Source organism: Salvia splendens, chromosome 2 (genome assembly GCF_004379255.2).
Source record: "Salvia splendens isolate huo1 chromosome 2, SspV2, whole genome shotgun sequence".
Lineage (NCBI taxonomy): Eukaryota > Viridiplantae > Streptophyta > Magnoliopsida > Lamiales > Lamiaceae > Salvia > Salvia splendens.
Genome location: NC_056033.1, coordinates 41,959,242 through 42,100,503, shown reverse-complemented (window position 1 = coordinate 42,100,503; position 141,262 = coordinate 41,959,242). Strand labels below are relative to the sequence as shown.

The following is a 141,262-nucleotide window of genomic DNA, read 5'->3' as shown; positions in this document are numbered from 1 at the left end:
ATAGGCATAGTTAAGCGAGGCCAGTAATTACATTCAAATGCAAACACAAATGCAATCATCACAACTTTCAAAAATAAGTGCAGTTGTCTATTTTTACTACAGTGAAGACATTATTGACCTAATTATTAGTTAATCTTTAAACCCTCTTTAGCTTTTTACTTCCACTTCATGCTTTAGTCTTTATAGTATGTCATTGATCGTCATTGATAGCTTTTAATTATGGAGTCCACTTAACTTTTTTTTGTCTTCACAGAATAATCTCATTACTTGGTCAAAGAACTTGAGGTGTCACTTGGTGAGTGCAGAAAAATATAAGTTAGAACCACAGTACATACATGTGAATTTTCTTAGACAAGACATGCTAATTTGTTCTACAACTAACTCATTGCACCAAATATTATATTAGCTATCATTACATAGGCTGAGCTGAATATACTAGTAATAGGTAAAACATGGTGTAAATTGACTCACATGTATAATCTGAAACCAAGATGGCACTCTTTCGTCTTTCCAATTTGGCATGTTTCGCAAGTCAAGACTATAAATAATCAACAGTGTCTGAACATTATCGGTCAGTCATTCCTACTGCAGCGATGGTTTTGGCCCATCAAGATTAACTCCCAGATATTGGACCAGCACATTATTGAATGCCTGTTAGAAGAAAGAACCCAATAAGGACAGTGTCTGATGCCACTCATAGAAATACCTTACTCGGACTAAATGTCCTTTAAACAATAAATAATTGACATTTGCAGCTAAATATGTGAACATGCAAGCATTTTTGCTATATCGGCGTGCTTATGCATCAATGTAAGCAAAAAAGTGAAAGGCGGTAGGGGGGAAAAGGTATGCAAGATAAGGTGCCTGAATGAGACATTTGATCTGAGTGAAATATGTGTGCCCAAAATTATAATCAAAGCAAGGATTAAAATTTTAGGGCCTTAGGTCACATGGACCATGATATATCATATACATAAGACAAATTAAAATATGGAAAGCTTATCCTCAATGGTGGTATTTTAAGATTCTATCATCATAAACATTATAGGGACCACTGCCAGAAACTCCTTCATTGCATTTGGCATAACAAATTTGCAAGCATCCAATCTACATTTTCTTCATTAAATCAGTGATCAGCATTTTGAGATAAAAATATAAAATAAAACATGATCTAACAGAGAAGTCAATTCATCCAATAAGTGATCTTGCCTTAATACGCGAGAGCAACATAAAATTGTTATGATGCATGAAGCAAGACGTCATGTAGTGACAGAAGTAGAATAGCTTCCTTCGAGGCAAAAAATAATTGTTATCTGAATTCTTTTTTCGGAAGAGGTTGACCAAAATACAATGATTTCTGAGTGTATCAGGCAAACTGCTAGTCCAATCTTTACATGACTTAGGAAAGCTTTAGAAGGACGAAGAATGATGGGATATACATATATATAATGAAAAACGAACTTCTTAAACTTCTTCGATGGTTCAACCCCTTCAAAGATGGCAACAGAGTAACTATTACACAAACTTAAAGATTAATAAGGTACCTGGCATGCAAAAGACTCTTTCCCATTCAAAAGAGCATCCATGGCAGAGAACTGGTTATCAAACACGCTATAGAACTTTTGGTAAAACTGACTCCTAAAATTATAAAAATGTAAATAATTAAGACTCAATTAGATATCCTAGATTTCATGAAGCACATGAAGCCACCATACGAATTAAGAAAAGAGATCAATACGCACCGCTCATCCGGAGCAATCCTTTGATCCATCTGCTCGAATTTCCTGGTAAGGACTTCAACTCCTACAGGGGAGAGCGCATGCAATACAAAAGCCTCCAATGTCCTTGGAAAATTGTGCTGAAAATGCAAAGTTGGTAGCTTAGAACCAGAAAGATGAAAGGGAAAAAATGTAGAGAATAAGGTATTGATCGGCAAAAGAATGACCATAGCGGGTTAGGAAGCAGAACATTTCTGAAGTGGAAAGAGCGTGAGCAACGCAAACATTATATCAACAAAACTAAATGTCCAGTAAATACAGCAAGAGTGAATAAACAAACAAACAAAATGGTTCTGGGACAAAACTAAAATTGACAAATACAGCATCAATCAGCAAAAAGAATTAATATAATATGGTGATTGGTGACAAATTCTGCGTAAAAAACGACATAGAGCAACCCATACAACAGCTTACATATAAATGCTCAATAAAACAGCAACTCTTGACAAGCAAACAAAATGGTTCTGGGCCAAAAAGTGAGAATAATAAATACAGAACAGAAGAAAACAAAAGAGCCAACACATCCAGTTTTGCCTAACAATCCTGAAATGAAGCACTTAATTGCCTGGAGGTATATTTTTACTCAATAGCATATATTGCCAAAGAAAAGGTTCCAGCTACTGAAAATTTGATATTGACTGCTGTTTCTGAAAGCCACAATCCACACATCACCACCAGACACATGAGTCATACAGTATCATTACCTGGATATCATCGTCATAAAGAACATATCTCAAGCTATCGATGTCATTTGCCTTATGATGACAATGATTTAAACAACTTTAAAAAATTATCTGTGGACACAATTGGTTGGTTTCAATGCAAAACCCACATTATTTATTTATTTCAACTTAAGATTCCACTGTTAAGCATTTGATGTTGAGGCATGGGTAAAATTCAAATGCATCTCCAATCTCATTGGAAATAAAGAAGAGGGAAAGCAGATATAGTAAAGAAAATCTTATCGGGTAATGAGTATTCATTTGCTTTAGTTTGTTATATCTCTAGAAGGAGGAAATGTACGATTTGAATTGGAATAGAAACTTACTGCCATGGTGAGAAAGACAATTTGAAAGACATGTGGTTCTAGGTTCCAAACGGTATTAGCAATTGGATCATCTTCTAAGTTATGTAAATTTGCTTTATCCAATTTCTTCACGACTTCCTCTCTACAGGCAGACTGGTCTGCCGCGATGTTGTCTGCTGGCTGGCAGTTGATTTGCTCATGGACTAAGGAAATGAGTTCATGAAGAGATCTAAGTTCATGTGGTTCCAGTTCCCGCAATGAAAACCCTGGCTCCAGCTTTTCTTCTCCACCTACTTCTTGATGGTTCAAATTCAAATCTGCATGATTTTCACAGTTTGTTCCCAAAATAAATAACCCATATGTATCTAAATTTGCTTGTCAAGTTAAAATAACTGAATAAAAATGAGATCACAATCTGCAAGGAGTAAGCAGAATTATAATTGTAACCTGCATTTTCATTACTAGACTGGCCACTTGCACTAATCATATGGTTCACCTTCGAAGTTGAAGGCATAGAGAGCATTCGATCCTGTCCTTATCAAAATTGAAAATACAAATTAGGGTACATTTATGCCAAATCCTTCAATTGCGCAGGAAGCACAACTGAACTAGGGGAAATTGGTAAAGAAGATATTTAATGTGGCATTTCTTTCCCCATAATAGAATGGCAGTAATCAAGTAAGTGAATTGAGATTCGAGTTCGGCATCTAAATTCCAAGTAGTGATTATCATATGGCTAGATATGATTTTGTAAAATCTGACTTAACTTAATTACATGAGATAATAAATATACTTGTGATAACATGTGATCTCTATGTAAAATTCATCTTACAAGATCCAAAGCGGAGAAAGACCAACAATTGCTATCAGTTATGCTAAACATATCTCTAGATTCTCTACATGATTCTTTACATGTCACCTGTAAGGTGGAATGAAAAAGGAGCTAGACCTTTCCTGTGACATTCCAAGTTCATAAAGGAAATGTATATTCTCCAGATTAAGTCAAGGCAGTAGCAAAGAGTGCAGATAACGTGGATGGTCATTGTTCACACATTATGTTGGTCCTTTTGGTGGAATATATGAGAATGTTTGAAGAAGTTGAAGAATCACAGCATAATGTATAGACTTATTTAAGCTCAAAGTAGACAATGGAGATTAATGTATTAGAATTGATCCTTTTTCTGTTCCAAGATAACAAATTGAGGATTTTTCTAGTGGGCTACATTATTGGATCTTAATGTTTTAATATTAATAATTTATGTTTTGTCTTTGAAGTAACTAAGAAGTCCAAAGTGTGGGGGCTTGTAACTGCATCAGAACTATGTCAAAAACAAGAAGGACGATGTTATCCATGGAAGTTTTTAAATCTTATTTACAATTGAACTCTGGAAATTAGATAATATCCGTTTTGGCCAGATTCAATTTCCTATACGAACAGGTATTTAGTGGTAGGCCATGAGTTTGATATGGGATGAATGTATGCAATTCTTGGCTACCAAAATGGGAAAAAATGGAAGAAAGTCCAACTCTTCTTATCTGGGCTACCAAACAGGTACATAGAGGATCAATTCTCCTTGCAAGAATTAAGTTCATCTATAAGATAAGATTTGAACCTCAAAAGATGCCATTAACAAAATTTTCATAAATTCTCATCTTAAAAAAACTGCACTTTCCAGTGTTCCCTAAACATTCTCCAAGAATTCCTTTTGTTGCTAAAATATTTTATTCTACTCCAGCCATGTGTGCCAGCAGAAAAAAAAAGACACTGCCTAGGACAAGTTAATTCCCATGACAAATTGACAATGCCCATACATTTCTCAAATGTTGTACATATGGTCTTGAATTGAGTGTTTTAGAAACGCTATATGATGATATCTCAACCTAACTTGCAATATTTCTAGACCTTTAAGATATGTTCACCAGATTCTCCCCATGTGACATTTATTCAGACTATGCTATCTATATACAGGAGTTGGTAGGTCTTCTGTTTTAGTAGCATTTCACTTACAAAGACAGTGTTATTATAACAAATATTCCCATCACGTAATGTGCCTCAGAAATTATGCATTTGATGTTTAATAGATACTCATTAGAAGTTTGGTGATGTTTGAAATGATTTTCTATATGAATATATACTGACCCAATAAAGAGAGCCGGATATTTTCACAGATTTATGAACCTAAAAACGGCCAGCACACAGAGAGATTGCATTCTAACAAAACAATCTCTTACGCGGTATAGTAGAAAATATATACGATTATCAATATTACTTCACGAGCAACAGATCAGGATGACGCGTTGCTTACCATTTCTTTGTCAGTTAATCTTGGAATTAAGATTCAATAGCAGCCAAACATGCAAAGGAGAGAAAAGTAAGCTTGTTTCTGATAAATGGAAGCACACCCAAAACAGATGTGGACAAGACATCATACCTTTTTAATATTCTACGTAGATAGTAAGCATCCATGTGTTCTGGCATGCCAGACATCATGTCAGACTGCCACCAGAAATTGACAGCTATAGTTAAATCTTCACTGTCCACTTGGTGGAACCTAGAATACGAATTAGAAAGCACCTTTGAATTGCTAGTAAAGTAATTATTCATTCATATGTCGACACATGATTCCTAGCACTACTTGCCTGGTTATATGTAACTGAGGCACGTACGACATGTGAACGTAAGAAAATCCAGTTCAATAATTTATTGTACAACTAATTTTCTTACAAATCGATATTTCCCCACAGAAATCAACCAAAAATGCTCCATTTAACATGCTATTTTCAATTTTTGATACGCTATGTTAACCTCTTTAAAATTCATTAATTCAACCCAATTGGGAATATGTTAACGTACATACTAAGTACTTCCTCAGCCTACAATTAAGTCTTATTAAGACCTTGGTATGCACCCAAGATGGACTCACTCCACGTCAGCAAGCTCAAGTTTCAAGAAGAAACACTTTTTTTCCGGAGACAAAAATTATAAGACGGCGGTCTCTAAATCCAAATTTCAGAGAAAACTTAGCAACAGAGTAAAATATACCATCCTTCAGGAATGAACAATGCATCCCCTGCATGAAGGGTAACCTTCCGAGAGTACTCAGCAATTGACTTTGCCCTTGGATAGAGACTAAAATTGATGTTTTCCAATGGAATGGCGCTGGAAAATTTAAAATTGTTATTGACCATCAAAATTCAGCTGAAATTAATTTACAGGGAAACATTATAAGGTGATAGATTATCAATAATTTGACAGAAAATGTAGTCTCTTAAATGAAAATCAATACCTGTGGTTTGAGGATTCTCCATACACAGGCAATGGATATAAGAAGGGGCATGCGGAAGGGGGCCATAAAACAACTGACAAACATATTGTGAACAGGTCACCTTCATCACAAAAGAGAGTTCAAAATACGTAATCACTCAAGAAAAAACATGCTGATGAATACCGAACAAACAATTACGACAAATTTCAATGTATAAGTGGCAGAAAATATACAGTAGTTCATTTTTATACTCAAATGCAGGGTACAAAAGCATGTACAAGTGTAGATAAATGATATGATACATTACAAAGCACTGACGCTGGATATTAAGTCTCCATCAAACAACTGTGGCCAATTTTTTCTAGTACCCTCCCAATGCCCACATTCCCCAAACAACATAAAACCCAAAATGACATATTAACACACAAGAGGCACAAGACAGTTAAGGACTAAAGTGTACCCTAAGCAAACTCACTAGTTGCTTTGCATTATGCAATTCCTTAGTTCAACGTTAATCTTTTCTTTACCAGTAGAAACAAGGACCATTAGAAACAATTTGATATCATGGACCTCTAAAAGATATCATCTCATATTTGCAATTGGCTATCTAATATTTTACAACCCTAGATGGCAGAAAAACAATGGAAATACATCAAACATAAATGAAGAACACAAAGATGGTCACCCAAAAAAAATCATTAATATACAGCCCATCGATCCCATAAAAGGACAAAAATAAAAGATGGGAAGAAAAGTACTAACAGCCTCAGTGACAGTAGTCAGCAGTACAATCAATAGAAGCTCAATATTGCTAGAATGTTCACTCCATGATGAATGATAGCTTTTATCCTTAAAAGGTCAATACCACCGGCAGTCATTTTTCATAAAGTAGCATGCATGATTAATGACACTGATAAATTTGCTTCTAGACTTCCATACCTTGTTTACATCCTGAAATTATGCATAGAAGATTATGGTGCGGATCATAGTGAGTACTAGATCTACTCTTGGCATTGTTCATCCACAAATTGATAGAAGCCAGAATTTTGTTTTCCAGAAACGCAGGCTGTTGAGATAGGGCATTTACGTTTAACATCCAATCCTTGAAAAGTTATACATGAATTCATACTGAACACAGAAATTCGGAAACGCGACATGCATACCATTTCAATATCATCTTTAAGGCATTCCAGCTGACTCTTTTCTTCATTTTCAGTATTTACAATGGAAACCTGAATCATGAGAAGAATGCTATTATGACTCCCAAAATTTAAATCTTTAGGTGTTGAAAATATAACAAAACAAAGGGACGCTTATCCAATATGGAGCACTAAGAATGCACAAACTCCAAAATTATAGGGAAAAATGTTCTTGTTACAAAGGCATCAATATGTACTAGTAGTTACTTTACCGTATCTAACTGCAGTTTGTGCATGAAAGGCAAGTATTGCGTGTGTTGGAAATTTGAATTTTACAGACAAGATATACAGAGATCCATCAGAAACACCTATCAGTTCACTAAAACCATATATTAGTAATCATAAAACATAATCATATAGGTTATCATTTCACGATTATGTTTTCTACTCAACAAAATTTAATAAATTAAGATGTTCCTTTGATAGTCCACTAGTCATTAAATGTTCCATGTCATGTAACTCATGTTTGAGAATCAAAACTAACCACAGAGGAAGAACCTGAATCACATCATTAGCAGGGATATCAAAATGGCCAAGCTTGTCTAAGTATGTCCCTACATTGCTGATAGAAGGCTAGAGAAAAGTCGCCAAGACCTGAGGTTTCTTCACACAAGCTTTTTCAAAATCCAGTTAATGATATGATTTCCACCAAACATTTTCAGCCAATATAAATTAATATGTCCTTATTCCATACCTTCAATTCCCTACAAAGTGCCAACACATTTAGGACTAAAATATATACATTGTACTATAAGTCAGCTGCCACATTTATAGGTCATTTTGATATCATTCTCTTAATCTATGACATCTATCTTACATATTGTCAAGTTTTTTTCAGCCAAGTTCCTTGGCAAACAAGTTTCTACCCAGTTAATTAACAATCATTGGCATAACTTAGAACTATTATGCAAACCTGGGCTAAATAGATTTGCTTTGGACATTCTTCTCCCGTTGCAAAATCACCTTGTTGGGTAGCAACTTCCGTTGGTTCATGCTTTCTTAATTGAGAAATGGGGTCTTCGCCATCATCCTCACATTGTAGAAGATCTTTGCAGTAACCAACAAAGGTAGAAAACGGCAAAGGAACCTATTGAGAACAGAACTCTTCCATCAACTCAACCATATCACTTAGGTTCACATAGACCTTTAATTAGGGTGTCCACTATAAGGTGGACACGCCCAATAGCCTCGCCCCAGTTTTTTGTCCATAGCCCCAGTTTTTTGTCCATAGCCCCAAAATTCTATTTCCGCCACTATAGTGGACACCTCCAATAGCCCCCAAATTCCAAATACAAAATGCTATTTTTCCATAGCCGCGTCCTCGCCCCGAACGCGGCTATCCCGTGTCCGCCGCCCCCATCGCCCCAAAAAGTTGTCCGCCCACCTTTCCCACTATAGCCGCCCGCCCACCGCCGCCCACCCGCCCCAGACGCGGCTATAGCCGCGTCCACCCCCATAGTGGACGCTCTTAGTAGATCAGGTTTTTACCCTCTCATGGGCTCGAATATCTCCATAAAATACAGGTGCAGATCTGGATAGCATAGCTTCCACAATGGACGATCCCACCAAATCCTATTTTGAGTGTCAACAGTTGTCTCAGATTAAACATACGAAGAAAATAATGTCAAGAACACAAAGCATTCAGCAGTGTAAAGTTAGAGTTCTGAAACTAAAATCTACAAAACTCTCATGTTATCACGGTAATTCATATAACACGTTTGTGAAAACACTCCGCGCAGAGGACACACTCTGAGCTCACAAACAACAGAAAAAGTGTCATTCAAGTAATCAGTGATTGTTTCACTAACATTACCTTCCTCCAATTTACTAAAAATACTGGTGCGCAGGTTTTGATACGCATAATCATTATTATTAGCAAACATTTTGAGTAAAATCCGATTCCAGTCCTATCAGTCTCGATATCATCATACAATCGGAACAGCGCTCTATTATTTAAATTCAAGTAATTCTTATCACAGTCACGTTCTTCGTGCATTTCAACTCACGTTGTGATTCAAACTCGTCCATACGATTACCTGCAAGTAGTCGAGGCCGCCATTCGACACATTCCATCTCGAAAATGCTTTCCACTCCTTGGCACATCCACTGAAGACCTTCCAATTCAAAATACTATCGTCAAAAACGCAAACTAGGAAAGAAGAAAGATCCCTAGAAATACGAGGTATCAATTGTAGTTGCGTGCGCGCGCGCAGGAACTCAGAGCGAGAATAATGAAGTAATTACTGCAGGGACATTTTTCTGTTCAATCTGAGAGGCGAATTCCTCCGGCGACGGAATTTCGTTAATTCGGCGAATTTGCAGAGACTCCTCCATTTATGCAGGCCTGTAGCTGAAGCAGAGAGTGATGACAGAGGTTTTATTATGACATCCAATATAGGCGGCCTCCCCAATAGGCCCGCCCTTTTTTTTTCACGGCCCCAATTTTTTATTCATTGCCCCAAATTTTTGTTTCCGTCATTATAGGCGGACATTTTCAATAGCCTCAAAATTAGATTTATCGGACTAGATGTAATTATAAAAAAACGGTTATAAGTGAAGAAATTAAAATTAAACACTACATTTTCGTCGTATTAAAGTGGGGTAAAATTATACAACGAATATTAATATATTAAACATCATAATAGTGTTCAAACTGCTCCGACACCTCCCCTGCGTGCCCAAACTTCTTCAACCAAATCGGCCTGGAGTGTGGTATGTGTTGTGGTCCTGCGCATATCACTGAAACGTTGGATCAAATATTCATTGCTCCGTGGTACGCCCATCTGGATCGGCGCGGAGGCGAAACCGTTACTTGTACTTGCGCCCTCTTCCGGTGCCCAGCGCTTTGCCGCAAATCCTTCATCTTCTATTATCATATTATGCAATATGATACATGCTAACATAATATTTGCGACATCATCTTCGTGTCAAACTCATACCGGGCACCGTATAATGGCCCATCGCGCTTGGAGGACACCAAAAGCTCGCTCAACATCCTTCCTAGCACCCTCTTGTTTTCCCGCAAAGTATTGTTTCTTCGGTCCTACCGGGTGGCGAATTGTCTTCACGAATACGGGCCACCGAGGTCCGAGGATATATCTCATCGGCCAAATAGTATCCCCTACTGTACTGCGTGTCGTTGGCTAGGAAGTTGATTTCTGGACCCTCGCCCCAGCACTCGTCATTGAAGAGCGACGATGACTGAAGAGCATTGATGTCATTGTTCGAGCCGGCAACACCGAAATACGCATGCCATATGCGCAAGCGGTAGTCAGCAACGGCTTCCAGAATCATCGATGGATGTTTGCTTTTGAATCCAGTTGTGAACTGGTCTTTCCACGCCACCGGGCAGTTCTTCCACTCTCAATGCATGCAATCAATGCTTCCTAACATTCCTGGGAAACCGTGAACCGAACCATGCATATCCAGCAGACTCTGACACTCTGCAAGGGTGGGCTTTCGTAGGAACTCTCCACCAAATATTTCCCGAATCCCCTTACAAAACTGTCTAAGCATCATGAGGCTAGTCGTCTCACCCATCTGTAGGTATTCGTCGAACATATCAGCTGGTCCGGCGTACGCAAGCTGCCGGATTGCAGCGGTGCACTTCTGAAGCGTAGACAGCCCGATCCGGCCAGTACAATCACTCCGGAGGGTGAAGCACCGGTAACGCTCCGCCAATTTCGTCGCTATATGGTTGAAGAGGGGTTGCGACATTCTGAATCGCCGGCGAAAAATCTCAGGTGGATAACGGGGGTTATCCACAAAGTAGTCCGCCATTAGACGCTGGTGTGCTCCGCTATGGTCTCGTCGGATGGTCCGCCGACGAGGAATCGCGCCCTCCGCCGTTCGCGCAGCTTCCTCCTCCTAGGCCTCGTACTGCACCTCTTGGACCAGAGAATTCCTCGCGTCGTTCAATAAATCGTCCATTTCAGATCACAAATTATAGTGAGAGAAAATATGTGTGAGGGAGAGGTGGAATGGTGTGAAAATAATGAGAGGAATGAGGTGTATTTATAGGTAAATTAATTTGAATTAAAAAATAATAATTCGGATGTCCGCCCCGCTATAGGCGCGTCGGGCACCGCCCCGCTATAGGCCGGCGCGCCTGTCGCCCAACCGCCCCTCCATCGCCCCGTTTCCGCCGATGGTGCTTCTGCCCCACTTTTTTCGTCCGCCCCGGGGCGGACGTGCCTCCCACTATAGATAGCCCCGGAATCGCCCCCTCCGAGCCGTCCGCCCCTTTTGCCTATAGTGGATGCTCTTAGTATATGCTTTTGCCCCAAAACAACTTAAAATTTTAAAAAAATACTCCGTACTAATATTAAATAATTGACGTTAAGTTAATTACTCCATAAAACTATTCCACATATTACAGCTATCAGGATGAAGGAAATAAATTTTGAGCATGGCATAAAATTTAATCCTACATTAAAACCGAGTTACACGAATATTGGTGTTGCGGCAAATTAGGTTGAGTGAAGTGGCATATTGTCGTCGGAGGCATTCCAACTGGAGCCATATCTCCATGTCTCACGTATAGTCCACGAGGATCCTGGCTATATGCGTCCTAGTAGTAGTGGGTGATGGCAAATAAGGTGGGAACTGTTGTGCCATATATGTGGCTCAACCAGCGCCGGTCCTGAGGTTCCAAAGACCCGGGGCGAGACTAAAAGTTGAGGCCCTATTTATATATTTTTTCCTTCCATTTTATAATAAGTTTCATCCAACAAATAACTAATAGCATATCAAAAGAAATTCACTTCAAATAATTATTACATATTACCTTCAAAAATTTCTTCTAACATTTCTTGATGCGAAGTCATTGATGATGGTGTTGCTGTCAACCTCGTCTAATAATTTCTTCTCAATACATAAAGTGGCAAGCCCGTTCAGCTGTTGTTGAGACATCGTAGATCTTAAATAATTCTTCAACAGTTTCAACTTTGAAAAGCTTCTTTCTGCCGATGCCACAGTCACAGGCACAGTAAATAATATGCGATAAGCAATTGAGATATTTGGATAAGAATCCATTTTTCTAACATACTCAAAAATGTCCATAGAAGACATTGGCCTTTCCGGCAAACTTAGCTTCAAAACCTTCAACTCAGATATTAGATCATTTACCTCCACATCAGATGTGTCATGCGAAGAGAATGTTTTCGCAAATTTGGTGCAACAATCTTCTAATTCAGTATCATTTAGTGACTTCAAAGTTGTTGAGCTAAGTAAAAACCCAAATATACTTTTGAATGTTTGTAGTTCTTCAAATCTACTTTTCAATGAGGTGTTTGCCATATCAACCACGACCAAGAAGTAATTGACCTCAAAAGCCTTCTCAGCTTGTAGAATTTCTTCATTGGTGTCAATTTCATCAAAATGTTTCTTCCTTTGAGCCTTGCGCTTCACTGAAAATGATGGCTCTACACCCATTTCAGATGCAATACTTTTGGCAATGGTCATACTAGAAGCAAATCCTTCATTCTTGTAATTGTTGAAATAATTCCTCGTGTCTTCAATTTGCTGCAAGGTAGTATCAATGCACATAGATGGTGATTGCAACCTCTTGCTTACAGTATTTACAGCAAATAAAATGTCATACCATATAACCATGCCAAGTATAAACTCAAAGCTACCAAGAGCCTTCAATAAGTTGTTTGCATCAGTCTTATCACTTAGTTCTATATCACTAGCTTGTTGTAACTGAGACAAAGCTGACCTGAGCTGAGGTGCTTGATATCTAATTGCTTGAACACTTTTTATCCTGCTCTCCCAACGAGTATTGGATAATGATTTCACTGTTAAACCTAGAATATGATCAAGCAAAACATTCCATCTTTTAGTAGAACCAGAAAATAATATATATATCCGTTGCACAATTCCAAAAAAGCTAGCTGCTTTAGCACAAGATTTAGCCATATCACAAAGTGTAAGGTTAAGACTATGACAAGCACATGGCATGTATAAAGCTCTTGGATTAATATCAAGCAATCTCCTTTGTACTCCCTGATGTTTTCCTTTCATATTAGAGCCATTGTCATATCCTTGACCCCTAATATCATCAATATCAAAACCAAAGAGCTTGATGGAATCAACCAATACTTTAAACAGCCCTAAACCAGATGTGTCATCCACCTTCATGAAACCCAAAAAGTACTCTTGAATTTTTATTTTGTCATCACACATCTCAACACATCGAACCAATAAAGTCATTTGCTCTTGATGACTCACATCTGGGGTACAATCAAGGATAATAGAGAAATATTTGGCATCTTTAACAACCTTTATGATAGAGTCCGTAATGCTAGAAGTCATAAGATAAATCAGCTCATCTTGAATATTATGACTCAAATAATGATAACGAGTCTCTTTGTTTTGAATACGTCTAAGGTGGTCCTGCATGCCAGGATCAAATTCTGCAATCATCTCAACACAAGCGTAGAAATTACCATTTTGATCATTATAAAGCTGCTCATTAGATCCTCTAAAAGCCAAGCTGCGTTTACCAAGAAACTTCACAATGGCAACTAGTCTTAATAAAACTTGCCTTATGCGTTCTTGCTCCCTCTTGATTTCTTTTTGTATCTCTTTGTCAATTGTTTCATCTTTGCCCATTCTAGCTCTCAGTTCATTCCAAGTATTCATATTGGTGATATGCTCCACACTAGTTTCATGATCTTTCAGTCTGTCAATGATATGCTTCCAATCTCCAAACCCATCATGTGCCAAATAACTTTTGCAACTTCTTGAGTTGAAAATCATACAGCAAAAACAGAACATTTTATCAACATGCTTGGAATAAACTAACCATTTTCTGTCACGCACCTCTCCATTTTTCATTTTCCTAAAGTAGTGGGCATATGAAAAATGTCTTGCGTTGCCATCCTTGGGGAACACAATATTTTCTTCTCTAATAGGACCCTTCTCCACTAATATGTCTCTAGCTTTGTTATCAAGACTATTCCAATTTCTTGGATCATAAATATCCGTGGTATAAACAAATTGTTCATGACTACTAGCAGGTTCTGTAGCAGGCTGGTCATGATCACTTACATAGTTGTCATCATTATCCTGCATCGGGACCTCATCTTCTAAATTAGGATTAGCTTGCTCCTCCACAACAATAAGCGCCAACTCATCTGGGTTTCTGGACGTGCCTGTACTTGTTCTGTTTGAAAAAAATCTGTCCATAGCTCCTCTTTGCGATTCTATCAATTCATCTACTTGCTTCCTCTTTTTCCTTTTTTCACTACCTGATGCATACTTCCTTGTTGACATGATCTTGCTAAAATTTAGAAGAAAAAAAGAACTGATCAAGATCAATTAATCAATCAATCTGTGTTGAAGCCAAAAGACATGAACGTACTAGTACTACATGTCTACTGTCTACATACCTTCTTGACTTCTTGTGTTCCTTGCTGCTTGGTGACTTCTTGTGTTCCTTGCTGCTTGATCGTCCCTCGTCGGAGATGGAGGCGGTGAAGACGGCGTGGCTGGAGATCGAGCGAGAGGGATAGTTGAGGGAGGTGGATGCACCGTATCCTAGGATTTGGGGATATAGGGATTCTATTTTTCAAATTGGGGTTCTTGTGTGAATTTGATGGAAAGTGAGGAATGATTTGAGAGAGGAGAAGCCGACAGTGGGGAGGGAGTACATTGAATTTGGGCCTTCCTCTTTTAAAATTTGAAACGGGCCACAATTTAATTGAATAAGGGCCACCTCAATTAAAATACGTGGGCCATGGCTCAAAAATTTACATATATATATAATATATATATATATATATATATATATATATATATATATATATATATATATATATATACCTGAGGCTGAGGCTAGGGAGGGGCCCTGCAAATTTGGGGGCCCAGGGCGGCCGCTCCACTTGCCCCCCTCAGGTCCGGCCCTGGGCTCAACCTTCCTAATCCATAGCCCGCAAGTAATATTCTGATTAGACACTCTATTATGTTTAGTCGTCGTGATCATGTTGGTAAGCGTCACTCTATAAACGAAAAAAAATGAGAGAAAATTCCCTGAGGCAACCTCCTATAAGGGGTGCACGTTTGGTACTCTCATGTAATATTCATTGGGCTCGATCTTGTTGACTTTCACTTTCTATTGATGCATAGAGTGTGTGCAGTACTTCATCCACTTTCTATAAATAGAGACTTTAAATTACACGAATTTTAATATAAAATTAATAAAATAGGAGTATGGAAAGAAAAAAGTATATTAAAGAAAAATATGTTAAGAGAATGAAGTTTCATATTTCAATTTTTAAGAAAAATATCTAAAATGTAAAAGAGTTTCTATTTTTAAAAGAGGGAGTTAGTTAAACGATCATTTATCAAAGCAATAGAATTAGTGAACTAAAAAAAGGGTAATAATTTTATCAAGTTGGAAACGTTCATTTTACTAATTCCAAAATAAAATACTATCTCAGTAAGAATTATTCTCATTTGTTTGATAGTGAAACATTAAACTACGAATTTCCTACACATTCAATGAAGTCATTATATGACCATATCACACGTTGTTTGAGTCAACATAATTGTGGCATGCATTTTCGCATAAAATAATTACTACTAATTTTGTATTGATACTAGTTTGCACAAATATTGTAATCGATTTGAATCTTTGGATCTAAGATCTAATCAAGCTCCAATTAAATAATAATAATAATAATAATAATAATAATAATAATAATACATGACCTACATTAAATAATATTGTACTCTTATCGATCTATAATCTCCGTCTGACGAGAGTTTTTAAAACGTGGGATAAGTTTTTTTTGCATTGAGCAATTAAGTTTAATAACTATGGGCATATGACCTTTTTCTAAAATAATAGTATAAATAAAGATGATAAATAATGATTTTCTATTTATAAAGTAACCTCTAATTTATTGATTGATTGAATGACTTTTTGTCAATTTAATTGGGTATGCCTAAATTTTGTTGTGACGCTCGATTTAATAATTGCAAAAACGAAAATATGTGCCACAATCAAATTGACTATATTGTTCTAGGTTTTGCTTTGAATAAGACTATTTCTCTATGAGTGTATGTGTATTAAATTGACTTGATCACACCATATTTTCGATTTGTTTATTCCCAACATTATTAAAAGGAAACTTATTCCTTAGTGAATCCTTGGATTTGATGTTGGGTCGTGCTCATATATTCTTACGTAACCAATCTAGGTTGTGCGTTGTATATACGGACATCGATTGACTTTTGAGGGTTGAGGCTATTTCTTCTATAACAAGCCCTGTTGTTTTTTTAATAAGATATTTAGTAGACATTGCTTAGTGGAGAAAATATTATATCAAGGGTAAATAAATCATAGGACGTACCTACTACTCTCAAAGTCCGTCGTTATGAGTCTCATTCTTTGCCGGTACAGATTTTAAGAAATGTTAAAAAAAATTGGGCAGAAAAAAGTTAGTATAATATGGATCTCACTTGTATATATTAGTTTTAAATGAAATGTGGGTTGAATGAGCTATAGCATCCCCATCGGTGCTCGTCAGTAAGGACGGCGTCCGTGCCGTCGGCGCGGCATACAGGTGTCCGCCGTTGTGCTCTTGCCGACGGCACGGCCCTGCTCGATGCATAGAGCACGTCCATGCAAACGGCAAGAGCACGAGCAGCCGACGTAGCAATAACAGCATGCTTTGGTGGGCCGTTGGTTTATCATTTTTTATTTTTATTTTTTGAAAAAATTGAAAAATCTAAAAAATTCAGGTTTAATAAAAAAATATTTTCCCACTTCCTAATAAAATATATCCGCTTTTTCCACATTTTTAATTTATTTTTTTATTATTTTTACCCTAAAATTCATATTTTCATCTATAAATACTCCAATTTCAAACACAAAAAATGACACTATACCAAACAACTCTCTCAATCTCAATTTTTAGGATTTTAATTATGTAATTTTTAATTTTTAGGATTTTAATTATGTAATTTTTAATGTATTAGTAATTTGTAATGGTATCGGGTATTTTTAATGTATTTTAATATTGTGGAAATGTTTTTAGTAATTGAAGTATTTAAATTGAATAATGGAATGGTGAGACCCTTGAACATGCTCTTGCGCAAGATCATGGATGTGGATGTTGTGCTCTTGCGGAATAGCATGTAGTAAGAAATTAATAAATGTTGGTCCAGACCCACATCCATGATCTTTGGCAAGAGCATGGATGAGGATGCTCTTAGTGGAAGGTGTGACCCTATTAAAATTTATGGTAAAAGTGAATCGTGACTCCTATTCGCGGACGGACTAAAATGAAAAACATGACTCTTATTCGCTGATAGAGGGAGTATTTGTTTGCCAATACTTTATCTGGCAAAGTCATTTGATTATTCATTTTTACATATTCAGATATTTGTATAATTGTAATTATTTTATACTATTGCAGTAACTGAAAATTAATATTAATATTATTTAATTATTATGTTATAAATCAATAATTATTAAGAAAATTAATGTCATTTTAAAATTACGAATTACACTTACTATTAAAAATTTTAAAAATAATAATACTAATATTCGCAACCACATACACACTGTATTTTCATTTTTTCTTACGTTGAAACATTTGCTCTTTGCTGACCTCTCGGCAGGGGTTTGAGCATTTTGGTGCATGTGCATATATCGGGAAAAAAAACCTTTGTATTGAAATTTATGTGAGTTGAAATTGTTTGGAAACCTTAACAATGTTTTAATGGCTAGTTGAGTAAAAAGTTGATTTGCTTAAAAATGCTTCTATGAATGTGATGGGAATGTCATTGGAGTTTGATGTTTTAGCCATAAACTTGTAAGATTACGACCTTGTAAACTTGTAACATTAAATTAAATATGAGTTTCCTACACAAAATAAACTTTACTATGTAAGCACTAATTGTATTTGTAAAAGCATGTTATAATGAAACCCCCCCAAAAATGAAATCGAAAAGGACTTACTAATTATTTATATGGATGGAGTAAAGAATAACAAATAAGTTAAAGATTTATTTATTGCAGTTAGCCTCTTAGTCTTAATGAAATTAAGATTGACACTTTTTTGTTTTATCACTTTATGTAATTAAAAGAGTTACGTTAATACTTACTATAAGTTTGTTTCTTTCACAGTCCACTAATTAAAGCTTATCTAAAAACCTAAGAAAATAGACAACGGACAATAATCAATTTCCTGTATTAATCAGCTGTAAGAAATCTAAACACGAGACACATATAATATATATGATTCATTAATTAATTAAAATGACTTATTCCTAAAATCAAATTCACATGTTCAAGAAAACAAACCTTTCTTTATGTTATTTTAACAATAAGTAAGGAATGTTAAAATAACATAAATTTTCTTTATCACGTGAATTTGATTTTAGGAATAACAAAGACCACGAAAAGTAGTAGTAGTAAAATTAATTAATGTTTATTTGATAAACAGTGCTTTTTTCCTCTAATACTCGAAGAAAAGTAAAAGTTTGATAAAGTATCAATATTCAATTGTTTGATAAAGTATCAATATTCAATTAACACTATTGTTAGCGTAAAGTAAAACAATCAAGATTTAAATACCACCGACAATTATAAATTGCACAAGTTTTAATTTATAGTGGAGATACGAAAAATCTACATTCAAATGCTAGAGTAATTTATGAAAGGAAAAATCCACATAGTTCACACGAAAGAAGTCAAATTTCGACTTAGAAGAATACAAACAAAAAGGTTCATCCAAATTGATCAAACCAAGAAATTATGAATAATGTTATTAAATAAAATCAAACAAAAATAACTACCATTTATCCGGTTTCGTATTTTCTAAGATGCCAACACAACAATTGAATATGGAGTATATGAATTATGAAGGTTGGTTAGTTTTAATTAATTCTATATTATTTGAAAATAGAATATTAAATTATAGTACAAAAACTTACTGTATTTTTTTCTGAATGGTCTCACGTATTAAAAGCGATGCCTTTTGTAATGATCGAATTTCGTTAGTCAATTTTAATCAATTCCACATTATTTTGTTTATTTTGAATTCATTTTTCTAAAAAAAATTACATTATACAAGAGTATTATTTAATCATATCATTCTCAATGCATTCCTATTAGAGTATCAAGAAACAATAAAAGAACATATTAGTTGAATATCGCAATATTATGACCAATCAACACATTTTCGTATCACGGATTATTCATGGCAAATATTTGAAAATATATATGATTTTAATTTTTAGAAAATGTATTTCATGATTAGGAATATGGAGAAAAGGCAAGTAAATCCACACATAATATCATCGAACTATACAAAATAAAATGCAATAATAACAATACGCAAATGCAAGTACGCTTTCCATCATATAGTACTATAATTGATTATCGATAATAAGATTCATCACGTCCAATAAAATATATTGGATATTTTTCATATTTGTTCAACAAACTCGTTATTATAATACCTATCAATAAATATGATTTTTTTCTTTCTAAATTAGAGTATTGATTACAATTTAGAATGATAAATCTAAAAAATTTAGAATGATAAAATAAAGTAAATGGATTGCAGGAAAAAGGTAGAGCTCAGGTTGAGAGCAACAGAAGTTGCGGACGTCACCGCAGAATTCCGACCGGCGTGCGGGAATTCTGTGGCGGACGTCCGCCATTGTGCGTGGCTTGCACGGATACGGAATTCCGTCGAGGAATTCGCAATTCCGCGGCGTTCCGCGGGGAATTCCGTGCGGACGTCCGCCATTGCGTTGATTCCCGCGGAATTCCCGTTTATTGCATTATTGTGAGAAGTCCGTCAGGAATTTCGCGGGGAATTTCACCAATGTGCAGTGGGAAGTCCGTATGACGTGACAGGAGGTGTTTTTGGGAATTCCGCAGAGAATTCTGCCAGGAGCTCCGCGGCACTGTTGATGCTCTGAGGATGTCGATCCCCGTAAGCCACGTGGCAGATTTATGGACGTTGATGTGAGCTGCCTACGTGGAATATCAAGAGTTTTAGAGGGAGGGTTTATGTTTAAGCCTAGAACTAGAATTGAAAAAGAAAAGGAAGATAAAAAGAGTTGTATTTTATTATTTATATATATTTTAGAGAGAGAAAGAAACATGTCAGAGATATAGAGCGAGAAACAAGGCGCGAGAGGCCGTCCGAAACAACAGAGAAAACACGCTGCATTTCCTTTCTTCTTCTCTTTTGCTCTAAGCCTTTTCTTTTCAACTCCCAATTTATAGGGCAAAATCTAAGATTCAAGACCGCCTCGATCATCTATAAGAAAATTGTTTGACTGGCATTTTCGATTGTCCACAGATTAATCCAGCATACACATAATTAGATTTGTTCCTCTGAATTAGAAGGAGGCGATTGAATATATCCACACCTCGGATCCTGCCGCTCTTAATCCCTAATTTGTCACCAGTTGATCGCATTTTATTTTGGTTTTGGATTTTGGCCGTGTCGAATCTTTTATTTCGGGTAAATAAATCCGGGGGATGAGCTGGGAGATCCTTCTAGATTATGTCTAGAAGGGTTCGTGTTTGAGATCTGATTGTTGATGTTTGGTAAAATTGAAATATTGGCTCTCGGATGAGAGAGCTGCCTTGTTTGACATATTTTTATCATCTGTTCCAATTAGCTGAGACATCTGCTCATATATGTTCGGAAATTCAAGTGGAAACAAAACGATGAAATGGGTAACATTGCTTAAAGAATTCAAGGAAAAAGTCGGTCTTTCATCGCCTCCGGAATCGGCACCAACAACTCCGTCCCCGCCGCCCCCGAGGGATAGAATCAGCAGCAGCAGCAATGCTAACGATTTTTTGTCGCCAACCAGCCCAGAATATTTGTCATTTGCATCGCCTTTAAGGTTCGATTTTTATTCCACCGAGGAACTTTGACCGAGTCTCTCACTTTTTATCTTTTTTTTTTCTCCTTGTTTTATGTTATCGTAATTTTGATTAATCAACTGCAGTATTGTGAGCTCAAGGAGCTACCAACAATAGTTTAGGTGGTTAGATATTGAATATGTTGTGATCAGCTGATTCCTCTTTAAAATTTCTTCTATGCGAATTTGGAGTAGAGGTTTTAGTTATTTTTATTGGAGTCTGTGTGTTATTGACGAGGATAACCCGCTTAATCAGTGTACTGAGTACGATTACTTTAAGTGCATAAATATTGGTGATATATGTTGAGTTGTTACACTTCCTCTATACATCTAGGTTACATTGGAGAAAGAGGTCCGTGCACCATATCATTTTGATGAAAGTGATGGTGAATTTGAACTGCCGTACTTTGGCCACTATTTTGCTTTGTTGTGCTTTCATTTAGGAAATATGTATGCTCTTTAGTGGTGGTGTCAAATGTCAAAGTGGAAAACCCTTTGATATTAAACATGTCTAGGATATGTTATGCACTAGAGGTCTTTGTTAGTTTCCATTGTAAAGTAAATTCCCACAGAGAACTGCATTGCAGGATCGACAGTGTTATGGATGCAAGCCTATGCATTGAACTTTTAAATTGCAGCATATTGCTCTGAAAAAACATACTATATAACCATTTCCCATGTTGTCATATTCAGGATTTTTTGTATTATACTTTATGGTACTTATGGTCGGACATTTTATAACCTTTGCTCAGAATAAGAAGGTTATAGATTCTTAAGGAATATGTGACTAAAGTGTAATAACGCATTAGAGGATCAAGACCACACATTTAGACTCTATTTGGAGGTAGAGTGTGTAAGGAGCTAGCAATGGTATTGGAATTTCTGAACAGTATTAGCAAGAGTGGCGGATTATTACGGAATCACTGTCATACAATTTTTGGTCCGGAATGGGTACAAAGAAATAGGAGATTGGCAGAGTGTAAGAATCATGGGATGATGTATGATAGAGATTGAAGATATAGTTAACAATTCATGAATGACACTAAATGTTTAATGAATACAATATTTGTTAATCTTAATTGGGCCTTTAGTTGATTTTTTGAGGTACTAGATGAAAGAATAGTGGTAGATTGAGAACTGGAAATACTGAGATTAGTAATTATTAGTACATTTTTCTTTTCCTCAGGTGGCTTTTCTTCGTACTATATTTTTCTTATACAATATGCAACTAAAATATGGCAGATTATCATACTATTTATGTTACTCTTTTAGAGCCTCCACATTTACTTTTTTTTTTTGGATTTTCTGATTGCGTATGTGAATTTTTGACTAGAGAAAGTGATAAATTTGTTTAATTTTTTTGTCCCTCATAGCAGAGACAAAGATGAGCTGGAATTGGATTTCAAGAGATGCTGGGAAGTGTTTCGTTCCTCCAATTCCGAAAAGGTGCTGATACATGCCATAAGAATGTGTCTAGCTTTATTTATTGTTGTATTTTTGTTGTGAGTTACTACTGAACTTACCAATACTATCATCACTGTTGATATATTCATCATTTAATTTTCTGTCTCAGGAAAAGGAGAGGGCCTTGACATGGACTGTAGAATTTTTTTGTAGATTAGAGAGGGAACACAATGATGTTGCCCAATTAATTTCCATGTAAGAGAGACTTTCCTTCATTTAATTTTCATGTAGATATAACTCAAAGTACATTTGACTAGATGGACATTTCTACTGCCTGAGATGTTGAAAATATTGCTTTGCTGCCAATTTATTAGGTGTATGAAGATCCAACTTTAAAATAAGATTTGTTTATATGTTTTATAAAGCTTAAATGTCACACTCTGCGAATGTTACTATAGTAAAATGCAATCAACACATCATGGAAACTAGTCCTGAGATCTTTCAGTAAGTTTTGCTATATTGCGTGAAACTGTTCGTTATCTTCTCCAGCTGTATACAGAATTCCTGGTGATGCACTATTAGAAAAAAATTAATATGGTTAATCATTATGGAGCATATCCACAACAATTTCTCTTGCTCTTAGAGTTTTACTTGTGAGCTCAAGAGGATGCTAATATTTTATATCCTGACTGCAATAAATGCAGATTGGTAGAGACGCACATTTTTTCGTTTGTTGTGGGAAGGGCTTTTGTAACCGATGTAGACAAGCTGAAGCTTAGCAGTAAAACGAGAGCTCTTGAAGCTGAGAAAGTTTTATTATTTTTCTCAGAAATTACAAAGGTATTTTCAGATGTACAAGTACAAGGTATTCCTATTTTGGTGGAGTCATGTTCTTCAGTCACTTATGCTCATAATTCACTGCAGGATGGCATTGCACCTGGTGCAAATCTGTTACATGCAGTGGAAGTCCTTGTTTCCGGGGTTTGTTAACTGATCCATATGAAGATTCCAATAGAATAGTTTGGCTTTTACTTTCTTTCTTGATTTCTTGATGCTACATTTTTTAATATCTAGGAAGTCAAATTGGTTATTTCTATGTCCTAAGTTGACACAACATTGGTATTAAAATTTGAAAGTTCCCATGTTTTGGCACCCCAGACAGTCTAATACATATGCTTTACGTTCCATTCGTGACTTTGATGCTAAAAAGCCAATGTGAATTTTTTGGATTTTGTATGTGGCAAATTAGGCTGTTATATTTGTTAGTGGAGTGCAACTTTTACACATGTTGCGCTGCTGAACATGTTACCGGGGATAAACTTTGAGTTATAATTACTAGTGCAAGTGGACCTTATTCTTCTTATTATCTGTATCAGTTGATTCAGTTCACTTTTTTGTTGCTTATGCTTTTGATGACTTTCTGATTGCAGCCAGTTGATAAACAATCATTTCTTGATTCTGGGATCTTTTGCTGTCTTATTCATGTCCTAAATACTCTTCTTGCTCCTGATGGTAGCAGTCATTTAAAAAAGTCAAATCACAATGAAGACTTGTCTACATTTGATGAAAATGATGACAGAACCAGACCTGCTCGCAAGCTTGAGGTTGTATTTTCCGACATTTCATTTTTGTATTTTTTAGTTTATTGTATTTCGTTGTAGTATTTGAAGTGCAAAGCTACTCCATTACATTTTTCTGGTATTGGTATGTGCTAGTGATAGTGTTTTTTAATGTTAATTTAATAGCTGTTCAACAGGTTCCAAGAATTTTTTTCAATAAGGGTTTGTAGTCTTCTTCATTTAATAGATTGATTATATTGAAATTCTCATCTATCTCCTGCATGTTGAATATTTGACTTTCCTGCATTTTATGCCATGTTAGTCGACCTATTTCATTCTTTGTATATACTGCAGCGTTGTAGCTTGTTTTTGTTCTGTTATGTTTGTAACAGTAAAACAAATTGTGTCCCCCCCTCTTTTCCTGCATGTTTATTTGTTGCTTTGAATTGTTGGAGATTGTTGCTGACCAAATCAATATTATATGCTTTGGTGTCTCTCTACTGTACTTATTTGGTTGTAATTTAATTTGATGCCCATGATTCAAATATTATATTTTTCATTTCTGTGTCACCTTATGATCGGAATATATCCACTAACTGGGGAGGTATTTTCCTGGTTATTTTAGTTGCTTAATAAACACGGGCCTTATTTATGATCTTGAGAATACTTACCCTGCCAACGTTTATGTCAGGTTGAAGGCAGTGTTGTACATATTATGAAAGCATTGGCTAGCCATCCTTTAGCTGCTCAAAGTCTGATAGAAGATAACTCACTTCAATTACTGTTTAACATGGTTGCCAATGGTTCTTTGGTGGTTTTCTCTCAATTCAAAGAAGGTCTAGTTCCTCTGCATGCCATTCAGCTTCATAGACATGCTATGCAGGTAACAGAAAAGTTCATCTGGTGTTGGAATAGTGACGAGTTATTTGCACATAAAAGTGGACAACTGATGACTAACTGGTTTATTATTGCAGATCCTCAGTCTTCTTTTGGTTAACGACAATGGTTGCACTGCCAAGTACATACGCAGGCATCATCTGGTATGTATATGTGCCCATAATTTATTTTTAGCATGCATCTTCATTTTTTTGTTGCCAATCATATTATGTCTTTGGGTTTGTTGAATTAAGAAGACTTAAGAACGTGTAATAATTGTATTCCTCTTGAAATGATATTTGTTGTGTATTTGTTAAATCTCTTCAATCACTGAAAGATGGCAGTCTTCGGGATTAGTTTCTGTGAATTAACTAATTAATTATTACTTATTTTTTTGGAGGCAGTTTGATATGAACTCTGAATGTCAGTCATAGATGCATTGCTCCCATTTACTATCACACAATGGAACCTTGAATACCTATATTCTCTCTTGTCCATCTACTATAATAAATACTTGGCATACACCTTTCTCTCTATTAAAAATGACAGCAATTACAATCAATTACTCCCTCTGTCCCACCATAAGCGAGGCGCTTCTTTTAAGCACTCGTTTTGGGAAAATGGTATTTAATAGTTAGAGTGGAGAGAGAGTAAATTAAGAGAGAGAATAATGTAGAGAAGAGTCTTATGGTGTCACTTATAGAATGAATCTTTTCTCTGTATGTCATATCATTATGCTATTCCATTAAAGATTGTGAGAATTATGGCTTCATATTTCGATAGGAAAATGCTACCACCCAGAACTTTGTATTATCCAACTCCCTTTACCAAGTATTTTTCAAATGTCTGCACTAGATTTTTAATATTTTCATATGACACCTAAATTGCCATGACAAGCTCATAGCTGTTGCCAAATAATAATGACTACAGAGCATCTTGTTTATGGCAGAGTTGGTATACATGATTACATGTGAAAGGCAAATGTTACTAAATTTCATTCAAATACCGTTCTCTGCTCCTTTGCTTCCTTTTGGTCACTTCTTTTATTGATTCCCTTAATAATATATAATATAATCTAGCTTTTAATAATAAAGCTGCTTGTTCTCTTTCTGTTTGGCAGATTAAAGTTCTCCTAATGGCCGTGAAGGATTTCAACCCAGATTGCGGGGATCCAGCCTACACTATGGGCATTGTAGACTTGCTTCTTGAATGTGTGGACTTATCTTACAGACCTGGTAAGATTGTACTGTATATATTTTCTTATAAACTGACATGAACATAGAATATTCGTTTCTTCTTAACTGAATGGGTGAGATTGCAGCGATTCTTGAATTGTCCAAAATTTGGCTTTCTTTATTACTAAAGATGGATAGTAGTATAGCTTGAGTGAGTAGTGTGGTGTGATCTAACTAGACACCATGGATTCTCACACAGATACTGAACTGCTCAAATAGATTTGGCATACTCTTCTTTAATCTTTTTTCATTTTCGTGTAGAGGCTGGTGGTATCAGGCTCAGAGAGGATATTCACAATGCTCATGGCTATCAGTTCCTGGTTCATTTTGCCTTGACTCTGTCAAAAAATCGATCTGGCCAAACTTTCTATTCCATTACATCTGAAGATTCTTCTTCAGGCAGTTTACATGAAGATGAGGGGGTGGAGGGAAGGAGCTCAATCGAAGAAGTAGTATTAAAGAACTCGCCACACAGTCTCTCACCAACACTTTGTAGGCTCCTTGATGTCATTATTAATTTCTCCCAGATAGGTCCCTCAGAAGCTTCAAAAAGTTCTAAACTGCATGGAAAAGGCCATACATCATCTAGTGATGGAGCAGTGGGGGAAACTTGGGAGAAGGATGACAGCCAAGTAAGAGATTTAGAAGCCGTACAAATGCTGCAGGACATTTTAATTAAAGCAGAAAGTACTGAACTGCAGACCAAAGTGTTGAATAGAATTTTTAAGATATTCTCAGGTCATCCTGAAAACTACCAAATGTGTCAGCAATTGAGAACTGTTCCCCTCTTGATCCAAAACATGGCTGGTTTTCCTTTGTCTTTACAAGAGATAATCTTGAAAATTCTTGAATACGCAGTTACTGTAGTTAATATCATCCCTGAACAAGAGTTGCTATCTCTTTGCTGCTTATTGCAGCAAAAACGATCTGCTGAACTGAATCAGACAATTCTCTCCTTTCTTGTGAAACTCCTATCATTTGACCAACAGTACAAGAAAATCCTAAGAGAACTTGGTATGTTGGAGTTTCTATTGGATGATCTAAAGCAGCATAATTTTTTCCTAGGGACTGAGCAGCTAATTGGTGTCCATGGTCAACTGGAGAGAAAAACTAGCCCTAGCAGCTTCAACAAGCACCTGGACATAGAGGGTGCAATTCTTTCTTCACCAAGACTCTTAGAATCCGATTCTGGGAAATTCCCTCTTTTTGAGGTAGAGGGGACGATCTCTGCTGCTTGGGATTGTTTAGTCTCGTTATTAAAGAAATCAGAAGCTAATCAAGCATCATTTCGTTCTGCTAATGGTGTCTCTGTTGTACTTCCTCTTTTGGCTTCTGACGTACACCGCCCTGGTACCCTGAGGGTTTTGTCATGTTTGATAATCGAGGATGTCAAACAAGTAAGAAAGTTCTTTATGCATTTTTCAAAGATATTTTAGTACCTTAGTGCTTTAGTTTTAAACTTTGATGAAGTTCCTGTCTCTATTGTTAAAATAAGAATTATGCATGTCCTCTTCACATGTTAAATTTGATATGTCGGTGTTAACTATGTCGTATAATTATTTTTGTATGTCCTCAGGATCAATCATCAGGTATAACATAGACTATGCCTTAAAGTTTCCTTTTTTTAATTGGCCGTGTAAGATGGTTAATGGGACACATCTCTTGTATCTCTGAGCCCGTTTACTATTTTGCACTGGTGGTTTTAGCCTTAGGGAGTGCAGAGAAAATTGGCATGTATGGTAACCACTCATATTAGTCTAGTTAGAGTTCTCTTCAAAGTTAGCATATCCATGGCTGCATTCATACGTTCTTAAATCACTGTCTTCCATTTTCTTATGATGAGTTAGGTTTGAAATCATTCATTGAGATTAAATGCTGCTTGTGGATGGTGTTCTGGAAGTTCATTGGTGTCAAGGCCTAATGTCTTAGTCATGTTGGAACAAATCATCTAAGGCTTGCAGTAATGTGTTTTCGTATGCTATGACCCAAGTGAAACATATTTTAGTTGTATAATTTCTGATGTTTCAAGAAACCAATGTGCTCTTTCTTTTAATTAACTAAACCTACTGTATTAATTTGCCTTACCCCCATATGCTATCAGGCTCATTCGGAAGAATTGGGTACTGTGGTTGAAATTTTGAAAAGTGGAATGGTCACAAGTGATTCTGGATCTCAATACGCACTTAGAGATGATGCAAAATGTGATGCTTTTGGAACATTATGGCGCATATTAGGAGTTAATGGCTCAGCTCAGAGAGTTTTTGGCGAAGCAACTGGGTTTTCTCTTTTATTATCCACACTTCACGCTTTTCAGAATGACAGTGAACAGAAAATCCAGCCATTGATGTCTACAAGGGCCAAGGTGTTTACATATGTGATGCGTGCGATGACAGCAGGGGTTTCTGGTAATGCAGTGAATCGGATGAAACTGCACACAATATTGGCATCACATACCTTTTCTGATCTTTTATGTGATTCTGGACTCATTTGTGTTGACTATGAACGCCAAGTCATACAATTGTTTCTGGAACTTGCTGTAGAGTTAGTTCTTCCACCATTTTTAACATCTGATGCAGCAACAGTAACTAGTGAGATGCAAAATGAAACAACTAGTTTTCCTTTGATTACACCATCAGGTTCCTTCATTCCTGAAAAGGAACGTGTGTACAATGCTGCTGCTATCAGAGTGCTCATACGTGGCTTATTGCGGTGCACTCCAAAGGTGCAACTTGAATTGCTTAACCTTATCGAAAAACTTGCTTGTGGTAGCTCCTTCAATAAAGAAAACCTCACATCTGTAGGTGCGCATCTTCGAAGTCAACTGTAAATTTGTTTATTAGGCTGATTGTAGTGATCACATATAATAATTTTTTGTTCCTCTGCTGCTAGGTTGTGTACAACTTCTTTTGGAGACTATTTATCCCTTCATTTCTAGTGCTTCTCTTTTGGTTTCCCATTCTTTGAAGATTGTTGAAGTCCTTGGTGCCTACAGGTAATTACACTGACTAATTTGGGCAGGGATGCATCTGAATTTCTGTTAGGCCATTCATTGAATAGCAAACTAAAATAATCTATGGTTGCAAAATTTTGACAGGCTATCAGTTCCAGAACTTAGAATTCTTATCAGATATATATTTCAAATGAGAGTAAAAAGTTCTGGTCGCTGTCTTGTTGAAATGATGGAGAGATTGATCCTTCTAGAAGATATGGGCTCAGACGATGTATCTCTTGCGCCTTTTGTAGAGTTGGACATGAGCAAGACTGGACATGCTTCCATACAAGTGCCATTAGGGGAAAGGTCATGGCCTCCAGCTGCTGGTTATTCTTTTGTGTGCTGGTTTCAATTCCGAAATTTTCTAAAGCCATCAGCAAGGGAGACTGATCCTAAAGCTAATTATTCTAGAAGGCGCGGCTCATCAATAGGACAGCAACTTGGATCCCAAGTTCTTCGAATATTCTCTGTTGGGTCTGTTGAAAACGGAAATACTTTTTATGCAGAACTACTTTTGCAGGATGATGGACTTATAACCCTTGCAACAAGTAACACTTCCTCCTTGACCTTTTCTGGGCTAGAAATGGAGGAGGGTAGGTGGCATCACCTAGCAGTTGTGCACAGCAAACCAAATGCTTTGGCTGGGCTATTCCAAGCTAGTGTAGCTTATGTATATGTTAATGGAAAACTGAGGCACACTGGGAAACTTGGATACTCTCCCTCTCCTGCGGGTAAGTCTCTACAGGTAAATATTGGGACACCAGTCGCCTGTGCAAAGGTTAATGATTTGTCATGGAAACTCAGATCTTGCTACCTATTTGAAGAGGTACTTTCACCAGGTTCCATATGTTTTATGTACATTCTTGGAAGGGGATATAGAGGGCTTTTCCAGGATAGCAACCTGTTGCAATTTGTTCCAAATCAGGCATGTGGAGGGGGCAGTATGGCTATTTTAGATTCTCTAGATACAGAGTTACCTTTGACTGCTAACAAGCAAAAGCCTGAGAGTGCTGGCAAACAAGGCGTCACTAAAGTGGATCAAAGTGGAATTGTTTGGGATTCTGATAAATTAGGAAACCTATCACTGCATTTGTGGGGCAAGAGACTGATATTTGCATTTGATGGGACGAGTACAGAAATGTTCAGAGCATCTGGAACCTTATCCATGCTCAATCTAGTCGATCCTCTTTCAGTTGCCGCTTCTCCTATAGGGGGTGAGTGAGTTAATATTGGTCATTTCATTCGTAAGATGACGCAATTTGTCTAATCATTTCTAATATACACATATAATACCATAATACTGCTCTGCTAATTGTTTGATTATTACATTTTATGCCATGGGCAGATCTACATGTATTGTTGGAGGGGCATTTGCCCCTCCTCAAAAGTTTATACCAATAGTATTTTTCTTCAAATTTAAAAATTTATTTTAAATTCTCCATTAAATGCCCCTTCTCATTACTACAAAATTTGCTTATAAATATATTTTTGCCCCTCCCCACGTCAAATCCTCCCTGTCTTATGCTAAAGTTTTTAAACATTTATATGGATTTCTTCCAGGGATACCACGCTTTGGCAGACTTGTTGGAGATATATATGTTTGTAAGCAATGTGTCATTGGTGATACTATACGCCCCATTGGTGGCATGTCTGTTGTACTTGCACTTGTTGAAGCCGCTGAAACAAGGGACATGCTTCACATGTCGTTGACAATGCTTGCATGTGCGCTTCATCAGAATCCTCAGAACATCAGAGACATGCAGAAGTACCGAGGCTACCACTTGCTAGCTCTTTTTCTTCAGCGCAAAATGTCATTGTTCGACATGCATTCACTTGAGATCTTTTTCCAAATTGCCGCATGTGAGGCTTCATTCTCTGAACCAAGAAAAATTGAAATGGTGCATAACAACCTCTCACCAGCAGGCACCATTAATGAGTCCAGCTTTAATGATATTACTTTGTCGAAGTTCCGTGATGAATTTTCGTCAGTTGGGTCTCCAGGGGATATTGATGACTTTTCTGCAAAAGATTCATTCAGTCATATATCAGAGTTGGAAAATACAGACATGCAGACAGTTACATCTAATTGCATTGTTCTGTCTAATGCTGATATGGTTGAGCATGTGTTGCTGGATTGGACCCTTTGGGTGAAAGCTCCAGTCCCAATCCAAATTTCTTTACTTGGATTTCTCGAGCATCTTGTCTCCATGCATTGGTACAGAAATCACAATCTGACAATTCTTCGTAGAATTAATCTTGTTCAGCATTTGCTTGTTACCCTGCAGAGGGGCGATGTTGAAGTGCCAGTGCTAGAAAAGTTGGTTGTTCTGCTGGGTGTCATTTTGGAGGATGGGTTTCTTCCTTCTGAACTGGAGCTAGTTGTGAGGTTCGTGATTATGACATTCGATCCTCCTGAGCTAACATCTTGTGTTCATATTATTCGAGAATCAATGGGGAAGCATATCATTGTAAGAAATATGTTACTTGAGATGCTAATTGATCTTCAGGTGACAATTCACTCAGAGGAGTTACTTGAGCAGTGGCATAAATTGGTTTCGTCAAAATTAATCACATATTTTCTTGATGAGGCTGTTCATCCTACCAGCATGAGGTGGATCATGACTCTTTTGGGTGTGTGTCTGACGTCATCTCCTACATTTGCACTTAAATTTCGGGCAAGTGGAGGCTATCAAGGTTTGGCAAGGGTGCTCCCAAGTTTCTACGATTCTCCTGATATATATTACATTTTGTTTTGTCTGATATTTGGTAAGCCTGTATATCCGAGATTGCCAGAAGTGCGCATGCTTGACTTTCATGCACTCATGCCAAGTGACAGTAGCTATATAGAGTTGAAATTTGTAGAACTTCTCGAATCTGTTATTGCCATGGCAAAATCAACATTTGATAGGTTATGCAAGCAATCAACACTTGCCTATCAAACCGGAAATATTTCTCATGTTGGTGCTAGCCTTGTAGCAGAACTCACGGATGAACATGTGGACGTGTCTGGGGAGCTCCAAGGTGAAGCTCTCATGCACAAAACTTATGCTGCTCGCTTGATGGGTGGAGAGGCATCAGCTCCTGCTGCTGCTACTTCAGTTCTCAGATTCATGGTTGATCTTGCAAAAATGTGTCTTCCCTTTTCTGCTGTCTGCAGACGTGTGGAGTTTCTTGAAATCTGCATCGACCTCTATTTTTCCTGTGTCAGGTCTCAGACATATTTTCACACCTAGCCTCATTCGTAATCCATAATATGCAGATATATGTTACATTTGATGCATGTAGCATATGATTTCATCAACTTATCGTGCCGTTGCATGTGCCTGTTTTATTTTTGGCTAACTAAGTTTCTGTTTGTTAATCCAGGGCTGCACATGCTGTGAGGATGGCCAAGAAACTTTCTGTAAAAACAGAAGACAAGAATCTGAATGATGGTGAAGAAGATGGCAGTAGCTCCCACAATACCTTTTCTAGCTTGCCTCAAGAACATGAGATTTCAGCAAAGACCTCTATTAGCATAGGGAGCTTTGCCCATGGGAATGTTAGTACTAGTTCAGAGGATATTCCTGTTTTCCCAAATAATGTGGCTAGTGAAAAACCAGATATTGGTACTGTGGAAACACAATACCAGCCACTGAAAGAAGATGGACAAGCAGTGAGGAACATTGATGTTGAAGCAGTTGAGCAGGCATCCCTTGCCACTTCTGGCAGCAATGAGTTCAGTTTTCATGATACAAAAAGTACATCAGATCCTAGTCATCAAAAGGATTTGCATAGTACTTTGTCTACCACTATGCTGGAATCTCCCATTATGTCTGAAAAAGCTAATTCCATGATCTCGCCAACCTCTTCTTCTCCAGTTTTAGCTTTGACATCTTGGCTGGGGAGTTCCAGTCGAAATGATCGAAGATCCCAGTCAACTCGATCCATGGATTCTTATGTATCATTGAATGATACCAATTACACTCCAGATTTCAAGCCTTCTGATCAGACTAAACCTGATACAAGCATGTTAGCAATCAGTCCGATGCTTCTGCTGGAAGTTGATGATTGTGGTTATGGAGGTGGTCCATGTTCCGCTGGTGCCACTGCAGTATTAGATTTTGTAGCAGAAGTTCTTGCTGATTTTCTCACTGAGCAAATGAAAGCTGCATCAGTTGTTGAGATTGTGCTGGAAAGTGTACCTCAGTATGCTGATGCTGAATCTGTTTTAGTTTTTCAGGGCTTATGCCTTGCTAAAGTAATGAACTTTCTTGAGAGACGTCTCTTGCGTGATGATGAGGAAGATGAGAAGAAGTTAGATAAGACCAGGTGGTCCTTAAATCTGGATGCACTGTCCTGGATGATAGTTGATCGTGTATACATGGGAGCTTTTCCTCAGCCATCTAGTGTATTGAAGACTCTGGAGTTTCTGTTATCCATGTTGCAGTTGGCAAATAAAGATGGACGGATTGAAGAAACAATTCCAACTGGCAGGCTCCTTTCTATTGGGAGAGGAAGCAGACAACTTGATACTTACATACAGGCTCTCTTTAAGAATACAAATCGCATGATACTGTTCTGTTTCCTTCCATCGTTCTTACTCACCATAGGGGAAGATGATCTTCTTTCGCGCCTGGGCCTGCTGAATGAGCCCAAGAAAAGATTGTTTGTGTACCCATCACCAGAGGAAGAAGGGGTTGACATTTTCACTGTGTTGCAGTTACTGGTTGCTCACAGGAGAATAATATTTTGTCCCAGTAATCTTGAGACGGATCTGAACTGCTGTCTTTGCATAAATTTAATATCCCTTATCCACGATCATAGGCAGAATGTCCAAAATGCAGCTGTTGATATTCTCAAGTATCTTTTGATACATCGAAGGGCCGCACTTGAAGAGTTTTTTGTTTCTAAACATAACCAAGGATCTTCATTGGATGTTTTGCATGGTGGTTTTGATAAGCTTTTGACTGGAAACTTACCTGGATTTTTTGATTGGTTTCATAATTCTCAGTCGGTTGTTAATAAAGTGTTGGAACAGTGTGCTGCCATTATGTGGGTGCAATATATTACAGGGTCAGCAAAGTTTCCTGGAGTTAGGATAAAGGGCATGGATAGTCGCCGTAAAAGAGATATGGCAAAAAAAACAAGGGATACATCAAAAGTGGAGCATAAACATTGGGAGCAGGTGAATGAACGGAGAATTGCACTTGAACTGGTTCGTGATGCCATGGCTACTGAGCTGCGTGTTATTCGTCAGGATAAGTATGGATGGGTGCTTCACGCCGAAAGTGAGTGGCAAACTCACCTCCAACAACTTGTGCATGAGCGAGGAATATTTCCGATCAGCAGATCTTCTATGAGTGAGGAGGAGCCTGAGTGGTATCTTTGCCCCATTGAAGGCCCATATAGGATGCGGAAAAAGCTTGAACGGTGTAAACTAAAGATTGATACAATTGAAAATGTTCTGAATGCACAATTTCTGTTAGAGGAAGGAGAACTGTCCAAGGAGAAAACTGAAGATGGAGATCATGCCTCTAATACTCAATCAGATTCTTTTTTACGTCTATTAACTGCGAAGCCAAATGATGAATCTTTTAGTTCTGAATTATATGATGCATCAACTTTCAGAGAATCAGAAGATGCTAGGGATATAGCCTTTTCTGGGGTCGGATGGAACGATGATCGTGATAGTAGCATAAATGAAGCAAGTCTGCATTCAGCTACAGAATTTGGTGTCAAGTCAAGTTCTGGATCAACTCTAAGAGCTGAAAGTGTTCTAGGAAAGTCTGAGTTAGGCTCTCCAAGGCAATCTTCTTCTGCAAGAATTGATGAAGGCAGAGTGGCAGAGGATAAATCAGATAAAGAACTAAATGATAATGGTGAACACTTGATCAGACCATATCTCGAACCATTTGAAAGGATCAAGTATAAATACAATTGTGAAAGGGTTGTGGGCCTTGACAAACATGATGGCATATTTTTGATAGGGGAATTGTCCCTGTATGTCATTGAGAACTTTTACATTGATGATTCTGGGTGTATATGCGAAAAAGAGAGCGAAGATGACCTCTCTGTCATTGATCAGGCTTTGGGTGTAAAGAAAGATTTTTCCATTTGCATGGATTCTCAATCCAAATCAACTCTGTCGTGGAGTTCTACAGTGAAAGCTTATGCTGGGGCTAGGGCCTGGGCATACAATGGTGGTGTCTGGGGGAAGGAAAAAGAGGGGAGTAGTGGTAATGTGCCTCATCTTTGGCATATGTGGAAGCTTGACAGTGTCCATGAGCTTCTAAAGCGTGATTATCAGCTTCGGCCAGTTGCCATTGAGATTTTCAGCATGGATGGTTGCAATGACCTATTGGTTTTCCACAAAAAAGAACGAGAAGAAGTTTTCAGAAATCTGGTAGCCATGAATCTACCTAGGAACAGCATGTAAGTTATTAACTTTTTCTGTCTCAGTGGCTCCTTACTTTACTTTTTTTACCTGGCTTCATTATTGCTTCTATGGGCAGCCTGTTGATTTTGTTACTATAACTAATTTGGCTAGCTATGGGTCCATTATGTTTGTATACAATGATGTTTTTCTGAAGATCTTACAGGCAAAAATTAAGAAAAATAATGTAAACAGTTCTTTAACTTTTCGATATAACTTTTATTTCTGGAGATGTCAATATTTGTTGTGACCATATACTCTTAGCTACTAGAGAATGTCTGGAGAGATATTTCATTTTAGGTTGGATCATGAGTACTGTCACTGCCTTACAAGTATGTTTAAAAAGTTCTGAGTTTTATTTATGTCAGCTCCTGATTATTCTTTGCTGAATCGGTGGCTGTCGGGATAGAAACACAATTTGGATTTGATTTCCTTTAGAAAATCTTGCTGGATATGTTTTTTTTTTACAAATCAGTGCTCCGATGCCCACTTGATGCTACAAAAGTATAGGGTGATGCTTGTTTATATGGCTGTCTGAAACTATCCTGGTATATATTGGCTAATATGATTTTGCTTCTACTTTGTGGAGATTTTGGTCATTGTAACTTTTTCCTTTTGTTACTTTCCCAAGCTTTTCTGTAACAACGTTTATGTAGTGTTTTTTGTTGGTGTTTTTTTATGCAAATAGGTATTTACTAATCTGTTCTTTATGGTTCTGTTATGTTTACAATTTGCTCAATAACAGAGTTTGAGCTAACATTCATGATATATAATTTACAGGTTAGATTCCACAATCTCTGGTTCAACCAAACAAGATAGCAATGAAGGTAGCCGTCTATTCAAGGTTATGGCAAAGTCCTTCTCCAAGAGATGGCAAAATGGAGAAATTAGCAATTTTCAGTACATCATGCATCTCAACACACTAGCTGGCCGTGGATACAGTGATCTTACGCAGTATCCTGTGTTTCCTTGGGTGCTGGAAGATTATGACAGTGAAACCCTTAATTTCTCAGATCCAAAAACCTTCCGGAAACTTGATAAACCAATGGGATGCCAATCATTAGAAGGAGAGGAGGAGTTCAGGAAGAGGTTGGCAGTGCTTTTATTTATTCTTTACTCCCTGATCTTGTTGTCATCCTATATCTTCATTTCTCACTCCTCGTCTCCATTCTTGAAACATAAATATGTTTTCTCTAACATACTCTCTCTCTATCTCTCTCATGTCACAAACAGATACGATAGCTGGGATGATCCAGAGGTCCCCAAGTTCCATTATGGTTCTCATTATTCTAGCGCTGGGATAGTTCTCTTCTACCTCCTCCGCTTGCCTCCCTTCAGTTCAGAGAACCAAAAGTTGCAGGGTGGGCAATTTGATCACGCTGATCGTCTTTTCAACAGTATACGGGATACGTGGTTGAGTGCTGCTGGGAAAGGCAACACTTCCGATGTCAAGGAACTAATTCCAGAGTTCTTCTACATGCCTGAATTTCTGGAGAACAGATTCGAGCTTGACTTGGGTGAGAAACAATCAGGAGAGAAGGTGCGTGGATATATTTCTAAAAGTTGAAGAAGTTTGTCCTCAATTTGACCTTTCTCCTGCATTAGGTGCATTAGTTCATATCTGAGTTTACTGACAGACCATAATCTTCTACAGGTTGGTGATGTTGTCTTGCCACCATGGGCCAATGGCAGTGCTAGGGAGTTTATCAAGAAGCACAGGGAAGCTTTGGAGTCTGATTATGTTTCAGCGCATCTGCATCACTGGATAGATCTTATTTTTGGATATAAACAAAGAGGGAAGGTTAGTGTGCTAGAACATATTTTCCCATGATAATGTTGAATAAAAATTTAAACTTATTCTGTCAGTGCCAGTTGCTTCTTAACTTGTTATGTTTATTATGACCGTATTTTTGGGATAGTCCTACTCCTACATTTCTTTCCACTTTTTTTGTCGGGTTGGTGTCATTATGATCTCTTGAGCATAACGAGCTCTTGCAATATATGTGATCAATGTCACCTTTTGTCTACTGGGGTTATATTTATTCTTCGATTAAATTATTGTCGCGTATTTCGTATTATCCATACTCCCTATTTATGGATTTGGGTTCTGGAATAGAAGAATAGGATAGTGAGTTTCATATTGAGTCGGCCTGAATTTTTTTTGGTCCTAGATGGCTTTCGGATTCTTTGCATTATACTGGCTTTAATTTGCACTCCTCACATTTTGCTATATGCATCACGTGTCTTCATGCCTAAAACTTCAGCTGTTAGCTCATTCACGCTCTATTCATATATATATTATGGTATTAACTGATGATGCGTGTAACGTGTTTTCCAGGCTGCTGAGGAAGCTGTTAACGTCTTCTACCATTATACTTATGAAGGCAGTGTTGACATTGATTCAGTTGCAGATCCGGCTATGAAAGCTTCAATACTAGCACAGATTAATCACTTTGGACAAACACCAAAACAACTCTTCCAGAAGCCCCACGTCAAGAGACGAACAGATAGAATGCATCTCCCTCATCCACTTCGGCATTCTCCGCTGCTTGTTCCTCATGAGATTCGCAAGAGCTCGTCTCCTATATCTCAAATTGTGAATTTTGGCGACAAGATTCTTATTGCTGGTGCAAATAATTTGCTAAAACCTAGAACGTATTCTAAAAATGTTGCATGGGGTTTTCCTGATCGGAGCTTGAGATTCGTGACATATGATCAAGAAAGGCTTATTTCTACTCACGAAGATCTTCACGTGGGCAGCCAGATCCAGTGTGTTGGTGCGACCCATGATGGTCAGAGTTTGGTTACTGGGGCTGACGATGGCTTGGTCTGTGTTTGGAGACTTGGCAAAGACGGACCTCGTGGAGTTCAACACCTGCAGTTGGAGAAGGCTCTTTGTGGTCATACTGGTAAAATCACCTGCCTTCATGTTAGCCAACCCTACATGATGATTGTGAGTGGTTCTGAGGACTGCTCAGTGATCATATGGGATCTGAGCTCGTTGGTTTTCGTGAGGCAGCTGCCCGAGTTCCCTTCACCGATATCAGCAATCTACGTGAATGACCTGACAGGAGAAATTTTGACTGCAGCAGGCGTGATACTCGCTGTTTGGAGCATCAACGGTGATTGCCTCGCAGTGGTGAACACATCACAACTCCCGTCGGATTCGATCCTCTCCCTCACAGCTAGTACTTTCTCAGACTGTCAAGATACACAGTGGTATGTATCCGGTCACCAAAGTGGCGCAGTCAAAGTGTGGAAGATGGTTCACTCTTCGAGCGAGGAGTCGAGCAAAGCCAAACAAAACACCAGCCCCAGAGCTGGCCTGGGACTCGGAACTAAACTTCCCGAGTATCGGTTGATCCTACACAAGGTGCTGAAGTCCCACAAATTACCAGTCACGGCCCTTCACCTGTCAAACGACCTAAAACAGTTACTGAGCGGGGATTCGGGAGGCCACCTTCTTTCGTGGACGATACCAGACGATCGCTTGAGATCCTTAATGAACCATGGCTGATGAGAGCAAGTGCGAATGGTGGTCGAATCCTCCTTTCGTTTACAGGCAGATCGGGTCTCTTGGAATGACTTTGACAGAGGAAGAAACTAACCAAGATGACAATGCCAGCTGCGCCTGTGTTCTGCAAGGATGAACGAGAGGTCAACCTCAGATACGTGGCGGAATACGCGTGGTCGGGGCTCGGGGTTGCTGCAGGTGGATTGCAACAGCAAGAGTGTGGAAGGCGTGGTTTTTGACACTGTAAAATTATCTTGTACAGATATATGTGTGTGTTTGCACGGATTGTAAGTCTCTGCTAATCTTATTAACAACGGAGAGACCCCACCATCTTAGCCATGCTCCATTTTTTTGTTGTGAAATGAGTGTAAATGAACAGTGCATATATATATCTTAACTTGTGAGGGTGTTATTTTCCCCCCCTTTTTTTGTCATTTCTATCTGCCCTGCTCAATACAAAGGGTAAGAAAAATCACAATTCTGATCAAGTTCTGGCACGTTCGCAATTATTTTCACAAATTTACTATGGTGGTGTTCGGTTTCCAAGATAAAATAATACTAAAATAAAACCTAGGATTGAGTTGTGAGTTGCAAACCGAACGCCCCATGGAGTCTAATATGGATGAAATTGTATTTATGTGAATATATGCACCAAATCAATAACAATAACATATTAACGAAACAACTTTGTCTCTTCAATCTATACATTAAACCACTTTTTTCTCGTGAAAGTTGTAAAATCCAAACAAAAATTCCGTTGCCGGGAATCGAACCCGGGTCTCCTGGGTGAAAGCCAGATATCCTAACCGCTGGACGACAACGGATAGTTGAATATACAAACTACATTTCTTTATCAATACTAATCCTAATTCATGCACATGGAAAACACTCTCATTAATCTCCTACACACTTCATCCATTTTACAACTTGATATGTGATGATTCCGCGAATTTTTGATGATGATAAATGCTCGTAAAAATAAATCACGACACAGAGAATTTAACGTGGTTCGATTTACTGAGGTAAATCTACGTCCACGGGGAGAAATGGGGGCAGGTTTGTATTGCTTGATCTGCCAAATACAGCTTACAACACAGACTTGCTATATGATTGTTTCTCTAGAGAGATTCTAACCTCTTCTATCAGATCTAAGTTCTATTTATATAATGAACTCAGATCATGGCTTGCGTCACCACCCTAAGTCGTGGATGTCGTGTAGGTTATGGCCTAAGATCGTGGGTGAAGCGTAGGTCATGGCCTACGATCGTGGCCTGAACTGACATCACGTGGTAGTGGGTGTGTTGGACATCCGGTATGGGTCCACTAACTCCTTGTTCGGTCGAATACCGAGACCGAACTGCTTTGGTTGCCGATCTGAGAGTAGAGCTTGATGCCGACCTGAGAGCAGAGCTTGATTGGTTGGCTTTTACCGAGCTGTAGGCTGAGGCCGAACTCTTTGGTAATGCCGAACTGAACTCTTGGGCTTTGGGCTGGCCGAGCTGTCACTGCTATTGGGCTTGTTTAGTACGTACCCCATCACTACCCCCCCCGAAAAGCGAAGTGATTCATTTCGGCGAAGCGAGTCACTTCGGCATTCTGGAAAAGGGTACGGGGGAGGCTGAAGTCAGGGGACGTGCCCTGCGCGTGACTGCATTAAATGCGGCATTAAATGCGACAGTAAAATCCGGCCGTTGAATCCTGAAAAGGTGGGATATGAAACGGTGCGATGATTTGAAATCTTTTCCAAATCTGATAAATACCGTCTTTCTTCATCATTTGAACACCTTTGCTATTGGCTTCTTCTGCACTCTCTATCTTCTGCGTGAAAAATTTCCTTCCGCTTTCAAAAATTTCTTCAGACTACCTTCACCTTCAAAAAGTAAGAAAAATGTCTTCTTCTTCTTCTTCGGAGTCGGGTAGCGTTAGGAAAGGGGGTAAGGGGTCTTCTAGCCGGAAAGAATCCGGGGAGAAGACCGTAGAGTATTTTCACAGTATCTTGAGTAAGGATACTGTGATATCCCTTTACGAAAAATACTCTTTTCCTGGGGGGAAGGCGGTGGTACCTGACGGTGATCACAGGGCTGACTCCCCGCCGGAGGGTTACGTCACCGTGTACGAGGCCTGCTTAGAATGCGGGCTTCGTTTCCCCCTCCCTTCTGCCTTTATAGATTTACTAGATTTTTTTCAGCTTCCTTTAGGCCAGGTGACTCCGAACTCTTGGAGGCACTTGTCGGCCTTCGCTGCCGAACTCCGTAGGTTAGGAAGGGATTTGTCTTTGAAGGCGATCCTTAAATTCTTTCAATTTAAGAGGAAGGGGTCTTGGTTTTACTTGATCCCTTTACAGCCCTTTAGGGCCTTTTGTAAAACGAAGTGGCCGAAGTGGCAAAATCGCTTCTTCTACTATAATAGGACCGCGGCTCCTAGTTTTCCCTGGAGAGGGCCGGAGTCCGTTATCCGTCACCCTCGGCCTGAACCGTTGGACGAGCTCGATGGCGAGCTCAACAAGATTCCCATAGTTAGGAAACAATACACGGAGTCTGAGCTCGTCAAGGGCGACGTCGTGTTCGACATCTCGTCTTCGGACGAAGAGGCCGAGGGTGAGGATTTCTCTTTATCTTTATGCTCTACTGCTTTAACGAAGAAAATCTGACTTTGCTTTCTTGCTTTTTGGCAGTGTTCATGTTGAATAAGGCTATCAGAAAGTCCTCCGAGCTTGTGGAGCCGGAGAGAGAGAAGGCTACCAGCTCGGCGCCTGATGCCGAGAAGAATCCGAAGAGGCAAAAGACCTCTTCGGGTCCAAAGAAGCCGGAGTCGACTTCGGCAAGCAAGAAGGGGAAGACCCAGAAGCCCCCAAGGGCGCCAGAGAAAGACGTGGTCTTGGCGCCTCCTTCGGAGCATATCTGTGAGCCATTTTTATGGCCCACGGACTTCGCCGAGGTGAATTGTCTTCTTGATTCCTTGGCTTGGCTTGTCTTGTATTTTTGGTGCCCTCTGTTAACTTTTTTCCTTATCCATTTTCAGAGGAATGATATGCTCTCCAAGCTCGTCGCCGTCGAACTCTCCAAAGCGTCCAACGACTATGCCGAGATGCAGAGGAAATTGGCGGCTGCTTGTCACCGGGCCGAGCAGGCTGAGGCAAACTTTGAGAAAGCCAGGGCTGCTAGGATTTCGGCCCAGGATGAAGCTCAGTTTGCCAAAAACCAGCTCGTCATCCAGCGAGAGCAGACGAAACGGAGGGATGCTGCCGCCGTGGTTGCCCAAGGAGAGGGTCTCCGTGCCTACACGGAGAGACTCTTTTTGAGCAGCCAGTTCTCGGCCTTTGTCGGTAGTCTGGTAAGGCTAATTGCCGATAAGGGCGAGCAGGGGCCCGACGTCGTGCTGCCTCTGTACAGCCGAGAGATAGCTGCTCGGCTTCAGAATCTGCCGCTCCTTGAGGAGCTCGCTTCATCCTCGGTCCTGCTTTCTGCAGACCGAGTCCGGAGTTGTCGAGCTGATCGGGACGAGAACCTGGAGGCTATCTTTGCCTCCGTGGGACCCGTTTCACCCGCTTCGACTTACAACGGAGAGGGTGAGGCCGAGCCGCTGGAGCGGGAGGCCGAAGTCGATCAGGCCGGGCATCCGGAGAAGGAGGCCGATCAGGAGGCGGAGGCGAGGCCGGCAGGAGGCGAGGCCGAGGCTGAGGTAGCCCAGGAGAAGGAAGCTGTACCAGACCGAGGAGCCGGAGACGAAGCAGGCGGAGTATGATTTCGTCTCCCTTCTCTTAGTCTAGTTTCTTCCTTGTAAAATGGCCTTGAAGCCCTAGTGTAAAAAATTTTCCTTGTGAATGAAAAATTCTCTACATTTGTCTTCGTATAGCTTTTCGTACTCGCCTTTACTCCTGTTGTATTTTACTATCTGCTCGGTACAGCTGCCGAACTAATATAGCTGCTTTGTACTCAAGGAGATGGAGATACTTCACTGGAAACGGCTGTACTCTTCGGCTTTAGACGAAGCTGAGAGAAGAGCTATAGCCGATCAGACGAAGAATGACGAGCTTCTGGCTCGTTTAGTGAAGCTGGAGGCCGATAATAAGGACTTAGAGTCCGATAAGAAGGATCTGGAGGCCGAGCTGAATACGACCATTGCTGAGAGGACTGCGTACGAGGATTACATCCGTGTGCGCGGGGGATTGACCATCTCAGATGTTCAGAGTCGAGTTGACGAACTGTGGGAGGAATATCTTGTACTCCGGAGGAACAATGCGCTGGAGAGCTCGGCTTGCCAACAAGTTGTGAAATCATTACGGCGCTGGGCTTCTCGGTACGACATTGTTCTTTCTCGGCGCCCCTCCATAGAAAGATTCCTTCGGCATATCGTGCCAACAGATGCTCGCACTCCAGATCAAACCTCTGGTTCCCTTGTTCAAAATCCTACTCCCAGCCAACAACGAACTCCGGAACAGCCGGAGACGTCAAGACGAGAACGGGCTCAGGAGCAACCGGAATCGTCAAGACGGGGACGGACTGAAATTCGCCGAGGAGTTGTGACTATGAGCGAGCAAGATCAGCAGATGCTTATTGCAGAGACTCTTCATCGCCGAGGTGTTAGGACTTCTCGGGCTCGGGGAAGAGGCGTTGGGTCGAGGATAGCATCTCGTCGACCTGCTTATTCTTCATCTGCTCGGAACAACCGAACTCGGCTTCCAGAGGATTTTGCAGATAGGTGGCTTAACTTCAGCAACCCTGGACGGTAGAATAGTCCTTTGTAATAGCGTAACGCCATTTTGTAGGGTAGCGGAGTTGTATGCCGAACAAGATTTGATAAATGAAATTTTGTTTTCGCTTCTAACACTGTATTTACAGCTTAGCGAAAAAATTTCATCGTACTTGTCCTCGGTCTTATGAAGTAAACTTCTTTGACCGGACTTGGTCCTTGGTCTGATGAAATAAACATCTTTGACCGGACTCGTCTTTGGTCTGATGAAATAAACACCTTTGACCGAACTCGTCTTTGGTCTGATGAAATAAACATCTTCGACCGGACTCGTCTTTGGTCTGATGAAATAAACATCTTTGACCGGACTTGGTTTGTGTTCTAATTTTGCGATTTTTGTCGCCGGGATCGAACTTTCCCTTGTCCTAATTCGGCGAGTTTTATCGCGTGGATCGGACTTTCCCAGTTAACCGAAGTGGTCTTATGCAGTAAACCTCTTTGACTAGACATGGTCGTCCTCGGTCTTATGAGGTAAACTGCTTTGACCGAACTTGGTCGTCCTAATTCGGCGAGTTTTATCGCGTGGATTGGACTTTCCCTTGTCCTAATTCAGGCAAGTTTTATCGCGAGAATCGGACTTTTGTTGCAGTTCGTTTCAGACGAAGTGCTTGATTCTTAAGCAGAATTGTGGTCTTGTATCCTCTTTAGAAGCTTTGACACACAATCGTGGGCTTGTTGCAGCTCGTTTCAGACGAACTGCTTGTTTAAGCTGAATTGTGGTCTTATATCCTCCTTAGAAGCTTGGACTCACAATAGTCTTTAATAATCGATCTAAAAAGGGGATCAGTCTTTAAAGAACGATATACCTTGGTACCATTTGTAAGAGACGACAAGCACATAGGGACAAAACACAGAGAAAAAATGAAAAAGACGAAAGAAAAAAACTTTAAACTTTTTATAAAACGACAAGTAAAAGGTGCAAGTAAAAAACAAACAAATAAAAACACATACCCCTATGACCGAACTAGACACGAGACGGACTGACCGGACTTGTCTCTTACAAGTGGAACTTCTTGAGGTTGGAGACGTGCCATGTTCGGGGTACTTGTTCTCCTGACATGTGAGTCAATTTATAAGACCCTTTGCCGAGGACTTCTGACACCCGATATGGACCCTCCCATGTGGGTTCGAGTTTGCCCAGCTTTTCTGCTCGGCTTACTTCGTTGTTTCTCAAGACGAGATCTCCCACTTGAAATTGAAGCTTTTTCACCCTTTGGTTATAATACCGGGCTACTTGCTCCTTATACTTGGCTGCTTTTATGCACGCCAATTCTCTTCTTTCTTCGGCGAGATCTAGTTCTGCTCTCAGTCCGTCGTCATTCATTTCTGAGGAGAAATTTAGAGTTCGGGGACTGGGTACGCCGATCTCCACCGGAATTACGGCTTCAGTGCCGTACACCAGACTATACGGAGTTTCACCGTTGGAGGTTTTGGGTGTAGTTCGGTAGGACCATAGGACTTGAGGGAGATTTTCTACCCATTGTCCTTTGGCTTGTTCTAACCGAGCTTTCAACCCTTTCACCAGAATCCGGTTCGTTACTTCCGTTTGTCCGTTTGCTTGGGGATGGGAGACCGAAGTGAACCGCTGTTGTATGTTCAGCTCTTGGCACCAATTCTTGAACGTCTTGTCGGTGAACTGAGTCCCATTATCCGAGATGAGGATGTGGGGTATGCCAAATCGGCACACTATGTTCTTCCAGACGAAGTCCAATGCCTTTGAGCTCGTTATCGTAGCTAATGGTTCAGCCTCCACCCACTTCGTGAAGTAGTCCACGGCAACGATAAGGAATTTCATTTGCCGAGGAGCTTGAGGAAGTGGTCCCACTATGTCTATGCCCCATTGCATGAAAGGCCAAGGGCTTTGCATAGTGTATAGATCGGTCTGCGGCATCCTTGGGACATTTGCATGAATTTGGCACTTCGTACACTTCTTGACGAGCTGCACTGCCTCTTGTACCATGGTTGGCCAATAATATCCCCATCTCAGAACTTTTTTAGCTAAAGCTCTGGCTCCGATGTGGCTACCGCACGATCCTTCATGAACTTCTCTGAGGATGTAGTCCGTCTCTTCTGGTCCTACGCACCGCAATAACGGCTGGAGGTAAGACTTTCTAAAGAGGACTCCTTCATGAAGTTCGTACCGAAGAGCTCGGCACGTGATCTTCCGAGCTTCTCTCTTATCCTCGGGCAATTGTCCTTGATCCAGATACTGCAAGATCGGCGTCATCCAGTTCGGCGAGCTGGATACAGAATGTACCTCGGCTTCATCAATGCTTCGATGCATTAATTCTTCCGCCTTTGAGCTCGGATCTGAGGCCAACTTACTTAAGGTATCTGCTCGGCTATTTTCCGCTCTGGGAATGCGGATTATCCGAAAATAGGAGAAACTTCGGCTGATGCTTTGCGCTTTGTCCAAATACTTCTTCATTCTCTCGTCACGGGCTTCACTTGTACCCAACATGTGATTTACTATGACTTGTGAATCACAATGGACTTTGAGAGATTTGACGAGTAGACTTTGCGCTAACTGGAGTCCGGCCAGGAGGGCTTCGTACTCGGCTTCATTATTAGTAGTGGGGAATAGGAAACGAAGTGAGTAGGTTACCTCGTGTCCGTCGGGAGCGACAAGTAAAATACCAGCTCCACTTCCCATCTTGTTTGAAGCTCCATCTACGAATCCGCTCCAGCAGTCCGGCGGCTCTACTTCGGATTCCAAGGGTTGTGCTAGTTCGGCATTGGCAGAATTCTTCTGTTCGGCAATAATAGGAATTGCTTGATCGAACTTCGCTTCTGCAAGAAAATCTGCCAAGGCTTGTCCCTTGATGGCTTTCCGAGGTAGATATTCAATTGTGTGCTCTCCCAACTCTATAGCCCACTTGGCGATTCTGCCCGATGCTTCTGGCTTGGTCAAAACTTGCCGAAGAGGTAGATCGGTTAAGACGCATACCTTGTGAGCATAGAAGTATGGCCGCAGTCTCCTTGCTGCATTTACTAACGCCAGAGCAATTTTTTCCAGAGGTTGATACCTTGTTTCTGGACCTCTTAATGCTCGGCTTGTAAAGTAGATGGGAAACTGCTTTAGGCCTTCTTCTCGTACAAGCACCGCGCTGATGGTTTGATCCGATGCCGCTAAGTATAAGAATAGTACTTCGGCTTCGGCTGGAGCAGAGAGAATAGGAAGCTCGGCTAGATAACTTTTGAGCTCGTCAAAAGCCTTTTTCTGCTCGGCTCCCCACTCGAACTTTGGTGCCTTTTTCAACACCTTGAAGAACGGCAGTTGCTTTTCGGCTGCTTGGGAAAGGAATCGACTCAGTGCGGCTAGACATCCGGTTAGCCTTTGCACGTCATGTATGGACTTCGGCATTGCCATGTTCTGAACGACTTGAACTTTTGAGGGGTTTGCCTTGAGTCCGTCTTTTGAAACCCAACAACCCAGAAACTTTCCCGAATCTACCAAAAAGGTACACTTTTGGGGATTAAGTTTGAGGTTGGCTTTCTTGAGCACGTTGAGAGTGGACTTGAGGTTGTGCTCGTACTCCGAGGTGCTTTTGCTCTTGACGACTATATCGTCAACATATACTTCGACTTCCTTTCCAATCAGGTGCCGAAAAAGCTTGTCTACCATCCTTTGATAAGTGGCTCCGGCATTCTTTAAACCGAATGGCATCTTTTTATAAGCGAAAATGCCGAAATCAGTAATGAAGGCCGTTTTTGAAGCGTCAATCTCATCCATTAAAACCTGATGGTATCCTTTGTATAGATCAAGAAAACAAAAAATTTCAAAGCCTATCAGAGCTTCTACTTTTTTATCTATGTTCGGAAGGGGATAGCAATCTTTGGGACAGTGCTTATTTAGATCGGTGAAATCTATGCACATCCGCCATCCTCCTTCCTTTTTCTTGATCATGACAGGATTGGCCACCCACGAAGGATACTTCACTTCGAATAACACATCCGCCTTCAATAATTGACGGACTTCGTCATGGATGACTTGACTTCGTTCTGCCGCAAAGAGTCTTTGCTTCTGTTTTATCGGCCGGACCGAAGGATCAATATTTAAACGATGAGTGATTACCTCGGGGGGCACTCCGGTCATGTCCAACGGAGACCATGCAAAGACGTCTTTGTACTCCTTGAGGAGCTGGATGGTTTTTTCCCGAAGTAGAGGCGTTCCCGCGAAGCCGATCTTAACCGTTCTGGATGGATCGTCTTCGTACAGCTGAACTGTCATCGAGTTCGGCTCCGGTATGACTTCGGTCATCGCCTCTGACTCCGGCTGCTGTGATTGCTATGCTTGGTGGTGCCGATCTGACTGCTCGGCACTTCTAAGCGCAATTTGCAGGCATTCCTTTGCTCTTTTTTGGTCACCTCGGATGACCGCTATCCCTCCTTTAGTAGGGATCTTGATGGTGAGGTGATAGGTGGAGCAAACGGCCCGAACTGTGTTGAGCCAGTCTCTTCCCAGGATGACGTTGTACGGGGACCGAGCTTTTACCACGAAAAACTCAATCATCGTACTGGAGCTAGTAGGCGCTTTCCCCACCGTGATCGGAAGGCTGATAATACCTTCAGGGCGGGTGTCCTCCTGGGCGAAGCTCTTCAGGGGAAGCGGAGCCGGGCTGAGCCGAGCTGGGTCCACTTCTAGTTTGTCGAAGCACTCTTTAAAAAGAATGCTGACTGACGCTCCTGTATCCACAAACACCCTGTGGATCAGTTTGTTTGCCACTCCGGCTTGGATGACAATGGCGTCTTGGTGAGGAGAGATGGCCGGGACGGGATCAGCATCCGAGAACGTAATCACTTCGTCCTGCTTCAGCCTTTTATGCGTTGGCTCCTCTCGATTGGAGCCCCTGCGCTCTGACTTCAGGGACGACTTGGTCTTCCCGGCAGGGAGAGCGTCAATAGTCAGGATTACTCCATCATATTGCGGCTCGTCATCGTCTTCGGGATCCGGCTGCCTTTTCGGATCCTGAGGAGCGCAGTTCGCACCTCTCTGCTTCTTATTCTTCTTTGACTGCTTGCTTTGGTATTTTTTCAATGTCCCTGCCCTCACAAGAACATCGATACCTGCAGCCAAGTTTCTGCACTCCTCGGTATCGTGACCGTGGTCTTGATGGTAGGAGCAGTAGTTATCCTGGGGTCGGCGCGCGGCAGATTTCGTCATCCGCTTTGGCTTTTCGAACAGGTCGGAGTGTAGTTCGAAAATTTCCGCTCTCGGCTTGTTCAGCGGTACGAACTGAGCGGGCGGCTTCTCGGGATTGAGACGGGGTCCCAATCTGTCTTGCACCGGAGTCCTTTGAATCCTTTCAAAAGGAGTTCGGCGAGGATGTCCCTGATCGCCAAAAGGAGTTCGGCGAGGATGTCCCTGATCGCTATGATCGGGCTTCCTCCTGTCTCCTCGGGACGATGAGCTGTCTAACGACCGTTTGCGACGGTCTGCCTCATCGGCTCGGGAGTACTGGTCCGCAATGTCCCACATTTCCTGAGCTGTCTGCGGACCGCACTCAACGAGCTTCCTGTAGAGAGCTCCGGGCAGGATTCCATTTTGGAATGCCGAGATGACAAGCAGATCGTTGAGATCGTCCACTTGCAGGCATTCCTTGTGGAATCTTGTCATAAAGTCGCTGATTTTTTCGTCGCGACCTTGACGAATGGAAAGCAGCTGAGCCGAAGTGATTCGGGCTTCCGCTTTCTGAAAGAACCTCCTGTGGAAGGCATCCATTAGATCTCGGTAAGATCTGATGCTGCCCTGGGGGAGGCTATCGAACCACCTTCTCGCGTTCCCGATGAGCAGCTCGGGAAATAGCTTGCACATGTGGACCTCGTTGAGACCCTGGTTCGCCATGTTATATTGATAGCGCCCCAGGAAATCGTGAGGGTCCACGAGCCCGTCGTAAGTCATCGACGGAGTTCGGTAGTTCTGTGGTAGGGGAGTTCGGGTGATGTCGTCCGAGAACGGAGTCTTCAGTGCTCCGTACACGGCGAATCCGATATCTCGTCGGTATGGAGGAGATTGAGTTCTCCTGTGATTCCGGTACCGAGGAAGATCAGGAATATGTCGGGGTTGAGGATTCTTCTTCCTGGAAGACACGGCACTACTGCGGTAGTGACTTTCATGTCTGGATGAGGAAGGAGAATCCTCCGTTTTCGTCTTCGGCTCTTGGCTCTTTTGCAGGAAGGCTAAGAACTCATCCTGCTTCTCAGCCAAGAACAGCTTGACAGCCTCATTCAGATCAGGCTGCTGGGAAGACTCAGTGGGACGATTTTTGGAGCGGCCTGTTCCTTCGCCATGAGAACTGGTGGTGGATTTATCCCTAGGCTGTTTTCCAGACCTATGGGATGGATTGGCTTCCTCCGGGTTCTCACGGGCAGGAATGCGGGTATTCTGCGATCTGGTATGCATTTTTTGGGTGGAAAAAATGGATCAAAAATTCGCTTTATCACAAATTTTGTTCTTCGTTTCCCACAGACGGCGCCAGTGATGATTCCGCGAATTTTTGATGATGATAAATGCTCGTAAAAATAAATCACGACACAGAGAATTTAACGTGGTTCGATTTACTGAGGTAAATCTACGTCCACGGGGAGAAATGGGGGCAGGTTTGTATTGCTTGATCTGCCAAATACAGCTTACAACACAGACTTGCTATATGATTGTTTCTCTAGAGAGATTCTAACCTCTTCTATCAGATCTAAGTTCTATTTATATAATGAACTCAGATCATGGCTTGCGTCACCACCCTAAGTCGTGGATGTCGTGTAGGTTATGGCCTAAGATCGTGGGTGAAGCGTAGGTCATGGCCTACGATCGTGGCCTGAACTGACATCACGTGGTAGTGGGTGTGTTGGACATCCGGTATGGGTCCACTAACTCCTTGTTCGGTCGAATACCGAGACCGAACTGCTTTGGTTGCCGATCTGAGAGTAGAGCTTGATGCCGACCTGAGAGCAGAGCTTGATTGGTTGGCTTTTACCGAGCTGTAGGCTGAGGCCGAACTCTTTGGTAATGCCGAACTGAACTCTTGGGCTTTGGGCTGGCCGAGCTGTCACTGCTATTGGGCTTGTTTAGTACGTACCCCATCAATATGGAAGTCTATCTTTATAAGTAAAAAAACATTGTAAAAGAAAAGAAAATCTATGATTATTGAAAAAATAATATTACTCATCTTTGCAAAGAATCATACTATGCATTTCATTCCTATCATGTATCAAGTGGTATTTATTAGATTTGCAGATGGTGACTACTTTCTTGAATGCTTGAATTCCTCTTTCTCCAATTTAGTATTTTTAGGTAGTCCTATTTTCTGATTTTTGTTTAATTGAAGTCTCTTCATTCACTGTCAAAACGTGTGAGAATCAAACTTAGCTGGCAATGTCAATAAAATAAATGAGGCATGTAGCAGAACACCAAGACAAGAAGAAACTAAAAAAAAGAATTATTTTGTAAATAAAAAGCATTTATTCTTTCTGCTTCATCTTCATCAGTCTTCCTCTTTTCAATTCCATTTCATGTGTAGGTTTGTTAGGCATTGGACCACTCTATACTATGCTGGTATTATATAGGGTTACTATTTGCTACACTACTACTACTACTACTATCTATTCTTTTTTTTAAATAGGAATAGTCCAACAATTATTCAGGATAAAAAGAACTTCTCCTCCTTAATAAACACAAAACAAATCAGAATAAAACACACATTGTAGAATCAAAACTGTATCATATTTGAACAGGAGTATAATTCCAATATTTCATGCTTGAAAGTTGAATCTCTAGTTAAGCATATTTTAATTTTTTTTATTGAACTAAGAAGTGGTGACAAATCAGTCTAGGCATAGGGCCATCTGTGCACAAGACTGCAGCTATAAATATATGGTAGTAGTAGTAACATTTTAATTAAGACTATAGCTGAAGTATTTTGTCATGTAGTACTCTTTTTTTTTTTGAGCTTGGTTGTGTCACGTTCATGTAGTACTCTTTACATCATGACATTCTATTGATTTTACAACAGTTGCTATACAAGTGTCTTTGACCATTTATCTCTCTCTTATCATGTCATGTTAGAAGCCTCTCAAATTTCTTCTCTCTGTTTTTTTTTTCTTGTTTTTATTTTCTTCCTGTTTATAAACAATGATCTATACTAGCTAGCCCCTTTATGCTTTATTTTCAAATATTCTCCATTTTCATAGTACTAGAATATAGTTTTGTAAAACACTTTTTGATGTGCAACACTTGTAGATGTGTAAAACATTTTTGTAGAATATAATATTATTTGTATAACATCTTGATGAATAAATACATCTTGATGAATAAATACAACTGTATCATGTTATGCCAATAGTATGAAATACTATATAGTAGTGCTCAAGCCTGACATGCATCTTGATTTCAACTTTTAACCATGAAACAAGAAAAATACTCACTAGTCAGATTTATCACTCCATGAAAAAGAAATACTACACATACATTATGTGTCAAAAATGAATTGATTAGAGTTTATCCTGCCCTGCTCTTTAACAGACCTGAAGTGTCATAGAGTTGACCAAAACTCTACCTTTGCATTCTATTTTTATTATTCTGATGATTACACAACAGAAGCCCTCTCTCTCAAGACATATATATAGGCATATAGGTAGTTAGCTGTAAATATTTCCTTTTCATTATTATTATATAGATTCCCACATGACAAGACCTTAAATTTACTGTTGAAGAAATGTGAGTTTGTCTTCTTCATCATTTCTCCCTATAAATACCCTTACCTCTCTCAATATTAAACACATTCTTCTTCTGTCATCCTCTTATAATTAGCTAATTTCTTCTTGATTTGAACTTGGAGATCTAGGAGAGGAACAAGTGAAGCTGCCAGCATGATCTATGTTGGGATGGTTTGATAATTTCTTCTAGCAAGAAGAAATTGTTCTTGTCCCAAACTAGGTCATGCTCTGACAGCATCACTCCTTCCTCTCCAGAGACACACACACACACACACACATATATATATATATATATATAGACAGAGATATTTCCTTTTATTTTGTTTCTGTACATCAACAAACATTACTATATTCTTTTTACTACTTTTAGAATATTATTATTGTTGGATCTCTGTCTCATGTTAGATTCTTGTTTTTTTTCTTCTTTTCATCATCAATTATTAATTTGGATGATATGTCGACCCATTTTTATATGATAAATATTGCATTCCTCTTATTCAGGTGGAAGGCTTTGAATTCTTGAGGCTGCTGAGAGAGAAAAAGAATCACTAATTTAATTTAAATACATTTAGGTAGCTAGGACAAATAATACCAGTGCAACATTTTGATGACATTTCGTTGCAAAAAAATCAACCCTAAAAAACTTCCAAATCAATTTCAAGTGAAGTGTGAGAATATGTGAACATAATATAAAACCATGATTAAGTCATTAAACACAAATTCTTGACAACTTACAAGTTACTACAACTACAGATTATACCTCCAAATTTTTAGTTCATTATTAAAAAGATGAACTAAAAATGATGGAGTATTGTATTTTTGAAATCCAAAATTTATAAAATAAACCAAAAACGAACTAAAAGATACCTTAAAACGATGGTTCAGCATTCTGCAATAACAGTAACACACTTAACTTCATTCAGAAATGGTGGGTTACTTGCATTGTCATATATGCCCCTCATCAATATATCTATGAGAGAGAGGAGAGAGGGGCATATATGAGAACGCAAGCAACTCTCCATTTTTGGAAGCTTTGGATACTAAGAGACTGCCGTCGTAAAAAGCAAACACTTGATATATTGCAGAGAGATAGAAAATAGGTTTATTATAACGTTATTACATAGATAGCTACATAAAGTCAATGCAGGTGTGAAACAAGAAATTTTCTACCAAGGTTCGTTCACACTAATTTCAGTAAAGAAAGTCGTCGGAAATTTCAGGCAGCCGCCACTTAATTTTCCCAATAATATTGTATACTCATCTGTTTCACTACACACTTTAAGAATGTTAAAGTGTGTTTTAAGAAAAATGATTATATTCTACTTGTAGAGTTTTTTTGAATGCGATATTAGACACAGTTGAATACAATTATGTGGCAGAATTTTAAAGCTATTAGACAAATCAAAATTTAGAGATGAATTCTACTTGGGGTGTGAATGTATTTATTGTATAGAGATTTGAGAATGACACATCAAGAATATTTATCACTCTTTGTGGTCCATGTAAATATATGCAGATGATAATATAGAGAGAATTTCGTTGGTATAGAATTGATTAGTCAGCAAAATGAAAATTGTCTCAACTCTAGTACTACACATACAACATTAAAGAAAAGGCAAAAGATTGCATAATCCCAAATACAACCAAAAATCTTAAAAGAATACTGTTGAATACATATATTTATAATCTAAATACACATCCCTAAATCCGGTATTGCAAAAATAAATTGGCATAAAATTACACCATAAAAGTAAAAATCTATAAACCCAAAAAACCAGTTCCAACCAAACAGAGGATGAATATAGAATAACTAATGGATTATCTCTTGCATTTTCCACAACTATAAACACCACGAGCAAAGGCCGATCCACTAGCCAGCTGCCTACTTCTGAATATTTCATCTGAAAATCTAAATCTCCTCTTCTTTTTATTCGCCGTCATGAATTTGACCGTCTGGAATCTGAGGGGCGAGCTGCTGTCTGCTTCGAAACTCTCACATGCCCGTAATATCAAATTTCCTGGACAGTCACGACATCAGAGAGAGCAAGAGAGAGAGTATTTCTCTTAGCCATTGTGGGTATTTTGGAGTTTCATTATAAGATCATTACCCGATTATTATGCATTTTGTTGGACTTGCCGAAAAAGCAGCACCATCCAGTCAGCATAACCATTGGCACCACCAATCTGGTCCTCGACAAGACTTGTAAGTAGGAAGAAACCTTCTCTAGGTTGATCACCCTGCCTCACAAGATGGCATAGCTGAAAATATGACGGATCGCTCTTCCTACTTTGATTAAGAATCTCCATGATTTTTCTAGACATGGGGTTGTCTCTTTGGGAGAGGCTAACCTGGATCCACAGATTAAGAGGAAAACATCTTATGACAGGATACAAAGGCAAAACAAGAGTTACCTCAAAGAAAATACCGAAAGACTAGTATGGTTTAACATAGAAAAAATACAAAGACAAAACAAGAGTTATTTCAAAGTAAATACAGAAAGACTAGTAAAGTATGATTTAACATACAAAAAGATTATAACCAGCTACAGAGATATGAAACAATAAACTAACATCTGAATTGATGCATTGTCAATGTAGTCAAAGAAAATTGCATTATTAAAACGTAAAACAATTGTGAGTGATGGTCAAACCATCAGCAAGAAATACTTCAGGTATATTGTCGCACCCAATAAAAATTTAAAGAAATATTACATATCTGCTGTTAAGGTAAATATAACATACAAGTAAATTTAGTCCTTCGGCGTAAAACTAAAATAAACTAATAAAAATTAAACCAATTTTAAACTAAATTATACTATATGCCCCCAGAGTTTGAAAAGTGTACTGATGGGAAAACTAAACACAAAGACAATGCATAGTGTGTGCATGCTTATATGATACGTACATTATTTATTCATGTTTAATCATTTTTATTTAAAAGACAAACTGACTGTAAGGAACATGATTATCTTATTACTTAGCGTATAAAGTAGTTGCAGAATGAAAGTTATGAGAAGTTATATAAAATGGTCAAATGAAGTTCACCTTTGAGAAGTCCGTGGCAAAATCTTCCCCGACCAAATTCTTAGTTATGTCAGGTGAAAGTGCTTTACCAAACCATACGACAAATTGGAAACCATCATCAAAGATATAGAGACCTCTGGTGTCTAAGCTCTCTACGGTTAGTGGAAGCCTCTTTCTGGTGTCAAATTCTTCAGTCTGAGGAGACATAGGGAATAGGTAAGATGCACACCAAATCATACTCCAACAAAAGAAACAAGAATGCAATAAACTTACTTTTACAAGACACTCATCCACACGAACTAGGTTAGGATACAGAAGTTTCAGCAAACTTTTTACAGGTAAAGCCATCATGGTGTATGCAGCTGCACTGCGCTCATCAAGCTGCACATCGGAATACCCACCACGGAGGGGTAGTGATTTACACAATGCTAGTCCATACAACGGTAAGAATTTTAGTGACTCAGGGTAGATCATCCTTCCTGACAAGCGATGTTGAACAGCATAAAGATTCCGGTATTCCCTTAGAGCTTTGACAATACGATGTTGAACACCATTCCGAGCTTCTTCTAGCTTGGATGACAAAGTCTTTTCAATTGCTGCAGATTAATCATGTTAAAATGGGACCAATGTTGGAAGGGCATTATAAAAGAACATAATTATACAATTATATCTTCTCTACTTTGTTTCCTTCCGATTGAGGGGAAAGAGGTTGAGAGTGGGGCAGGCTCGCGAATTTATCGATATCAGATTCGTAAAAGAACAAAAATTTTGTTGTCAATTTTATATGATAAAAAAATCATCCTTACCTAGCCTGGAGAACAGAGAAATAATTGCTCCAGTGTCAGCTAGGCGGTACATCTCTCCTAGATCTGCAACAACTGGAGCAGCTGCAGTGTGTACTCTGATACGCCGCTCGCCAGAAGATGATGTATATCTTATAAATGGTTAAGGCTTTTAGTTTTCTAACATCTCCAGTTGATTGTCATGAGGATGGCCCTAAAGATTCCTATAACCTAGATGGCTGATTAATGACATGAAAAAACAAAAGACGTGATAATAGAATGTCAGTAGTTCTCCCAAAAGAAGAGGAATTTGCCTTTCATGTTATTAGAACAAAGAATCTGAAAGTTATATGTACTAACTCGCAAGATATGATCAAATAGATAGTTACACAAAAAATGGTTAGATAAGGATACAATAGTGCAACTTGAAAGTACACAGTCTGAGTAGTCAACAGTGTCTCTTCAAGAGACAATTGTGCTGCATAAGCCTTATCACAGTCAACAGCAGGGAGTGCGAGTAAGTCTGTGGATCTTAGCATAAAATTTCCATGATAAGATGTAAACCGTACTCCTACAGACAGAGAACAAAAAAACACAAGCTTCCAGCATCAGAAGCGCATCCAACAATACTTAAATTATCTGCAGGTGAGTGTGAGTGTGTGTGTACGTGAGAGAGAGAGAGAGAGAGAGAGAGAGAGAGAGAGAGACAGAGACTTCCTAACAACTAAGTTTCATCAACCTGTGACTTAAAAGTATCTACCTTTTCCACATCTTATCCTCATGACCGCTTCCCACGCAGTTTCTCTGGTAAGATCTCTGGTTAGCTCATGTTTCAACTTTTCTTTATGGATACTAGCCTGGAAATTTGGATAATAATACACCTGACCGCCAGTATACTTTGCCAGTGTTCCTAGGAAGCATCAACGATGGCAGAATTAAAGTGAAATATAATTATCATTTAACAAGTCAAGGCATCAGTTATGTCAAGGCCTACAAGTCAAAAACCATTGAAGGTTCCAACTAAAACAAAAGGTTGAAGGACAGTATAACATACCTAAAGTTGCTATATCCGTGTACTTATCACTGAATGCATATACATTTACAGCTATCTGATACTTAGTAAAATCAGCAGCCATCTGTTTATAAAATGGATCTTCAGGTAATCGTAAAGTATGCTCTTTATCAGTGCCATAAACTCGAATATCATCCCCACGCAGCTTCAGGAGGCCAGCACCAAGAGATGGTAGACTATTCTGGAAGATTAACAATTTACCACCAAGTTGGCTCTGACAATTGAAAGAAAAGCTTGTTAGTCTAAGCTAAAGGAGAACAGTTTCCGTTAGTACAACCCTTATCAGAAAACTTAAGATTAGCAACATGAATGGCAAATAAGAGAAAGCATTAGCCTTAATATTATTTCAAAATCAAGTTCATACTCATAGTTACTAATCAATGTTTAAATGGTGCAAGTCACAGAGGGAGACACACCATAACCAAGAATGCAGCTTTGAGAGCTGGACCAAATGCGGATTCAACATTCATGTTCTCCTGGAACATGGAGGGCAAGCTATCAAGGAATGCCTCCACCACACTCCTAGATTCTGACAAGTTGACTAGAAGATCATCTGGTAATGGAACAAATATATCATCCAAATCCGAGACAACCATCATCTGAGGCTGAGCCAATGATGACTGATGCAAGAGAAAGCCACCAACATTATGTTAAGTAAGATAAAACTTCATAAATAACTTTTATGTGTAACAATTTACCTTCATGTTATAGAAATGTATGGTGCTATCATAAGTTATAAAGCCAATCTGTGTTCGTGTTGAACCAGGTAAGCTGTCCAGGCAAGACTTAATAGTCTGTGACATAACCTGAAATTTATTATTAGCATTAATTTAGTTAATAGAAGAACTGACAAATAATTGGGATATAGTAGTAGTCAATGCCTTATTGTTCCTGGAAGAAAGTAAATATTTCTTCAACCAGTTTGCACGAGAAAACATAAGATGACAGGATGACTCGGAAATTACATGATATGGAAATAATATAGGTATTAAAACCGAATAAGTACTCTAAAAAGGAAAACAGAATAAGCTTCCAAATAAATTGTGTCATATCACCCATTAAACTGTTTAGCTCATAGCACCCATTAAAGAACCACCCTATTAACTACACAATAGGATAATTGAACCCCTACAATATTATTATGAGAGAATTCAGACATTAGTATTGGAACAGTATATTCAATAGATAACTCGCACATGCAGAGTAGCTGAATCTCAAACCAGAAATTTACGTTGAGAATACAGTCAGATCCAGGTCTACTTACTACTACCAAATGCATTAATTATGGATAAAAGACAAACATGGCATAGAATCTGTCTTGAGTTCCAATGCAGGATTACAGGAAATTGATACTCCCTCCGTCCGTGAAATGTTGTCCACTTTGCTTTTTTCCATTTTTGGTAAATGGATCCCACTTTCCACTAAATCATTACACTCACATTCTATTATAAAACTAATATATAAATGTGGGGTCTACATTCACTAACTTTTTCCACCCACTTTTTTTCACATTTCTTAAAACACGTGCCGAGTCAAACATGGACAACATTTTGCGGATGGAGGGAGTATTACGTCTTACATAAAAGTAACATATTAGTAGTCCTGTTAACTATACAGTGAGTTGTACTTCAATTACAAACAACATTTTAGTGGATTACAGATCAGTATAAAAAAAGTTACCTCAAGCATTCCGCTTTTAACAGCAGATATTGATACATCGATGAGGAAAAAATAGAGTGGTGGCATTGGAGGGCGGACCATGTACTCAGCTGGAGCGATAAACTCAACACTACCCTTTATAAGTTCAGGCCTTTGATCTAAATCAACTCTTCTGCCACTAGCATCCACATGGGCAAAATAATCACTTGGAACTGCATAAGAAGCTACTGGTAAACAGTGCAGAACCTTTTGAAATGATAAAAATTAAAAGAACCCAAATAAATTCCCCTGAGTTGCTTCTAAGTTTTTCAGACTTTTTAGTAATCCTAGATTAACAAGGCAGATATGGCATTAAATCAACAATTGATTCCTCCAGATTGACTGTTAAATCATGTCATAGTTACAATCATGTCATAGTTGTAAACCCACTTCAAATAGATTAAGTAAAAATAGAAACTGTTTGAATTTGTTAATTTTAAGTTTACATCCCATCATCGAGGAAAAAATGAACCTTTGAAAAGCATCAAGAGAAAGGTTTACCAAATCATTGTCTATTTAGCAAGGTGTTCTTATACAAAAGGGATAGTTTTAAGAACCTAGTAACAGAAAACTAATAGTCAGTGAATACAATAGCAAAACACTAGCAACTAGCTATAGCAGAAATCTTCTCAATTTTCGTGATTAAAAGAAAACATAAAAATTAGATACGGATATACATATATGTTTGTGTTAAAATGACAACACCTCTTAAAGTGACACCATACCACCATTTCTAGCCAATCATTTGTACACGTGGACGAATAATCAGCTGCCATGTGGCAATCATAAAAAACGCTCAAGGGTAAATTTTCTCCGTCTGCAATATCCAATACGCTAGACTGCAATTTTTCCCCGTCTGCATTATCCAATACGCTAGACTGCAATCTATAGATTGCAGTGTAGCGTTTATACTATTGCAAGCTACATATATAATTATACATACAATTTAAGACTAAGTAAAGTTTGGGAACGATTTACCATCATTTAGCAATGAGCATATATTGCATCTCCACTTTCTTCCATTGTCAGTGAACGCGACATATGGGTTCACATAAGTACGGCACCTTCTACATCTAATGATTCCTGTTGTGGCAAAATTAACAATTGGAACTTCCTCCTGGAAGTAAATTAAAGTTACAATTAAAACAAATAGATTGTAGAGGGCGTATCTACATATGTGTGAAATCATCTTCTTAACCAAGACTAACCCCGGGAGGAGTTTCTGCTAGAGGGCAAACAACAGCCCCAATAGACAAATGCCATCGTGATGCCAATGATTGAGAATTTGGTATGCCACTTGTTGTCAGTCGCAAGAATCTAGAATCACAATTCATTGGGTACATATCAGCATAAGACTTAGGTTCCACATCACCGTCTAATGGCCTTGGTAAGGCTGTGATATCAAGTCCTGCATCATAAGATCCTGGTACTGATCCAAGAGAGAGTGAACTAAAATCTTCAGCCAAACTCTGTTGAGCAGGTGCAATGCCATGTTGCTGGAACTGGTTCCCTGAATAGAGGCCAGATGAAGTTGAAACAGGTGGAACAGGAGCATAACCTCTTTGTTGAGCTAGAAGAGATGTTGGAGGTGCTTGTGGAGCATAGCCCCGTTGTAAAGGAAAGGATGACTGCATAGGTGGACCATAACCTCCTTGTTGCATTTGAAAGGAGGCAGGCAGCATAGGTGGAGCTTGGGAATCAGAATTTGGTTGCATGTTGGGATACCCTGGATAGGTACCCCTGCCAGCTGGATAAGATGTCCCAGTTGGTGGAGAAGAAGGCTGGGAACTTGGCCTGGGAATGGGAGTTGAGAAGCGTTGATCTGCAGGAGGCGGGATATTTGGGTTAGGTTGTCCAGTTTTTATGATTTGAGGTGGAGATCCCATGGATACCAAAGGTGGCTGGGGATGTGAAAAAGGAGACGCATGACCTGGAGGAGGTCTGGTTGGTGGAGCTATAACAGGCTGACCTGTAAGAGAGATGTGAGGAGGTGGTACTTGACCAGCTGACGACACTGGGGGGTTTGGGAATCTCTGAAATCCTGAGGTAGGTGGGCCATAAGATGGTGGAGGAGGTGGGCCGACCACTTCACCAGATCTAATTGATGGAGGGGGTCTAAAGGCAGGGACCTCCGTTCCAACCAAAGGTCCCCCAGCAAAGGGAGGTGCTTGAAAGTTCGAGGCTGCAGGAGGCCCAGGCCTAAAGGCGGGTGCTTCTGATCCAACAGCAGGACCAGACGATGAGAAAGGTGTTGAAGATTGCTGAGAAGCAAAGGGAGTTGCAGCTGGTCTTAATGGATAGTTTGGACGATTAGGATTTTCGGGCCCCATAAAGATTTAGCTTTGAACACTAAGAAAATGGCTGAATTTCTGCAAACAAGGAGGCACAAGTCACAAAATGCGTAAGAAATAGAATATAATATATGTGTACATATATATATATATATATATATATATATATATATATATATATATATATTGAATGATGAGAGAAGCTGGAATAGCAGATTCGGTTTTTCTATGATTCCCTTGAAAATAAAGTCACATAAAAAGACCTATAAAGTTGGATAAGAACAAAATGATTTGTTACGTGAGTTAAAAGGGAAATACAAGGGGTCCTATATGGGCAAGAGGTTATACTGCAGCATGATGCTCCAATCATTAACAATGTCAGAAACATGCAAGGTTTACAATTCTATGCATTGAGACTGGAAAAGCAACCTTAAGACCTAAGGCCATTCTAAACCACCTAGATGGATTTCTTAGAATATTCGAATCAAGACCTATTGCCTGAACATAAAAACCAAAAGTAAGTGCATATTTACTTTTATCAAATAGATGCAAAAATTCAACATTGTCCAAAGAAACTGAGATATTTAAGACAGGCATCCATTGTATTGATCAATTTTCGAGAGATAGATCTCTGTTTTTCAGTAATTGTACATAGACTCGCTAGCTGTCTGGGCCACTCTCACCAAACTCATAACTAGAACTATATAAGTAAGACTTTCTAGCCTGTCCGGCATGCCCATTCTGCAACTTGGAAGGTGAGGAACGAATGTGCTCTCTTTTCCACAAAATTACAGGCAAAAACGACTAAGTCATGTTGCAGTTATGGCAAATTTTAGCTTAAAACAATTATCAAAAACATGCCAAATGTAGATTTTTGATGCTATCAAGTACAAATTGATTGTGTGGCGATGCAAGTGAATTCAATGGAACACTATTCGAAACAAAAGAATCTCGTGAGCTAAAAGAAGTGCATCAACAAGAACAATGTACATCTGTATTTTCCTAGGACAACCTCTCACTAGTAACCTAACAACTAAAACACAATTATACACGACCCAATTCTGTAAAAGCTGCATCCTTTTCTCTCCGCAAATCTAAATTCGTCAAACCCTCCGTAGCCTAAACTAAATTAGTTCACAGACAGACAGCAGATGATAACTGAAATTCTAAAATCCAAAATTTAGTGTTGACTGCGCGAACTCGCACATGCACTCGATCTTAGTTTGCAAAAAATGACATAAACAATCAAGATCCGCCTATCGGAAAGGTAGAATCACAGTGATTCAGCATAAATCAATCTCGCGAGTGAACACATAAAACCCAAACTTGAATCAACGGAAAAGGAAGATTCGCTACTCCAATAATCCAACAACAAAATTTTAATCAGGAAATCCTGATTCCGTATACCTGATCGGAGATCTCGCCGGCGGAGAGCGCGGTGGAGGAATCGAGAGCCGGCGATCAGAGAGAGAGATGAGAGATGAAAACACAGCGAAAGGAGAGTCCGATAGCTTTCGCTCTATTAAGTGAAAACGCAGTCAAAAAAATAAAAATATAGTTCTACTAATATAAAAAAAGTCGTGTGCAGTTTTATTGTTATGAGATTGATTCCATTCTTATTTCAAATTGGAGAGATGGAGTATTAAAGTTGCAACGATTCTATTTATATATAATAATTTTCAAATTCGTTTATAAATTACTGCATTTTTAATTTATTTTAAAATAACATTGGGGCATTAGTATTGAAACAACGTACTAAATTAAGTAATTTCAGTTCTTGCATTGGGATTATGCTATTAAGAAAGAATGAAATAGAAGGGGGAAATTAGTACTAGAAACGATAGAAAACGAAGTACTTCATCCATCCCTGAAAATTTATCACTTATTTTTATTTTTATCCATATCCCTAAAAATTTATCAATTCTCACTTTTACAGTTTTTAAGTAGTGGACATCTCATTCCGCTAACTCGTTCTCACTCATATTTTATTATAAAACTAATAGTTTGGTGATTATTTATTCTATGCTAAGAAATTCCGCTTGTGACAATTTATAAATTAGGAGCAAAATAAGGACTAAATGATAATTAAGTAATTTTTTTTCATATAAGATTCATATGGTGCGAAATGTGTAACAAATAAAAGAGTGGAATAAAACTTGTATACTATAGTTAGAAAATTCATTAATGACATTTTTTTTATTATAAACAAAATAAGAAATAAATGAGGGGTTGCTAAAAATTTGTAATCAAATCAGACTTGCATGACATTTTGATTTTTGAATTCCTTAGGTGGGATGTTTTAAAAAAATACTATTAGGAAAGAAAATAGAGTACACTATTATTAATTCAAAACATCACTACTAGTATTTGGCCAATATAAACTGATTAAACTGTTTATTTTAATTAAATAGTAAAAACTGATTATTTATCCCTTAGTATTAAATTCAAGAAACTATTTATTCCAAATCACTTTGATATTGAAATTATAAACAATATGAAAAAAATAAAGAAAATTGAAAACGCAAGAAATGCAACACAAATCCCCCATTGCCACAAACTCAAATTAATTGTATCAGCAAATTTCCTGAGAATTCAACCATCACAAACTAGTCACATCGATGATCCCAAAAACAATATGACTCCCTTTAAAGTTTAAACACATTCTTCTTATCCAAATTCCTAGAGTTCAACTCATTGAAAACCTGGCTAAGCACAAAAGTGGAGTATTGTAGATGGGAGTGTTCTTCACCTGCTCGTTCACCTCGAAAATCTGCCTCCCTTTGAACTCCAAGATCATGAGAATGGCTCTGGTAGGGCAGCTGAGGCAACAAGTTCCTCACAACATTGGTTTCAAGGAGACAAGGACAGTGTGAGGAGAGCTTCTCAGCTTGGCAACGTGTTTCGCCATGGACAGCGACGCATATATGACAATGCAAGCAGCCCTAGATTTCCTTTGAGATTTTGGGATGTGGGAAGGCTGATAGCCAGCAGCAAATCAAGATTTATCAGAAGCTGGATGGAGAAGGAAAGAAGCAAGCAACTCAATAGTAGTATAAGGAGATAATATTAGAGAACTAAGTTATTTTCAAGAATAAATAAACAAATTGCAGCGGTAATTTGAGCAAGACATAGCTGAAGAAGTTTTTTAACAATTTCCATATTTACATTACTCTGATTTACAAGACATTTACTACTGGAAATTATGTTAATATGTTATCTACAACATTTCAGAGAGCCTAATTACAAGTTAGTGATATCAAAAGCAAGAATCTTGAAGAAGATATAGACCCTCTCTACGAGAGCTCTAAATCACAGGATATTCCTGTTCTCTCTATAGCAATAATCATCTTTGTAGATCAGGAAGAATTCCAAAAGAAACAGAAGTTTATATGTGGAGAAACTTTGAAGTGAACCATCAAACTTAGTAACTATCAAGTAGCTACAACTGTATCCTAAGTAAAGTAGCTGCAAGTTTCAGTTAGAAAACAAGTATCAACACTGTTGAAATTGTAATAAGCTGTTAAAAAAAGGGAAATTGGTCTCTAAAATCATAAACTTTGCCTAAAATTTGGTATTTCCCATGAACTTTGAAATTGGTCTATAATATCGCAAACTTTGCATTTTGTTTGGTATTTTCCACGGCATGTCTATTACTATATTTGACTAACTTACGAGGCTTTTTTATCATACTTGACAGTTGACACAATTAAATCAACGTGGTTTTCAACGTGACTTTTTATCCTACATGTTATGAACTTTAAAATCGGTTTAAAATATCATAAAAACTATCAGGTTGCCTACGTGAAATAAGATTTTGATGAAAACATCTTACTTGAGTGAGTTTGAGAAATATCAAACAAAATGCAAAGTTTGTGATATTATAGACCAATTTCAAAGTTCAGGGAAAATACCAAATTTTAGGCAAAGTTCATGGTTTTAGAGACCAATATCCCTTAAAAAAAGGGTGATAATAGCGGATCATGTCAGCCCATAATGTAGACTACTACAGACATCCTAATAATCATAACAATCAATAGGTAGCAATGAACTCTCCCCTCTTCTTCGAGCATAGTAAATGTGGTGGGTTTTATGAATACACTATGCATGTAAAGATGCAACCTACAACAATAAAGGTTCCTTTAAGCTCACTATGGGCAGCAGTTTATATGAATGCATATGCATGTTCGTGTATCAACAAAAATGGAAAGTTAAGAAGTGTGCATATACACTATTTGTGGGGCGGATGGAGTATAATTTAGCCTCATTTTGTGCACTTATTTACAAAAAATCCAAACATGATCCACCATTATCTATGTTAAGTCGTTAACTAACATAAAAACAACAAAATGGAATTCTTTGCTTTCTCCACTCACAAAACACACTACCAAACTTCGACTAAAATTCGTGCCACGGTTGATTGTGCACTATTTTGTGGGACGAAGTGAGTAATAAGCATTCCTAAGCTTGTAGTATGAATCTATATCTAGTTCCATTTCCATATGACCTTTCGTAATGTGAATCATAACTCATAATAAGACAGGTGAAAATGAAGGGTTTTGATATTTCCACATAACCAATAAACAACCATTCAAAGTGTATAAGAACATGATTTTTTTTAAGTAGTCTATCCAACTACAACTCATGGTTTCCATGAACTTACAAATTTCTTACTTCTTGATGATTCAATGTATATAATCCAAATTTTTAATGAGTAGAAAGTAGTTTACAAATCAACACATAACAACAAATGGTAGGGCTCAAGAGTACTACCTGAAAATATCCTCTTCAGCAGAATCTCAACTCCATTTTGTTGAAGAAAGGATGAAATCCTCACACTAAATTCTTTCCCATATACTCATCTATATCCACACAACTGGAATCCAACAAATCCCCCCCTCTAATATTAGTAACCTCGCATTTCTGCCCAAATTCACCCCAAAATCCAATCCCATAACTCTTTTCCTCCGCAAAACAAACCGTCGAAATCAACCTAGAAACACCCTTCCACTCCACCACGCTCGAATCAAATCCGGCCGCCACAATCCTCGCACTCCTAAACGCCGGCTCACACTTCTGCTTCGCGAAACCGCCGCATCTCTCCTTGGCAGCTGCGAAACACGCCTCCATCTCAACCTCCTCACACTTCTCCCTCTCCTTGAAATCCTGTTTTGAGTATACGCCTAGAATCACCTTCCACCAAGGGGGCTTGCATTTGCTGGAAGCGGAGATGGAGCACCCGATCCTAGCCCCGGATTCGCATTGCGCGGTGATTTGGGCGCGGCAGCTCCGGTACGCCGCGGCCCAGGCGCGGGCGGATTTGAAGGCGAGGAGGTATGGACCGGAGGAGGGATCGTCGAGCGGACCGGCTTTGATTGGGCCGCGCAGGAGAGGGAGAGGGCGGGGGAAGGGGATTAGGGTTGCGGCTGCGGAGTAGTCGTCGGGATTGGGGAGCTCGCCGCCGTCCATTTGCTGCGGGGTTAGGATATTGCTAGGATTTTGGATAATTTCCAGAAGAAAAAAAATCAATACTATATTTAAACAATAATAATGCATTTAATCTCTTTTTCGATTAATTGTTTTATTTACTTTATTTATCCATCTATTTTATTCTATTTTCTTTTCTTACTGAATACAAATTTTTTTTAACTTTTGTGTTATAAGAAATTCAATTTTAATGGAATTAATTTGAAGCTTTTGTTGGAAACGAGGCTATATCCATTCAAAAATAAATCATGAATTTCAATCTCATTAATCAAAATGTCATTTCATATCTCGGTATTTGGATTCTCGACATGGTACCAGAGTAGCTAACGTGCGCAGGATCTCAGTATCCGAATTCTCGACATAGTACCAAAGTAGCTAACGTGCACAGGAGGAAGAGTGGAAGGCGAGCCACGAGGTGGCGAATTATATACAAAGGGAGTTAGGGGAGGCGTTAGGGCTTGAGTGCACCAATCTCACGAGAAGGGATAAGCATTTGATGATGGCTGGGAACTATGGCAAGAACAATAATTGATGCAATATTCTAATTAAATATTCTTGATTTTAGTGTGAAAATTTATTAATGGTTGCTTGTTTGATTATGTAAGATAGTGTTAGAATCATGTTAGTGTTTTTAAGTTTATGATTGGTTGGACGTGTATACATTTGTAAAATAAGATGTTTGAGGAATCATTCCATGGAAATAAAAGAAGAGAAAACAACCACCAACACGAGAATTTAACGTTGAAAATGCCATTTACAAGAATTTAATTTGTTATTGATTGTGGTATAGTTTTGAAGTTATGGTTCAATGTTGATTTTGATTCAAATTAAATACTAGGATCGATTTTTGTGTGATTTTGTCGCGTGTAAACATTTCCCTCGTGTATGAGTGTATAATAAATAAACAAATGAGTATTACAATTTTAAGTAATGTAGCCAACTATCAAATACAGTGCAAAATCACTAAGATCTTAGTATGTACGTTTACAAACATTATACAAAAACACAAAGATCTTAGTATGATTTTAAAAATCAATATATATTTATCATGTATTTCTACAAACCGCTCCGTTTACTATACATTTATTTTATTTATATAAAAAATGAAGGAAAGTAAATAGTCAAAATCGTCAGCTACCATAACTTTTGTTGTAGTAACACTTTTGTTGTAGTAACGGTACAAGATATCAAATTGGATGTTAAAAAATAAACATCCATTCATGCATTAAAAATTGAAAAAAAAAATCACTACGAGTTACCAAAACTTATTCATAGTATTAGTATATAATTAGTAATATAATTTAGTGTTACTAGGAGTAATTTTTAGAAGCAATCCTCAATATATAAATCTTACTCCATTTTCAATCTTTCACCGACTCTCCCAAAACAATGGCGGCTATCTCAACAGTAACACCACCCACTTTCAATCTCTCCTCTCCTTCACGAAACCCTAATTCCGCTTCCCTCTCCTCCCTCAAGCTCGCCTCCCCCGATGCCAATCCCTCAATCCCCAGCTCCAGATCTCTCAAGCTCCACCGCAATTCCCGATTCGTAACCGCCGCCGCCACTTCCCCATCCGCCGCCTCCCCCGCCGCAAACCCTACCAACACATTCCACGGCCTATGCTACGTCGTCGGCGACAACATCGACACTGACCAAATCATCCCCGCCGAGTACCTCACCCTCGTCCCCTCCAACCCCGACGAGTACGAGAAGCTCGGCTCCTACGCCCTAATCGGCCTCCCCTCCACATACGAATCCCGATTCGTCGAGCCCGGGGCCACCAAAACCAAGTACACGATCGTAATCGGCGGCGATAACTTCGGCTGCGGCTCGTCCCGTGAGCACGCTCCCGTGGCGTTGGGGGCGGCTGGCGTGGCGGCGGTGGTGGCGGAGTCGTATGCGAGGATTTTTTTTAGGAATTCGGTGGCTACTGGCGAAATTTATCCTCTGGAATCGGAGGGGAGGTTGTGCGACGAGTGTACGACTGGGGATGTGGTGACGATTGAGCTTGGGGAGAGTAAGCTGATCAATCATACTACGGGGAAAGAGTATAAGCTGAAGCCGATTGGGGATGCTGGCCCTGTCATCGAGGCCGGTGGGATCTTCGCTTATGCTAGGAAAGCTGGGATGATCCCTTCCCGCGATGCCTGATTCTTCGGTAATTATACAATATTTCTTCAGTATCAACGCTGTTCTGTTGGGATCTTTGGTCAACCTAAATCATAAACTGGATAATGTGTTGGTTTTCGTAGTTGATCTATCTCCATTTTATTGAGCAATTAAATATGGGCTGTTATGAAATTTAGCCTGAAGTAGTTAACCTGAATCACAGAATGCATAATGTGTTGGCTTTCGAAGTTGATCGATCACCATTTTCTTGAGCAATTAAATGTGGTCTTTGTGTGTTTACTGCGCTTACTACTTATATTGACATATGTATACAGAAGAAGAAAATTCATTTTGATGAAAAGAGTTTTAATTGACTAGTTAAGAACTTGATCTACTCCCTATAACGTTGAGGAAGAGCGGATAAACAAACTCTAATCTAAAACATTTGGCATTATGAGGGAATAGATGACTAGTGCGGGTGAAGTAGGATGCAGTTCCCACTTTTGAAGATAATTAAATAAGAAAAACCTCTTTACATGCCCTATATCTTCCTGGGACTGGTTTACCATGGTAGACCTAGAAGAGTTTGTTGGTGTCTTGTGTTGTAAATTTGTAATCTTTCTGGTTTTTTGATGCATCCCCTATTCTGTTTGTTTTTCAGTGGATGATTGATTGCTGTGGCACATGTTTATTTGAACCCCCAAAACAGTATGCAAAACAGATAGGATTCATGCTATTTACATTTTAAAATAATCATGGCACTTCTTGCCACTGTTGGCCCTAGAAATTTTTAATATGGATTTGTTAAAGCTCTAGCAAACAGAGCCGTGTCTTAATCTTAATCTCCTCTCTGCAAATAGTTTAACTTCATATATATGTATAGAAAAGTATTATGGAAAGCCTAATCTACATATTTTTAATCAAATAAACACACAGAAGCTGAGTTGTGCTTTCCTTTATGTACATGGAAATGGTAGCAATGGAGTGGTAAATTTTTTCATTCCTGCTAATTATTTGCTGAAGTGCAATTGATAGATGTCTTTGCGCCTGCGTGTGGGAAATTTGGTCTATACTACTATTTTGAAGTGCATCAACAGGTCTACAAAAAAAATGTTATACAACAAAACGTTTACTTTTCTTGCCTTGAAACTTGACAAAATACTGGGCTCACAATTCTAGCCTTATGGAACCCACTGTTTGTGGAGTGATTCAAGCGAAGGAGATAAAATGTGTTGTATTCTCAACACCCTCTTTGTTGTGCATCTGATACAGCTATTATTTTAAACTGATTAGTAAATCCATTATCAGATGCTATGTTTTTCATCTTTTGTTTGTTTTGGTGCAGGGATCTTCGCATCCTGGCACCATACACTACCAAGCATCTCCATCAGTCTCGAGGAAATGACATTTTGATTTCAAAATAGATTCATGTGTCCTTGTTGTGTGATAGATGATGCTTATTTATCCTGCATTCGTTTTAGTGATTCGAGCCGAAAACTTATTAGCTGTGTTAAGACTCTAGTTCAAGGTACTGTAAGGCTGTTTGCTGCATTTAAACTGATCTAAATAAATGTGAACAAATGTTTTGGGATGCAAAATCATCTTTCTTCATCCATTTATTCTTCTGTTATTAAGATTCTACATTTTTTGATGATATAATCAGTAGTATCAACTGATTGAGCCATCATCCTTGCAAATTCTTCATAGCTGACTAGTCCATCTCTTCTAGATCAACTTCTTTGATCATTTCTTCGACTTCTTCATCGCCCGCTCCTTCTCCCAAATCCATCAACACATCTTTCAACTGTTCGAAACAGGGATATTATACTAAGATATAGTAGTAGTTTGTATATGAAGATATATGTGCGCGTTACCTTACTAGACGATATAAATCCGTCTTTATCGCGGTCGAAAAATGTGAATGCTTGTTTAGCCTCTTCATCTACGTTTTCCTATTAAATCAATCGAACTTAACTAAATCAAATGTAAACAAAATTTTTATTAAAAGCATAAATTCTGATTTACCTTCAATTTGGCTGCAATAATTGTTAAAAACTCTTGAAGATCAATGAAACCGTCTTGATCAACATCTGCCTTATTCATCATTATTTGTATGTCTTCCTTTGTTGGAGGATGCTCATTCAGAGATGAGATTGCTGATTCCAGTTCTTCAGCTGTTATAACTCCTACAAAAACATAAATAATAGTAGTACTAATATTAGCATTAAAATAGAAAAATGCAAAAAATATAAACAATCATGTTATATTTATGAGTATAGTAATTACACTTACCATCAAAATTTTTATCAATAAGCCAAAAAAGCTTCCCTGAACTCAGCAATCTGCTCTTCTGTTAATGAATCAGTCATTAAGAGAGAGAGAGCTATATTCTTATATAGGTGAACTTATAGAATAAAAGTTGGTTAATTTATAAAAAAAAATTGCATTGCTTTTCAGTAGATACTTGCAATTTAGAGAAATCTGTTAGAATGTTCAAATGTTGAGACTGCTTTTTTGGATTGGGTTACTCTTAAAAAATAAAATTAGTCCAAATTTTAAGATGCATTGACATTTGAAATATAACAATAATAGCAGAAATGACAAAACAAAGACGTTCTAATTGCTTTGGCTTATATTGTTAACTCAACCTGAAAACTGAACAATGAAAATAACTTCAAACAATATTTATAATTATTGTAAATTCAAACTAAAAAACATTAATGAGTTGAACTTGAGGTTGTTTTTCGATTTATAGCAAATTCGGTATTTTCATGATATATATTTGGCAACTAAAGAATTAATACGACTAAATTATTTATTTTATGGTTAGTTATACTAGTTTACAAATAGCCTAAACTTTGCTTCTTACTTTGATTTATGGCCAATATTTTTTTCATATGATGGCACAAGAAATTACCTGGAGTCATAAATAAACTAATTGAACTTCAAACCAAACTTAAAATTATTTTAATATTTTTGATAGTTAAGACTGCAGAATAATTTTCACTCAAAGTTTAGGTTATAATTATAAATAACCTTCATTTTTTTACACGCGTGATTTGTAAATATCTTAACTTTGTAGAGAACAAATATCTGAAGGTGTTGTATGTTGACAAAAATAATTTGTTTGTACAATACAATCAAAAGAAAAAATTCAGGTTAGAATTGTGTTTTTACAAGTAAAAAATACCCATTAAAAACAAATATAAAATAAAATTATGAATTCAGAAAGTCAACAAGTTGAATTGAACAAGAATTATGATGATTTAAAATTTAAATATAACTACCATCGTGATTTCGTGATGAATATCTATAATAGATACTTGAACTCGCATAAATATAAAATATACGAAAACATACACCTTAATATTATATGGAGTACTACTTTGTTTTAAAAAATAACTTCATTTTTGTATCTATTTTAATTTTTAATTATTTAATAATGATATTCCATCATATAGTACCTTACTAATAAAAAAATTTAATTGTCACGGGATACCCGATTTTTTCAATAGTGAGCCCAAAATATAATTAATCTTCGAATTTTAAATTTTCAATATTTATTATGTCAAAAAAATGATACTACAAAAATATCCTCATTTTGGGCTTTCAATTTTTTTCGGGAATAATAATACGGCCCATTGGATAAATAAATTAACAGATGGCGCGAGTTTTTTGTTTTTACCCTTTTCACCAAGAATCACAAATGCATAAAAATCGAAGCACTTTCATATTCTCCATATTCAATTGCTGCTGTTGAGGGAGCCGTCGCCTCTGATTTTCTCAGAAGTGGTGTTTCTTCGCTTGCTCAGAGCTGTATTGATCGAGGTATGTACCGTTTGTTTTTTCCGCATTGCTAGGGTTTAGGGTTTTATGCTCCATTGAGTTTTAATGTGACAGAGCTGGATTCACTTTTCCAAGCTCTCGTTCTTCCGCTTTCTCGCACTCTCAGAGCTTAATTTGGTGTGTGTTTATGCTAATTGATTCCATTTGGTGTTGAGAGTCGATTGAATTTTCCCTCCATAGCTGTCTTCTCCTGCCCAGTTGAATTTAGCATTTGGGCATGTGCTTTTAGCTATGCAGTAGTTCATTCATTTGTGTGATTTTGCTTTTTTCGTAATAGTAGTGTATTGGGGAAACTGATGCGATTAAAAGGAGATATATGCGTTGGGTGTTTGGTTAGTACGCTGGTTTTTGGTATGAACTGAAATCTCTCGGTTAGTGATTCTGAATGTCCGTACTAGTTAGCTTGCTTTATCATCTGACACTGTATATTGTCACGGTGTGGGTGAGTTGGTTTAAGCTGTATTTTCTACTATTATAGTAGATTTTTTGCTTCTGATAATTATAGCAATTTTATGTGTTTACTTCGGACAACTTTGTTTATGTTCTGAAAGTTTTGCAACCTTTCTGGTTGTTTGCTTCACTTTTTTCTTCTTTGTTGCTTGCATTATCCATCTTAATTCATGGCGGGCTTGAGGTTTTCTTACGGAGGATATTAATGTTCTTCATGTTAGCAATTCTAAATGTATTATTCTTTATTTTTTTCTTCATTTTGGGCGTTAGTGTTAATGTTCTGAGGATCTGTGTTCTGTACTATGTGACCCACTCCATATATTACTTGTCCTTATAAGATCTCCTTGCTGGTCATTGGCCAATGGCCATGATTTTTTCAGGTTTCTGATTTCATTATTTTTATTGAAAAACTTAGAGCAAGGAATTCCTTTTCAGGGTCTGCTAACTTAAAACTGTAAGCACTATGAAGAAGACAAAAAACCCAATGGTTTTCTTGGATGTTTCCATTGATGGGGATGCCGCTGAAAGAATTATCATTGAGGTAGTTATCCTATTGTAAACACCTTCATTCCCTTTTTGTTGGCTTAAAACTTCAAATATGGTATCTAGTGTGTATAATTTATGCATTTCATTGTCTTGCTCTTACAAAATTAGTGTGTGATGCAGTTGTTTGCTGATGTTGTCCCTAAGACTGCTGAAAATTTCCGGGCTCTCTGCACAGGTAAGTTGAATTTCTTTTCCTCATTTCCTTTTAATATACACATAGAACAGTAGTAATGAAATACTAAAGACCCCACACGAGGGGAGTGAAACATTCTGAGGTCCACTCCCTCCTAGTTAGTCATTGGTGATAAATCTAAAAGCTGACCTGATTGTTCGTTACAAGAATTTCTTTTATCTGTTATGAAATTGAAATGTATGGAGGTTAGTGGTTGAAAACTCAAAATATATGAGGAGTTTGTTGGAAGTATCCGTTGGTTGGACCATCATTTCAAGAGTTCATTTGTAATTTCCTTTTGGCTGGCAGTCTTTTAAGCAATTTCGTTTCCCTTTGTAGGTGAGAAAGGTGTTGGAGCCTCAACAGGGAAACCTCTGCACTACAAGGGTTCCACATTTCATCGCATAATCAAAGGGTTTATGGCTCAAGTATGCTGTTCAATAATGCTCATAAAAAATTATTTAAGAAAGAAGATATCGATACTGTTTGCTTTTTTCGTTAACTTCCATGTGATCTCTACTTAATTCTCATTAGTTCACTCCACTAGATGTCTGATAGTTCCTTGATCCTTCTTTTGAAGAGGACTAATGAAACCTCTTTACATGCCCTACATCTTCCTGGGATTGTTCTCCATGGTACACCTAGAAAAGTTTTTTGGTATCTTGCATTGTAGGCTTTATGGATATTTGATGCATCATGCCTTATCCAATTTTCCTGTGCCTTTTTATTCTCAACTTCTTCTTACCATTGCTGTAGGCTGCTTAGCCGATAGCAGTGGCTGCTTGATTGTTTGTCCATGTTTATATGAACCTCAATTTCTCTGTTTTTCATTGTAAATTTAATGAACACAAAATTTTGTGTGGATCCATCTATAATTCTTCGACTCACAGGGGTTACAAATTTTTTTTCAGTGTTGTTGATTAAAAAATATTAATGGAAAACAACAATGTCACCTTTCTTGCAACTGTTGGTCTGAGTATTTTTTAATATGGAGTTGTGAAGCTCATGCAAACAGATCTTTGGCTTAATAGTCTTTTTGCACATAGTTAGACTTCAGATATGTATACAGAAGAGTATTACGGAAAGCCTAATCTACCTTTTTTTTTTCATTTCCATCTGAAGGGCGGTGACTTTTCAAAAGGAAATGGTACGCTTTTCTTCTCCCGGATGTGGTGGTTTCAAATGATGCAGATACACGATATAACTTGCATCTGCATGCTGACTTGTACATCATTAATGGTTTGCAGGAACTGGTGGAGAAAGCATTTATGGAGGGAAATTTTCTGGTAAAATTTTCCCAATCTTTGGTTTCCTACAATCCCCATAGTTAATAGCTGTTGCTTACATTACATATAAGTGTTATTTCTATACAGATGAAAACTTCAAGCTTGATCATACTGCAGCTGGTCTCCTCTCGATGGCTAATGGTGGTCCAAACACAAATGGGTCTCAGTTTTTTATAATTTTCAAGCGACAGCCTCATCTTGATGGGTATGCCTTTCTCTGTTTAGTTAGATTGCCTGTTACCTTGTAAGTGGGTTATAATTATTTCCCCAATTCCTCCCTCAAATTTCATTTTATGATGACAGAAAACATGTTGTTTTCGGAAATGTTGTGAGTGGAATGGATGTTGTTAAGAAAATGGAACAGCTTGGAACAGCTGATGGGAGACCAGATGGAATTGTTAAGATCATAGATTGTGGTGAGACTTCTGATGCAAAGACGCAAAATTTAGTTGTAGCAGATAAAGGTATTGAGCTTGTCAGAAGATTGTTTTCTGCATCTATTTCTAATTGAATTTTAATATATTTTTTGTTTAAAAAAAATGATATCTTGTTTTTGTCATGTGATTCAGTAAAGAAGAAAAAATCAGAAAATGAAGATGCATCTAATGACGATTCTGACAGGCATGCCAAACGAAAGCAGAAAGCATATGTGAAGGATAAAAGGAGAAAAAGGAGCTACTCTTCTGATAGCTCTGGCTCTGATTCATATTCATCTGAGTCTGATTCAGACTCTGAATTGGATGCTTCTTCAATGTCAGATTCTTCAACTTCATCCAGTGACGGACGGCGTAAGAAGAAGAGGAAGTTGGCAAAGAAGGGAAAACATAAACATGGGAAAAAAGGTAGGGCTGGAGAAAGGAAGAAGAGAAGAGGGCATAGCAATAGATCAAAGAGAAAATCTAAAAGGTCCGTCATTATGTATTGTGATAATACTCCCTCCGTACCATAAAAATGTGTGCACTTTCCATTTTCTTCCGTTCCGCAAAAATATGTGCATTCCATTTTTGGAAAGTTATCCCAAGTTATTACCACTATACATCAACTTATTCACAACTTATACCACCATTAAACACTACTAATAATGTGGGTTCCACTATTCACTAACATTGCTTTAACTAACCTTCTCCTCCTCTCTCTTACTTTAATTTTGTCTTATTTCCCGTATCATATTGCCCATGTTTTTATGGGATGGAGAGAGTATTATTTTCTAGTAGATGCCATGGGAATATCTGTTTCCTTTATCATAATTGTCAAGCAAGTCTTCATCTCTCTTTATATGCAATTTTCTATGGAAGATGTGTTAATGTTTCTTTCTTATGTTCTTTATGTTAGGGGAAAAGAAGAATCATCTTACTGGTGCACAAATTTTAGAAACAAATTGATGTTATAACTATCAGATAGTTGTTTTGTTGTGATGTAGTCCTGCAACCCTGTATTCCAATACTTTTTCTTTGAAAAATAAATAAGATGTTTTGGAATCGGCTGTTTAGGTACTCGGGAAGCTCTAGTGATACGGAGAGTAGTGGAAGTGGTTCTGCTACCAGCAGTTCTGATGACGAAAGTGCACGTAGGGGTAAATCACGGAAAAACAACAGGAAAAGTGAACAAGAGAAGAAGCCAACCCGCATTCGTGGTATTTGTATAGTTCTTAGATTCTCTGCATTTGAATATGCATCATCATTTTGTGTCTTTTCATTTTGTTTTTCCTTTAGCCCCGTATCTGAGACGCCCATCTAATGTGACTGACTAATGTGAAGGGAGTGAGAGAAAGCCATCAAGTCCTAGCTTAGGATCTGGAGAGGAGCAAAAAGGTGATGATAGGAAACACACTGGGGACAACTCCTCTCACGAAAAGGGTGAACTTCCTCAAAAGAATGGTAGCCGTATCAATAATGGCCAAGGGCATATCAAGAACAATGAAACTTCTGCCAGAGGAGAGCGAGCTTATTCAAGCCGATCCAGGTTTTTCGAAGGGTTTGCTTCGTGTTATTTACCTGCCTTTAACCCATGCGATGTGGACCACACCATCTGTACTCCTTGTTTGTGCAGTTGATATCTACTGGGATTAGTTGATAATCTGCTTTCTCCGATAGTTGTTAGTGGTTAACTTTCTTTTGCTCATTGTGTTGCTTCTTTTTACTAGCAGGAGTAGGTCTCCAAGTTCTGGTGGAAGGCCCAGTCCTCGCAGTAGTCCAATTAAGACTAATAGACTTCAAGAGAGCAGTGAAATTCCTAAAGGTACTGCTCAGAGCCCAGTCAGGAGCCCTTCTGACAAAGGTATTCAGCCATCTGCTGGTCGGGATTTGTCACGGAGCCGCTCTCCAGGTGGAACTCCAAAGCGTGTTAGAAAAGGCCGAGGATTTACTGAGAGATATGCGTTTGTTAGAAAATATCGTACGCCTTCTCCAGAACGCTCACCTGATAGATCTTATCATTACGGAGGAAGAAATTTTCAAAGGAATCATGAAAGGTGATTTCTGATGGCTTTAAAAGTATGCATGATTATTTGGCTGTATGAATTATTTAGTTGGCATCTGCAGTTAATCAGAAGTTGTCAGATGATCTGGATAATGCATGTATTTTTCACGAGAAACTGTGCTTTCTCATTTTTACATTCTACTAAATACATTGTTGCAGGAATTTGGACATCATTTTATATCATGACGTCTAGTATTTTTGTTGAATGTAGTGTCAGTATTATGTATGACCACTTGTATGCTATCTCATTTTCTGCTGCAAGCAGTTCTATAATTCTCGCGCGAAGAGTTGTGACTGGGTTGTGTGTTGCAATCTTTGTTTCAGGTATCCAAACTACAGAGGCAGGTACGAACGCTCACCCCAACAACATCACAGAAGTCCACCTAGAAGAGGAAGAAGCCCACCCAGGTCTATATTTCCCTAGTCTCCTTTCTCTTAATCTCTTCAGTTATCCTTCTCATGTATGCACTTTAATGCCAGCACGGCATCGTAGATTTCATTTACGAATTATGCTCTGTGAGATTGGTATATCCCTTTAGAAACACAAATATATGCTATTTTCCTGCAGCATGCTCTATATATAGATCTTCCTTGTTTCAGTTTACAGAGCCCTCTGCTGTTCACATATTTTGTCTTAATAGTTCGTTATTGGAATTAGATACGAACGCAAGAGGAATCGGAGCAGGTCTCCATCTCGAAGCCCTGGAGCCTACCGTGGTCGTGGGAGGCACCATAGCAGAAGTCCCGTTCGCAGCCATAGCCCTTCAGATAGGCTCCCACTGATTAGTGACAGACTGAAATCTCGTCTCGGTCCTCAGAAGAGTGACGACTCCCCTCGAGGAAGGTCAGTGTCGCGCTCCAGGAGCCGAAGCCCCCGTAGATCAAGATCACCTTCGAGAAAGCATCCACGCAAAGTTTCGCCTGGAAGCTCTCCATCGAGCCCTTCTGGTGGGCATCAACGTGGACTAGTATCATACGGAGATTTGAGTCCAGACAATGGGGTAAGTTAAGTCATTTTGGTGCTTATTATAGGTATGGAACATGAAATATTGGATCTTTCTTCTTTGTTGTAATATCAGTCAATAGTTAACTATGGTCTATGGCTCTATGCCTCTTCTAAATCTTGCATGTTTTTTTTACTGAGTGGAGAATTATACTGATTTGGATATTAACTATGTTTATGGGATACTTTTGTCCATTTTTGGTGTTCCATTTATTTACCAAAATTAAATTCCTAGTTTCTATACATATTTTTTCTTCAATTTAATGTCCGGTGCTTTAATTTACCATATAAGGGCTCACGAATTTAATTATAGATATTTTTTCTGGATAAAATTGATTATAGTTTTGATCATATCTTAATTAATGTACGATATTTTAAGTACTAGAATTTAGTATAGTGAAGTGTATTAGTTGGGATTTATAAAAGTTGGTAGGATGTGGTAAAAGATATACGGAGTACTTGAAAAATTAAGCCTCCACTACTTATCTGCCTATTTTCATGGTACCATACTCTATTTTAGTTCTGATTACTGTACATCACAATAACTTGTGTCATTTTTGGGTGCAACTTATATGCTCAGGAGTAGAATGTAATGTGTCATTAAAGTGGAAAAAAATTAGACATTAAGAAAATGCATGTTCCAATTTTCATGACTTAAGTCCAATTATCAACTAAATTTAAACTGAAATTGTACAAAAACACAAAGTAGGGAATGCAGATCGATATCTTCTACAAACAGATTTTCTACACGAAAAAGCACCAAAATGTGGATTGCCTGGTTTCAACCATTATTAAGTTCACCAGTCTTGGTTAATTATCCAATATTGGAGGGGAACTTCATGGTTTGAACAACTAAGTTTCACTGATCTTGTTTGGTACATTAACTCGAAAACTAGAAGGGAACCCGTCTATCGATCTGCAGCAGGGTGAGAATTTTTAATTTTTTTGGGAACTGCCATTTGAGTTGAGGAGGAATACAGTAAAGGTCCAACAGCAGGAACAAGCGGATTGCTTTTAGCGTCAGCCTCCTATATGGGCTGCCCCTTCGGGACAATTTGGTCCTTGAGCCACATGTAAATTGGAACCAACACGTAGTAAGCTCCTGCAATGGCACCGAGAATCAACCGTGCCAGAAACACCAATGGATTCACAGGTTTTGATACATCCTCAGCCTTAGGACCAAGCTGCAAAGCAAAGATCTCAAGAGTTTGATGCCATTCCCAAAAATAAAAAAGGAACAATGTAAAAGGAAAACACTTAGTCATAAGTAGATATCTATGAATTAACTACCAAGCTGTAAAACCTGAGTTCAACAAGTAACATAGTTTCCATTACGTTGTAAGTACTTGGTAATGAGTTATGTTCAAACGCACCGGCAACAGAAAAACTAACACTTCAGAGAAAATCTTAGTTAAGGGACCAAATTCAACCCTATACTTTTCATTTTGAAGAGAAATCCTTATCAATTTTATCAAGAATTCAAGTAAACAAAGTTGAGAAATGCAAAACACAAAGTTGGAGTCTGGCATGAAGTAAAGAGAGCATGTTAGTTGGTGCTTAGGAAACCAATACGAAGATTACCTGCAGAGGTGAGTCCCCGGAGCTGGCTTTCACACCTGAGACAGAACATCCCATGATGAGCCCATGTCTGCGAACCCCACGATACCATTTTGGGCCAATCCTCTTAAGTTGGACATTCTTGAACCCTGCCTTTTCAAACCACTCTATGTACTCTTCCTCCTTTGGGAAGAGCATCCACGCATCTGCAAAGAAGCGCGACAGCCAGAAGGTCGGATACACGGGACCAATCAAGCACGCCTTTCCCCCAAGTCTCAAAACCCTGTACGCTTCCCTGATTCCACGCTGTGGGTCTGGCCAGTACTCAATACTGAAACAACAAAGAATCCATCCAACATAAATAGGATACCCAAAAAAGATATCTCTAAATAGAATCATTCAATACCTTATCGGCTTATCCCTGTCAATCTCTCAACAGTTTGGCATCTATCCTATGTTCCTAACACCCTTCCCACCTTTCACTAGTAAACACTACCACGAGATAACTGATGGTTCGAGTTTAACTCCAAGTCCTCGCTAGATATTATAATCCTTTAAACATCAAAATAATCACAAACATGTTGGCAATTCACAGCCATCAAGAGCTGAGGTCCATAAACCTTAGGAAAAAACTTGTGCATTCGGATGTACAGTGCGCATCCACCCTAATCAAATCCAATTAGGGTTTATTCATCTCCAATTAGGATTTAATTAGAGCGGATTCCCCAAGGTGTGCCCCTAATTCTTTCAAGTTTTAAGTACTACTAGTTGAGATACAGTCATAAACCTTAGGAAAAACTTGTGCATTCAGATGTACGGTTCATCCACCCTAATCAAATCCAATTAGAGTTAATTGATCTCCGATTAGAATTTAACTAGGGCGGATTCTCCAAGGGGTGCCTCTAAACCTTGCAATTACTAGTTGAGATACAAAATCATCAAAAAATCGTTCAAGCAAAACACACAACACCAAACTACAAACACACATATACCTCCCAGCAGAGACGTATCGATCGACGGAGTCGGTGGGGAAGGGGAGGTCCTCAGCGTCCCCCTCAATAATCGTGCACTCCTTGAGCGGCTCCTTCTGCCTCGCCTTCGCCAGCTGGTGCGGCGACTGATCGAGAATCGTGACGTTCTTCGCATCCACGTGCTTGACAATCCCCAGCGTGGTGAACCCCGTCCCTCCGCCGACGTCCACCACCGTCAAATCGCGGTGGTTCAGGTCGGCAGGCTCCAGCGCGTCGTCGCGCATGTCCTCCGTCCAATGGCCGGGGTTTATGACGTGGTCGTACACGATGGAGAGGAATCGGTAGAACCAGAACGCCTCCTTCTTGTGCTGGATGAATCGCGGCTGCGACGCCGGCCTCGGAGCCGGAGCCGAGATGCTGCATTTCGGAGCCCTTGCGGTTCGAATTGAAACAGTGCCGCGGGAGATTGGGGGTAAGCGGAAATGTGAGGTGTGGAGACCTAATCGGTTGGGGTTTGGGGCGATTGCGCGGAGGAGAGTGAGGTTTTCGGCGCCGTTGAGCATTGCGGAAGCCATGGGAGCGGCGAATTGAGGAGTCGCGAGGATTCAGCTATGGAGATTTGGATGAGCTGGATGTGGAAGCGGAAATGGGGAGAAATGAGGAGAAAATGGGCGTGAATGTTGAGAAGAAGAGACTTCTGTGGAAGTCTGCAACCAAAGGCTGTGACTGGTTGTCGAAGTGATATAGCAGCCACAATATTATTCATTAATATTTATTTGTTTTAATTCATTAGCCAAGTTGTTGACAAGCTTTTAAAACGTAAATTACCAGATGAATTTTTAGCTGGGTTTCACAGGGGTGTGCATTCGGGTTTCGGTTCGGTTTTTTACTAAAACCGAATCAAAACCGAAAAACCGAATTTAGTTCAAAATCCAAATCGAATCGTACCCGAAAAACCTAAAAAAAATAAATATAATAGAAATATATATTTATATATGCGTATTTTATTTTATTTTATATATACTAATAAAATATTTATATATAATATAAAACTAATAATACATATTATATATATTATATAGTAGAATATATTAAAAGAATATATATATTATAGATAATATAATATATTAAATTAATAGAATATATATGTAATTCGGTTTTTCGGTTTTTCGATTTTTCTTCGCCCGAACCGAACCGAAAAACCAAAATTTTTTTATTTTTAAAACCGAACCGAACCGAAAAACCGAAAAAACCGAACCGAATTTCAAAATTTCGGTTTGGTTCGTTTCGGATATTCGGTTTCCAGTTTTTTTTCTCACCCCTAGTTTCACTTGTGGATTATCATCCATCTTCTTCTCGCTGATATAGGCGATAATCGACAATCAATTTTAAATTCACTATCAATAATATAAATATTACTAATATGTTACAACCCCAAGGAACCCAACCAAAGAATTATCATCCCTAATTGTATTCCTTTTCGAGCAACCCCGTAATTAAATTATTTTTTTTACAAAAAAAAATTTATTTTCACTTATGCTTTATTCAATCTTCACTTTAACAATTAACATTAATTTCTCAAATCTCATGTCACGATTATATTAGAAGAACGAATGAAGTATTTAACTCGATTATCACGCCATGCCGGGTATCATTTTTCACGACAAAATTGTCATACTAATTTGTATGATAACCCAATCCGTTGAATATATATGAATCGATTTTTTTGAATCATATGCATTTTTTAAAACCACTTAAATTCTCAATTTAATAATTAAAGAGAAACATTTCTCTAACGAAAAGATATCACAAATAGTACTGTCATCATTAAAGAAAAAGTACCAGAAATTAATTTTAGGCTTCAATAATCAATAAAGTTTGATTCATTTTTTTTTGGATCGACTTTCCTTACTTGCAAAATCATGTTAACTCTGTTTATTAGTTACAGTAATTAGTATACTATTACCTAATTGATGAATTATCGCAAATATATTGTCCCTTTTCACCATTCAATTAGTTGGATACAAAATCAAAATCAAAATCAAAATCAAAATCATTAGTTGCATCCTAATAAAAAATCCATTTCTTTAAGTGAAATATTAGTTCTACCGATTATGTTACAAAATCTACGAACAATGCTCAACAAATAGCTCCAAAAACGATCCTATTTATCCTAGAAAGAATATGTAAATAAATAAACGAGAAATACACGTTAATTGAATAATTATAAATTACGTACATCCCATCTAATTAATATTGTGGTTTGAAACACTCACCAGGAAATAATCCCTTGTATCGATCATAATCTTCGCAATAATCATAGATCAAAGATTTATATCTGATCAGCTCCATTTGGCTCTGACCCTCAAGGCCGAGCTCGGAGGTTGTACTCGCCGCAGCAGCTGCTGTACATTGGCCAACGCTCGTGTTTCCTTCAAACTTGCAAGCCCGAGCACGAAATTTGCGCAACTTGGCTATGAAGGGTGCTTTGCTCCAATTGATCCTGTCCAGGCCACCTCTCGTCGCCCAGCTATCTGCGTTCCAAATGCTTGAGTACGCCCTCATCGGCTGGTCCAGGTCTGGGTACGGGATTCCTTCGTCTAGATAGTTTCTGTATACTCTAATCGGAATATTATCCACGAACCACCTGATTGAATAGTCACATTTCCACATTATACATATATATAGAGATGTGACTAAAATCTTATGGAGTAGTACATTTGTTAAATTTTTATATTTCTAGGCAATCCAATTGATTGATGGGAACTTTGGCATAACAATTCGCAATGGTCTCTTGCGAAAATATAAGAATTAGTAGATTGATAAGGATTCAAACTCATGAACTCTTCAATCGATAAGATTCAAACTCGTGAGCTTACACGATGCGAGAGGGAGACCAATGGATGGTGTAGTTGTGGTAGTCTTCTGAGGGGTCGAACCACGGGTAAAACTGCACTTCTCTGCCAGCGGCTCCTTGCGTGTAGATGTTGGTGTGTATAATGGTCGGTTGTCCCGTTACATTTCCTAGAAACTCAAAGTCGACTTCGTTGTGCTTTGCCCCTAGAGAAGATAGCTGCAAAACCAACAAAATATTTGTAACATTTCATCAAATTATTGATGTTTCTCCTCATCTATGTGATACAATCGATAATATGCTTAGAGCAAAAAAAAATGGTAATCATCAAAGTAGCAACATAGAAGCAAAATAACAACTAGTAGATGCAAACTACTGTCGATTAACATATTTATAAATATAGTTTTGTGATTGTATGATGATAGCATGGATACCATTCAAAATTAAGGATAAATTTATGAATATTTGGGATACTTACATAGAATGAAGTAACAGTGCCAGCAGAGTCTCCAGGAACAAGCTTGATCTGCATCTCAACCGTTCCAAACAAAAATTGATCCTTGGATTGGATTCCAGAACCTTCATCAAAACCATACTCAATTTAATCAGCAGAGTTTTGTGCAACGGAAGCCAGACTATTCCCAAACAGATCGATGCATGTGTGTGAGAGAGAAAGATATGGAGCTTTTTTTTGCAGAAGTTCTCATCTCCAATGAATTTTCCCCTATCATTCGGTTAAAATGTATGTGAGTGTGTGTGTGTGTGTGAGAGAGAGAGAGCTTTGATGCAGAACTACTTATTACTTTTACAGTTATGTATTCTACCAATCTAATTTCAATTTGCAGGATAGTTCCTCAACAGATCGGTGCGGTGTGTGTTGTGTGTGTGAAAAAGAGATGAAGCTTCGTTGCAGAAGTTCTCATCTCCAATTCAAATTGCATGAAGTTTCCCCAATCAATCGGTAAAAATATCTGTGATATGATCTAAAAATCAAATTGCAGGATTGTTTCTCAACAGATCGGTATGTTTGAGTGTGTTTGTGTGTGTGTGTGTGTGTGTGTGTGTGAGTGAGTGAGTGAGAGAGAGAGAGAGAGAACCGGAGACAGGATCGAGGAGGAGCGTAACATCATCTCTACCGGCAGGCTGAAGAAATCCAGAGCGTTGAGTGCCCCAGCTCAAATGCATGCTCTTCAACGTGCTTCTTCCTTCAATCACATTAGCATTCAACGCAGCAGCAAACACAATCGCCATTGCTATCGCAAACTCAAAACCCGCCATTTCTCCAATCTCCACCGATCTTCACCCTAGCTCTCTCTTTCTATATATATATACTATATAATATTTGAATAAACACACTCATCTTTATGATTAAATTTAGCACAATTGATGCAGCAGAAACCGCTTTGCAGAGACAAAATGAAGACTAGTTAGAACTGTCTCAATCATACAGATTATTTTACTCTGATTTATCTCTCTAGAGTAAACTAGTAAAGAATGAATATTAAATTATTAGTAGTATAATGATCATAGTGAGTAGTGATAATTAACCAATAAATTAAACTAAATTAAATCAAAGCCATCGGTTTAACCAAATTATTAATAGTAAAAGCACAAACGAATTATTTTTATCTGGACTTTACTTTATTATGACTTTGAAATTCGAAACAAATATATATGGAGTATAAGAGTTTTCTTTCGGCGTACATAATGAAAAGTGACAACTTTTATAATTAAAAATGAACTTTTCCCTTCTTTTCATAGATAAAAAAAATTTATGATTCAATATATTTATAATGTTAAGACCCAAGTACCCAACAAATATCACACCATTCGTTTAGGCGCAATCCACTCTTCTTTGATTTCCAGGTTGGACAATTGAATTAGTTAACGACAATAATTTATTTGAATTTGTTATGTTTATAAGATCTTTTCAAAAATATGAATTTTAATATGTCATGCAATTACAATATTCTTGATTTTTATGGTAAAGTTTGTTTAACATTTCTATATAGTGTTACTATTTACAAAATTGGAGATGAGGCATGCTTTAATGGGCCAAATTATACTGTTTTTAAAATTTTCTTTAATGGGCCAAATTTGAACTAAAACAGCAAATATCGAAATTAGGCATGCTTTAACGGAACCAACACGTAAATCATATGAATTGAACTAAACAACAAACATCGAAAATTTCATCCGAAAACTAAAAGCAATTTGAATGAAATCAAACGAAAAACAAAATAAGAATCCTAAAAAAAATCAACTATTACAAGAAACTATCGCCGGAGCCTCTGGATGGCAATTATCATCGTGTGTCAACCCGGTGTTCATCTCAACCCTCAACTCCATGGGAAAGCTTTTGTTGCGCGTCGTCCCACGACGGCCCACAAGGTACCATCACAGCCTCCCGATGTACCCCATGGTGGAGAAGCTTACAAAGTAATGTTGAGATCAATGGAAGAATTACGAAGATATTTGAATTTGATGTCGATAACAATGGAGGTATTATGATTTGAGGGGTTACTGGAATATTCTCGAATGTAGTACGTAGACATGCTCCGGCTTGAACAATAAAAATAAGAACAACACATTCCACATACTATAGCAATAATAAATATTTTAGCTAAGCGCCACATCAACTTGTCACAACGTTTCTCGTCAGCCATCGACTTGTCACAAAGAAAGCCAATTGATTCAACACAAAATTTAAAGTTATGAAAAAAGTATGGCTATTATTTATAAGGCAGAATAAGTCTTAATCCTATTTGTAAAAGATAACATTAAGATGGAAATCGAGTTATACTTGTTAACAAATTATCAAAACAAATTAAAAGGTAATTACAAACTAAAGATAATTAAATCAAAGGCACCGGATTAAACAGAATTTATAATGAAAGCACAAACTTGACTCTGTTGTGACTTTGAAATTTGGAAGAAACATATAATAAGAAAAACTCTTTTAAAACAACTTTTATAATTAAAAATATGGATTTTTAAAGAAAAAAACCAGATTTTATGAACGTGTAAATATTAGTAAATTAGATTTAATTAACCATATCTGATAATTAAATTGATGAACATACAAATATTTCTCATAATAAAATTAAGATAACCATAATAACAAGAACTACTTTCCTTATTTTAATAATTTTATAATCTCCTTAGTCGATAAAAATTAAGCAAACAAATAAACTTACATGGTTTAGATTAGATTACTTTACTAATATTACCAAATAAAAAGAGCCAATAAATATTGCTACTTGCTATTCTTAAAGTCTTCCTAGTCACACCTTTGCTTCAGGCGCAATCCACTCTTAGTTGATTATGGTTAGTTGACGCCGATAATTTAATTTTAATTTATTTGAATCTGTAATATTTATATGATCTTTAAAAAGTATGAATTTTAATATATTTCGCATTTACAACATTCTAATTTTTTTTGGTAAAGTTTGTTCTGACAAAATTATAAAATGACTTAGTTTTACAAATAAAACAACTTAGTTTTACTAATTACTTGGAGATGAGTTAAACTGCCGATCGAAACAAGAAATATTAATTATGTTATAGGTGTAACATTTTAACAGTTATTAAAATTAAATGCAATTACATTATAATTATACTGATGTTTAGTGTTTAACTAGTGTTATTACCCGTGCTATGCACGAGACATAAGATTTTCAAATAATAAAGAAAAATTCTAAGATAAGTAGTGAGAAAAAAAAAATATAATAATGTTATGGATATATGTTAATTACAATAAGTATTCATAACACTATAACAATTATATGATTATAAATTTAGTTAACAAATTTATATTTTTAGTATAAACATATGCTGAATATAAAAGTCTTTCATGAAAAAGTGGGATTCATAAATGCATATATAAAATTAATGATATTCATAAAAAAGAGTGTTTAAAATTGCCTTCATCTCGATTTAAATTTGACGAAACGAAATTACTCTCATTCAAAATACATGAATTATATTCACCACGAACAACATCAGTTCAGATAATAGGACTTTCAACAGAGCATCCACATCGGCTACGATAAATAAATAATTATTAATACGACCAAAATAAATAAAATACTCCTTCCGTACCATAAAAATATGAACTTTTGAGATGGCATGAGAATTAATACACAATTGATAAAGTAAGAGAGAGATATAAAGAAAAAAAATAATCATAGTGTTGTTAGTGGAGAACGGTGGCCACTTTATTAGAGAGAAAGAAGTCACCAAAAATAAAAGGGATACTTTTATAGGACATCACAAAGTGAAAAATGTCCTTATTTTTATGGGACTAAAGGAGTATAATTCAAATTTAATTTTCTGTAAATTAAAAAAACATCCAAATATGTTAAACAAAAATAAAAAAATTAATATAAGGATTTAATTCTAATAATATTAGAATTAGAATATCCAAAAAGCTCCAAAAAAAAAGAGCCCAATAAAAGTTTATGTACCTGCCAGTACACAACAACCCAAATAAATAATACCCATGGCCCAAATGTTATGCATACAAAATAGCCCACAACATTAGCCCAATTACTGATTAATTAAAATAATTTATAATTACACTTTGCAGTTGCTTTAATTAGGAGAGTATACAACTAATTAAATTAATCATACTTAGGGATTTCTAAGCTTGATTATTACAACATATAAATTCATTTTTTCACCATTCTTCTCTCCTCGTGGCGCCGACACACACAAACCCTAGAAATTCGACGACTCTACGATCTTCCTCCGACGATTGAATCATCGTCGTCAACAGGAGCAAACCGCGCCATCTAACCATGAAGGACTGAATCGCCCCGTCTCCTTCCCAAAACGCGCTGACATCTCCCTATGAAAACCGTAGTCGACGATGCTTAGAATAGCGGTCAGAAGCTACAACAAAAGATCGACGTAGGAATCAAACTGAAAACCCTAGACTGAGAAATACCGCCGAACCAAACGGAATACGACCGATTTCAGGTAAATCGAAGCAAAGTTCAAAAAAATTAACAAAATAACGACAAATCGTCGAAAAGTAGAACGATTCTAGCTAATTTCAACTACTATTTTACAGATTCATAGACCCAATGGTCGGCTTTCGACCATTAGAGATGGAGAACGCGAACGGTCGCCAACTCAAACATCGGCTCTCAGGTTACAACAAAACCAACAACAATGACTGGGAGAAAAGCAAAATCCTAAAAGATTGGGGCTAAATCATACAGTCCAATTTCAAAAAGGTAAAATTTTTGTGTAATATACCATACTATGCAACACAAAAATTGCAAGTCTAAGTTTTTTGTTCATAAATAGATTTAAAAAATGGAAGAATTAGGACATAATTTTACAATGGTTTCGTATAGAATCAAGCACTATTTGACTCTTTGAATCTTTTTCATACTTCTTCCATTAAATTCAAATTAAATTGGTTGTTTATTTGGAATTAATGGATGATGGCTATGTAATGTGCGTTATATCGATGACAAGTTATGTGATTGCTTGTCATAGATTTGAGATTTCCCCTGGCATGATATTCCACTGCACTTGGGTAAGTAAGGGAGTAAGTATAATATAATTGTAATATCTTTTTCTTATAGTTGATGTTATCGAGAATGAGGATAGCCAATGAAAAATAGAACAAGTCATTAAAAAGCAAACCCTTGGATGATTTGGCAATGATAGATGAGGGAGAGCTTGACTGGAAAATAGTTACCACTTCATTCGGATGATCCAAGGGCTTCCCAAGCTGAGAAGCCTTATTCTGGATTAAGTTATTAGGAAAAGTAGCTTGACTTCTTGTTCCCTGTAATGCAAAAACATAACATATGCTAACAGAAATATATATTTATTCAACTGGTATTTTACATTATTTAATTTATTTCCTAGTAAATTTGGTAGAACAATATACATTATAATCATGGAATACACACTCTAAACTATTGAATTTTAATCTTCAGGTACATCTTCATAAACATGAGCGCACCAGACTCGGTTGATGGACCAAGCAATTGCCTGGCGAAGATTGTTAATCTAGGTGATAAAGGGAGTCATTACTTAACAAATGAACCTATGGTAAGAAAACAAATCAAGTCACACCTGAGATTTAGCTAAACAATGAAAACAAATAAATCAATGAACAGTTAAACTAACTGCTTATTTTTTTGCAAGGAATAATCTGAACTCTGAAGAAAATGAGATTATATGGAAGATAAGAAACGTCTATCAAAATAGAAAGAAAGAGTTTACTTCAGAAATGTCACTATGGTAAGAAATATAAATCTGCGAGAGAAGTATTTCAGGGAAAAAAATTTAACAACCAATCAACATTGAAATTTAACTCCGTCTTTTTTGACCAGGGAAGATGTTGTGCATAAGAATACTTCATGGGAACAGAAGAAATGTCACCCAAAGTTTTCATAAAATAGAAGGAAGATAATTACTTCAGAAAAGCAAAATTGGTAAGAAAAATATTTCAATCATTCCTCAGTTCCATTTTTGTAGGTTATAAACTGTTTACCAACCTTGGATTTGAACATTGCATCATGAAGGCATAAACAAAGGTCCGTTCTATGCTCAACATCTAGATATAGGTGAACATGGAATGATAGAAAAACTATGCATTACATGATGACTAAAACTGAACACGTTAACTAAGATATAGGTTGCAAAGAAGAACGATAAATAGCATTAAATAAACATCTGCTATAGATCTTGCAATGTTACAAAAACATATTAATGGCTGAAAAACAAAATAGGAGTATGATAGACATTCATGGATAGAAGATTCATGGAAAGAATAGAACCACCAAAAACCGAGTTGGGATATTGCTGAGTGAATGTTGGTGAGTGAACGTAGGTGAGTAATTATAAATATGAGAGAACATGGTATTTATAGAGAGATGGAAGCTGGGCCTGTACTCCCTTGAAAAAGTGTAGTTCCCAAAAAAAACAAAATGATGAACAAGACATTTCAATTATTTCATTTGTCCCAGATATAATATATTAATCAGATAATACTTTCAGACACTATTTAGTGCTTATAAATCTATTCTACTAATAGTGAATAACATTAGGATTTGTAAATACACCTGAATCAAAATTTTCGAACCCAAATGACAACAAAAAAGTAACTACATGCTATAAATAAACGACCCATTTAGATTAAAAAAAGGCTACACATAATAATATTACAGTCTGTCAAAGTAATTACATACGAATCTGAATACATGATGTATAAGTTAGACTTAATAATATTTGATTTCACATTTAAATCATTTCCATACTACGTCTTTCTCCCATTTTCTTTACTGCCCCTTTCTCCCATTTTCTTTATAGACACGAATTTCATATTAAAAATTTCAATTTATATACTTTTAAATCTTTCTGCATTGTACAATTATTAATTCAGGAAAGATTGTGATATTTTTTAGGCTCTCACACTTTCTCCTGTTTTCTTCAAAAGCTGAATTTCAAAATTATTTTTTAATTTGTATACATGAAAGATTTTAAATATGAATGTTAACATATGAAGAATTTTTTTTCAGGGATAAATTGCATTGGAAACTGAAGAATGAATCAGGCACATGTGCATTGGAAGAATCGAAAGTATATATATATTGTAATAGAATAGGTATTTTTTTAGAAAAGTCTATGACACTAACAGTAGGTTACATCCTAAAAAGCAGCAAAATCGCGGTTCATACAAACTGGTCAGACATAAGCTCCACAATGACAGAAAATGGTGCAAAAAAATCAACTAATCAGCTGTAATATTGCTCAGCTTCCCGCCAAAAAAGGCAAAACTGGCATTCTAAAAATTTCCACAAAACTCCCACTTTATATATTGATAGATTCGTTAGAAATGGGCCGAATTTATAGTATTTGCGATGGCTAGAAACCATCTTTAGAAGATAATACATGGGCCTTTTAGGTTCAATTTGTTTGAAATGGGCCTAATATAAATTTGGGATAAAAAAATTTCTTCGAGTTATGTGGCATTTTACAAATTTATTTTCATATGATTATTTATATTTTTAGATGTGGGACTATTATAGTGAGGAAAAAATAAAAGGAGTACATAATTTCCTTTCATAAAATAATTGCGAAGAATAATTAGAATTTATAATGGGCCGACCCAAATTTGGATAATTGTATTGTATCTGCATGTGATTAAAGTTAAACGATGTCACACATTCCCAAATTCGAAATTAAATAATTTAAAATTAGGAAAATAAGATTGTTTTTTAGAACCGAAATTAAGAACTCGGTTAAATGTTAATTTGACTGATCAGTATTTTGGGGGCACTAAACGTTTTGCCTTGGTCTCTTGAACAAAATTAATACTAGTTGAGTTATTCAAAGTTGCAACTTGCCTGGACCTTGATTTTAGATAATTTAACTTAATTAGGTCTTGATTTGGAGGGAAAGCTAAGTGAAATTCATTGGATTAAGTGCTTGTATTTAGCATTTATAGGATAGAAGTTCTTCTAGAAATATAAGTAAATTTATAAATAGGGTCATACACTCCTCAAATTATTAGTAAAAGAAGAATAAAAATAGAATGCAAATTGCAAAGTTGTATAAGAGCATCCACAGTGGGGCATTGGGCGTGCTATCGTCTGCCACTGTGGCTCCGCGGACGACGGACGATGCGTCGTCCGCGGACGAAGTGCGGACGATAGGGCATCGTCCGCGCCATCGTCCGCCCACTGTGGGCGACGCGGACGATGTAACGCGTATTAGTTTTTTTTTTTAATTCGAAAAATTTGTTATATATATACCCCAGCTTCACCATTCATTTGTAACTTTTTGATTAATTTTTAAACTCTTTATATATATTTCATAACATTTAAATTAATTAAAAAAACAATAGTAAAATGCTTAGGGTGCGCCTTAGGGCGCCCCACTGCAGGTGGAAGGGGAGGAGGATAAAATGCTGACGTGACGGTGCATAGGGCGGGCTTTAGGGCGCCCCTTAGGGCGTCCCACTGTGGATGCTCTAAACATAAAACAAATCGATTGTAAGTCGAGACGAGGGAAACTATTTTTTCGCAAGACAAATTATGTCTCAGCCAGTGCTTTTGGGTTGACGTATTGTTCCTAAAAATAAAACAACTTACTATTCGTGTGTAAGAACGCTTCAATTCGCTAGGCACCGACGAACAAGACAAAGTGTTAAGAATTATGAACTTTTGAAGATATAATTGTATTGTTGATAATTGTTTTATAAACAATGTTCCAAAATAGGAGTTTGTAGTTGCGGGAAATTTTACAACCGCTAAAATAAAAGAGAACATAACTAATTTTAAAATTTATAAAAAAAACTTAGATATTTGTCGAATTATAAAAATGAAGAACGGCAAAAGGGACGAACCACATATCACGGCCTGAACAAGATGGCCTATCAGTTCCACCGATATGATTCTCAATCCAAAAAAATTTGAAACCGTAACATGTATTCAAATGTCAATTTCGGTTAAAACATAGGAAAATTTAGAAAAAAAACTTCGCTCTCTTACTAAATATCGTCCATACGTGTAGCAAAAGGTTTATTTGTTTGTTTTTATGTTTTAATTTTAATAATATAATTAGAGGTTTCGAAAAATCACTTTCACCTTTACAAATATGTGCCTAAATCAATGAAAACGTATAATGTGTAATTTTTCTACATAAAAAATTAGAAAACAAATGAAAAACTGAAAAAAGTAATAGATCTTGTTTGGTCATCGAATATTTAAGAGGCAGTTATCAAATAATACATTTTTTTATTTAAATAATGAAAAGGACATTTGAATTTTATTTTTTGCTAACTATCCCTATTAATTCATCTCTCTTTGAGTAAATTGCTAAACGTGCACCTATCTACTTCTATTAATGAAGATCATTCAACTCCACTTTTGTATAATTATTAACCTCTTCTCATTTACAAATATTGTTACAATTAGTCAATCATATACAGTGATTTATTTCTAATTACTGCATATATAGGTACACAATTAGCCACTGGATATTTATATTGGCAACATATCACTATCATCTTAACCAATTAAACTATAAATTTTCTAAAGCCCAAAAGTTTTAAAGAGACTCCTTAATAAATTCAGACACATAGCATGACATAATTCATTGTCATCAGACAATTAAGAAAAATCTCAAAATTATTTCATTGGTCATTTTATAAATTTTCCGACTATTTGCAATAGATTAAATCGTAATAAAAGAAATAAAAAGAAAAGGGTAGATTCCATCATTATGGAGTGAATAGACTATAAAAGAAACATGCAATAAATTCTGTTATTGTACGTAAATATTTAACAAATAATGTGCATTTACATTGACGCAATAATTCAAAGCCGATCACTGGAGATTGTCAGATTTCAATTCACATTTATTATTGTTTGTTGTACAAAAATGTGAGAAAAAATTGGGATTTTATCTGTATGTACAACTGCTTTCAGTTGAATCATTATTTTCCTCAATTTCCAAAGATTTTGTTACCTTACTATCTGTCAAAATATTTTGACTCATTTATAATTTGGAAATTCACACACAGTATCCTATATTTGGATTTCAAGTGTCTGTAAATTTATTGTGTGTGTGTAAATTTATATTGGTAAATTGGGTGACAGAGGCAGAGGTGAAACGACATGAAATAGAAGATTGAAGAAGATGAAGACTGACATTTTACAGTGTATGCCATGAATGAATCTGTCTCATGTGATAATTTTGGAAAATGAGATGAATTATGTGATGTATGAATTCAAACTACTGTTTCTTCGTTTGCAGACATATTTGTCTGCTGCTCCCAACAAAATTGTCCACAGTAGTATGAAAATGTGACAACAAATCTAGAAAAAGAGAAGATGAAAGTAACTTGGGAATCAAAAATATAGTTGCGGATTTTACTCGACTTCTTTGAGTTCTATCTTTTCTTTAAACAAAATGGTAAAAATATCTACTGGTATATGAGTTTCTTTTAGTAAAAAACATTTATTTAGGTTGTAGTATTTGCTTAGCTTATAGTACTCCATTCGCCCCAATGAAGATAACTCCTTCCTTGGGCAGCACGAGAATTTACGTAACTTTATTTTATGTGTGAAGTGGAGAGAGTAAAGTAAGAGAAAGAGAATAAAGTAGAGAAGAATGTTTCCACTTTTAATAGTGGGTCATCTTAGATAGAACAAACTAATAAAGAAAAATGAATCATTTTCAATAAGACAGATGAAGTATTATTTAAGCTTGTATCATGCCATATAAAATAGTTGCATGCATAAGAAAAGGATTAGAGAGAGACCAAATCTTGTTTTTATATAGAAATCCATTGGTAATGACTAATGCCATAGTTTCCACTTTTCATACTGTGGGGCTAAAAAGACCACTTTTTTATAGAATAAAGTCCAATAGTTAACACACATAATGTGGGTCCTAAATAGAAAAAGAAATGAAGAAACAAATTGATAAATAAAAAAAATTGAACAACTTTAATTGAGATAATTCGAATTTTTAACGCCTCTTAAAACTCGTATAAAAACAATTGTTGCTTTTTCAAATAGAAATTCTTTTATACAATGTCCATGATTAATTTTTTTGAATAGACTTTGTTTTATATATTTCAGTTTATACTCAAACGAATAATTTATTATTCACAAACCAAACACATGAAGTACTACTTAGTAGGAGTACTTTACAATTTTCAATATTATCATATTCTAGGATAACAAAAATTTTAATACTACAAAGAGTAAAAAAATAGTTGAATTAATATTAATAGATAAGAAGATCCAAATTACTAATAATATAATAGTAACAAAGATTTCAAAAATATAATTTTAATAATATACTAAAAAAATTGTTTTGGTGACCGAATAGAAGCAATTATAACCTATAAAAAAGGAGATATTGTAATTTTTAGAGCATCTCCAATGCACGGATGTCCCATTCGAACATCCACTATGACTTCCCAAAAACACCTCCTGTCACGTCACTAGGACTTCACATCTCACTGCCACGTCACTAGAACTTCCCGTGCACAATCCGCCCTTCCCACCGCCCTTCCCACTAGTACTTCCCGCAATAAAAAAAATCATAATTATTTAATTACGTAACGGAATTATAATTTTGACACGAAATACGGGAAAATTGCGAATGCTTCATTAAAAAAAATTACATAATAAAAAAGAAAAAAATATATAGTCATACAAAAAATATAACCCAAAAAATATAGTCATACCACCCAAAAATATATATATAGAGTTTAAAAAAAAATAAACTCGGACGTCCGACCCGGACGTCCGCCCGCCCGTCGCCCGGATATCCGAGGACATCCGACGTCCATACGGGACATCCGTATCCGAGTTGCTTTGTTACAATGGCGGACGTCCCGGTCGCCCGTCGCGGATGTCCGACCAGACGTCCGCCATTGGAGATGCTCTTATAAGCTATTTTCTTTATTCGTCATTACTTGTCGCTAGTTTTTTTTCATCATTCCGTTAATATTTGTCATGATACTATTTTTTTGATAATGAATCCTATATTCTAACCCATTTTATTAATATTTTATTATAAAATTAATATAAAAATAAAATCTATATTTCACTAATTTTTTTCTGTCATTTTATTTTATGCTTCTTCTATTCTATTTTTTCATAAAAATAGAGACTTTTAAGATAGTTCAAGTAATAACACACATTTAAGAAATAGTAATAATTTATATTTTTAGAAAATAAAAGCAAGGTAGTAGTATATTTTAAAATCGAGCTTAGTCAACTTATTATAGTTAATGACTGTTGGATGAAATATTTTGTTTTATATTTAGGGAACTTAATTTTGATAAAAGTCAAATAATGGGCGCGTGGATATAGCAAAACCCTTCTTCCACCTGCGCAATTTCTCCTTTAAAAGAGCAGAAAGCGGGAGAGAGAGAGAGTGAGCTCCCAAATATGAAGCTAACATAGGTGACTGAAGTGTGCTGTGCGTGTGTGCTTGAGAGAGGGAGAGGGAGTCACCGGAGTTTGACGTCAGCGCCGGCGAGATATCAGCAGGCATGATGAACGAGCAGAGCTTGGAGAAGCATATGGGGAAACAAATGGGCTGTATGACCGTCTTCCTTCAAATCTTCGATCGCCACCAGATTCTCTCCGGCAAACGCCACTTTTCCGCCGCCAAGCGCCTCCCTCCCTCATCGGTACCATCACCTCACCATTTCCTTCTCTCCACGCTTAATTAAATATGAATATCAAATATCACCACTTGTTTCAGGCGTTTGATTCTGCGTCGGAATTGGAGAAATCTGCCCCACCTTCGCCGGCGATCTCGACGGAATTTAGAACTCCGCTGCTGACCTCACCTAGCCCCGATTTCCAGATGAAAGAAGGCGCCGCCGCCAAGTGGAAATTCGGCAAAGAACCCCCGCGTCTGTCGCTCGACAGCAGAGCCACCACCGATGCCAAAGGCGGCCTCCACCCCAAGGAAATCCGCGCCGCCGACGGCGATGAGAGCGACCAAACACTGCATAAACGCTCTCCCAGCGTCATCGCCAGGCTCATGGGGCTGGAGCCGTTGCCGGAGGAGGAAACCACGTCGGAGCTCCGAAGATCCGCCTCCGCCTCGAGAGTCTCCAGAGATCTCTTCCACTCGCGATTCGTCGATTTCTCCTCCAATCAGGCTTCCGAAACCGCCGCCGCTGACGAATCACTCCTGTTTTCAGATCCGATAAATCATCTGCTGAAGAATGCTGCTAAAATTGATACGCCGAAAGCATTCAACAGAGGCGGCGGATTTCAACGCAAAAGCTTCATCGACTCCGGCGACTTCTTCCCCGAGGCAAAACAGGCGGTTTCTCTCTACGGTGAGACCGAAAACCGACTGAGACTGCGAGGAATTGAAGAGCCGTCCAAGGATTTGGAAACATTGAAGCAAATCCTCGAAGCTCTCCATCTCAAAGGACTTCTACATTCCAGAAAACACTCCGAGCTACACCAAATCCCCCAACGCACCTTCGTCTTCGACGATTCCCCGATCGTCGTGATGAAACCGTCGAGATCGCCGATTCATAATCGCAGCGGCGGACGGAAGGCGTGCGGTCTCGCCTCAGAAAATTCACCGTCGATGAGCCCCCGCCGTGACCGGAATACGCCACACAACGGTCGAAATCCGACCACGAACGGAACCGAAGGCATTGCATTCGGAAGGCGGTCCAACTCAGCGTCAAACCGGCGGCTCCCTCCGGTTCATTCTCCAAAGCTCAATCCGAGAAACAGTAAATCAGCGGCGGAGATCAATCGGAAAGAGAAGAAGGCAAGCGGCGGAGAGGATGAATCGTCGTCGATTTCCGGTAGCAGTATTGTGACCACATCCACGGATACAGAGGTAATTGTGATTAACGGATGTTAATTAGAGATTAATTAAAAAGTAATTATCTGATTAATGCGAAATTGCAGAGGTGTAAAAGCGAGGGGGAGCGAAGCAGCAGCTTGTTAGAGAGGTGTGATAAGCTGCTTCACAGCATAGCGGAAATGAATGCAACCGAAATGCAGTCGAGCCCCGTGTCAGTTCTTGATTCGTCCTTGTACAAGGACGAGTCCTCCCCTTCACCCATCACGGCAAGACGTTGTATTGATTTCAAAGGTACAAACTTCATTAATTTATGTTAAGTTGCATTAATAATATTAAACGTTATGGGAAGAAAAATTACAATTTTTAGTTAAATTATCACAAATTTTAGTTAAATTTTGGTATGTCCTTCAAGCAGGACTAACAAGAACTTAAACAAAATTAATATGCGTCACCTACACATTGATGGTAGTTTTGTTGGATTTATAATCAATTGAAAACGACTCATACTTGTTGTTGGAGTGAACTCCTCACTATCAATGTCATAAAAAAATCTCAAATTAAGCTACAAAAACTTGGAAAATGTTACTATTGCATACATAAACTGCATCAAATTAATAGTATGATGTTTGAATGATGTAAACAGATGAGTGTATTGAACTGGTCGAGGACTGGAGCTCCGAGATCGTCTCATTGCGAGATGAAGATTTCGTGTACGTGTCCGATATCGTAAGGGCATCCCATTACCTCCCACACGAGTCGGACGTCTTCTCTTTGCTAGAGAAGCAACGGCGTCTTAAGGGAAAGGATAGGTGCAAAGTGTCGAGGCTGCAAAGGAAGTTGATCTTCGACACGGTGCATGAGATCCTTGACAGGAATAGGCGGTTGCCTCCATGGAAGGTGGCCATGTGGGGCCAGCACGGGCCATCATCTCTGGACAAGGTGTGGTCAGAGTTCCAAAGAGTGAGGGAGAGGGACGCGGCTCAAGACATGTTCGACACCATTTGTGGCGTCCTCAAGAAAGACCTGGCCGGAGATGGGATCTCCGGCTGGGAGGATTGCCCTTTGGAGATGTCCGAGATGATCTTGGACATTGAACGACTCGTATTCAAGGATCTCATCGGCGAGGCGATAAGAGATCTAGCGGCATTGGAGTCGAGTAACAAGGCAATGTTGCCCAACCTTGCCTAGGAGGAAGTTGATTTTCTGAACTCCTAATTAGGGCATTTTGTCTTGATATTTAGACAAATACTATAGTGGTGTATATTATGCCCTTTTATTTCGTGGTTGAGTATTTTCTTCATTTTGTCACTTTTGCTACATGCAAACTGTAAAAATTAAAACAAGAAAAAAAAAAGTAAAAGATAAAAGAAATCATGTGCGGTCATTTTTTTTGTGTAATACGGAGTAACTTTTATTCTTGAAAGGGAAAAGAGAGATAAAGTAAAAAAGGGGGAAATATTCACTTACAATGGATATATGCTATGCACCACCATTTTTTTATCCAATTTTACTCACAACATAATTACTTTTAATTGCGAAATTAAAGAAAACCACTAAATTAGAGTAACATATGATTATGCTTAAATATTGGTATAGATCTGACCTATTATTGGAACACAAATAATAAACTATGTCCCCAAAATTTATAATTTAGTTTTTTTCTTGTAGGAATAATAGTTATGGTACAATTTCATCAATTGTTTTTATGTGTACATTGGTCTTTTTGTTTCAGTTCATTTGACCGATATTATATACTCCTACTACTTTGATTTTGATGCTTTTACTTTGTGTTGCCCTTTAATTTGTTACACTTTGAGAAGTTCTGTTCTCTTGTTTTATTTTTAACTAGTATCTCTCTCGTGCTATGCACGGTATATTATATTTCCTTTAAAAAGATATATATTAATATAAAAATTAAATCGTAATTGGATGATGAGGTTAGTAATTAGAAAATGTATAATGCAGAAAGTTTATAGGCATATTATTGAAACAACAATCAGAATATTCAAATAGTATTTAATAAAGTCAAAACATATTTTAAATGTATATATAGGAATTATCTAAATATAGGATTAACTACTAAGAAATTTATAAATTTCAAAATAAAACCTAATGCGCATGTACTTGTTTTTTACTATAATGTACATAAAGAATGTGTTTTAGACAATGATCTTCTGATAGGATAGTGTACATCATGCAAAATAAGAACTCCATTCTCATTGTTCATATGAACCCCTAGTCTATCTCTCTCGATTAAGCAAGCTGGTATGACGGGGGCAAATCCATCTCCAGGCTCTCTCGAAGCTTGAAACCGTCCATGGTATGTTAAACGTACTGATCACAATATCGAACCAACCCTAGCGCTCGCCTAGCAAGTCGAGAGCCTTCCTCGCCAGATTACTAAGAGATTTTGCAAGCGTTCACCCATATCCATTATCATCAGCTACACCAGAATTTATAGGAGAAAAGAAGTTGAAAGAGATTTAGAAAAGTAATACGTAGCATAAATGAGTGGGAAGAAAAAAGGGTTGGGAATTCAAGAATACACTATCATATTTATTTTTATTCATTAACTCCCTTGAATTCATTACCAAAAATTAATTTTAATTAAATCATAATTTTTAAATTAAAATGGCAGTTTTGTAAATATCCCTAAAACTCTCCTTTTATATATGTATAGATAACATTTTTATATATGTATAGATGTTATGTGGTTTTTGTCTCCTACTTTGTCGAACTCTATGCTTACCATCTCCTTGGTTTAAAGCATTCATTTAAAAAATTATAATTAGAGAATTAGATTGATTAGGGTATGGTTTATATCTGAAAATCATATGGGGTGGGGTAGGCTGGGCCCACTCCCCAGGTGCTTAGTTTTGTAGGGCCTAATCTAATCCACTCCAACATATGCAATTTCCAAATATGAATATTCTGGTTTCGGGCTAAGCCTAATATTTTATTATTACTTTATAATAGAGTAAGATACTAATTTGATTTCAGGATACTTATATTTTTCAGAAAGTTGTCCCACTTTGGCTTATGTTGTAGGAGTATTTCATTTCATGAATTTAGATGGTGAATGTGCTTGTACAATAGTACTACAAATTAAATCGAGTTTTAAAAATATATCTTCTACTTTATTGATTTGAATCATTTTTCTTTGTGGATTGGCTGATCCATTTTCAATTTTCATTATTATTTTACATTAGATTTATTAAATATATGAGCTCTACAATTGTAGATATAATTACTTAAATTTCTAAATAAGCGTATCCAAAAAATGAGTCAAGTTGGGCGGAACAGAGTATTATCGAACTTGAGCTATTGAACTATGCACGATATATTATCAATTTGTCTAAGTTTTTGTTCCACCCTAATAATAGACTGAATATATTTTCATCGTTTTTAATAATTTATATAGCTCAATGGTGAACGAGATACATTCATATATATAAAGGCATTTAGAGTTACAATGTGGTCAAGTTGAATTTGTTTTATACTAACGTAGACTGCAATTATGAAAAAAAATTCAAGTTGCAGAAGAAGATCTTGATTGCCATTATTGAAATTCTCAAGGTTCTGACTTCATATCAACTACATTTATATTTTTTATTCCATGCCCTATATTTTTTGTTTTCTTGTTACGTACTTTACTGCAAAATGTAGTGAGGCTACACTCATTGATTAAAGATTGGTGCTCGGAGTTTACTTTTTTCGCTGGGACAAATGTGTGAGGACTTACTCAAAATTGGAAGGTCGTTGCACGTAATCAAGAAAACAGCGGAAAAACACAGCTCATTATTTCATTATTTTAAAATATTCGCATTTTATGGATAAACGCAGCTCATTTTATTTTTCTGATAGCTACTATGATTTCTACTTTTTGTGCATAAGCTTTAGAGTATCCACTATAAGGCGGACACGCCCAATAGCCCCGCCCCAGTTTTTATCCATAGCCCCAATTTTATTGTCCATAGCCCCAAAATTCTATTTCCGCCACTATAGTGGACACCTCCAATAGCCCCAAAATTTCAAATACAAAATTCCACATTTTCACATCCCTCCAATAGCCGCGTCCTCGCCGCGAACGCGGCTATCTCGCGTCCGCCCCCCCCAATAGCCCCAAAAGTTGTCCGCCCACCTTCCCCACTATAGCCGCCCGCCCACCGCCGTCCACCGCCCCCAAGACGCGGCTATAGCCGCGTCCTACTATAGTGGACACTCTTATATCTGCTTTTAGATTTGATATGCTGACTTGTGATAAATGATCACATGATTTATTTAAAATGAAGTGGATTGTTGATCAAATAAATAAATGATCTTAACCTAAGTATTTTTTAGACATTACTCATGTTTATTGCAATTTTTTGTTTGACTTTCTTGTACTATTAGTTTATTTCTGTGTAGTTCTTTTTTTTCTTTTCAGTTTTGAGTTGTACTATGCACTGAAAGTTTTTGTATCCAACTCTGCCGCTACTAATAAATTTGAAACTACTACTATAATTTACATGATTTATTGATGAAGTGGATTGTTGATCAAATAAATAAATGATCTTAACCTAAGTATTTTTGAGACATTACTCATGTTTATTGCAATTTTTTGTTTGACTTTCTTGTACTATTAGTTTATTTCTGTGTAGTTCTTTTTTTTTCTTTTCAGTTTTGAGTTGTACTATGCACTGAAAGTTCTTGTATCCAACTCTGCCGCTACTAATAAATTTGAAACTACTACTATAATTTACATGGAGTACCCCGTCGTGAGGCCATCCACAACGCTGTTCCTATACCGTTCCTTAAACCACTATTTGAGGGTCCCACTGTACTTTTTTACTCCATTCCTTAACTAAGGAACGGAACCTGCAACCCTCCGTTCCTTAACCGTTCCTTAAATTACTATTCATTCAATTTCTTTTTTTTTTATTTCCAACCCAATTCAATTTAAATAAACACACTTTAAAAAACAAACACACTTTATTAAAAAACACACAACATTAAAAAAAATTACAACTTAAACGTAAAAAAATAAAAAACACACAATTAAAATCCTAAAAAAATAAAAGTACACAATTTTAAAAATTTCATCCGCCAAAATTTGCCCAAATGTGCTCAATTAGATCATGTTGGAGTTGGATGTGGGCACTAGAGTCGCGTGTCCTTGCACGAATAGATAACCGTTCTTGTATAGACGGATGCGCTCCACTTCGAGGCGGACTACTTGCGGTTGAGCTTCCGGGGGATTCGTCGTCGAACCAATTTCCCGCCTCGGGTCCTTCGTCTTGGACAATCATGTTGTGCAAGATTATGCACGTATACATGATGTCGACCATGTTTTCCATGAACCACGTACGAGCCGGGGCTTTGATGATGTTGAAGCGCGCTTGGAGAACCCCGAACGCCCTCTCCACATCCTTGCGAGCAGCCTCCTGCTTCTGCGCAAAAAGAGTCTGTTTTGGGTTCGCAGACCCACTGCACGTCTTCACGAAGGTAGGCCACTTCGGGTAGATGCCATCGGCGAGATAGTACCCCATTTTATAAAGCCGGTTGTTGGCGACGAAGTTGATGGCCGACGCTTTACCATCCAAAACTTCGGTCAAGAGGTCGGACTGGTGGAGCACGTTTACGTCGTTGTTCGACCCGGGGACCCCGAAGTACGCGTGCCAGATCCAAAGGCGGTAGTCGGCATCGGCCTCAAGTATAACGGTTGGGTGGGTGCCTTTGTGGCGGATCGTGTAGGACCCCTTCCACGCCACCGGGCAATTCTTCCATTTCCAGTGCATGCAATCGACGCTGCCGAGCATTCCGGGGAATCCGTGCACTGTTTCGTGAAGGTTGAGCAGGAACTGACAATCGGTCGTGCTTGGCCTTCGGAGAAATTCGTCGGTGAAGGCTGCCCGGACGCCTTGGCAGAATTTGAGCAAGCACATTCGCCCAGTGCTGTCTCCGATGTGGAGGTATTCGTCGAACATGTCGGCCGTTTGTCCAGTTGCAAGCTGGCGGATTGCTGCAGTACATTTCTGCAGCGTCGTGTGGCTGGGACGGCCGACCGCGTCGAACCCTTCCTGGAAGAACTCTTCCCGGGCTGCCAAAGTATTCGCGATGTGGAGAAATAACGGTTTCCCCATGCGGAAACGGCGACGGAAGTACGTATCTCCCCAAACCGGGTTATCGCAGAAGTAGTCGCGTACTAACCTTGCGGCGGCTTCCTCCCGGTTACGATGGATGTACGTACGGGAGCGTCGTTGGGGTGGCGCGGCTTCTTCCGCCTCTCGTCGTCGATCTTCTTCAAGTGATTGTTCCAATATTTGACGCATTTGTTCATAAGGATCCATTAGTTTGATTAAATTTGGGAGAAGGAAAATATAGTTGATTTGAGATGAAAATTGGGGTGGAAATAGAGAGGAATAGATGTGTGTTTGTGATTGAAATGAGTATGAAATAGGAGTATTTATAGAGTAAATAAATAAAATAAAAATTAAAAAAAATAAAAAATGGATATAAAAAAACGATCTCATTACCGTTGCAAAAAAAAATATTTTTTTTTATTAAATTCGAATTTTTTTAAAAAAATTAATTATTGCGTCACCGGACGAAGCCCACTCGCGGGGCAGCGAGTGGGCTGCACGCGTCGAATGGGAGGTCGCCACGTCGCCTCGGCGCGTGGCGGAACGTTCCGTTCCGCGTTCCTTCGGAACGGAACGCGGCACGGCATAGGAATGGCGACGGCACGGAACGGCGACGGAACACACCCCGCAACGCGTGCCGCCGCGGAACCGTTCCGCCGGAACGGCATAGGAACCGCAACGGCACAGCGTTGCGGGTGCCCTGAGGCCTACTTTGCGGAACGGCAGGAGTCGGCGCGCAAGGACGTGGAGCGCGCATTTGGTGTGCTCCAGTCTCGATGGGCGGCAATTAGGGGTCCAACGCGTTTGTGGCATGTCGACTGCAATGCTGATATAATGTACGCTTGTATTATCATGCACAACATGATTGTCGAAGATGAAGGTGTACAACTGACTAGTTTGGCCAACGACGATAAGAGCATCCACTACGCTGTCCCTCCACCGTCCCTTAAACTACTATTTGAGGGGCCCCACTGTACTTTATTCCTCCATCCCTTAACTAAGGGAGGGAACCTGCAACGCTCCGTCCCTTACCGTCCCTTATTCTGTCCCTTAAATTACTATTCATTAAATTTCATTTTCATTTTTTTCCAACCCAATTCAATTAAAACAAACATACTTTATTAAAATTAAAACAACATTAAAATTCAAAAAATAGAAAATGGACATAATTAAAATCCTAAAAAAATAAAAATGACATAATTTAATTTTCTCCGCCAAAGTTTTCCCAAATGTGCTCAATTAGATCCTCTTGGAGTTGGGCGTGGGCGCTAGAGTCGCGTGTCCTTGCCCGAATAGACAACCGTTCTTGTATTGACGGATGCGCTCCACTTCGTGTCCTTGCCCGAATAGATGTGTGTTTGTGTGTGAAATGAGTATGAAATAGGATTATTTATAGAGTAAATAAATAAAAATAAATAAATAAAAGAAGATAAAAAATTAATGGTAACATTACCGTTTGAAAAATAAAATTTTTTTATTTAAATTCGAATTTAAAAAAAACTAATTATTGCGTCATCCGTGACGACGCCCACTCGCGGGCCAGCGAGTGGGCGTCACGCATGCATCGGGGGCGCGACACGTCGCCCGAGCGCGTGACGGGACGACGCGTCCCTTGTCTCGCGGATACGGGCTACTGGACGGGATGAACGTTGCAACGCGTCCCGCGGCGGAACCGTCCCTCCGGGACGGAACGCGAGCCGCGCGTGGGACGCGTAGTGGATGCTCTAATGAAGCCGGTCCAAGCCACGGCGTGGCCACCCCCAGCGTACGAAGTGGGCCACCTCACGATGAAGTCGGCCGCCTCCAAGCACATGCCGACATGCGCCAAGTGGAAGCTCATATTCGACTCCAAAAGAATTTAATTGAATAGTTGTGGGCGCGGATGACTGCACGACGTTAGTTTTTTTTTAATTTTGTAATTTTGTAATTTTTTTAATGTACCATTTTTTAATTTAAATGAAATTATTGCATTTTCCCGTAGTTGTGTCGTAAGTTGAATTCCGTATTTTGTGTGATTGTTATTTTTATAATTTTGTTTATTATGACCGGGCTATTGCTTGTCCAGTTGCTTATCCTGATGATGTGGCAAGAGGAGTTTTAATGATGATGATGTAGCAGGAAGAGTTTATGGTTGAGCTATGACTGGGCTATTGCTATTGGAGATGGTTCTTTTAGATTTGATATGTTGACTCGTGATAAATGATCACATGGTTTATTTAAAATGAAGTGGATAGTTGATCAAACAAATAAATGGTCTTAACCTAAGTATTTTAGACATTACTCATGTTTATTGCAATTTTTTGTTTGATTTCTTGTACTATTAGTTTATTTCTGTGTATTCTTTTTCTTCTTTTCAGTTTTGAGTTATACTATGCACTGAAAGTTGTTGTATCCAACTCCGCCGCTACTAATAAATTTGAAACTACTACTATAATTTACATGGTAGAAGCCTAGAAGTGAAAAGGTTAGTATAACAGTTTTTAAGGATAGAGATGGATCTACATTATCTAAAGTTGTAGTAACAATTAAGACAGCAAAAATGGGACTACCATGTGAAGACATGAGAGGGAAAAGGCTATTGAATACAACCACTTTCCACCTCTTATTTGTCAATACTTGAAAGCTCCTTCTAAAAAAATTTTAGCATCTACAAACCCCAACTACCCCATTTATATTTATGCAATTTCAGTAATATATTGCGTTTTTGTAATTAAATTGGATCAAATGCAAGGAAAAACTATGAGTACTCCATAAAATACAATTAGTTTATGAGAGTGCAAACTCAAGTAGTTCTTTTAGTCTGAAAGGGGGGCTTATTATATATGGAGTATATTTAATTATTTGTTATAACTGCCGATTACGGTGTCGCGATTAATCACCAGAATCGTAAATTTTGGGCACCTCCTCTGTGCTTATATGGAGTACATTTAATTATTTATTAAAACTTGTTTGACAGAAGATATTCAAGAGATTTTCTTTACCAAATGAGTTTTTGTTGTTTTCTTTAATTATTTTATTCTCATCGGATTTGGGTTCAATGATTGGTGTGTGAAGCATGCCTATGACATTTCACATAAACAATGTTGAATTTTATGACTGACCATTTCCAGCTCAAGCTGTGATTGTGTGGGGAATCGTGGTATCATATTTTGTGTAAGTGATTTCCACTTGAAAAAAGTATTAGTAGTGTAGATTAGTAGATACTTAGATACTAGTACAAATACTCCATCTGTTCTATTTTAAAAGTATCACTTTAAAAGTCTCATTTAATCTGATTTGAATTTTTAAAAAATGAAAATAAAAGTTAATAAAAAATAGTAAAATATGATTTTCACTTTTATATACTTTCATGTCTCATAAAAATATGTATATTTCTTATTTCCATCCGTCCCATAAAATTATGGACATTTCTATTTGTAGAAAGTTATCCTCGACTCATTACTCACACGTAAATCCATTTATTTTGAAATTTATACCATGATGTATACGGATTGGGCATGATGTGGCTATACAAATTGTTAATAATGCCTATATTGATTTTCGCTGGTATATATAAAGATTGAGGAATACATGTTAATTTTTTTTATATTAAAAAATCATATAAATATATGCAATGGGAAAGTATCGACCTTGCAGTGCAAGAACTCTATCTCAACCCTTTGGTGTTGTTGGCTTTGCTTTCGTTCTTCATCTAATCATTCATTGCTAATTGCTATTGTAGACTGTCAGACTAGCTCTATGATTTTTTTCATAGCATCCGATCCACAATTTTCATTTTTTTGAATTAACTATAAAAAGTGTAATGAATAAAATAAATAAAATACTAGTACCATATAGAAGTATAATGTAATTCAATTAAAATACTAGTACCGCTTTTCGTTTTGTGACATTAGGGCATGAATAGCCCCGTCCCCAGTTCCGGCCCCAAGTCCCCTCCACGTCATCATTCCTCTACAGTTGCGGCCCAGACCCCAACTGCTCTAACCCTGCAGGGCACAATCCGGACCGCAACTAATAAATGACACTATTCACAACTTCAGACTATTTTGCTCGTAAATGCAATACGTTGAACAATTGAAACCAGGAAAATACATTGTTCAGTAGAAATTAAAATTACAATTCCTAGACAACGCAAATTATAACACGAGAAATTCATTTTTAATACAAAAATAATAAATTATAAACTAAAAAACATAAAAAATAAAATATTAAAAATCTGCAAAAAAAAAAATTAAAAATATGCAACAACGTTCTCGCCCCTCTCCCTCTTCCTCCCTCTTTTTTATTATAACATAAAAAATTGCAAAACAAATGAAAAAAAATTTAAAAATTGGAAAATGGGATCGTCTCCCCTCTTCTTCATCTTCCTCCCGGATCTTCATCTTCCTCCCCCTTCTTCCTCACCCCTCTCCCTCTTCTTCCTCTTCCTCCCTCTTCTTCCTCTTCCAATTTTTGCCAAAAATTCCCCCTCCGTCACGGCCCCTCTCCCTCCATCGCGCCACTGGGCCGGGCCGCGGGACGGTCACCAGGCTGGGAACGCGGCCCCGGGACCGGCCCAGGCGGTGCCTCTCCTCCGATCAACGCGTGGGACGGGCCGGGACTCGCGATTTGCAGCCCGGCCCTCCGCGTTATTCATGCTCTTAGGTACATATAGTAGCCTGGCATACTATGCTGCTACTTTTGTTTTCGAAATAGTAGTGGTAATATTTAAAATTCTTGAATTTTAAACTGGTTGAAGTATACATTAAAGTATTGGGTCTTACATAAACATGCAACTGCGCATCCAAAATATTGTTAAAAAAACACAAACTTCTGATACGAAATAAAATGGATATTCTAGCAAAATAATGTAACAACAGAACCATCAGCATGATTCAAGCTGCATATAGCAAACTAAAAGGACAGGTACTTCATCAAGCATAACGTTAGAAACAAACTACATCAAACGATCAAACAGTTCAAATGGTTGTTCATAATTACGACTGAAATCTAATTCCTAGCATACAAATATAAATCAAATAGAAGCAATGTCACAAACGCATCACTATGGATCAAATTAAATAGGTTTGGGGCAGTAATCCTCATTCCTTGGTGGTTTTGTTGATGAGGGATTTGTGAATGTGGGGAATCACACCACCACCGGCTATGGTTCCTTTGATGAGGGTGTCAAGCTCCTCATCTCCCCGGATCGCCAGCTGCAAGTGCCTTGGTGTTATCCTCTTCACTTTTAGATCTTTGCTGGCATTCCCAGCCAGCTCGAGCACTTCAGCAGTCAGATACTCGAGAATTGCAGCGGAGTAGACAGCTGCTGTGGCTCCAACTCTTCCGTTGGCATTAGTTCTCGACTTGAGGTGGCGATGAATCCTTCCCACGGGAAACTAGAAAGCAACAGACAGGAACTATATTTGAAGCATTTGTGACTTGACAAGATAAACCAACACTATTTGCCAACAAAATCAAAACTTTTCTGCACAAGACCTCTCCCATAATCAATGTAAACACGTAAAGGCAACAAAGAACGTGCCACAAAGAACGACAATATAACTAGGTGTGACTATGCAACCTATACCACCAAACGAAACCTTTCAATCCAACATGCCAAATATATGAGCAGCAGAACTGTCTATTTAACAAAAGACAGAGGACTTTACTAGTTACTATACTACTCATGGAGCGCTTATATTCAACATACACTGCAAATCATTAGCTGGGACATGCGCATACCAAGCAGTAACAATTCCAAACCATAATACAATTGTGTGGCAACTGGAAAGTTATAGTTATGTCCCCACAACTGTGATGCATCGGACATATTATAGATGATGGTTGAAGATTAATCAGTAATGAAACGCACACTGTGGAAAGCTAACTTCAACAAAACAAGTATTTAAAATTCTAGTGAAATTGTGTCAATTATATGTTGGTTTTTATAAGTTTTCAGTTGTATTGAGCTGTATCTATACCTGCAGGCCAGCACGAGCTGACCGGGAAACAGGCCGCTTCTTGTCCTTATCCTTGTTAGCTGCTGCAGCTGCCATTGTCTTCCCTGCCACGAGCCCCTTTCCACCTTTTCCAGCCATTGTAATCTCAATGCAGCTTCAGCCCTAACATCATAAAGGCAAACAAATTAGACAGAACATCTATAAATACACAGTTCATCAACGATTTCATCATAAAAACAAAGGACTAAACTAAACCAGGCACAAATATAGCTCCCAATAACAAAGGGGCAATTTTCCTTGTATAAACGATGCTTCATCAAACCTTTTCAAGAAGCAAATCTCACTAATAATTGCTTAAACAAGAGATACAAATTCTCAGTAATAATTAGTTAGTCTTTTATTATTTTATCCACAACTAAATCTCAAGAAAAATCAAAGCTTTAAAACAAATCTCAACAATCCTCTAGTTCAATTTTTCGACTTTCAGTATTACACTAGAGAAACATTCAAATCTTTTCTCAAAATCCTTCGCTTTTTCTCAACCCTCGCAAATAATCGGTGTAAAAAAACAGAAAACAAACATAAATCTAAATATATGTCCTGTTATACAGCAGATCTGGTCAACTTAGGTGATAAAATTACTGATCCACAAACTAACAGAAACATCACCACAACTCAAGCACCAAACAGATCAAAACGACCAAAGGAGAAAACAATTAACGATGTAACAAAGCATTACTACCTGAGAAATTAGAGAAAACAGCAGGAATGTTGTGTGCGTAAACAGTGAAGAGAGGAAATTTATTGCGTTTTTGTGAATGTTTTTGAATCTGGATCGAAATTTTGGCGGTTGCTTTTGGGTGGGAAAAGAGCAATTACGCAAGCCGGAAAATATTTCAATTTGGACGATTCTGCCCCTGTCCTTGCGTTGAAATTCAGCTTCTGTTGTTACAATTGGGCTCGGATGAGAGATTTATAGGCCTAGGCCCATGTCCGCGGCCCATCTTGATGTTGTTATTGCTTCGTGGCTTATTTATAGTGTCGGATTTCAACTAAAACGACATCGCATTATAGATTACAAAATAGCATCATAGTCCCTCATAAAATTATGATTTTGAAGACTGACTTGATTATGCGCAATTGGTTAAAGTATAAGTGGCTATTTGGTATGGTGGAATGGAATAGATTCCTATCTCTATTTCATTCATTTGCTTGGTATTTTTATTCTTATGAATCATTATTCCCTTTGGGGTCACCGTTCCATTCCACATGAGAATAGTCATTCCTTCCATTTAGCTAAAGAATGGTCATTCCATTTCACACAGACAACCCCCCACCCACAGCAACACACACCAGCAGCAACACGCATCAAACACACACACAGCAACACACAAACACACACCGCAACACACAAACACACGCACTTAAAGACACGCGCACACACCGAAACATACACATACACACACACAGCAACACATGCACATATGCGCGCACACACACCAACACATACATACACACATCAGCACATATATACACACACTCAACCATGGGCGGACACACATGGGAGGGTCCGTCTAGGGGCTTAAGCCCTTGGTAAATAGGAATTTTTAATATTTTTTCTTTGTAAATTTTATTAATTTATACTAATTTTATGCAAATTCTTATACAAAAGCCCCTATATATGAGCTAAATAATACATGAATATAGTTTAAATAATTTTTTTTATAAAATAGCCCCTATAAGTGACGATTTCTGCGTCCGCCCCTGCACTCAATGCATACACCACATATGCACACACCATTTGCATAGCACAAATTAATAGTATGATCCAAAATATTTGACAAACATATTTTTGAATACATTTTTTTTATAGAATCAACGTATTAATTATTCATATTTCATTTCATTCCATTATATTCCTATATTATTTGTAGTTACCAAGTATAAGAATGAAATCAATCAAGGAATGATAATTTCATTCCATTTGTAAACCGTACATTCACCAAGCACAATAATAGAATGGACTCTCAATCCATTCCTATACTCATTCCATTCTCATTTTCATTTCATTCCCTCCTTATTCAATTCCATTATACTAAGAAACTCCTAAGAGAAACATAAAAAAAAGTGGCTGAGAATTTGTTAGTAGAGAATATGATTTGCCGTATAAGAAAAAAACTAGTAGTACCAAGAATAAATGTTGACTGAAATTGTAGGACAAACTAAATGAAAATGACTGTTTTTATTAGACAAATATTATTTTAAATTAAATAAATTTATTTGTTGTAAAATCTTTTATATTGTTTTTAATTTATCGTTCCTCGTTTTTTTCACTATCTTTTCATTCGTTTAAAGATAAATTTTAATCAACAAATAAATATTTAATCTAGCATATCAGGATATTATTTTGCCAATTAAAATGTGATGTCGTTTTGGTCACATTATATGAGTGTTGAAACTTGCTTGATTTGTTGCAAAATCATAACAAGTTATATTCTAGTAGTTATAAAATATTTTAAAATTAGTATGAAAGATACGAATCTATAAAAGTTTAAGATTTTACCTGCAATTTACCATTTTATAATAACAATTTAGTTAAGCAAAAACTATTACTACTCGAGTCATTAAAAAATCACTTTTTGTAGACAAACTAAAGTCGCTATTTGTCCGGAGCGCTTACTTCGCAGAGAGGAATTAAAATCGGATTGCTGTCGGGAGTTGTAAACGTGTGCAAAATAATCCTCTACATTGCGGTCCACTATAGCCCGTCACGGACCAAGACTTCAAGAGAAGAAACTCTTCTTCCACTCTCCCTCTTCACCTTCAACTTTCAAGATCCGAAATCCAGTTACAATTCACTTTCAACTCTTCAAATTTCTCATTTTAATCTCGAGATCCCCACTCATCCGCCCCCCTCTCTCTCTCCAAATCTCGAAAACCACACGTTTTCCCCTTCGTTGTGATTGCTGTCGTGCGATTTATGCGCTTAACTGCACTGCATTTTGTGGATAGCTGCTTCTCCACGGATCAGATATGCGGGCGTTGAGTCCGGTTGCCGTTTTGGCGATATTTCTCCCCTTATTCGCATCTGTGTCGCTCTCTATTGAGAATTTCCGTCAAGCGTGAGTTTTCCTATTTTTCATTTTTTTCTGCATTTTCCAGAAGTTATTGGATTAAGTGAATTTGTATTTGTGTATTATTGATGTAATGAACGATTTTGCTCCTATGAACATTGGAAATGATTGAGCTTAATCGGGGGGTTTTGACATTTGGCTGATTTTAATTTCAATTTAAGCATTTGATGGAAAAGGCTTGTTTGATATTTTGATGAGTTGGTTAGGAATATATTTGCAATTTTGCAGTTGGGCGTAGTTTGCAGTACTCACTTCACGGCAATAGAGTGTAGTATTGAAATTTAGCTTTGGTAAATGTCACATTGAGCAAGACATGAATGAGTGAGAGTATGATTTTATGATAGTTATAAGGAATTTAGGATGTGCCAATTCAGTTTAAGGTAGTACTGTTTGATTGCTATTGAGTCCTAAAATAAATATATAGAGCAATTGGAGCTGGAATGGATGCTTGTTAAAGAATTCCATTCTTTTTGTTAGCTCTGATTTTTTTAGCACTAGTAGAATGATATTGTGCATGTGGCTCTGATCGTAATCTTTCTTGAGCTTAGAAAGGGCAGTAGAATCTACTAGAACTATTGACACAACCGTTCATTGTTGATAAACATAAGTTGCTTGCCGGTAATAACTAGACGAAAGCGATATTTGAAATTGAATAAGGTAGCATGTAATCTGCCGTTATAATGGCCATCTGATTTTATTTGAGCCGCTTTACGTGTTTCTTCCTCTGTTGTACATTTGCTTTGTAGGTAGCCTACTACTGTACCTAATCTATTTTGGGATTCTGATTTACAATGTCGCAGTTGATCATCTTAGTGGCCAGTGTGCCTTACATATATATTTCTTCGTAGATTTGATATTTTCTCTATACAGGTTTCCTATTATAGAACCGGATCCTGGCCACACAAAACTACGCCTGTCAAGAGAAGGCCTGGAAGCAATTGAGAAAATCACCACACCTATAGCAGCTGTTGCTGTAAGGGATAGATTCATAAAGCCAGTAGCATGTCAATTGCTACTCTATTATCTTATTTTTTTCATGAGGAATTGTCCAGCTCGTACCTTTTCAAAAGAACATAGTAGAATTTGAAGCATTAGATTAGGAGGATAATGAATGTCTTCATGTTTAGCAGTTTTTTTTGGCATTCTTAATGTTTTCCAAAACCCCACATCGTAATTTTTGTATTTTATAGGTCATTGGTCCATATCGGTCTGGAAAATCGTTTTTACTGAATCAGCTTCTCTCCCTATCATGCGATGAAGGTGCAGTTTAATAACCTTTGCATATTAAGTAATGCTGATCCATTGTAACTCTTTTTCCCAATTCCTGACTTTAAAGTAATAATTTGGCAGGTTTTGGTGTTGGGCACATGCGTGATACTAAAACCAAAGGTTTTTGCTACTGATTTTGAATCTTGGCCAGTACTAAATGACATAATATATACTACAATTTATATGTGTGCTCAAATCTTTGTATTGGTTTCTCTAGGTATTTGGGTGTGGGGTACTCCAGTCGAAGTAGATATCAATGGAGTTACGACTTCTGTTTTCTACCTTGATACAGAGGGTTTTGAAAGTGTAGGGAAGTCTAATGTGTATGATGACAGGTAAATTTCCAAATTAGTTATATATCTAGTTTGTTACTGATACCAAGTATGTTAGAAATGCTTCTGATTGATTAATATGGATTTCCATCACCTGCTCTGCAGGATTTTTGCCCTGGCAACTGTAATGAGTTCCGTGCTTATATATAATCTACCTGAGACGGTATGTTACTGTCATCCCTCTTGCAATTCCCTTCAGGAAGTATTTTTATGCAAATGATTGCAACTTTTATGATTAAAAAAAATCTTGAAAGCACCCTGCTGTTGTGATATGGTATGGGTTATGGAATGGGGTTGCATGGGTTTTTATTGGATAGAAAAAAATAGTTTGAGGTAGCAAAAGGTTTTATGTAAATGCCTCACTCAAGCTCAAGCAGATTCACCGCTGGTTCATTGCCCAGGTTGTATATTGATCAGGGATTTAATTTTAATATAGAAGGCTAAATTGCTCTAGAAGATTAATTGTATGGAAATGATAAGTATAGGTTATGCCTTAGTGATTGCAACGTTGAGAAAGGGCTGCTATGGCTTTGCATGGTTGTACATACCTATAAACGTGTTGTTCTTCCCTGCTACTGGCAGTGGTATATTATTTACCAAATATTAATGCACTTAATAGCAGCTTGGTATTTCTTTTATTCTTAGATACGCGAGGCGGATATATCTAGATTATCATTTGCGGTGGAGCTTGCTGAAGAATTTTATGGAAGGTCCGTCATAGCGTATAAATTTGAAGTTGCTAGTTCTTTCATAGCTCATATATATTTTTGTGGTTAATTTTTGTTTGTCATTTCTACTTAGTTCATTTTTCCTGATACACTTTTTTTTTGTTTTGTTTCTGTTTCTGGAAAATGAACATGAAGAACAGAGTCAAGGTGATACTCTTGTTTCTTTTAAACTAATTTTCCTTTGAGCCAGTCTTTCAAAACACAAAACACACACATTTACACATACAAGATAATGCTTGGAGGTTGAATTTCGTAAATTTTCTTTTTATTGCAGGGGCAAGATGTGGCTTTTGAACCGGCTAAGTTATTATGGTTAATCCAGCGTGATTTTCTACGTAAGTATACAAATACCCTAATCTACTTGCTTATCCTAATATTATTATAGTCTGCAGTCAAGTTACATTTAAAGACCCTTAGTTTTTGGTAATATAGCTGCTGTATTTCCTTTTTCTTATCATTGTTAAAATTTCTCATGTGAAATTCATATTTGGGAACTTCAGAAGGGAAGTCGGTGCAAGAAATGGTTGATGAGGCTCTGCGTCGAGTCCCTAATGCAAATGGTTTGTTTCTTAATCTGAAAATTGTCTTTGCCTCTTTGCCGTGTATTAGAAAAAGTCATATTGATTGCAAATCTAACTGTGGGGGATTTTTTTGAGCAGAGGACAAGAATATTGATCAGGCATGTCAAATCTCTAGATTCTTCTGTTATCATTAGCATGTTTTGTTCTGATGCTCAAAATGGCTTAATATAATATTTTTGGTCATTGCTTTCAGGTCAACCAGATTCGTGAGTCATTGGCTGTCATGGGTGATAATAGCACGGCCTTTAGCTTACCTCAGGTTTTTTCAAGTGTCACAGCTCTTCTTTTCTGATAGAGAAGATTGTTTCCTGCTGGAATTGAACAGAAGACAGGAAAGCATAGAAAAGATAGAACGATATAAATAAAAGAACATAGAAAATTAAAGATAACTGTCCTCCTAAGAGGCCACTACTCGGAATAGCCAAATGCTAAACTTAACTATATTTCTGAACAACTAAATCATAGGAACTAAAGATAATGGACTGCTGGGAACAGTCTACCATCCTGCAGGAACGGCCCCTATTATTTCATTCTGGTAGTGGTTGTTTAATTCTGATGTAAAATCCTAACCGTACCCTGTTTTACAGCCCCATCTCCAGCGCACAAAGCTCTGCGATATGAAGGATGATGAACTTGAGCCTATGTATGTAAAGAGGAGAGACCAGTTGAAGGCAGTCGTTTCTTCTATAATCCGGCCAAAGATTGTCCAGGGTAATACACTCAATGGCAAGGAATTTGTATCTTTCCTGAAGCAGGTGCAATCTTCTACTCCTTTCTGGCGTTTCTTCAGTTTTGCATAACAACTCGTGTAGCTTGTTATTTTATTTTCTGTTCCTGTCCAAAATATTGAAACATAATGATTCTAATCTACTCTATTGAGCATAGAGATTAAGGATGATCCAATTACCCTTTCTAGTTTAGTGGACTTTTAAGATATCTTCTAAACTTCTTGGTGAAGGAATTGTTAATTACCCTGTGAATTCACATGTGCGAAACTTTTCTAGCTTTCTTCCGTTCCTTATAGATAAATTTGTGTTCCAGATTCTTGAGGCACTAAATAAAGGGGAGATTCCATCAACAGGCTCGCTCGTGGAGGTCTTCAATAAGGGTATTCTGGAGCGTTGTTTGAAACTATATAATGGTCACATGACTGTTTTGAGTTTCCCGACTACGGAGATGTTTCTTCAACAAACTCATGAAGATGCCAAATCTGCATCTCTTGTGGCATTTGATGAGCAACATTTTGGGCATCATCATGCAAAGCGATCAGCCGAGCAGTTGGGGGAGGAGATTGAGAAGGTACGGACTTAAGAACAGTTGCTTTCCTCCTAGAGTTCTTGGAATCTCTCTGCTTATCCATAGGTCTATGCAGGTGTACAAGAACTTTGTTCTAATCAATGAATATCAATCCTCAAAGTTGTGCGAGGGTCTGTATACTTCATGTGAGGAAAAAATGGATCAACTTCAAGTACTCAGACTCCCATCTATGGCTAAATTTAATGCAGGATTCAACCAGTGTAACCAGAGTTTTGAACACGACTGTGTTGGACCATCTAAAACCAAGTACGAGATGCGAATGTCGAAGGTCCGTGACACTATCTAATACTGGTTATGCAAACTTTTTATTCCCTAGAATTCTGTCATATTGGGTGAAGGTACAGTTAAACAGAAACTGATCAATGATAGATTTGGCTTGTTCCTATGTTTGGCTGGCGGAACTCTCCTTGTTGAGGGTTTCCTGAATCTCTTCCCGTTAGATAAAACCTCCGTTTTGACATCTATGATTAGTGCATGTTTTTATAAATTTTATGTCTCCTTTACCTGTCGTTATCTCAAGACATTTATATTTGAATGCAGATGTTGGGGAAAGCAAAATCTCTCTTTATCAAGGAATACAACCAAAGGCTCTTTAATTGGTTGGTGGCCTTCTCGCTGGTCATGGTGGTGGTGGGTCGATTCATCGTGAAGTTCATTTTGATCGAGTTGGGAGCATGGGTACTTTTTATATTCTTAGAGGTGTATACACGAATGTTCTGGTCCTCAGAATCTCTTTACTACAACCCTGTGTGGCATGGTATTGTGAAGACTTGGGAAACTGTGGTCTACAGCCCTGTTCTCGATTTAGACAGGTAATTACGATCCTGTGCTATATGTCAATACGTGTGTTAGATCGTGTTTTAAGACGCAAGTAGGATTTTTTCTTGAGTTGATACTTAACCTGACAAGTTGAGATTTGCAAAACCAATATTTGTATAATAAGAAAATCTTCTACTATAGCTGATGTGCATGTATTGTTCGGCAGATGGGCGATTCCCCTTGTAGTCATAGCCGGGATACTGTTGCTTTACTGGCGGTGTTATGGGAGGAGGAAACACGGTTCTCGTTGGATGTTACCAGTGTATGCCAATCAGAAAAACGAACGAAGATCAGAGTGAAACATACATATATGATGGTGCAACATAGTCATCCCATTAATCGGCCTCAGGTGCTTTTCATTTTTTATATACGAGCACTCGTGGTTTTCGTGTCCACATACGTATATACACCAATTAACCCGGAGGGGATTCAAGGCAGATCTGCTTGATCTTGGATTCTTGGTGTTGTAACAACGAAATGTACAAATGGTATTTTCCTTCGAGTACAGTTCAGATTTTTTGATGTCGGGTTCACTTTTACGGTGTTAGATAGCTCGTTTCGAATGTTTAACCATGTTGAGGCAAGAACAGCTACAGATTTTTTTGTTACAGAAAGCACAACTATTTGTGCTTTGTAGCAGTTTGTTTGGTCATTTTGTTTCATGTGGTGGATTATGCTTCACTATAGATTTGTGGATATCCATTTTGTTAATGTAGTGATAAAAATAAATAGCTATTGAGAAAGAGGGTTAGTATAATATAAGTAGATCTCAATTGGTTGAATGCCTAATAAGTGCAATAAGCATGTGAGAGGAAAAAGGTTTAGTAACTTAGTAGTAAATCTCAATTTTATAGAATAGTTCTATATGTTGAATGTGAGTAGAATAAGTTTGCAAAACGTGAATCATATAATAACAATAGTTAAAAAAGAAATGATATTATTAGACTGAAATGAATTAAAATACTTAACAAATTGAACTTTGAAGTCTATATGTTGGTACTAGTATTGTTTTACAAAAAATGAGCTTCATTACAAATATAAGGATAAATTGTTAGAATAATTACGAAGTTTGGTTAAATTATGATGTGTATGAAATTCAAATATAGGTAAAAAATCATGAGGTTTAGAGTCGATTGCAATTATCATGCGACAAAAAAAAAAGATCACACACACGTATTATATTGTTGATATTTTTCAACCAAACAGCGTCATTTTCTTTATAAATATACTGTATCGTTTTTACTCCACCGATGATGATGAAGTCCTCATACATACAAATTGACAAAAAACATTATTGTGTGATAATTGCAAATAAATAAACTTTACTACTATAATTTTTTCGATTAATTCTAAAATGGAGCAAAATTTGACCAAATTTATCATTCAACAATTTATCGTAAATACGGAGTACTATAAAATTGATGTGGGCCTTATTTAAAATAGCCCAACAATGTCAAATGTGGGCTTACATTGTGGGCCCATTTTATGAGAAATCAAAAGCTAAAAAGAAAGACGAGAGCACCAACGCCGGCACACACCTCCAATGGCGGCTCCGCCACTCCTCCACCGCCATTTCTCCAATTCTCTCTCATCTCCGCCCCTCCACCGCCACTTCACCTATTCTCTCTCCTTTCCCTCCCCGTCCATATGCCCCGCTGCTCTCGAACCAAATCTCTTCATCTCACCTAAACCCCCCTTAAACCTCAGCAAAACATTTACATCCGTTTCCTTCCAAAACCATCGCAGAAAGCCCACGAGCTTCGCCCCCGCCTCACACGCAACCGATTGCGAGCCAGAATCGCGCGAAAATCGCGTTGAAGAAGCGCGGGAAGCCGTTTCCGAGTATCTGCAAAAATACGGAGCTTCGCGAGAGGACGCGAATTACGTTTCCTCAAACTGCCCTAGCTATCTTAGCATGCTGATTGACGGCGTGGATGACCTCGACGGTTGGAATTCGTTGGCCGCCGCCGCGGAGAATGTAGAGTTCAAGAGGAAAGTGTCTCAAATGGCGGAACAAAAAGGGGATAAGGGCGTTCTTCCCTTTTTGGAGAGTATTGGCCTTTCTCTCGCCTCGGCTTCTCGCTTAGCGCGATATTTATCTTCTTCCAAGTCCAACGCGCTTACGCGCCTAATTCACAAGGTGTTTGATCGAATCCTTTTTTTTCATTAAGAAAAAAGTGGTGGTGGTTTTTCCATTCCTGATTTTGTGTTCTTCTCAATTACTATTATAGGTTGAGTATATGAAGGAAATATTATTTTGTGGCAGTGATGATGGTGGAATCATTGGGAAAAATGCGTTGAGAATGATGGCTCATATCTCCATTTCCGCTGATGATGAATTGCAGCAAACTTTAGCATTTTTAGAGAAGGTTAAAGATGATAGATTGTTTGCTGATAATGTGTTTGCCATGGTTTGTGTATTAATTGCCTTTTTAATCGTGTAGATTCAAGCGAGGCGTGGTGGTTTGCATCTATTAGGTTCTGAGAATGCCTCTTTTGGGTATCTGATTGAATCCTTTCCCCATCTTCTTGTCCTGCCTCTAGAATCTTGTGTGAAGCCAATCGTGTTGTTTTTGGAAGTCGTCAGAGTCCCTAAAGAATGCATACGAAACATAATATTGCTGTTCCCGCCTGTTCTGACCTATGATATTGACACAGATATCAAACCAAGATTGAGGTCATTTGAGAAGGTACAATTGACAATTTCTCTCTTTAAGTTTGTTGCTTCAGTTTCTTCGTGTACTAGCCAATGATTTGCAAAGTGATATTTTGAACATCTAGTGATTCCCGTCTTGTTGAGTACGATGCTGTATTTCTGGTGAATTTGATACGTTTAATATGGCTGTTCACGGTTGGCTATATTGGTATATTTCCTTGTAGATTGGTGTGAAGGATAATGATCTTGGGAAGATGCTCGTTAAGTATCCATGGATTCTTTCTGCTAGCATCCTAGAGAACTTGGAGAAAATCCTCGATTTCTTTGATGAATTGAAGGTATTGGTGGAGTTCAGATACTTGATTCCTTTATCTCGGAATCTGATGCTGCAGAATAGATATCTTTCTGGTACTTACAATTTTTTTATCGGACACTCTCTAGGTTCCAAGAAGCTGCTCCTCGCAAGCAATCATAAGCTGGCCACATATTTTGGGTTGTTCAGTTAGTAAGATGAAGTTGATAGTGGAAGAATTGAGTAAAATGGATATTAAAAGTAAGAAGTTAGGTCATGTCATTGCTACAAGTCCTCAACTACTACTTCGCAAGCCTCAGGAATTACTTCAGGTTGGTTCGACAGAAATATGTTTATAAATCTTAAATCTATCGAAACATTTCTTTACTGTACTTTGTTGTGTTTAGTTATCAAAATCAGTTTAATTTGGAGCTTTCCTTGTGAACCTCATGAGGTCAGTTGAATAAGGGCAAAGCAAAGGCTTATCATATACAGAATTAGAATGTAAATGTTGTTTTTTATCTGGGCCATTCAAGTTAGAGGCAGATTGCCTGGTCGAAATATGTGTTCAATTTATCGATAAAGGAATCATGATGATAGTTTATTTTTACAGCCTTTTGTGGAGTTATGTTGCAAAGACGTGGTTTATGTGCTACTCTTTGCAAATGGTTTTGGTGGCTATTGCATCTTTATTAGTAAAACAGAATCCTGATCTTGTGTTGCAGACCGTTTTTCTTATCTTAAATTTTACTAGCATACTTAAAAAACTGGAGTATAAAACAGAGTAATTTGGTGAAGGGATTTTATGAAGCCATTGCATACAGAGCACCCTTTTTTGCATCATTTCTTTTGTTAAACTTTTTCTTTTTCTTCCTGCATTCAGGTGATGTCCTTCTTTAAGGATTTAGGAATGGATGAGGATGCCATTGCTAGGACGCTTGGCCGTTGCCCTGAAATTTTCGCTGCAAACATAGACAAAACGCTTGATAAGAAGTTGCAATTTCTCTCTAACATTGGCATCTCCAAAGCCAACATCCCACGAGTTGTCAGGAAATACCCAGAACTATTTGTTTGTGATGTCGACAGGGCTTTACTTCCCAGGTAAAGAATTTAACTATACTTGAACTATAATTACCATAAAAAGGAAAAAAAACGAAGACTGAAGATGTGATTCTTGGCAGAATGAGGTACCTGATTGAGATCGGATTGTCAAAGAAAGATGTCGGGTTCATGGTACGGAGGTTCTCTCCTTTACTCGGGTACAGCATTGATGAGGTCTTGAGACCTAAACTGGAGTTCCTAGTGAACACCATGGGAAGGCCTGTACGTGACGTGGTGGATTACCCGAGATACTTCAGCTACTCGTTGGAGAAGAAGATAAAGCCGAGGTATTGGGTTCTGAAAAGTAGGAACATAGATCTTTCATTGAAGGAGATGTTGGGCAAAAATGATGAGGAATTTGCAGATGTATATATAGGTGATGGAGAGGTGCTTGTTCCTCCCTCTTGAAACCTTTGCAATCACTTAGTTTAGGGATCGTTCTCTATTTATCATTATGTTTTAGTGTTGTGTAGTGTTGTATATGACATTAAACTATGATAGAAAATTAAGGATTGTGTATATGATATGGATTCTTTGAAATAGCAATGATAGATTATCACTTTGATTTTATATTTTGTTGAGTTTTTCACCATTATTCCTATATTTTTTTAATTCTAAGCAAGAGAAGAAAACAGGGGCAATTCGACAAGTCATAAGAGAAAGAAGGTTAATTTAGCACTCCAAAAGAGAAAAAACAACATAAACTCAGAAAATAGAATATAGGAGAAGAAACAACAACCACCGATTTAATGGAAGGAAACTGAACATATTTTATTCACATAAAAAAATTGTGGTTTTCAGTTTTGCTGCAATTCTAGATGCTCAGTTTGAAAGCATTTCATCACTCAAGGGCTGATTTTAAGCCTTTGGTGAACACCTCTAGCTCCTTTAGGCCTTCTTCAGGGGATTTCGCATCACCAAGTATTCTTACCATGGCACTCCCAACAATCACACCATCTGCTCCCCAATCCGCCACCTGAAAACGACGATTTAGATGCTTAAAAGTAAACAATAGCATGTTCAAGACATACCTGCTTAACATGCTGTGGTTCTGATATGCCAAAACCAACTGCTACTGGCTTGTTCGTTGCCTGTGGAGGGTAAAAAGGGTGAGCTCTATTTGCATCGACCTTTACCAAGATTTTCTCGAGCCTTATAAAAGCGGAGCGGATCACCTACTCCACAATTCCTACTCCACACTCACAACAAAATAAACTGGACCCACGGAATTGTGGAGTAGGTGATCCGCTCCGTTATAAACTCATTATATATAATAGAAATCTTTACCTCCTTGATGTCCAGCAGAAGAGATTGAACCTTATTATTGACAGAACCTCGTGCTCCAGTAACTCCCACCGAGCTCACCTAACAATAGACAAAGGGAATACAGAGTAATTATTTTGATTTCATGAGTCAGGTTGCAGCTTAAATTGGAGTCACATTTATCTAGCTTGGAGTAACAACCACAGACAATCGACAAAATGAGAAGTTGAGTTAAAAAGGAGATCGACATTTTCTGTTTGACGTTGTTAATGCTTTTATGTAGATGAACAAATATTCAGAAAAAAAATTCAACAAGTGGCTAGTGACATTATTTATTTTTCTTTTTATTATTGAATGATAAAAATAAATTGATCCAACCAGTAACTACTCAAAAAGGAAATGTGAATCTTACAAGGTAGACAAAACCTTCTGATGCTTCAACAATGTCTTGCATTCTCTCTCTTGGAGTGGTTGGTGTAGTCAGCAGCACCTGGATTACATTTCCCACTAATGTCAAAAATACAAACAGGAAAGCAGCTCAGATCTAACTTCTAAGCATATAACTTATCATCATACTCTGCAACAACATGTGCCTTCACATCTCTACCGATCAAATTGTTGCACAAAATTAAGCTACAAACTACAGCCCCTCTTCTAGTTAAGCATTATTATATGAATTATCAATAGAGATATAAATGTAACATAAGGTGAGACATCTTGCTGGGTATCAACAATAAAAATCATTTTTTTCTTAGTTTCTGAACACGCCACACCCAAAATCCAACAAAAAAGAATGAAAAGTTATAAGAAGTTAACCATCTATCATGATTACTAGGACAAATATTCTAAGCAAGAGAAGAAAACAGGGGCAATTCGACAAGTCATAAAATATTCGGCCAAACAGTTCAAACTAGACACATAAAACATAGCCAGGAAACGAATTATCAATGGGAAAGCTAACCAATTCAATATTTTTATCGGCAGCTTCCTTTCTCAATATATCAGTTTCCTCTAGAGGCACATCTGGAACAACAAGTCCTGAAATGAATGAAATCCGAGATCAAATTGGATAGAATGTAGTTGCATAATAGTAGAACGCATTTACAGCAATAGAAACAACTATATATAGCCAACAAATGAGAGATGGGGCAACTAAGGCATTGATTTGCAGTTAAAAAATGTAAAGCTGCAAAGTATATTTACCATGTATTCCAGTATCCTGCAAAGTGGTCATGAATTGCTCCACACCACGTTTGAGTATTGGGTTGTAATATGAGAACAATGATACTGGACAAGATAATTGAGGCACCACCTTTGAGAGGACAAAATGTTAATACTATGAAACTGTCTCATCACACCAAAATAGTTTAAAAATGATAGTGAAGCTACAGACAACATAAAATACAGTACTGATAAGCTTAACAAAACTAATCTCTGAAACTTAGAAAACAATAGGTTTATCATGGACCACAGGAAACATTCCCTATGCACTACAATTTCTTTGATGTTTAAGATGCATCAAGAAAAACTACGATATACTCTTTTGTTGATGCTGTATAGAAGTAGTGGAACTTACTTCCTGCAACATTGCGATGATACTATCGAAGTTGGTTCCTTTAGCTAATGCTCTTGTTGCAGCAGCCTATGAAAGAAAATATAGATTTATTATCATTCATGAGCAATAAAACCGCTAGGTAAGATACCACTTGGAAGCCAAGATTATACATAGTCACATGTTTATACCTGGATAACAGGACCATCGGCTAAGGGGTCTGAATAAGGTACACCGAGTTCAATAATGTCCGAGCCACATGAATCAAGGACCTTTAGCGCTTCCGCAGTTGTTGAAAGGTTCGGGTCACCAGCTGTGATATATGGGATGAGTGCCACCTTTTACACGAAATTCCAAAAGCATGGTTAGAACATAATGTTGAGAAAGAATGCATGAAATCATCTTGTTCATCAGGTTTCCATCATTATATAAAATGATAGGCTAATGGCAGAATTTGTACACCAAAAGCACATCATTCTCAGGTCGCAAAATTGAAATTTGTAAACCAGTCAGTCAGCTATCCATTGTATCCATTTACAATTCAAGCTATTCAACCAACTTGTTCTGATACCTCACATACAAGTTTTGGCATTTTCCGTTCCATATAAATGGAAAAAACTAATTAATACAAAGTGAATCACTTTGCCATGGCCACTTTTTCTCCAGATTGATGGAAAAAGACAAATTGCGGCTATGGTCAACTTATCTCCATATGAATGTGGAAAATAATATTTATACCATTCAGCAACGAATTGAGGCTAAACAAATATTCACAGAATCTTCCAGCGAAGATGATTTCGAGATTAAATCACATACTCAAATATCAGCATATCGGATGTTCAGAAATTCAGCCATAATCAAACGACTGAATGCATGAAATGAAATAGACCGCCGAAATCATGAACCAAACCTCATAAAAGGAAAAAAAAAAGTACAGGCTCTATGATATTCTATCAACCACGGAGAGTCAGAAATCAGTCAATGATATGAATTACTCAATACTAAAATAAACTTGAAATGTTTAATACAATCCTCAATCAAAGTGATAAAGAAGATATGAGATTGAGAAGCTCACTTTTCCTTGCTTCTTCAATTCAGAGAAGGTTTCGGAGATTCCAACGGTGGGCGCGACAGTGAGAGCGGCCGTGATCGGCTTCAATTTGAAGGACCTGTTGGCGGTAGACCTAACAAACGAGCGGCATTCAGCTGAATAGTTGCCGGCGTTGGATTGGAATAAGCGTGAGGAGTTGAGAGAAGCAGCGGCCATTGATTCTCTGCTACAGCTTGTGGAGTTGTAACTGCTAATTTTTGCTGTGCGGTTACAGAGAGAAGGGGTTTGTGCAATTATATACTAATTAATATTCAAAATAGTAGTATGAATTTTATTATAAATATGATATAATATGATAAAGTATGAAAAAATTATATTAATATTAATAGATAATGATCGTCTTGCTATTATTAGTATAATTTAAAAAAATGGCTAGTTTTGATGGACGAACTAATATGAGACTGAAAGAGTTAGTATATCCTATTTCTCGAATGTTTATAATATATTTAAATAGTTAATTTTAAAAATTATTAGAAGTGGGCCATAAAAGTTTAATATAAATTGATAAAATAAAAGAAAATTTGGTTAAAATATTATTGGTCATTTCATATTATTAGAAGTATAAAAATAGTAAAAATGATTATTTTTTATGAGTAGCGAACAATCTATTCATGAACAAAAAAATTAATTACAGATATTGGGGATAAGACCGAATATTTTCATGTAAACATTTGAACTTAATTATAAACTACAGTTAGCCCCTTCTATAAATTATAATCAACCATAATGTTATTAGCATGATACAAATACATACTTATAATTAAAAATGGTTTAAAAGTATTAGAATTTGAATTTTCGATTTTGTTTATCAGAAAATCAAATGGTGCCGAACCAAATATCTGAATTTTGAAGAAACAAAAAATCGATACAAATCAATAAAATTATCTTATTTGGTTCGAAACAACACAATTTAGGTGTGTTTTAATTGAAAAACAACACTAATTAGGTGTGCCTTAATTGAAAATAAAAAAGTAATGCTATATGGCTCTAAACAAATTCAATAGGTGTGTGTAACAGTGAAAGTTAACTTAGAATTTGGGGATAGAATGGAAAAGGTTACAAAAATTTATTATGGGTTGGGGATTGTCGAAAAGAACATTTATTATGCCATCCCTCAACATTTTTGTGGATATGTTGAGATTTCTTCATACAAAAATTTCAACAACCATTTAGGTCATGTTTGGTTGTCAGGATTCTGTCTGGGAAAACAATCTGACTCCTTACATTTTAAATTCTTGTATTTGTTTCGGTTTTTAATTAAACTGGGAAAGTAATCAGAATCCCGAGAACAAGGAAAATTAGTACAACTTTCTAGGATTTTAAATCCTAACTTTTCTTAGTTATTCTTTTTCCCAGTTTTAGGATTATTACATATTTAATGCAATATATTATTGCTATTATAATAATAATAATAATAATAATAATAATAATAATTATTATTATTATTATTAAATCAAATATTTTAAAATTATAAATCATACTCAATTTCAGTATAATAAATAACTATAATTAAATTTATCATAATTATAACTATATTATTATAATATTTATATATAATTTTTATTATCATAATAATAAATAATAATTTAATAAATAATTATTCTTGTTTTTTAAATTAATAATTAATTAATAAAATCATAGTGAAATTTTAAATTATAAAATTTATTTAATTATAATATTCGTAAATATTATAATTGTAATAATAATAATACTCAATGTAACTATAATGACAATTATATTATTACATATTATGATGGATGATCCTATTATTATTCGTAATTAATAATTTATTAAAAAAAATTGTATTATTTTTTATGAATAAATAAATAATAATTACAATATTTTTAGTTTGATGTTTAAATCAAATATAAAATATAAAATTTTGATATTTTCCAAACACTGAAAAGTAAAGTTACTAAGAATCATATTCCTGAGATTCATTGTCACGCCCGCATTTCCTAAGGATAGGAAGTACGGTGGACCGCGACTAGGGGAGGAATAAAGAAGCGGGGAAGAAAGGGGAGAACATGAATATTTGACCCAAAAGCATTTATTAAAAAGAAGTTCACTTCAAACATTGTACTAAGAAGACATTTCTAAAGTTAATGTAAACAGAGTTAAATAAAAACAATGTATCGGATTACAAAGCAGCGGAAAAGACCAAAAGACAGATGATGCCGGGTATGACGACACGACACCATCCAAAAGACCAAGTAAAACACTCATTTGGCTTCCACTGCTCAACATCCGTCATCCCCATCGCCGCTCAACCTGCACATTAAGAAAACAACATGCAGGGCTGAGTACTTATTGCACTCAGTGGACACACGCCAAAATCATAGTTTGTCATGCCACATCAGTGTAACCTTGGGGTTTTAAGTGTAAGAAAGTAACCCAAGTACACAAAATATATTTCATAAATTCGACTGCGCAGTCATTTTCAGATATTGCCACCCTTATTCCCACTATCATACACTATCTGATCCAACCATGACAAGGGGCGTGGCCACACCCCAGGTCAACTAGACCGGCCAACTTGCTCTCAGATGGCTCCCGGTCTCGTGTACACTAGCCTGAGGGTTCGCAGCCCAACAGACCCGAATTCGATTAAACATATGTGGTAAACCACTTCAGATAGGTTTCAAAACAAAACAATTGGCAAGACAAACAGTTCACCTCCATAAACATTTCCGGAACAAAGTCCGTATTTAAAGATAACCCACATAAAAGTAGGGTAGAAAAGCCCACCTCGATTGCTTAGCTTTTAAAACAGTTCCCTTCAACCACACTTTCCTCGAAAAAGATCACCCTTTTGAAAGATAAATAAATCATGATTAGAGTCAGGGTAGACGATGTTTAAACGACAATGCATGATTCCTACGTGGACGACTTCAACATCTAGCACGTTACACGAACACACACTTAACAACATCTCATAAGCCAAACACACAAAGACACGCCCGAAAACACACCCCGCACGCACCCGACACGCATACGACGTACTCAAAACGCGCACACGACACACACACAACACTCAAACTCCTGGCATACCCTTACTGTGCAACGGCTCACTTGGCTCGGAAAAGGTTCGGAAAAAGCTCGGAAAAAGGATCGGCGTCTCGGCCTGGCTCGGTGTCTCGGCCGCCTGGCTCGGCACCTCGGCACCTGTCTCGGCACAGCTCGGCACCTGTCTCGGCACAGCTCGGCACTTGTCTCGGCACAGCTCGGCACCTGTCTCGGCACAGCTCGGCACCTGTCTCGGCACAGCTCGGCACCTGTCTCGGCACAGCTCGGCACCTGTCTCGGCACAGCTCGGCACCTGTCTCGGCACAGCTCGGCACCTCGGCCGACCATCTCGGCCGTCCGGCTCGGCACCTCGGCCGACCGTCTCGGCCGCCTGTTCGGCACCTCGGCCGACCATCTCGGCCGTCCGGCTCGGCACCTCGACCGACCGTCTCGGCCGCCTGCTCGGCACCTCGGCCGACCATCTCGGCCGTCTGCTCGGCACCTAGTTTACACCCCTTTTCCTCTGACCCCCGATTCTCAAACCCTATACGACAAACACACCACGCATTCTACATCCCAAAACACACCCAAACACCTGGGATCATCCCTTCCAGACTCTCCACAAATCTGCCCTAGGCTGAACCCAACAACTCTCGGCCAACACACACGAAAACTCTCGAACCAAACACTGATTCCTCCGAGCCATCTCTTGGCCAAACACACCCACATACATCACAAAAGCACAACACTCAGAAACCCAACCAAAGCACACACAAACATCACCCAGAACACACCACACGCAGAACTGCGCAGTTTACTTGCAAAAAATCATAGTAAAATCATACGACATCCAATGAAGCTGAAATTTACACACCACACCGAAGACACATCCAAGTTTATACTGTTAAAATTTCGTACCAAAAGGAGATCGTTTGCTCAGTCAAAACGGGGTCGGAACCCACTGTCAGTTACTAACAAAACATGCTCGACAACAACACATAATCACAAAACCTATTCAGCATCTAAACCTTCCCAAAACGTCCTACATGCATGTTTTTCGAATTAAACGAGAGTTGAGGCCTTGTATTACCTTTCCCGGATAGTTCAACGTAGTGTAAAAGCTTTACTTCCTCTTACGACTCCGATTCACGACGAAGGAGGGTATCACCTTGAGGAATCCAAGAAGATGATGAGAGGGAGTGAATGGAAGAAGGTAAAAACCGAGAGGGAGAAGGGAGGAAGCTTACCGGTGTTGAGATTGTGAGGGAGAAGAGAGAACCGATGATTGATTGTGATTGGGAAGGGAAAGATATCGGTTTTGTGGGAGTGGGGGGGGGGTTGAGAAGATCGTGGGGTGAGGGAGAGAACCGAGAGAGAGAGGGAGAGAGAGAGAGAGAGATATTTAATTTATTAATTAGGATATTAATTTGCTTTTCAAAAACCATAAACTAAATATTCACACCCATAAATAATGTAAAACAAATAAAACATACCACACCATATCTTAAACAAGATATTCACAAAAAGCAAACACCCTTTAATTAAAAAAAACGGACATTACATTCCTCCCACCTTAAAAAAAAATTTCGTCCCGAAATTTCGTCCAAGATCATTCAAACAGCTCCGGAAACTTCTCTCTCATCTTATCTTCTAATTCCCATGTTGCTTCTTCGACTCCATGATTCCTCCACCGTACTTTCACCGAAGCAATTGACTTATTCCTCAATTCTTGCACCCTTCGATCCAAAATGGCCTCGGGCTTCTCCTCATAACTTAGATCGGGATTTAGGACCATCATCTCTTCTTGGTGAACGATGTGTGTGGGGTCAAACACGTACTTCCTCAATTGTGACACATGGAAGACGTTGTGCACATTTCCAAAGCTTGGTGGTAGAGCCAACCTGTATGCTACCACGCCGACTCTATCCAAAATCTCGTATGGACCAATAAATCGAGGTCTCTGCTTTCCCTTCACTCCAAAACGAGTTATTCCCTTAGAAGGGGAAACTTTCAGAAAGACCTTTTCCCCGACCTCGAACTGTAAATCGGTCCTTCGAACATCCGCATAAGATTTCTGTCGATCCTGTGCCTCCTTGATCCTCCCACGGATTTGTCGGACAATCTCTATCATCTCTTCTACAGAGTCTGGTCCGAGAATTCTTCTCTCACCCACTTCATCCCAATAAAGTGGCGATCTACACTTCCTTCCATACAAGGCCTCATATGGGGCCATCTTGATAGTCGCCTGGTAACTATTATTGTAAGCGAACTCTACCAAGGGCAACACTTCTTCCCAACCTACGCCTCGATCTAGCACCACGGCTCGTAGCATGTCCTCCAATGCTTGTATCGTTCTCTCCGACTGCCCGTCGGTTTGCGGGTGGAACGTTGTACTGAAATTCAACTTAGTCCCCAACTCGCGCTGCAGGCTTGTCCAAAATCTAGAAGTGAATTTAGCATCACGATCAGATGTGATTGTCGCTGGAACTCCATGCAAGCGTATAATTTCCCGTACATATACCTTAGCCAGCTGATCGGATCCATAAGTGGCACGAACCGGCACAAAATGGGCAGATTTGGTGAGGCGATCTATAATCACCCAAATCACCGTGTTCCCTCGCTGGGATTTTGGCAGTCCTACCACAAAGTCCATTGCAATATGTTCCCACTTCCATTCCGGAATCTCGAGGGGTTGCAATTTCCCATAGGGCCGTTGGTGTAGCGCCTTTACTTGTTGACATGCCAGGCATCTCTCCACAAATGCCGCAACATGCTTTTTCATACCGTTCCACCAAAACTGTCTTTTCAAGTCTTGATACATTTTGGTGCTCCCTGGATGAGCAGCGTATGGGGTTTCATGTGCTTCTCTCATGATTTCCATCCTCAGGCCTTCATCCTTAGGCACACACAACCTTCCCTTGTATGTGAGACCATTATCCACTGCCTCACGAAAATTTCCGAGTTCACCCGTCCTCACTTCTGAGCGAATCTTTTCTAGTAACGTATCTCGCCGTTGAGCTTCTACAATTCTGGCTCTTAAGTCGGGTTCCATCACCAACGTGGCTACTATCCCTTCCACAGTCTCGGGCATTCTCACCACTTCCAAGCGCATCTTACTGCACTCTTGGATTAAACTCTCCTCGATAGTAAGAAAGGTGGCCAGCTGAGATTGAGACTTCCTACTAAGAGCATCCGCCACTACGTTTGCTTTTCCCGGATGGTAATTTATACCACAATCGTAGTCCTTCACCAACTCGAGCCACCTACGTTGGCGCATATTCAGCTCCTTTTGCTCAAAGAAGTACTTTAGACTCTTATGGTCCGTGTATATCTCACAACGGACTCCATAGAGATGGTGTCTCCAGATCTTCAAAGCATGTACCACGGCTGCCAGTTCCAAGTCATGCGTCGGATAATTCAGTTCATGGGGCTTCAATTGTCTCGATGCATATGCAATCACTTTCCCCTTCTGCATAAGCACACATCCCAGTCCCACCTTCGACGCATCCGTATATACCGCATAGTCAGTCTCTGGCTCCGGCACAGCTAGGATTGGTGCGGTGGTCAATTTCTCCTTCAACAACTGAAAGCTCGCCTCACATTCTGGCGTCCAAATCATCTTGACTCCCTTTTTCAGTTGTTGCGTCATTGGCCTTGCTATCTTCGAGAATCCCTCGATGAATCTTCGATAATAGCCCGCCAGTCCTAAAAAGCTTCGGATTTCGTTTTGTGTAGAAGGTGACTTCCACTCCTGCACCGCTTCTACCTTGGCCGGATCTACACGAATTCCATCTGAAGTTACTACATGTCCAAGAAAATTTACTTCCTTGAGCCAAAACTCGCATTTACTGAACTTGGCATATAGTTTCTCGTCCCTTAGAGTTGCTAGGACGGTTCTCAAGTGCTCTTTGTGCTCCTCCTCGTTCTTTGAGTAAACAAGCACGTCATCGATGAAAACCAGGACAAACCGATCCAGAAATGGATGGAACACGCGGTTCATAAGGTCCATGAACACTGCCGGGGCGTTCGTCAGTCCAAAAGGCATTACAACGAACTCATAATGACCATATCTTGTTCGAAAAGCTGTCTTGGGTACATCTTCTCGCCGAACCCTCAGCTGATGGTACCCAGACCTCAAATCCATCTTAGAGAAGACTCCTGCCCCTCGAAGTTGGTCAAACAAGTCGTCTATCCTTGGTAGTGGATACTTGTTCTTCAGCGTTAGTTTGTTTAGCTCCCGATAGTCGATGCACATCCTCATCGTTCCATCCTTCTTCTTTACAAACAACACTGGTGCTCCCCATGGTGACACGCTAGGTCTAATGAATCCCAATTCCAGTAGCTCTTGCAGTTGCACCTTAAGCTCCTCCAACTCTTTTGGCGCCATTCTATAAGGTGCTTTGGATATTGGTGCCGATCCGGGCTCCAGATCGATCGTGAATTCTACTTGCCTGTCGGGTGGGGGTCCCGGCAATGCATCGGGGAAGACATCGGGATATTCCCTTACTATCGCCACATCTTCTATCTTCCTGTCTTTCTTCTCCTCCCCGTTCAAAAAAACAAGGTACGCTGGACATCCCTTCCTCATCATTGTAGTGGCTTGCAGCGCAGAGATAATGGACTTGCGTCGGCTCATTGGGACTCCGTGAAACTTCATCGGCTCTTTTCCGGGGGTTTCAAACGAAATTTCCCTTTCTCTACAATGAAGGGTAACGTGGTTCTCCGCTAACCAATCCATACCCAAGATTATGTCTACGCTACCCATCGTCATTATTTGCAAATTATAAGCCACTAAACTGAGTTCACCTATTCCAAAGTTCACACATGCACAAGATCGGGATATATCTATAGCCCCGCCTACCGGTGAGGTCACACTCATAGTGGGTTCGGTCTTAACAGTAGGTAATTCCAAAGTATCCACACAAGACGTTGATATAAAGGAATGCGACGCACCCGTATCAAACAAGACAACTATAGGCATATTGAGAAGTGTGCCCATACCTGCCAAGTTTCCTTGCTCAAAGGTTTCTTTCCCGTTTGCCGGCTGTTTCCCCTTCAAGGCGTAGGCCCTTGCTTGCGATGGTAATCCTTGGCGGCGTTGTTGCGGTGGAGGTGCAGGTAGTGCCTGGGATTGTGGACGGAAACCTAGCTGGTTCTGTCTCGTTCCCGTTCCCATGTGCTTGTTTGGGCAATTTCGGAAGTAATGGCCACTTCCACCACAGTTGAAGCACCTAGGGTCTCGACACTCCCCGGCGTGGTACTTGAAGCACCTTCCACATTGAGGGTTCCTCGGCGGAAAGTTTGCCCTCGGTTGGAAAGTATTCTGTCTCCCGCCATTGTAGGGTGGGTTCCTCATGTGTTGTGGCCTCTTACCACCATACTGAGCCTGGTCACCATCCCACCTCCTCTTCTCTTGGTGGCCCGGCTGAGCTTGTAGAGGTGTCGCGTTTGTTGTTGCCACAACTCTTGGCTTAGGGAGTGCATCTTCCACGTCCAGTGCACAAGTCAAGATCTCCGAGTAGGAGAGTTCTCCTCGACAGGCCAATGCGGCCTTTATCTCATCTCTGAGCCCGGCCCGGAACTTCACCGCCCATTTCTCATCGGTGTCCATCAACTCGGGCGCATATCGTGCCATCTGCGCGAGGGCTCGGTCATACTCGGTTACAGTCATTCGGCCTTGGCTTAGTGTGTGGAACTCTACCACCTTGGCCCGTCTGTACGTCTTTGGAACATACTTGTTATCGATCTCTACTTTAAACTCCTCCCATGTTAGCGCTTCCAGGCGTGCAGGATCCATAGTTCTCTGCCGAGTCTCCCACCAGTAATCGGCAGCACCTGATAATTGAAAGGTAGCGCCAGCAATGCGCTCCCTATCTGTGCACTCCATGACCCTGAAGATACGCTCGAGGCCGCGTATCCACTCTTCCGCTTTTGATGGATCTCCTTGTCCATCGAATTTAGGAGGATTCTGCCTTGAGAACGTAACTATGAATCTTTCTTGTTGAGGCGGGGGTGGAGGTGGTGGTGGCGGTGGTGGTGGAGGTGGTGCCTCCACGTTGGGTCCTTGTCGTGGTTGGCGTGCACGTCTTGGCGGCATTCTGATTCAATATCCAAAAAGTGTTACTACAATTCTCATCCAAAATTACCACTTTCTCAAAATTTTCTTATAAAATCTTCATGTAGTATAAGATGCAACACATAGGATATATATATCAAAATCCAAATTCTCATTAAAAGAAAGAAGGCCAACATTGCTCCCAAGAGTAGATCGTACTGAAAGCAAAAACTGAAAAGACAACGAACTATTCTAATTCTAGACTACGACTCTATCATCCTCATCCATAGGCCCTTCCTCCGGGTCTTCGTCGTCGTCCTCCTCGGAGTTCCCTGGCAGAGCCTCCTCATAAACATCTTCATACCCTTGTTCACCCTCGTACATGCTCACATACTTGTCCTGATACACGACCCTCTCTTCCACCTCCTGTGGGGGCTGCTCCTCTCGAGAGTCCACCAGTGCACAATACACGGCTTTCCGAAAGCCAGCCATGTCACCCACCATGTCGTCGGTAGCGGGCTCATGCCACGTGTACCTCCTCGCCGTTCTTTCGGCCCACTCCTTCCAGCTATCGGGAAGCAAATCTATTAGCTTCTCAATGCCGTCATGCTCTGTCACTCCGAACTCCTGAGCTGCCCTCCAGAGGGTGTCGAAGTGTGCCACGAACTCGATCAACGGTACGTGATCCTTCTTCCGGTACACTCTATAATCCCTGAGCACCCTCTGTGCCCTAAGTCTATCGCGATCACTCCGTCGCGGGGTTCGGAACATACGCGCCATCTATAGAAAAAACAGAAACAACCGCCTCGCGTATAAAAACAGAGTACATAACCGAAGAAGAGAGAGAGAGTGTGTATGCACGTATCGATGTTCTAAATCCAAGCCAGCTGGTGTTCAAAGGCCAAAAGCTCTTATCTATCATAGGTCCAAGAAGCACTAGTGAAATTCTATCACGTCTAAGTTCAAACATTCAAAAGGCCAACACATACTCACATAAAAGCTCACATCAACATTCACGTCATCATATCATCACACATCAGCCACATGCTTTCATATAAGTTCATCATACATCAACAGTTCATAACACCATAACAGTTCATAACTCAAATAATTTCCAACTTTTCCACATCACTTTGTACCCTTCCACATGTCTCAACATTTACTTAAACTTTACATAAAAATCATTTTCAACACCAAAATCACAATTTCCTCCACTTCCATATACTTTCCAAAATTTCGAAATTTTCATTACCTCATTTCAGGTTGAGTGCGATGAGTCGGATGTTGAGTCAATGACACTTTTGAAAACTTACTCCAGTCAGAAAAAGAATTTTTTGGGTCCAGAGCAGAAAGAGAAAACCTAGGCTCTGATACCACTCTGTCACGCCCGCATTTCCTAAGGATAGGAAGTACGGTGGACCGCGACTAGGGGAGGAATAAAGAAGCGGGGAAGAAAGGGGAGAACAGGAATATTTGACCCAAAAGCATTTATTAAAAAGAAGTTCACTTCAAACATTGTACTAAGAAGACATTTCTAAAGTTAATGTAAACAGAGTTAAATAAAAACAATGTATCGGATTACAAAGCAGCGGAAAAGACCAAAAGACAGATGATGCCGGGTATGACGACACGACACCATCCAAAAGACCAAGTAAAACACTCATTTGGCTTCCACTGCTCAACATCCGTCATCCCCATCGCCGCTCAACCTGCACATTAAGAAAACAACATGCAGGGCTGAGTACTTATTGCACTCAGTGGACACACGCCAAAATCATAGTTTGTCATGCCACATCAGTGTAACCTTGGGGTTTTAAGTGTAAGAAAGTAACCCAAGTACACAAAATATATTTCATAAATTCGACTGCGCAGTCATTTTCAGATATTGCCACCCTTATTCCCACTATCATACACTATCTGATCCAACCATGACAAGGGGCGTGGCCACACCCCAGGTCAACTAGACCGGCCAACTTGCTCTCAGATGGCTCCCGGTCTCGTGTACACTAGCCTGAGGGTTCGCAGCCCAACAGACCCGAATTCGATTAAACATATGTGGTAAACCACTTCAGATAGGTTTCAAAACAAAACAATTTGCAAGACAAACAGTTCACCTCCATAAACATTTCCGGAACAAAGTCCGTATTTAAAGATAACCCACATAAAAGTAGGGTAGAAAAGCCCACCTCGATTGCTTAGCTTTTAAAACAGTTCCCTTCAACCACACTTTCCTCGAAAAAGATCACCCTTTTGAAAGATAAATAAATCATGATTAGAGTCAGGGTAGACGATGTTTAAACGACAATGCATGATTCCTACGTGGACGACTTCAACATCTAGCACGTTACACGAACACACACTTAACAACATCTCATAAGCCAAACACACAAAGACACGCCCGAAAACACACCCCGCACGCACCCGACACGCATACGACGTACTCAAAACGCGCACACGACACACACACAACACTCAAACTCCTGGCATACCCTTACTGTGCAACGGCTCACTTGGCTCGGAAAAGGTTCGGAAAAAGCTCGGAAAAAGGATCGGCGTCTCGGCCTGGCTCGGTGTCTCGGCCGCCTGGCTCGGCACCTCGGCACCTGTCTCGGCACAGCTCGGCACCTGTCTCGGCACAGCTCGGCACTTGTCTCGGCACAGCTCGGCACCTGTCTCGGCACAGCTCGGCACCTGTCTCGGCACAGCTCGGCACCTGTCTCGGCACAGCTCGGCACCTGTCTCGGCACAGCTCGGCACCTGTCTCGGCACAGCTCGGCACCTCGGCCGACCATCTCGGTCGTCCGGCTCGGCACCTCGGCCGACCGTCTCGGCCGCCTGTTCGGCACCTCGGCCGACCATCTCGGCCGTCCGGCTTGGCACCTCGACCGACCGTCTCGGCCGCCTGCTCGGCACCTCTGCCGACCATCTCGGTCGTCTGCTCGGCACCTAGTTTACACCCCTTTTCCTCTGACCCCCGATTCTCAAACCCTATACGACAAACACACCACGCATTCTACATCCCAAAACACACCCAAACACCTGGGATCATCCCTTCCAGACTCTCCACAAATCTGCCCTAGGCTGAACCCAACAACTCTCGGCCAACACACACGAAAACTCTCGAACCAAACACTGATTCCTCCGAGCCATCTCTTGGCCAAACACACCCACATACATCACAAAAGCACAACACTCAGAAACCCAACCAAAGCACACACAAACATCACCCAGAACACACCACACGCAGAACTGCGCAGTTTACTTGCAAAAAATCATAGTAAAATCATACGACATCCAATGAAGCTGAAATTTACACACCACACCGAAGACACATCCAAGTTTATACGGTTAAAATTTCGTACCAAAAGGAGATCGTTTGCTCAGTCAAAACGGGGTCGGAACCCACTGTCAGTTACTAACAAAACATGCTCGACAACAACACATAATCACAAAACCTATTCAGCATCTAAACCTTCCCAAAACGTCCTACATGCATGTTTTTCGAATTAAACGAGAGTTGAGGCCTTGTATTACCTTTCCCGGATAGTTCAACGTAGTGTAAAAGCTTTACTTCCTCTTACGACTCCGATTTCACGACGAAGGAGGGTATCACCTTGAGGAATCCAAGAAGATGATGAGAGGGAGTGAATGGAAGAAGGTAAAAACCGAGAGGGAGAAGGGAGGAAGCTTACCGGTGTTGAGATTGTGAGGGAGAAGAGAGAACCGATGATTGATTGTGATTGGGAAGGGAAAGATATCGGTTTTGTGGGAGTGGGGGGGGGGGTTGAGAAGATCGTGGGGTGAGGGAGAGAACCGAGAGAGAGAGGGAGAGAGAGAGAGATATTTAATTTATTAATTAGGATATTAATTTGCTTTTCAAAAACCATAAACTAAATATTCACACCCATAAATAATGTAAAACAAATAAAACATACCACACCATATCTTAAACAAGATATTCACAAAAAGCAAACACCCTTTAATTAAAAAAAACGGACATTACATTCATTTTCTGAGGAATCATTTTCCTTGCAAACTTTACTTTCCCGTCAACCAAACATGGCCTTAAGTTAATCCAAGCATCTATAAACTCAAAATTTATTTCACATATATTTATATTATGCAAAATTAGTTAAATACAAGAGCGTACAGAAAAAAAATAGTTTTCGTATTGAAAAATGAAGCTTATGGCATGAATTAATATTATGAACGAAAAAAAAAATGAAAAACATGATTTTCACTTGTGAATGGATGAAGTATTATTCTAATTTTTATAAGAGAATGCTAGGTTTTCACACTAAAGTGTGCTTTTCATAAATTATTAACCAAGTTTTTATTGTGTTATTTCGAGATATATATTGTGGTAATAAAGAAAATATTACTATAGCTCTAAATTAAAGAAAGAGAACAAGTTAAACAGTGCAAGCCCAAACAACCCAATATTTCAAATTTGAGATAAAGCCCAGATAAATATGCAGCAATTCGCATTTCTGTGAAGAATACGTTTTTCTCTTAAAAAATTCGTTTCCCATTTTCCAGTGGTTTTTGGTATGTGTATATGGTTATGGAAAAATCAATTGATATTCTCGAGCTTCTCCAACTCACAAATGAATGTCGATTTCTAAAGTTTTGATTCTCCATATCTTCTTCTCAATCAATTGGACCATCTCCTAAGATTTTGAACAGGTAATTTTTAAGGATTTTATGTATAAGAAAATTAGATATCATCAATTGCATTCGATTTTCTGGATACATGTTCTTTTCTAGCTTCGCGCTGTTTTTCTTTCTGGTGAAGAATATTTCGTGTATTGATTAATTTTAAGAAATGGAAATAAGATGAAAAATGATCTACAGCACATTTGGAAACTGGAAAAGTTCATACTCTAAACACACAGCTGATGTATGGAAGAATGAACATTCTTGATTTTATGTACGATTCACTTTATTTTTAAATTTTAAATCATTACTAACTGGTTATTGTTTTTTGCAATTGAGAATGCAATGAGGGGTTAGGGTTAGTGTTGAGGAAATGTTGAATGTAATCAACTGATCATGGCAAGTACAAAATATGTTTTCTTCTACATTATTGAGTTCAAAATATTGTTTAAATATAGGGAAAACGAAAGCGTTATGCATCGATCTCAAAGCTCGTCAGGTAGAGGTTCTTGCCCAAGATTCCGAGTTTGGGGAGAAAATCCAAGGAAAATAAAAGGGATTTCCAAGATTCCTATTTTGTTTAATAATTATTCAAGTTTAATTATTTTTGAGAAAAATAGAACTACTCCATAATAAATTTAAAGAAAGAATTAGAGATTCTATTAGACTATACTAAGAGCATCCCCATCCGTGCTCTTGCCAACGAGCGCGGATGTGGGCCGCCCGGACCCA

General features: G+C 38.3%; 13 protein-coding genes, 1 long non-coding RNA gene, 1 other non-coding gene and 1 pseudogene across 25 annotated transcripts in view; 7 read left to right on the top strand and 9 right to left on the bottom strand.

Moving 5' to 3' along the window:
- Positions 1–14,864, bottom strand: part of LOC121792944 (zinc finger MYM-type protein 1-like) — a 16,541-nt gene extending 1,677 nt beyond the window's left edge. For 2 of the 6 annotated variants that reach the window (XR_006048966.1, XR_006048967.1), the window contains exons 1-15: positions 9,515–9,638; positions 9,307–9,384; positions 8,759–8,842; positions 8,184–8,357; positions 7,235–7,303; positions 7,011–7,137; positions 6,093–6,192; positions 5,849–5,965; positions 5,238–5,357; positions 5,112–5,130; positions 3,253–3,334; positions 2,827–3,122; positions 1,743–1,858; positions 1,545–1,638; positions 472–651 (exon numbers count right to left, since the gene is read on the bottom strand). Coding sequence is in view for 3 of the 6 variants with exons in the window: in XM_042191086.1 (XP_042047020.1) it covers positions 12,059–14,548 (2,490 nt within the window). In the remaining 3 variants the exon portion in view is untranslated. Of the gene's footprint in view, positions 1–270; positions 652–1,544; positions 1,639–1,742; positions 1,859–2,826; positions 3,123–3,252; positions 3,335–5,111; positions 5,131–5,237; positions 5,358–5,848; positions 5,966–6,092; positions 6,193–7,010; positions 7,138–7,234; positions 7,304–8,183; positions 8,358–8,706; positions 8,843–9,306; positions 9,385–9,514; positions 9,639–12,056; positions 14,556–14,664 lie in introns of those variants that run through there. The other 4 variants (XR_006048968.1, XM_042191088.1, XM_042191086.1 and 1 more) reach the window with 4 other exon arrangements.
- Positions 14,865–20,387: 5,523 nt separating this feature from the next.
- On the top strand, positions 20,388–39,582 carry LOC121792943 (protein SPIRRIG-like). Of its 2 annotated transcripts, none has more exons than XM_042191085.1 (19): positions 20,388–21,157; positions 22,552–22,621; positions 22,749–22,834; positions 23,284–23,419; positions 23,504–23,560; positions 24,010–24,183; positions 24,830–25,021; positions 25,113–25,178; positions 26,135–26,249; positions 26,511–27,646; positions 28,351–29,050; positions 29,139–29,241; positions 29,344–30,455; positions 30,802–32,449; positions 32,608–35,655; positions 36,437–36,745; positions 36,890–37,196; positions 37,311–37,457; positions 37,995–39,582. In XM_042191085.1, exons 1-19 carry the CDS (start codon positions 20,946–20,948, stop codon positions 39,171–39,173), a joined length of 10,797 nt encoding a protein of 3,598 aa, XP_042047019.1. In that variant the 5' UTR covers positions 20,388–20,945; the 3' UTR covers positions 39,174–39,582. The 2 variants fall into 2 exon arrangements, with proteins under 2 accessions (XP_042047019.1, XP_042047018.1); XM_042191084.1 differs by having other exon boundaries at positions 22,549–22,621.
- Positions 39,583–39,922: 340 nt separating this feature from the next.
- Positions 39,923–39,994, bottom strand: TRNAE-UUC. The gene has a single exon. It is a non-coding gene; the product is annotated as a tRNA-Glu (tRNA).
- Positions 39,995–54,238: 14,244 nt separating this feature from the next.
- Positions 54,239–63,068, bottom strand: LOC121792942 (protein transport protein Sec24-like At3g07100). 2 transcript variants are annotated; one of them, XM_042191082.1, is made up of 14 exons: positions 62,909–63,068; positions 60,419–61,579; positions 60,189–60,327; positions 59,193–59,383; positions 58,211–58,318; positions 57,929–58,132; positions 57,495–57,726; positions 57,201–57,350; positions 56,855–57,011; positions 56,465–56,592; positions 55,932–56,254; positions 55,680–55,853; positions 54,743–54,983; positions 54,239–54,652 (listed from the first exon to the last, which is right to left on the bottom strand). In XM_042191082.1, the coding sequence occupies exons 2-13, from the start codon at positions 61,538–61,540 to the stop codon at positions 54,750–54,752; spliced, it is 3,162 nt and encodes a 1,053-aa protein (XP_042047016.1). In that variant the 5' UTR covers positions 61,541–61,579; positions 62,909–63,068; the 3' UTR covers positions 54,239–54,652; positions 54,743–54,749. The 2 variants fall into 2 exon arrangements, with proteins under 2 accessions (XP_042047016.1, XP_042047015.1); XM_042191081.1 differs by having other exon boundaries at positions 55,680–56,254.
- A 962-nt stretch (positions 63,069–64,030) lies between these two features.
- Positions 64,031–67,001, bottom strand: LOC121767087. 2 transcript variants are annotated; one of them, XM_042163286.1, is made up of 2 exons: positions 66,272–67,001; positions 64,031–64,513 (listed from the first exon to the last, which is right to left on the bottom strand). In XM_042163286.1, exon 1 carries the CDS (start codon positions 66,965–66,967, stop codon positions 66,332–66,334), a length of 636 nt encoding a protein of 211 aa, XP_042019220.1. In that variant the 5' UTR covers positions 66,968–67,001; the 3' UTR covers positions 64,031–64,513; positions 66,272–66,331. The 2 variants fall into 2 exon arrangements, with proteins under 2 accessions (XP_042019220.1, XP_042019222.1); XM_042163288.1 differs by having other exon boundaries at positions 64,031–64,478.
- Positions 67,002–68,345: 1,344 nt separating this feature from the next.
- LOC121792941 (3-isopropylmalate dehydratase small subunit 1-like) lies at positions 68,346–70,695 on the top strand. Its single transcript, XM_042191080.1, has 2 exons — positions 68,346–69,146; positions 70,443–70,695. The coding sequence occupies exon 1, from the start codon at positions 68,375–68,377 to the stop codon at positions 69,137–69,139; it is 765 nt and encodes a 254-aa protein (XP_042047014.1). The 5' UTR covers positions 68,346–68,374; the 3' UTR covers positions 69,140–69,146; positions 70,443–70,695.
- Positions 70,696–70,713: 18 nt separating this feature from the next.
- LOC121780161 lies at positions 70,714–71,466 on the bottom strand (annotated as a pseudogene).
- Positions 71,467–72,777: 1,311 nt separating this feature from the next.
- On the top strand, positions 72,778–79,073 carry LOC121792939 (peptidyl-prolyl cis-trans isomerase CYP63-like). 2 transcript variants are annotated; one of them, XM_042191079.1, is made up of 14 exons: positions 72,778–72,925; positions 73,829–73,934; positions 74,060–74,114; positions 74,451–74,539; positions 75,234–75,258; positions 75,359–75,397; positions 75,485–75,602; positions 75,701–75,861; positions 75,967–76,303; positions 76,888–77,030; positions 77,155–77,359; positions 77,544–77,867; positions 78,200–78,283; positions 78,534–79,073. In XM_042191079.1, the coding sequence occupies exons 2-14, from the start codon at positions 73,857–73,859 to the stop codon at positions 78,883–78,885; spliced, it is 2,010 nt and encodes a 669-aa protein (XP_042047013.1). In that variant the 5' UTR covers positions 72,778–72,925; positions 73,829–73,856; the 3' UTR covers positions 78,886–79,073. The 2 variants fall into 2 exon arrangements, with proteins under 2 accessions (XP_042047013.1, XP_042047012.1); XM_042191078.1 differs by having other exon boundaries at positions 77,541–77,867.
- A 545-nt stretch (positions 79,074–79,618) lies between these two features.
- LOC121792938 (2-methyl-6-phytyl-1,4-hydroquinone methyltransferase, chloroplastic) lies at positions 79,619–82,151 on the bottom strand. The gene is made up of 3 exons (XM_042191077.1): positions 81,428–82,151; positions 80,460–80,766; positions 79,619–80,062 (listed from the first exon to the last, which is right to left on the bottom strand). The coding sequence occupies exons 1-3, from the start codon at positions 81,979–81,981 to the stop codon at positions 79,907–79,909; spliced, it is 1,017 nt and encodes a 338-aa protein (XP_042047011.1). The 5' UTR covers positions 81,982–82,151; the 3' UTR covers positions 79,619–79,906.
- A 1,323-nt stretch (positions 82,152–83,474) lies between these two features.
- LOC121770408 (probable xyloglucan endotransglucosylase/hydrolase protein 26) lies at positions 83,475–85,720 on the bottom strand. Its single transcript, XM_042167141.1, has 4 exons — positions 85,358–85,720; positions 84,739–84,839; positions 84,286–84,479; positions 83,475–84,053 (listed from the first exon to the last, which is right to left on the bottom strand). The coding sequence occupies exons 1-4, from the start codon at positions 85,536–85,538 to the stop codon at positions 83,657–83,659; spliced, it is 873 nt and encodes a 290-aa protein (XP_042023075.1). The 5' UTR covers positions 85,539–85,720; the 3' UTR covers positions 83,475–83,656.
- A 3,247-nt stretch (positions 85,721–88,967) lies between these two features.
- On the top strand, positions 88,968–92,099 carry LOC121771530. Of its 2 annotated transcripts, none has more exons than XR_006044063.1 (5): positions 88,968–89,240; positions 89,335–90,332; positions 90,429–90,524; positions 90,622–90,718; positions 91,805–92,099. It is a non-coding gene; the product is annotated as an uncharacterized LOC121771530 (long non-coding RNA). The 2 variants fall into 2 exon arrangements; XR_006044060.1 differs by having other exon boundaries at positions 90,617–90,718.
- A 5,041-nt stretch (positions 92,100–97,140) lies between these two features.
- LOC121767079 (protein LONGIFOLIA 1-like) lies at positions 97,141–99,902 on the top strand. Its single transcript, XM_042163281.1, has 4 exons — positions 97,141–97,443; positions 97,518–98,627; positions 98,699–98,885; positions 99,238–99,902. The coding sequence occupies exons 1-4, from the start codon at positions 97,303–97,305 to the stop codon at positions 99,780–99,782; spliced, it is 1,983 nt and encodes a 660-aa protein (XP_042019215.1). The 5' UTR covers positions 97,141–97,302; the 3' UTR covers positions 99,783–99,902.
- Positions 99,903–109,600: 9,698 nt separating this feature from the next.
- On the bottom strand, positions 109,601–111,548 carry LOC121767068 (probable histone H2A variant 3). The gene is made up of 3 exons (XM_042163272.1): positions 111,401–111,548; positions 110,680–110,820; positions 109,601–110,094 (listed from the first exon to the last, which is right to left on the bottom strand). Exons 2-3 carry the CDS (start codon positions 110,794–110,796, stop codon positions 109,798–109,800), a joined length of 414 nt encoding a protein of 137 aa, XP_042019206.1. The 5' UTR covers positions 110,797–110,820; positions 111,401–111,548; the 3' UTR covers positions 109,601–109,797.
- A 1,854-nt stretch (positions 111,549–113,402) lies between these two features.
- Positions 113,403–119,549, top strand: LOC121792937 (guanylate-binding protein 4-like). Its single transcript, XM_042191076.1, has 17 exons — positions 113,403–113,780; positions 114,663–114,765; positions 114,983–115,052; positions 115,143–115,181; positions 115,279–115,396; positions 115,499–115,556; positions 116,039–116,103; positions 116,262–116,268; positions 116,396–116,456; positions 116,622–116,681; positions 116,781–116,800; positions 116,896–116,961; positions 117,290–117,457; positions 117,744–118,001; positions 118,075–118,287; positions 118,560–118,831; positions 119,005–119,549. The coding sequence occupies exons 1-17, from the start codon at positions 113,692–113,694 to the stop codon at positions 119,135–119,137; spliced, it is 1,800 nt and encodes a 599-aa protein (XP_042047010.1). The 5' UTR covers positions 113,403–113,691; the 3' UTR covers positions 119,138–119,549.
- An 804-nt stretch (positions 119,550–120,353) lies between these two features.
- LOC121792935 (transcription termination factor MTERF2, chloroplastic-like) lies at positions 120,354–123,457 on the top strand. Its single transcript, XM_042191074.1, has 7 exons — positions 120,354–120,978; positions 121,070–121,207; positions 121,283–121,528; positions 121,719–121,832; positions 121,936–122,118; positions 122,670–122,887; positions 122,968–123,457. The coding sequence occupies exons 1-7, from the start codon at positions 120,382–120,384 to the stop codon at positions 123,293–123,295; spliced, it is 1,824 nt and encodes a 607-aa protein (XP_042047008.1). The 5' UTR covers positions 120,354–120,381; the 3' UTR covers positions 123,296–123,457.
- Positions 123,458–123,605: 148 nt separating this feature from the next.
- Positions 123,606–127,033, bottom strand: LOC121792936 (tryptophan synthase alpha chain-like). Its single transcript, XM_042191075.1, has 9 exons — positions 126,778–127,033; positions 125,894–126,040; positions 125,727–125,792; positions 125,354–125,462; positions 125,112–125,188; positions 124,563–124,640; positions 124,175–124,252; positions 123,919–123,978; positions 123,606–123,863 (listed from the first exon to the last, which is right to left on the bottom strand). Exons 1-9 carry the CDS (start codon positions 126,967–126,969, stop codon positions 123,729–123,731), a joined length of 942 nt encoding a protein of 313 aa, XP_042047009.1. The 5' UTR covers positions 126,970–127,033; the 3' UTR covers positions 123,606–123,728.
- Between the last annotated feature and the right edge of the window lie 14,229 nt (positions 127,034–141,262).

Excerpts from the sequence above, each read along its gene's own strand:
- LOC121792943 (XM_042191084.1), top strand. The coding sequence starts at position 20,946 with ATGTTCGGAAATTCAAGTGGAAACAAAACGATGAAATGGGTAACATTG. Across the intron at positions 21,158-22,548 it reads TCATTTGCATCGCCTTTAAG|CAGAGACAAAGATGAGCTGG; the intron begins GTTCGATTTTTA and ends TGTCCCTCATAG. Across the intron at positions 35,656-36,436 it reads AATCTACCTAGGAACAGCAT|GTTAGATTCCACAATCTCTG; the intron begins GTAAGTTATTAA and ends TATAATTTACAG.
- LOC121792942 (XM_042191081.1), bottom strand. The coding sequence starts at position 61,540 with ATGGGGCCCGAAAATCCTAATCGTCCAAACTATCCATTAAGACCAGCT. Across the intron at positions 60,328-60,418 it reads TAGCAGAAACTCCTCCCGGG|GAGGAAGTTCCAATTGTTAA; the intron begins GTTAGTCTTGGT and ends ATTTACTTCCAG. Across the intron at positions 59,384-60,188 it reads ATGCTCATTGCTAAATGATG|TTCCAAGTGATTATTTTGCC; the intron begins GTAAATCGTTCC and ends CTTCTTATGCAG.
- LOC121767087 (XM_042163286.1), bottom strand. The coding sequence starts at position 66,967 with ATGGACGGCGGCGAGCTCCCCAATCCCGACGACTACTCCGCAGCCGCA.
- LOC121792941 (XM_042191080.1), top strand. The coding sequence starts at position 68,375 with ATGGCGGCTATCTCAACAGTAACACCACCCACTTTCAATCTCTCCTCT.
- LOC121792939 (XM_042191078.1), top strand. The coding sequence starts at position 73,857 with ATGAAGAAGACAAAAAACCCAATGGTTTTCTTGGATGTTTCCATTGAT. Across the intron at positions 75,603-75,700 it reads CGACAGCCTCATCTTGATGG|AAAACATGTTGTTTTCGGAA; the intron begins GTATGCCTTTCT and ends TTATGATGACAG. Across the intron at positions 77,031-77,154 it reads GAAGCCAACCCGCATTCGTG|GGAGTGAGAGAAAGCCATCA; the intron begins GTATTTGTATAG and ends ACTAATGTGAAG.
- LOC121792938 (XM_042191077.1), bottom strand. The coding sequence starts at position 81,981 with ATGGCTTCCGCAATGCTCAACGGCGCCGAAAACCTCACTCTCCTCCGC. Across the intron at positions 80,767-81,427 it reads CGATACGTCTCTGCTGGGAG|TATTGAGTACTGGCCAGACC; the intron begins GTATATGTGTGT and ends TTGTTGTTTCAG. Across the intron at positions 80,063-80,459 it reads CCGGGGACTCACCTCTGCAG|CTTGGTCCTAAGGCTGAGGA; the intron begins GTAATCTTCGTA and ends TTTGCTTTGCAG.
- LOC121770408 (XM_042167141.1), bottom strand. The coding sequence starts at position 85,538 with ATGGCGGGTTTTGAGTTTGCGATAGCAATGGCGATTGTGTTTGCTGCT. Across the intron at positions 84,840-85,357 it reads CCTCCTCGATCCTGTCTCCG|GTTCTGGAATCCAATCCAAG; the intron begins GTTCTCTCTCTC and ends GTTTTGATGAAG. Across the intron at positions 84,054-84,285 it reads TGGTCTCCCTCTCGCATCGT|GTGGTTCGTGGATAATATTC; the intron begins GTAAGCTCACGA and ends CTATTCAATCAG.
- LOC121767079 (XM_042163281.1), top strand. The coding sequence starts at position 97,303 with ATGATGAACGAGCAGAGCTTGGAGAAGCATATGGGGAAACAAATGGGC. Across the intron at positions 97,444-97,517 it reads AGCGCCTCCCTCCCTCATCG|GCGTTTGATTCTGCGTCGGA; the intron begins GTACCATCACCT and ends CACTTGTTTCAG. Across the intron at positions 98,886-99,237 it reads ACGTTGTATTGATTTCAAAG|ATGAGTGTATTGAACTGGTC; the intron begins GTACAAACTTCA and ends TGATGTAAACAG.
- LOC121767068 (XM_042163272.1), bottom strand. The coding sequence starts at position 110,796 with ATGGCTGGAAAAGGTGGAAAGGGGCTCGTGGCAGGGAAGACAATGGCA. Across the intron at positions 110,095-110,679 it reads CAGCTCGTGCTGGCCTGCAG|TTTCCCGTGGGAAGGATTCA; the intron begins GTATAGATACAG and ends GTTGCTTTCTAG.
- LOC121792937 (XM_042191076.1), top strand. The coding sequence starts at position 113,692 with ATGCGGGCGTTGAGTCCGGTTGCCGTTTTGGCGATATTTCTCCCCTTA. Across the intron at positions 115,397-115,498 it reads TCTAATGTGTATGATGACAG|GATTTTTGCCCTGGCAACTG; the intron begins GTAAATTTCCAA and ends CCTGCTCTGCAG. Across the intron at positions 116,682-116,780 it reads TCGAGTCCCTAATGCAAATG|AGGACAAGAATATTGATCAG; the intron begins GTTTGTTTCTTA and ends TTTTTTGAGCAG.
- LOC121792935 (XM_042191074.1), top strand. The coding sequence starts at position 120,382 with ATGGCGGCTCCGCCACTCCTCCACCGCCATTTCTCCAATTCTCTCTCA. Across the intron at positions 121,529-121,718 it reads GATTGAGGTCATTTGAGAAG|ATTGGTGTGAAGGATAATGA; the intron begins GTACAATTGACA and ends ATTTCCTTGTAG. Across the intron at positions 122,888-122,967 it reads GACAGGGCTTTACTTCCCAG|AATGAGGTACCTGATTGAGA; the intron begins GTAAAGAATTTA and ends GATTCTTGGCAG.
- LOC121792936 (XM_042191075.1), bottom strand. The coding sequence starts at position 126,969 with ATGGCCGCTGCTTCTCTCAACTCCTCACGCTTATTCCAATCCAACGCC. Across the intron at positions 126,041-126,777 it reads AATTGAAGAAGCAAGGAAAA|GTGGCACTCATCCCATATAT; the intron begins GTGAGCTTCTCA and ends TTCGTGTAAAAG. Across the intron at positions 125,189-125,353 it reads GCAGGATACTGGAATACATG|GACTTGTTGTTCCAGATGTG; the intron begins GTAAATATACTT and ends CATTCATTTCAG.